Here is a 114,384-nt window from a genome sequence, read left to right on the forward strand (position 1 = left end):
GAATTAGCACAGAATGTCATAAGTTAAGGGCCTTCTACCATCACTTTTAGGAGGCTGCAGCCTGCGCCAGCCGCACCGTACCCAGGGTCTCTGGATTAAACAACCTTACAGAAACAAGGAGATTGCCGCCTACTGGATCTTTAAGAGTCTTTGTTGCACGACCCAGCACCCTCCAATGTACCAAGCATTGCAAAGCTTCAGCCTTGGTAGGAGGTGTGTCAAGCTTAGGATTCTTTCAAGCCTAGTTTTTGGTTTTTTTTTTTTTACGATTATTATTATCATTATCATTAATATTTTATAAGTTTGCCTTGAAACTCCATAAAGTCCACCCATGCCTTTTTTAAGATCTACACGTGGGCAGGGCTCCTAAAGCTAATACTCCCTTCAGGACATCATGTTCCCAAGGCTCCAAAGGTGCTCCCGGAATGGCTCTGGCAATTTGCTGCGCCTGTGCACCCGTGATGCCCTTGTTAACCACAGGGGTAAATTTGGTAGAGAAATAGATGTTTAATTCTATGCACTAAAGGACAAAGGTCCAGGACAGCTTTGCCACTCTAGGAGAGTGCAATAATTGTTTAGACAAGACACTGCCAACCGTCTGATTGTCGGTCCAGAAGCATACCTGGTGATTCCTGAACTCTTCAGCCTGCAAATACCATTGTACTTTTCCATGAACTAACCTTCAGGTCCGACTTGACCACTTTTGAGAGGCGCACTCGGTGTTGCAGAGCGCGCAGTCCCGCTGACAGCTTAGCCAGTCACCCATTTTTTTTTTTTATTTTTTTTTTAAGTGGCTTTTTCTCCTACCAATAGGGAACCTATGTAAGGACTCTATATGGGCTCTTGGATACCCCATAAGGGAAAAGGGCAATTTTTGGTTTACAACAGTGTGTATAAGAGAGATGAAGCTTAGCTGTCCTGGTCCCAAACTGTACAGAGCTTTATTCACCAGCACCTTGGATTTAGCCCAGGAAGTAACTGGCAGTCAGTGTGATTCCTTCAGCAGCGACATTAATATTGTTGCGCACTACCCCAATTGGTGCCACATTCCAGGGCTTCCAGGCGCTTACCTAGGATTTGATCTCATTGGGATGAGGGGCAGCAGAGACTGTGAGCTCTTTAGGATATACAGTGGTATACCTCGGGTTAAGTACTTAATTCGTTCCAGAGGTCTGTTCTTAACCTGAAACTGTTCTTAACCTGAAGCACCACTTTAGCTAATGGGGCCTGCAGCTGCCACTGCACCACCGGAGCTTGATTTCTGTTCTTTTCCTGAAGCAAAGTTCTTAACCTGAAGCACTATTTCTGGGTTAGCGGAGTCTGTAACCTGAAGCGTATGTAACCTGAAGCGTATGTAACCTGAGGTACCACTGGAGGTCTTATTTACAACCTGAGCCTACGTTGGGGGGCTCACAGCATTAACACCCCAAGAGGATCTTCTCTCATAGCCACAGCCTTGGATTCAAGAAGAAATCCTGCATGGTTCTCACTCTCTGGCTTCTGCCTGCTCCTAGCCCAGCTCTCCCACATTTCTCCTCCTTCCCATTCACTACCAGCCAGGGAGGGAGGCTCCATTTGCCCCCTGCCACGCAGCTGCCAAGCTGTATATATACACCGCTTGGTTGTACCGGGGGGAGGGGGGACCTCGAAGCGGAAGCGTGAAACGATCGCTTAAAAATTTGCCAGCGTAATTTAAGACGTGCAGAAGGTTAAAACCACACTGGCATAGACTAAAACGAACAAAAACAAGACTCATGTGAGTCCCTCTTCTTTGTGTGTCACTCTACCATTTTTGCCTCTATGGCGCTTCTTCGAGTCCTTACGACGATCGCCATAGAGATGGAAGGCATCGACCGACGCACTGAAACGTAACTGTCAACGCAACGCCCCACCCCTACGCAAGCCAATACCGGAAGTTCGGCACGCATATCCTCTTCCTTTCTTTCTCCCAGCGGGAGAGGAAACGGAAGTACGCACGCACGCACGCATGCACGCACGCACTCTCTTGGGCGAGGTCACGCAAGCGTAGGCCGGTGCGCGGTGCGTGCGTCTCCACACGCATGCGTGGTTGTCGACGGCGACGGCGGCCATCATGGCGGTGTGTGGCGCGGCGGCTGCAGCAGGAGGCGGCGGAGGGCGCTGGTATTTCAGCCGAGAGCAGCTGGCGCGCAGCCCTTCCCGGCGCGCGGGGCTCGACCCAGACAAGGAGCTGTCGTACCGGCAGCAGGCAGCCAACCTGCTTCAGGATATGGGCCAGCGCCTGACTGTGTATCCATTGGGGGACTAGGCCGCGGCAGCTCGAGCTGGGGCTGGGCTGAGCAGGGTGCGGGAAGCGCGCTTGGGCCGCTGGGCGAACTAGGCCTCGCCGGGGCTGAAGCCTCTGGGGCGAGAGACCAAGACCGGGGCCTCGCGGTGGTTCGCGGCCGGCTTGGAACGGGGCACGTTATTAGGCCGCGTCCCACAAAGACCGCGCGTTGGCCCGGGAGCGGGTGGGAGTTGGGACGCCTTTACGGTTGGCGGCGGAGGGTCGACTCCGCGACGCGGAGAAGGTTGGGGTGGAACTAGGTGGGGTCGGGGAGAGGAGACTAGGCCCTGAAGCCTTGATCGAGCTGCAAGGCCCGAGAGAGGAAGCAGTTATTGAGCAACAACTTGGAAGGCGCACTCATTTGTTAGCAGGCCGGCTTGGCTTGGGATTGCGAATCTATGATTTGAGCTAAATTTTAAGAGGGTTATTTGCTGGTGGGAAAAGAGGCCAGTCTTGGTTCCTGTACGGACATTTCTCTTTTGCGCAGGTTAATGCTAGTTATACCTAATTGCGGTATATTTTTTTCAAAATGCAGCCAAAGTTCCGTCAGTGTTTCTTGTATTAGGTTTCTTGATTATGGAAGAGTAAATGTTGGTGAGCCCTTAGCAATGCTTTAAAGCTTGGTTCTGATTTCAAAGATGTGATTTAGCCTGGAAAATTAACGTATGTGTATGTGTGTTTAGATGTGTGTTCAGAGAGAGGGTCTCTTTATTGTCAGTACAATCCTAGCCAGGTCTACTAGGAAATGAATCCTTTTGTGTGTAGTGGGGCTTATTCCTAGATAAGTGCTATTATGACTGTAGCCTTAGTATAGTGAGTTTACTTAAAGGTCATATGGCACTTAGTGTGATTCCATGCACGTTTATTTGGAAGTCCCATTGGTGCTTACTCTTGGTAAGAATGCAGAGCATTGCAGCCCAATATTGTTTTAGCATTTATTGGTGTTGAACTTCCTGTGTAAGCCTGCATCTGAAGGATAAGTGTTCTAATCATTTTGTAGACATCTGGGATTTGCTAATGTGTGATGTACGTTACCTCAAAAACACTGATTCACATCAGTGTGTGTTGTGAAGATTGGAATACATGGGACAGTGCAGTCCCTTAAAACCTACAGTTTGCAGATAACCCTTTTAAAATATGCTTGGAAAGCCTTTGTCTGCTTTTTCCTTAACCACAAGATACTAGTTCCCAACTGACTATCAATACGGCTATTGTCTACATGCATCGGTTCTACATGGTTCAATCTTTTACTCAATTTCATCGAAATGTAAGTATTATTTTTTTATTTCCCTATCCATCTGACAGGGTTTCTCCAGCCACTCTGGGTGCCTTCCAGCAAAGATTGAAAATACATTTGTATCACTTGTATTAGTACTTTTTCTTAGTTAGAATTGTACATAGATATGTTTCATATTCTCCCTTATCCCACACAGATTAAGAGAAAGGGTGTGTGCTGAGTATTGTGGTGGAAATCTTTAAAGGTTTTATTCTATGTCACATTTTTCAGAAATTAATTCCAAATAATTTATTATGAAGAGTGTATGAGAGCGAGGATAATCTCTATTAAACATTTGATCTCATTTTTCTGATCTAAAGATACATTTAAGGTCGCTAGCAATTATACATAAAGAAGAACAGAACATGAACAGATTCATTTTGTGTTCACTAGTTCACACCAATAGTTAAACAATAAGATAATAGAAGAGTGAAATGTAGTGGCAACAGCAATAGCAAATCCATGAATGAACTTAGAGGCATCACCTAGGTCAAATGCTTATAGGAACAATACCATTTTGCTGATGTCCATTTTTTGCTGAAGAAGAGGGGAAGGTAAACTTCCTGAGGCAACACATTTTAAAACTTGGATGCTGTAACTAACAGGGCACACATTCCATATAAAACTGGATGGTTTTAACCTAGGTTTCTATTTCAATAGATCTGTATCAAGTTTTGGACTCTATGGTGATCAAGGTAGCTCCTAAATTGATCATCAGCTTAGCAGTGGTCTTCACTTAAGGATCAGCAGTAGAATGCCCCAGGAAAACTTGAAAACTTGCGCCCACAGTTCCTTGTAGAAGTTGTTCATTTTTGTAACTTAGTTTTCCTGTGATGATAAGACCTGGAGTCATAATGTTTTTAAGGAAAAAAATAAGCCTATAATTCCCAGAAACCATCCTCTGCATTAAATTATAGCTTCTACTGTGCATAATTTGTGCAGTGTGAAAACCCAGGTAGTTATATCCCAAATTAGCACTGGTTGTCTACTGTTTAATAGCTTTCATATAAAACATGGGTTTTATACAATCCAGTATGTTCTGCAGGTTACGATGCCTTGCCAAATTAATCTTTTGATGTTTGTGTATACAATTCAGCTTGTGTACATTTAGTCAAATAGTAGAACTACCAATTCTAAGTTGTTGTTAAGATACTTTCTCTGGACTTTTTGAGACCAAGGAGGTTTGCTGCCATTTGAAAGAGGATGTTGCATTTAAATTTATTTTCTCTGTAAAGTCTGTAGCACCAGCTGCCCTTTTCCTGGCAGCCAAGGTGGAGGAGCAACCGCGAAAACTGGAGCATGTCATCAAGGTCGCTCATGCCTGTTTGCATCCTCAAGAGGCGCTTCCAGATACCAGGAGTGAGGTAAGTAACTGAATACCTGTGAAACATATACAGTGCTCAACAAGTGAGGGAGGGGAAAGGACGAATCCTGGCAGTGCAAGTCCCCTGTGCTTCATTGGATCTAGAGTGCTACAGCTTTGTTGGAATATTATCTGAACAATAGTAATTAGTTCTTGAATATTGCTGGTGCATAGTACAGAAAGCTCTGGGGTTTTGTAAGCCAAATAGCTTGTCTGTCCTGTGTGTTCCTGCTAGAGTGTTGTGAATTAAAGCCAGATGTGTAGCACTGTTTGTATTAATGGGTGGATATTGCCTGCCAGGATCACCCTCTTATGGTGACACAGAAAACGTTGTTTGAAATTCATTCCTGTCACTGCCATTCAAACAGAAGGATTGTTAAGCATATTGTTTTACATCTCACCACAGCCCTTCCTGACAGGACCAGCACATCTAACCTTGCCAACAAGGGGGAAGCTTTATTCTGAAGCCAAATTGAAGGAAAGGGCAAATTTTTAAACACACACTGATAACTTCATGGCAGTTGAAGCCATTATGGAATCAAGAGCAGCCTCTTGAGCAAGCATTGTGTCTATTGGGCACTTAACATTTTTTTCCTGGGAATGGGATGCTTGTGCCAATTCTCTCCAGCATTGACTATGATAAAGATTCCCCCTTGATATTTTTTTGCCTCCCCAAGAGAGTGTTAGAAATATGCAGGCTTGATACAGAGTGCCTCATCACAAGTAACCTGCCTGTCCTCTCAACCCCAGGCTTACCTGCAACAAGCCCAAGACCTGGTCATTCTAGAGAGCATAATACTGCAGACCCTGGGTAAGTTTTTCCAAGCGGACGGGCTGCTTCATGAATCTCAGACCCAGGAAAGTTCCGCAGAGTGGAGAGTCTAATCCCAGTCTTCTTCACAGCTGGAGGGCAGAGGCACAGCTGGCCAGTGTGGGAGAGCATCAGTCCAGGCGACAAACCTCACAATTTATGACTTGTTTGATATGTTTTGTTTAGGGCGAATTTATTGACATTCTTGTAAACCAATATGAATGCAAAATTTGGTTTGGGTTCTTTTTCAACAGGATTTATATTGTTCAGGTTCCATGCAGTGTTCTCTGGATTGAAGGCTTAGCAACATGACAGCCTATTGTTCCAATTGTATGATTAGCTTGGTCATGCAGGGTGGGAACTGGATACCCAGACAAACTGACATGAATTGTTGATGTTGAGCTTTTGCTACTTTGTAACTAATTCAAACAGGTTTTTTGATAGCTGAAACAATATTATTTCTATGCCTTTGGTAACCTCTTGGCTTACAGATACTATCTCTCACTGTAATTAGATGAATGATATGATGCCCAATCTTGCTTGTTATATGCAGATATTTCAAACACTTTTTTGAAAACACCTCAGAGGTTTTCTTACAATCAAGTGGTATATAAATTATAGTCCCCAATGTACAAAGAAGTTATCGCTGGCTGCAAGGGACACAACAAAATTATTCCAGTAACACTTTCATCAAAGAACATCGCAGAGGAAGAACTTGCTTAACTTAATTGTTGCTGGTAGTTGTTACTGTGTGGCAGAAGGCAAGGCTTCCAATAATTTTTTTTTTATTGTCTTTCCTGAGCCATTGCTCACTGGGACTTCTCAGACCAGTCCATAGCTGGGCTAAACATTTCCCCTTAAAAGAAACCATTTAAAAACTAGCTTTATACTCAGTGAGCATCTGTTGCTTAAGAGGAAAACATTGCTTGTTGGTGTTTGGTGTGACAGGAAAAGCCCTCTTCCAGTAGATTGTAGAATTTTCTTTTCCTGTTGTTTTAATACAGGTTAGTTTTCTGATTTAGAATGTTCAGTTATATTTTAGTATATTTGCAGCAGAGAATATGGTTACCTTAGAAGCTAGACGTTTCTGTCATTTTCTTGTGCTGGATAACAGATTCATTTGAACCTAGGAAGATATTGTGCTTTCTTCTTGCTTGCAACTGAAAACAGCATGAGCTTTAATGGGGAAGAATGAGCAATCTACTTGCCTCCCAGGATCCAGAGGCATTTGTGGTATGTAGAAGCACAAGTATGTTATATCCATGACCTAACTGTCACCTGTTTTTCTTCCAGGGTTTGAGATCACCATAGATCATCCTCACACTCATGTGGTGAAATGCACACAGCTAGTGCGAGGTAAGCAGTGATTCAACACTGCTGTGATTCTGGCACAGCACTTATGACACTTTCACACAGAAGTGGTTGCGTTTCTTAGTCGACAAATTGTTTCTTGGTCAAAGGAACAAGTAAAATAAACAGAGGGTCTTGCTGTACTAAATATTCACCCCTTACTCTGGCTTAATATGGTGGTAATAAGTTGGATACAAATATTCAGAGTATGGAAATATTAAAGTGGGCATTTACAGCTGATGAGTATATATATAATCAAAGTAAATTCAATATGCTGAGCTATTTCCCAATAGAATAGAATTGCTGAGCTATTTCCCAATAGAATATTATTGTATATTAAAGAGGTGCTTTGCAGCACTAACACGTGGTTTTCCTTTTTTTTTCAGCCAGCAAGGATCTGGCACAGACGTCCTACTTCATGGCTACCAACAGGTACATGTTGAAGGCTTACTCTTATTAGCTTTTTTATTTGGGAATGTAGTTCTTGCATTTGTAGAAGAACATCCTTCTAAACTTACAGAAGAAATGCTTTATTGCGCATTTGAATATCAGGGCAGTACATGTCTTACTCTAGAATAAATTAAGGTTTTGTTCTGAAGAAATCTCCTAGAAAATAAGTTGACAATGCTACTAGCTCATGTACTAGCCTATGTTGTGGCCTAAACAAAAAAATAAACAGCTTTTATTAGGATTTTCCTGCTTGGTTACCCTGAAACAATTCTTGCTTGCCATAGGTGGCTGGCTATTTATAATTCCAGGCTAAAATTGCTTTGCTACTAAGTGTGGATCAGACTGGATCTTTCCATCTAGAAGTCAGTGAACACTTAGCAGCATTCATCTGAGATGAAAAGAATTAGATTTTCTTTTGGAAGAAGCTAAATTGTTGGCTTGAGATGGCTTTTTTCAATCTAGAGTTCTCCAGAAGAGAGATGCCTCTTCAGTATTTGAACCCTGCAACATGGTTGAAATCACTTTTTGGAACTATATTGTGTGCAAAGGCTGCCGTTCTATAGATTTTATATTTCATGTTTAGATTTTGTTCTGATAAACATTGCTCAGTTTAGTGCTCTTCTTGACAGTGTTTCAGACACTCATACAAACTAGTTTTCTCTGAATTCAGATGTGGCCTGGTATATGCAGCTGTTCAAATGTTTCAGCTTTGTACTTCATGGAGGATTGAAGTAGGGAATTTTGTGTTTAACACAGCAGTCAGCATCCTTAGGATTTTACTATTCTTTTTTAAAAGTAGGGCATATAGAAACTTGGTGAAATATGTTGTGCCTTTTGAAATTTCAGAAGCCAGAGAGTAGATACATAGGCCTTCCTCTGACCAATTAATGGGGTTTGAGTTCTCTTTCTAATTTCTTGTAGGATTTTAAAAATGCAAAATAGCATACATGTAGATTTGGTTATTTGGGTTACCTTGTTGCAGAGTATATAGTCAGCTGATGTATAATATGCAAAGAGTACTGATTGTGCTGGAGATTAATTTATTTAGAAGGAGGGGGATGGAATGGGCTTGAGGCCTCATCCTTCTCAAAACGCTGCTTGCAAGTCCCATCACCACAGCAGTTGCTTCTTCCTCCACACCTTGTTTCATCCCTGTAGGGGAGGGAAAGAGCAGCTGGCACATCTCCCAAGGACCACTTTTGTCCCAGCAGACACCATTTACAAATCAATGCCTTGCCCTGTAGTGTCTCCGGAAGAGTTTGTTGGGATAGAAATGTACCATGAGTAAAGTAGTATCTTGCCAGCATCTCTTTGTTATCAGCCTTCTGGGGCCCATTCCTATTAGGTTGTTGTCATGCAAGATGATTTGATGCTCTGTGGAATTGGCCAAAGCTTAAAGGGAACTACAATTTGTCTAAGGCACAACTGCTTGACTGTTGGCTTTTGGATCTGATGCCAAAATCTACTGCCATCACTGATCAGATTGGCCTGGTGAATAAAATTCCTTTGAAAAAGGGCAAAGTAGCCCAAATCTCTTGAGATTGTTCTCTGGTGCTATTGGATAATCCAGCCCTGTGGAACCCCAAAATAGTAACTTCAAATGCAGCATTTTCCCTCTGCCCGCCCTGATGGCCGTATGGGGGTCCTGGAGCTCCAGGCTGACGGGAGCTCCTGGAAAACCTCGTGGAAGAAGGCTGAAACAGTGTTGTTTTAAGCAGGGCCTGCTTGACGATGCAGAATAATTAAGGCTTTTAAAGCTGAGGGATGCTCACTTCTTGCAGTGTCTGTCCAGCGGGCGGTTGTGTGTGCTGCTGCCGTTCAGGCTTGGGAGCTTACAGCTTTCTGTTTCTCTCTCCCTGCTGGTGATGTCAGCCTTCACCTAACCACCTTCAGCCTGCAGTACACCCCTCCCGTTGTGGCCTGCGTCTGCATCCACTTGGCCTGTAAGTGGTCCAACTGGGAGATCCCAGTCTCCATGGACGGGAAGCACTGGTGGGAGTACGTTGATGGCACTGTAACTCTGGAACTCTTGGATGGTAAGTTTGGAGCAAGGTCAAATACATTCCCATGCACAATGAGGTATTTTATTACCTTGATATCTTACTTCTAAGGGACATTCTCACCAAGGTTTCCAGCATGGCAATAAAAAATTAAGTGGGATTAATTTGATAACTTGAGCCAGTATCATTAGTCCCAGGAATGCTCCATCTGTTGCTGGCAAGGGCAGAAGTTAAAGCACCCTTTGGGTTCTGGCTTGTAAATTTCACGCCTCTTACTACTTGGTGTTCTTGTGTTTATCTTGCAGAACTTACTCATGAATTCCTGCAGATCCTTGAGAAAACTCCTAACCGGCTGAAACGAATCAGGAATTGGCGGGTAAGGTCCTCAGCACACTCTGAGCATGGCTTGGCAAAGTTGTGTGTGCTCTTCAGTTTGATAAGTAATCCAGAAATATATGTATAATAAACATCTTCTGGCTGTGAGGAGATGAATATTCAAGAGGTGTATGCTTCTCTACATAAACCCTTCTGTATTTTTTGAATTATCCAAAGGTTTCATCAGACAGCAAGCTGGCGTGTATAGACCCCCTTACTGCAGCCTTCTCCTATAATAGAATTTTCTAAAGTGACAGGATCAAATGTTGTATGCTGTTGAAATGCGATGTATTCTATTTTCTTGCAAGACAATTTGTGAATGAAAAAATTGTTTATGGAAATGGCATAACAGGACAGCTGCAACAAAACAGGACAGCTCCTTCCTTCCTTCCTTCCTTCCTTCCTTCCTTCCTTCCTTCCTTCCTTCCTTCGTCAAGGAGAGAGATCTGGCATTCTAAAGTTGGTACTGCTTTTGTTTTTCCCCCTAGGCCTGCCAGGCAGCTAGGAAATCAAAGACTGATGATCAAGGTGATGATGATTGCCTCTCAGAACAGACCATTCTCAGCATGATCTCCAGAAGCTCCTCTGACACAACCATTGCGGGTCTGATGAGCATGTCTACTTCCTCGACAGCTGGAGGCCTTGCTTCGCTTTCAGGTGCAGCAGGTGACTCTCCAGGGGACCTTGGCACAGATGTGATGTCAGCAGACAGCTGGATGGCTCAACACCCGTCACATAAATTGGAGGTCAGCCACAGGGCCAGTGAAATGTCTTCCAGCACAGATCATCCACATCTCGATAACAGTAGTGGCCCCTTCTCTAAGCAGAGCATTAAAAGTGCACCACTGGCAAAAGTATCATTAAAGGAGTATCGTGCCAAACATGCTGAAGAACTAGCTGCACAGAAACGTGAGCTGGAAAACATGGAGGCAAATGTACGTTCTCAATATGCCTATGCTGCTCAGAACCTGCTTGTGCAACAGCAGCGGGAACGGGATGTGCAGCAGCAAGAGAATAACCCATCTCCCATCATTCTGAAAATCCCATTGGGTGGCAGCTCTGATGGTTCTGAACGGCTCCCCACTGAAAAGCCTGATAAGACCTCATCTGCCCTCAAAGTTCGGCTGACTGCACCAGGGGACAAGCCTGCTGTCTCTTCCTCCAAACCGGAGGAAATAAAAATGCGCATCAAGGTGCCGACTCTGTCAGAACGGCCGGGCTCTTCTGATGAAAGTAGCGGCAAGAGCCGAGGAGAGCACAAGGAAAAACATAAGGTCCATTCTTCTAACCACCACCACAACCACCATTCTCACAAACATTCACATGCACAACCTGTTGCCAGCACCAAGCGGCCAGTGGACTCCAAGCATGGTAACCAAAGTGGCATTGCATCCCATAAAGGTTTTGTCCCAATTTCTTCCTTCCGCAAGAGACCACTTTCTGAGGAGGCCTCAGCTGCAGCACATGAACATCAGCCGAAAATCAGCAAGAATTCAAAAGGGGCCCCCATGCCATTTCCCTTTCCCCAGCACCCTGGGCATAGCTTGGATGCAGCTGGTCTCCCTTTTGTCCAGGGCAGCAAAACCAGAGGGGCTCCTGGGAAACTGGACAAGAGCACTGCCGGGGCCAATGGGCATAACATGAACCAGGCCATTGATTACCAGGATACAGTGAACATGCTGCACTCCTTGCTCAGCGCACAGGGCATGCAACCCACCCAGCCTCCCACCTTTGACTTTGTACATTCATATGGCGAGTACTTGAACCCCAGGGCTGCTGCGAGTGTGGATAAACCACGGCCGCCCCCTTTACCTTCAGAACCTCCCCCTCCCCTGCCACCTCTCCCCAAGTGATTCCCGTTTTTAACTACTGAGGTTGGGCTGCCGTCTGCTGAGGGCATGTTGCTCGTAGTGATCTCCACTGCCTTGTGTGAATGCCCGAACCCCTTTGTAAAACATTTTTATTATTGGTATGAGAATGTGGAGCCCTTGAAGCTGTGAAAAGATGCACCCATCTTTCTCCATGTGCTTCCCCTCCCCTCCAGTCCTACTGGAAAGAAATGGGGATATGTTTCCTGTCAGACTGATTTGAAGGTCGCGAACCAACAGGAGATGGCATAGGGCTATTTAAAATTGTTGCAGTCTTTCTCCTAAAAGACATTTAAAATAATTTAAAAATAAGTTATATATGTTCTTAGTGTTGATTTTATTTTTCTAAGGTGGACAAAGGAAGGGGATTACAGCAGAAACTGAAATGAAGGCAGGGCTCATGGGCTCTGCGCGCTCCTTAAGTGTTACTTGTCCTGGTGGAAGTTGCTTCCCTCTGAATGGAAGGCAGTGAAGGTTTGATAGGATGAAAAGGCATGAAAACTCTCTGAGGAAGGCATGAACATTAACTAGAAGCATAATGGTTGGGTAGGGGGGTGGAGCTTCCCCCCCTCAATTTCTCCCTACTGTGGCTTTTGGTTCCTCACCAGTGAGTGTGGAGACAGATGGCAGACCCGTATTTCCAAGAAACTTTGGAAACAGCAAAGTGTGTTTTAGTTTCTGGCTTTGTCCAGCCCTTCCTGCTGAGCGGGAAGGATGTGGGAACGTGTCTTCCTTAACCTTTCGCTTCCTGCCTTGACCACATTTCTTCCATTTGGGTGCCCTGCTACTGTGTGTCCCACCTAGCATAAGGCACTGAAAATAATTTTGATGGGACTGCATTATAAAGGTGGTCAGGACTGTGTCTTCCTGCAGGAACTCTGAGGGTGCCTTCAAAAAAGAGGGTCTTTGCAGCAACTTATTTGGAAGTGTGGGTTAGTTTGGGAAGAGGAGTGGGAAGGGAGGCAGAAAGTCAATGTGAATGTTAGAACAGTAATCGTGATTCTGGGATGCTTTAAATTGTACTTAAACTGCATTATGGGATACGAGATTTTCATATTTGCTAGAAGCAGAAAAGGCTTTTCAAAGTATTTGTAAAGACAGCAGTGAGTGGAATCAGGCATATTTGGATTGGAGAATAGAGGAGTGAAAAGAGCTGGTAAAACCTAGACGAATAAATGGGAACTTGCTTGTCTCCTCATTTAATGTCGTCTGCCGACAATATAAACCTATGGCCAGGTTTACTGTGTCCTGACTTTGAGATCTACGGGAAAATGTGGGAATTGACCCTGTGTAAATTGATTGAGAGACGTATTCCAGCCTAAGTTTGTATTGCAAAAGGCATAACATTCTGACCTGATTCTCCAGTACTGTGTTAAAGTTAAATGGGGTTATTCTTTTTTAAAGTGGCCATATATTTAGTGTTTCTGTAGATGACATCTGAGTGCTTGTTCATTTGACAGGATTCAGCCTTGGTTTGTCGCATCATAACAATTGGACTGAACACTTGGTTGGTACTCATAAATCCCAGCTTTGCTGTCCTTTGAGTATACATTTCCTAGGTCAGCAAAGTATTTCAGGGCATTCCCACTGCTCTGAAGAAACTTCCAAATTAAAATCTGGAGGATTGTGTGGTGTAAAGCATTGTGGTTTTCTTAGCTGGAATGGAATGCTTTGACTAATACATATCAATAGGAATCTATTCCAGTGTGTTAATAGCAACTAAAAGTTGTGAACAAACAAGGCTAGCAATGGCCTAGGTCTGCAGTCTCATGTGAGAAAAGTTTAATTGCTGCTGGTTAGATAGAGTGTATCATGTTTAAAACAACAAAAGACACTCATCTGTGGGTATCTGTTTGGTTTTTATTGAAGTGTTTTCTCTTAATTTGGAACAATAACTATTTTCCCACCACCTCTTAATTTTTAAAGCAATGGTGTCTCAGCTGTTGATGGTCACAAACTTTGGTCTGGTTTCACATAATCTTTCAGAAACTTTCTAATTCCCAGCTCATATTATTACTATTCTAAGTTTCAATAAATGTACTGTCTCCACAATTTGTCTGTTCTTCTACATTTCAACAGTTGCAAACTGCCTTGGTCACATCCCATTATTTATATACAGCAAAGAAAGTCTACAGAAGCATTGGGGAAAGAACCTTGTATCATATAATAGTTCTGGATCCAGGACTCATTGTTATCCTTCCTCCTCTGCCTAGTGGCTCAAATTTTTTACACTGGGATTTTACCTATCTTTAAACTGTTTTTAACTTCACCAGTTTTCTGCTTACAGCAGTCTGGGGAGTGGGACAGACAGAGGGAAGTGGCAATGCTGGGCAAATTATTCTCCCCCCCCCCCCAAGCAGTAGCAGTAGCACAATATCACTTTTCACAAAGTATTTTTCGCCCTATTGGACGCTCCGGCCCATAGGACGCACCAAGATTTGGGGGGGGGGAATAAAGGGAAAAAAATCCCCCACAGGCGTGGGGCTGGGGAAAGCCCGAGCTTCCCCAGCCCCCAGAACGGGTCCCAGAGCGATGCCGAAGCTGCATGCATTGCTCTGGCTGGTTTGCATTGCTCTGGCTGCACGCCCGGGAGGTTTGCGCGGAGCTGCGCCGAGCCCAGGAGTGCAGGCAGCTCTGCGCAACCCTTGGGAGCCCGGCGTGGCTGCGCGCCGGGCTCCCGAGGGTTGCGCAGAGCTGCCTGAAGCCTGGAGAGCAAGAGGGGTCGGTGCGCACCGACCCCTCTCACTCTCCAGGCTTTGGCGAAATCCTGTATTCGCCCCATAGGATGCACAAACATTTCCCCTTTATTTTTGGAGGGGGAAAAGTGCGTCCTATAGGGCGAAAAATACGGTAGTAAGCCACCTTGTAAGATCATTGGAACTCATCTTCAAGCTGCATATTAAATAAAAAGGATGTTGCTGGGCATGGGGAAAAGCCAGAGTCTGCCATTTGCAATAGTTTTTTTTAATATCTCAAAAGAAATACAATCAGACCTTGGTTCTCAAATGCCTTGGTACTTGTATGTTTTGGCTCCCAAACACTGCAAACCCGGAAGTAAGTGTTCCGATTTTCAAACGTTTTTTGGAAGCCGAACGTCCGATGCGGCTTCTGATTGAGTGCAGGAAGCTCCTGCAGCCAATCAGAAGCTGCGCCTTGGTTTTCAAACGTTTTCGGATGTTGAACGGACTTCCAGAATGGATTACGTTCGAGAACCAAGGTACGACTAGATTTTTTTCGGGTGATCAATTGTCAGCTGCTATTGATTGCTTCTGCACAACCTGTGTATTGTTTGTGGGGCTTGCTGAAGGTTCCTGAGTGAGCCTCATTTAAATGAGTGACAGTTGCACCGGAGTGATGCCCACTTGATAATGCTCAGTACATCTTTGAACTGGGTGTTCTAACAGAATATTCTTGCCTCGGGCAGCTTGATGGCACAGGTATGCACTAGTATTTCCTTAGCACTTGGGGAGTTTGAAACTAAATGTTTAATAGCCCGTCATTTGTATATTATACATCCCTTATACTCAATGCATTCACTCCTTTATTGATTCACAAATATGTAATGAACATTTCAGAAATAAGCTATGCAAATCGAAACAAAAGTACTAAGTAGTTTTTTCTTGGTCACCTCGGTTATATATTAGGAGGAAGTAACTTAAAGTAAATAGTTGGTACTTGTTTCCAACTGAGTTATTGCCAGTACTTGCATATATTTAGATCAGTGAAGAGGAACTTGTGGCTCTCCAGATGTTGCTAGATTCCAAATCCAACCCGCTCTAGCCATCATGGTCGGTGGTAAGGGATGATGGGACTCATAGTTCAACAGCATATTGGGGGGGGCGGGCCAAATTCTTACTCCTGAATTAAACCTAAAAGAAAATAAACTCCATTCTTAGGCAATCTAAATTCTACACAAAAGAATTTTTTTAGCAACCTTCTGTTATTTCTCACTGCAAAATTCTGGTTCTGCTGGGCTGGGCAATGAACTCGGCAGGGCACTGATGCTCCACCCCACAACCACTGGCTTACGGTATATGTTTTCAGCAGGTATGGCCCATGCATTTTCAAGCACAACATACTTCTGCAGCCATAAGGGCTAGAACCTATATTTTATTAATGAAAGCTTAGATTTCCAAGAACCTTAATTGTGCTTAGTTTTCTGCCTCTGACCCCTGTAGAATTGCAACATGTAGCTCTAGTTCCTCATCCTGTTTGTGTGTGTGTGTGTGTGCGCGCGCTGTTCTAAAATATGTAAGGAAGTTTGCTTTAGAACATGCTTAAATGTAGATAATGATATAGGTACAGTGGTACCTCAGGTTACAGACTCCGCTACCCCAGAAATAGTACCTCAGGTTAAGAACTTTGCTTCAGGATGAGAACAGAAATCGTGCTCTGGTGGCAGCAGGAGACCCCATTAGCTAAAGTGGTGTTTCAGGTTAAGAACAGTTTCAGGTTAAGAATGGACCTCTGAAACAAATTAAGTTCTTAACCCAAGGTACCACTGTATACTGAAAGTTGCATGAACTGCCATGGACTGCCATGGAAAGTTGTATGGACTGCCAATTCAATAACAATTCTGCTAGGATGCAATCCTATAGTGGTGGAAGCCTGCCTATACTGCCAGAGACTGGACTATTATTATGCATATTTGTTGCTTTAGGCCAGGCACGTCCAACAGGTAAAACACTGTCTCCTGGTAGATCACTGGGCGTCTGTGGTAGATCGCTGGCTCCCCTAAAAAGCCCATTTTTGCCCTGCATCCCCTAAAAAAAGCTCAACAACTTTGATCAGTCTTTAACTCTGTGAGTAGATCACAGTCTCTTGGGAGTTGGCCACTCCTGCTTTAGGGAAACATCTCTAAGTGACTTAAACAAATAATAGTAAAATGCACAAAATAACATGAAAAATAATAAAAAGTCAAGTATAATACTGTAAGCTACTTAAACCATTAATAACAAAACTTTCACCACACCCCTAAAGGAAAACAGACAATTACAAATAAAAACAAATGCCTGGGGAAAAAGAGATTAGTTTGTCTAGTGCACCAAAAGATGTCAATGTCAGAGTCAAGCATCCCTTGGGAAAGCATTCCTTAGATAAGGGAGCACTACTGAAGAAGCCCGTTTTCTTGTTGTTTTTTTATAAGATATTTATTAAAGTTTTCAATATTAATACAATAAAAAAGAAAAAAGAAAAATATAACAAAAATACCAAAACAAAAAATACTTAAAAACACACAAAATTTCAATAACTTATTTTTCATTAACTTATTTCCCAGACCTCCTCGTACCTTCCTTTTTTGTATTCCAATTCAATTGTTAGTTCAGCAAATCCTTATCAATAAGTTTTAACCTACTTCTAAACCTTTTTTCCATATTCTCTTAAAACATTACAGCTGGAAACCGCTTAATTTCTATCCGACATCATTCTAACATTCATTAATTTTGTAATATTTCTGTAAATAGTCTTTGAATTTCTTCCAAACTTCTTCCGCTGACTCTTCTCCCTGGTCTCGGATTCTGCCGAAGCCCGTTTTCTTGTTATCACCTCTGGCCTGATAGCACTGATACGACATGTGCTCTGGCAGAAGTCTCCCAATATGCCAGTGGAGCTGTTCTGCCAGTGAAGGGGGTTATGGGTGGCATAGGGGAAAAGCACACTTAAACCATGCCCTACACCTTTTCATTTTACGACTATGCCCGTGATTAGAATGGAACCAATACTCGGCAACGTGGCAACGCCTGCCAGTGCCTGGGACAGACCAAAGTTGTTGAGGTTTTTGTTTTGTTTTGTGATAAATTCAAAGTTTTGCCCACACACCTGCCACTTGAGGGTCATATTCCACATATCTGGTGAAAATGGGCTTTAGTCCCATAATACAGAGGTAGCTTAACTCCCAGCATGTGGACCTGTGGGAGATTAGCAGCCAAACCTAACAAATACATATTCTAGCTGTGTATCTGAAGAAGTGTGCATGCACACGAAAGCTCATACCAAGAACTGACTTAGTTGGTCTTTAAGGTGCTATTGGAAGGAATTTTTTTTTTATATTCTAGCTAGTTAGCTTGAGGAGGGGCTAATTCCACAGAACTGGATTGCTGATAGGCCAATGCTCAGACCACTGAAATACAATTGGTAGAGAGGAGACTCTGTGATGTCATTTCCCCTCTTCACCTGGAGAAGAAAGAGCAATATAGTCTTTCCTGTTCCTCACTTCCTTTGACCAGGCTGGATGCAGGTATCCCTCTGCTTGCTCCAGCTTTAGTATAACATGTATGAAGCTGCAAATATACGGTATTTATTCCCCCCCCCCAAAAAAGTTATTGGTTATAGCACACAGACATAAACACAGACATTACATTTAACACAACATAAAAACTTAACAATAAAAACACAAAAAATAAAAGAATTTTTTCTTCTTATTCCCTGGTATATTAACATTGCTAAAAGACTTCCTCGACACCTTCCAATCTGAATTTCATCATAACACATATTTAGCAGTTGCCAAATTCATATTTATAGCATCAATATCCTCTCTCATATAAGTATTTTGTCTGGATAGATTTTACTGGTACTGTGAATCAGTCCATGATCATAAATGTAGGTAAATCTTTTTAAACTTCTCAAGTAGTTGCCTGATTCTTTATTAACCGGAATAAGAAAGGGAGGTCAGCTTATTTCATAGCTAGACTTGTTCAAAACAAGGTTTAGCAGTCTTATTCTTATGGTTTGACTTTTGCCACCAACGATGGCGTTTTGAAAAACTCACGCAGTGTTGGCACCTGGAGGGATAAATTGCAATCAGTATATCCTCTCCTAGGGACGCGGGTGGCACTGTGGTCTTAACCACAGAGCCTAGGGCTTGCCGATCAGAAGGCCGGCGGTTCGAATCCCCGTGACGGGGTGAGTTCCCGTTGCTTGGTCCCTGCTCCTGCCAACCTAGCAGTTCAAAAGAACGTAAAAGTGCAAGTAGATAAATAGGTACCGCTCCAGCGGGAAGGTAAACAGCATTTCCATGTGCTGCTCTGGTTTCGCCAGAAGTGGCTTAGTCATGCTGGCCACATGACCTGGAAAAACTGCGGACAAACGTCGGCTCCCTTGGACAATAAACCGTAACTCCAGAGTCGGTCACGACTGGACCAAACGGTCAGGGATCCCTTTACCTTTATATCCTCTCCTCCCCATTAAAATTCATCCCACATGCCCATTCCTTAGAGGAAACGTGGGATAAATATGCAACAAATAAACTATAAGCATCCCTTGGCCAGGCTGGCTGCGACTGAGGGCGCCATGTTGGGTCCCTCCTCCCCAGCCTGAACGCAGCGCGACGTCAGGCATTCAGCATCTAAATTCAAGTCCCGCCCTCTTACGTGATGCGACCGTGAGCGGCAGCAGCTACAGCCAGTAAATTTGTGGGGTCCCTCCCACTGGCTGCGCGCCGTTGGGCGTGGAGGGGAGAGGGAGAGGGAGAGAGGCGGGCTTTTTCGCTCGAGCGACGCACCTTTCGACCAATGCTGTCCCCGCTCTCCGCCTCCCGTTCGGGTTGGCTTGCGATGGCGAGCGGGAGGAGTTGCTGAATCGCGAGGCGAAGTTAAGATGGCGGCGGCGGCGGGAATGACCAAGGTGAGGCGTTGTTTTTTATGTCTGGTTTTTATTCCCTTTCCCCCCGCTTCTTGTGGGCAAACTGCTCCACATAGGAAGGGCGTTTCTTTGGCCAGGCGTGTGCCGTGGAGTTCTGGTGGTTTGGAGACGAAAGCCGAAGGGCAGGGATTCCCTGCTCCTGAGGGCGGCTGCGACCGCGGGTGGGAGGTCGGGCGAAGCCCCTGGCGGGAGGTGGGCAGCTCTTCCCACAGGGGAGCTAAGCAAGTGTGCGCGCGCGCGCCTTACCAGAATAAATAATAACTTTTATTTCCCCATTTCTATTTTCTACAACGGCTCTCTCTCTCCCCCCCCCCCCCGCCATCACACTCCACTACCTGCTATATATATATTTTAATTTAACCACAAGACAAGAAACGGGTAATCAAGAAGTCTGGCCTAATAACTAAAACGAAGAAAAAGTGCTATAATGGGAAGGGTGGGGGGGGCGAGACCCCATTACGTTGCTTTCCTCTCCCAAAACTTGGAGCAGCATGGATGGGGTTTGGATATTTTTTTTTCTTCGTAATTCGAAGAAAAGCTGAGGAAGGCCAAGGTTGAAATCTTGTGCCTGGAAACTGATAGATTTAACAGGTACCCCCCCCCCCCCGGCGTTCTTATGGTTATGTATTCACACCCTCTGTGTCAGTGGTGCTGCAGAGATTAATAACTTGCTCCTTGCAGACGCTGGCATGAACAGAATTCGCATCCACGTGTTGCCTTCAAGTCGGGGACGACTCACCCCTGTGCCAAGGCCCCAAGAAGCCTTGTCATGTGCCTTTGCTCACCGGCCGTGCTCCCAGCCTCGTTTGGAAGGACACGAGTTCTGCATAAAGCACATTCTTGAAGACAGAAATGCGCCTTTCAAGCAGTGCAGCTACATTTCCACTAAGAATGGGAAGAGATGTCCAAGCGCAGCTCCCAAACCTGAGAAAAAGGATGGGTATGTGTTACGTATGTTCAGATAATGCCGAACGCCGTTTACCTTCCCGCCGGAGTGGTACCTATTTCTCTACTTGAACTTTGACCTGCTTTTGAACTGCTAGGTTGGCAGGAGTTGGGACCGAACAACGGGAGCTCACCCGGGAGCTCACCCTGTCACGGGGATTCGAACTGACGACCTTTGGTTCAGCAAGCCCTAGGCTCAGTGGGTAGGCTTGCTGAAATCAAAAAGTTTTAAACTGGCATCAAATATCATAGCAAGAGTGCTTTCCTAATGTTAATACACAGGGAATTCCAAAGCTACTGCACTGTTACAATGACTCCTAGTAGACTCAGAACGAACATTACATGGTACTTGTAGAAGTGCAAGTTCCACAGATCAAAATTGTCAAGTAGGTCAAGTAGGCACATATGGGCATTGGAAATCCTTCAAGTAAAGTAGTCCTAATCAGTTAAGGGCTTTATATACTAATAGTAAAGCCTTGAACTTGGCCCAGTAAAAAAATCTGTAGCCGGTGCAGATCTTTAATAAAATTGTGGTAGGCTCTCACTTCTGTTAGTAGTCCTGCTGCAGCATTCTGCATAATTTACAGTTTTTGAGAGTCAACTGCAAAGAGAGCCCCACATACACCGCATAGAAGTAATGCAGTTACAAGCTATTCTGGTCCAGCAATGGTTGCAGCTGTTGTAAATGATTTGCTCAGTTTCAGAATCTAGGCTGCCATCAACTGGTTTTGTGTTCATTTCTACACTATAAACAAAATGAAAACATACTCACTGCTTATTGGTTTATTATCAGTACTACTTTAGAAAATTTGGGAGCCACGAAAGGTTGGTTTCTCTTTTGTCTTCCCATCTAGGGTATCGTTTTGTGCTGAACATGCTCGTAGAAATGCCCTGGCACTGCAGGCTCAGATGAAGAAGTCCAACCCTAGTCCTGTGCGGGAGTCCCTTCTCTGTCAGCTGAGCTCCTATGCCAAGACAGAGCTGGGTTCCCAGACTTCAGAGAGTAGCCGCAGCGAGGCCAGCAGAATACTGGGTAAGTGGAATAGGTGGTGATGGCATTGATCTGGTCATTAAAATAGGGTGTGAAGGCTAGGGTCTGTTACATCCTAATTTAAAAAGATTTTTAATTATCATTGAAAAGTAAAAGCCACCCAAGAGAGAAGATGGAAGCAGTGGGGTTAGATTTTTCACTCAGTCTTGTTTTATATATGCTGTTTTTTGTTACATGCCCTCCCCAATGCTGCTTTTTATAACCTGCTGGACAAAATGTCAGGATGGGCAACTTACTGAACTGTGGAAGGGAAAAGATTTGCAGAATCGTCAAGTTGGCAAACTTCCAATTTTCCTTGTCTTCTGATTTCTGATTTATCATTATGCTCCACCTTATATATGTGGTCATGAATGCTAATTTTTGATTTAACAAAAACCCAAATCTCTTGGTTCTTTGGCGTAGGATGAGCAGCCCAGTGTACTGGGAAAGGGGAAGAATGTTTATACGGCTGGCTTGCAGCATAGTGCCCAATCTGGTTATGGTAGTGTGCAGTTTGTTTCTGTGATCAAGGCTAGGTCTCTGAAGATTATGTAGAACGGTTGGACAATGGAAACCAGAATTAGTTGGAGGACTATCCCTTTTCTCCCCCCACCTTCCTCCAACTTTTGGCCTTCCTTCTCTCTTCCCCGCCCTTCTAAATGCAAGACGCTCCAGGGTTCCCCACATGAATTAGATCCTTAAAGAAACTTTTCTCCAAATAACAAATGGGTTATTTTTCATTCAGACGAGGACAGCTGGAGTGATGGAGAGCAGGAACCTCTTACTGTAGATCAGACATGGAGAGGGGATCCCGACAGTGAAGCGGATAGCATTGACAGTGACCAGGAGGACCCCCTTAAGTGAGTCATGTGAATGGTGAATTGCTGTTTTATGACACATCAGAATTAAGAAATCCTGTCAACAGATGCTGAAAACTTCATTCCAATATAAGTCACCTTCAAGAAAAATGTGGTGGCCTTTGGGTGACGTACCATATAAGAGAATGATTAGAGGACAGGTGGATATTTTAATCCTTGCACTTCTGGAGCAGATACAGTATAGCCATTCTGTCAAAATGCAATCTTTGTTGTCAGTTCTGTTTTTTGAGAAGTCTGAAAATAGACTTTGGGAATTCCTTTGTCCCCAGAGACTTTCATTAAAAAATAAATTTAGGCTACATTTAAAAGTTAAAACTTTCTCAAGTTTGAGAAAATTGTAACTAAAATATAAAACCAGCATCACCACATACATTCATTCATATATGTGTGAAAGGACCCTTTCCATGTGCTAGCCCCCAGAATGTACAGCAGTTGTTTGTTGTATCCTAAAGTTGTTGGCCAGGTTACAGTTATGAAAGAAATGTTATTTCCTAACCTCTCTAATTGTGATCACAAACAGCAGCTCAAATGAAGCCCTAAAATGGCTCAAAAAGTGGTTTTAACTTTAGAACCAAGCCATCTCCATTGTAGCCATTCCAGGTATTTGTGTTGAGTTTTTCAAGTTAGCATCCTCTCTTAAAAGGTTAACAAAAATCCTGCTCTAAGTATTCCTGTTGAAGGTCACAGGTCTACCTGATTCAGTGCTTTGCTGTTAAATGGCTTCCTTTTGCTACTTGACACTACTTTAGCTGGCTCTTCCTTTTTTAATGACTTGAGAAAATGTGACTTGGATTGCTTCCTTATTAAATTGGATCCTGTTTCTGCAGACATGCTGGTGTGTACACTGCTGAGGAAGTGGCACTGATCATGCGAGAAAAACTCATCCGGCTGCAGTCTCTATATATTGATCAGTTCAAACGACTTCAACATCTCCTGAAAGAGAAAAAACGACGGTACTTACACAGCCGCAAGGTGGAACATGAGGCCATAGGTAAACAGCCATTGTCCTGTACATAAGCATCACTGGGTTGCAGCTCAGAAGCTTTGCTAAAGCTCTTCTAAAATTCATTAGGACAATCTAAAAGCAGTTTACCAAGAGCTAGAATGCTTAATGCTTGACAAGTATTTCTGTAGATCTTTCATTACTTTCTTGTTATATCTGCTGAAATTGTTTTCAAAAGTCATCTTCCAATGAGCTAGGAAGTTTCCAAATCCCAGTTAGGAGTACTGCGCATCATTTGGCCCTAATGGTGGGAGAATGCATAGGAAGGAATTAAATGTAGTGCTTAGCAGGTTGCTATGTCAGCACAAACATTTCTGCTTGCCTGATGAAACGACCTGCCTCCTCTGCTCTTCCAGGGGTTCTCCCAACCCCCAGCGGCAATTAGGGGAAAGGGGCAAAGGCCCCATTGCACTAGTGAAAGTTCTTGCACAGGCTTCTGGCAGGGCCACAAGTGGGGGACTTGTTCCACACATGACTTTGGGAAGCATCAAGGGAGATGTGGACTCCTGTAGTTACTAACAAATAGCATACAATTCCTTGAAGTTTAAATGGTGAAGAGTATTTTCCCTTGTTAAATACTCCTACAGTTGACTACACTATAACACCAGTTGGGTAACTTTCCCTACACAGTTTCAAAAGTTGATTTCCTCACACCTACCATTAATCAATCCCACAGGTTCTTTTACAAGATTTTACAAGTTAGCTGTCTTGAAACAGTTGCTCTTTAAAGGTGGCCTAAAGCATTCCATAAGTGACGTGGGTGGTGGTGTGGTCTAGACCACTGAACCACTTGGGTTTGCTGATCAGAATGTCGGTGGTTTGAATCCCCGTGATGGGGTGAGCTCCCGTTGCTTGGTCCCTGCTCTCGCCAACCTAGCAGTTCAAAAGCACGTCAAAGTACAAGTAGATAAATAGGTACCGCTTGGGCGGGAAAGTAAACAACGTTTCCGTGTGGTGCTCTGGTTCGCCAGAAGCGACTTAGTTATGCTGGCCACATGACCTGGAAGCTGTACGCCAGCTCCCTCAGCCAGTAAAGCAAGATGAGCGCCGCAACCCCAGAGTCGGTCACGACTGAACCTAGTGGTCAGGGGTCCCTTTACCTTTAAAGCATTCCATGGGACAATCTGCAAGCAGAGAAATATAGAAAGGGTCCTGTAGAGTATAATCTTGTGGCTTGGTGCTATTCCTAGAAATTTTTTTCAAAATTGTGTGAAATGTTATTGGTTTTCATAGGAAGACATTGATGATCCATTTTTACAGCATAGTGGATTTAGTACAGATTTGTTTTTGTGTGCATTTTGTATTGAATGTAATATAATGTGGGTTTATAAACAAGAAGGAACTGTTGAGCTCAAGTGAAAAATAATCTTCTCAAAAGAGGTTCACCAAACTAGCAGGTGCTTAGTCTGTTGGGATTTACAAGAATCAGGGTAGTGCTTTGAGTCTGCTCCCTTGGTGTCTTCCAGGTAGCAGCCTCCTGACAGGCCCAGAGGGACTTCTGGCTAAAGAACGTGAAAACCTGAAACGGCTGAAATACTTGAGGCGATATCGGCAGCGCTATGGTGTGGAAGCTCTTCTACACCGGCAGTTGAAGGAACGCAGAATGCTTGTCACGGAGGGTGCTGCCCAGCAGGTACTTGAGTCAGGCTGTGCTTCTGTACCTACTAGGCCCAGTGGAGCTAGAAATTGTGGGTTTTGTGATTTTCCTCTGAAAGTAAGGCAGGGGTATAAATTGGCTCTGAAATGTTGGAAGATTTTCAGATATGACACTATTTGTTTTGAACAGGGCACAGAATTATTGTATTGGCTCAGCCTCTTACATTATTACAAATACATGTGGAAAGAGATGTTGAGGTGATTCTCTGTTGTGTGTTTTTTGATTTCTGAATGGAAGAATGTATTCCTGTAAGAGCAGCTTTAACCACCAACAGCCTGCAAAATTATCTTGTGCTCTGCAGGCACACACCACCCGTTCTAGCCAGAGGTGTTTGGCCTTTGTGGATGATGTTCGATGTTCCAACCAGTCTCTTCCAATGACAAGACACTGCCTTACTCGTATCCTTTTAACCTGTCAGTTGTCTGTATTAGTACTTCTGGAAGTAAGAGAAGAATTGAATTGTTTTTGTTTTTCCTTTTTTGTTGTTGTTTTGGCCCTGAATCAAGGCTGCTGGCTTGCTGTAGCCACTGGTTTCAAACAGGCGCCCAAAAAAAATGTCTTCCTATGGTCTGTTGGCTGTTCGATTGCTTTAGACTAGAACAGCCAATTCAGTTGGAAGCAACAAGCAAACCTCAAACTACAATAAGGCCACTGTCTGAAATAAGACTGATCCCTTCAGAATCACATACTTGAGTAGTTCCAATTCCACGATGATCCTTAAATCTTATATTCTGAATTTAGACATAATTTGCTGCTGACTTTGTGTTATATTATCCTAGTGGTCTACTCCTGCATTAATTATTCAGCTGCTTTTGGTTCGCTAACAGCTGACTACTAGTTGTGATGTGCAGAAGAAAAGTTATCTACTAAAAATTCAAGCCCCATGAGTTTAAAAGCTAGTTTTTACTTTGAGGCTAAAGTCCAGCAGTTCCCCCTTAATATGGTGGTGTATTCCTACAGTAAATTTAAGGTGCTTTAGATTATTTATGTACAGACTATGATACTGCACATGGAGTTCAGGTGTGCACCTTGATGTTTTCTTCTAAATAGAAGTATTTCCAAGGAAAATGGAAATAAATAGGGAGCTGTCACCTACCATTCTATATATCTTATGTACTCTTCTGCAAATTATTCATTATTTTTAATGAAGCATACAAAATGGCGGGCCTGCTGACTTACTAAAAGTCTGCTTTTAACACTTCTTTTTAGTTCTCATGTCCTGGAACGGCTGATCTTGCCTTTCCGCAAATCTTGCTTGTCTCCTTTGACTGCATCTTTAGATATTTGCCAGGATACCAATCAGCTTCTATTTAAGCTGTGCCAAGGGTCAGAAGAAGCACCCTGCAGCAAGCCAGTGCCTGTAAGCCTCTCCGAAGACCCCTGCTGCCCACTCCATCTCCAGCTACCACCTCAGATGTATGTTCCTGAACAGGTACTGTCTGTTCCCGAGGAGCTGGAAGCTGCTTCCATGGATCTGTACTTGAGCGCAGCTGAACTCCGGCCCACAGAGAGCTTGCCGCTGGAGTTCAGTGATGTAAGTGAATTGTAATGCAGCACCTGCCCATGGCACTTCAGAAGGCACAGTTACCTCTAACCTGGGTATGAGTACTTCAGTAATGACATGGGTTGAAGCTACATGTAAATGAGTAAGGGGGGAGAGCTCTGATACATCAAAAACATGGATTATCTAAGAGAAGCAGGCACCATGGGCATGGTGAACAGGGCTGACATTTGGGTGCAGGAAAAAGTGTGTCACTTGAAAAAGTAGGTTGCTAATGCCATGCCTGTTGATATTTCTAGAGGACTTAAATTAATTTGATACATTAAAATAAAGCAGACCCTATTCTCAGGTTTGCAGTCTAAATAATAGACTAAACTAACAACTGAAGGGGAACAGAGTGAAAACTCAAGAGGTTCAAGATCAAGCTGATTGAGGAGGTGAGTGTTTATCAAACATTTAGAGGGCTACCGAGAGACTGCCCGGCATAAGAAGCAAGAAAGGGGGCTGTTGGGGCACGAAGAATGTCATTTTGGATTAATAGAAGACTTTCTGGAGGAACAAAGAGGGGGGTAAAGAGATTAGTGGGTGTGAGAAAATGAAGATACTTGAAAGTTCTTTTTATAAAAATAGAAGGGAGAGCTAAAGTAGAGAATGGAGGGTTAATATGATCAAATGCTTCTTCCTCCATGTTAAATAGAGGCACTTACACTTAGTTTTCTTTGATACATTGACTTTGTATATGCATGTGGTTTTTTTGTGTGTGGGGGGGGACACTTGGAATGTGTGGTCTTCCAGCTGCTTGCAGAGGTGGTACATTCCTTGGAGGTGTGCTGTTTTGGAATATGTAGTTTCAGCTTTGTCTAGAAAAGCAGCACATAAATATTTTAAAATAAATAGATTAAGAACAAAATTATGGGTTCTTCAGTGTGTATTTGGAGCAAACACTTGTATTTGTGTAGGGCAGTGAATTGATGACCTGTTATGTTCCTTGCCCTGACTGAATTTTAAGTGAAGGAATTTTGTCGATTCATATAAAGGCATCTTGTTGGGAAAGACTAGAACACCAAAGGGTTAATTGGACCATTTGTAACCCTTTGAAAACATCAGACCTTTAAAATCCGTATTTAAAAGCTTTTTTTTTTTAAAGCAGCTTTTTCTCTATCCCATAAGGGTTTGTGTGGGTTATAATCCTTGGATTACTAGGATGGCCTGTGTGTTTGCTAAATCTATGTACTTTATAAAAAAACAAAACATTGTAGACACAGCATGCTGACTGAAATGTCTGTCTTCTAAAAATAATAGTGTAAAATCAGCTAGCAGTTTTCATTCTAGGGCCAGCTCTGAAAGTGGTTCTGAAAATAGTGAGGGTGTCAAGCTTGTGCTGAACATAAGGACATTTGTGGAGACGTGTGTAATGGGGGATATTGAGTCCTATCAGGCCATACTCTTCTGTATGGATCCTCTTCCCATTCATGCAGCATACATCCCACTGTAGGGAGAGAGTTGGAGGTCTGCCACATAGTTCAGCAAGGTCTATTGGGTACAGTGGTGCCTCGCAAGACGAAATTAATTCGTTCCGCAAGTCTTTTCGTCTTGCGAGTTTTTCGTCTTGCGAAGCACGGTTTCCCATAGGAATGCATTGAAAATCAATCAATGCGTTCCTATGGAAACCGCCTTCAGACCAGGTCCGGGACAGTCTGTCCCCCGACCTCTTCTGAAGGCCGACGTGGGGGGGCGAAAGTCTTTGCTTCCCCCCCCCCTTCCCGGGACAGCGGAGACTTCTCCGCTGTCCGGGGCGATCTTAAAATGCTGGCGGGCGGCAGCGCTGCCGCCCGCCAGCATTTTAAAATCCCCCGGGAAGGCAGGCAGGGGGGACAAAGACTTTTGCCCCCCACCCGCCTTCAGAAGAGGTCCAGAGGGCTCTCCAAGCTGCGGATAGCAGCCTGCTGCCCCGCGCGAGGGGCAGACATTCGCAGCTTGGGGAGCCCTGCAGGACTTCCCCGCAGGGCTCTCCAAGCTGCGGATAGCAGCCTGCTGCCCCGCGCGAGGGGCGCTCTTAAGCAGAGCGCCCCTCGCGCGGCGCAGACATTCGCAGCTTGGGGAACCCTGCAGGACTTCCCCGCAGGGCTCTCCAAGCTGCGGATAGCAGCCTGCTGCCCCGCGCGAGGGGCGCTCTTAAGAAGAGCGCCCCTCGCGCGGCGCAGACATTCGCAGCTTGGGGAATCCTGCAGGACTTCCCCGCAGGGCTCTCCAAGCTGCGGATAGCAGCCTGCTGCCCCGCGCGAGGGGCGCTCTTAAGCAGAGCGCCCCTCGCGCGGCGCAGACATTCGCAGCTTGCGCGAGGGGCAGACATTCGCAGCTTGGGGAGCCCTGCAGGACTTCCCCGCAGGGCTCTCCAAGCTGCGGATAGCAGCCTGCTGCCCCGCGCGAGGGGCAGACATTCGCAGCTTGGGGAGCCCTGCAGGACTTCCCCGCAGGGCTCTCCAAGCTGCGGATAGCAGCCTGCTGCCCCGCGCGAGGGGCGCTCTTAAGCAGAGCGCCCCTCGCGCGGCGCAGACATTCGCAGCTTGGGGAACCCTGCAGGACTTCCCCGCAGGGCTCTCCAAGCTGCGGATAGCAGCCTGCTGCCCCGCGCGAGGGGCGCTCTTAAGAAGAGCGCCCCTCGCGCGGCGCAGACATTCGCAGCTTGGGGAATCCTGCAGGACTTCCCCGCAGGGCTCTCCAAGCTGCGGATAGCAGCCTGCTGCCCCGCGCGAGGGGCGCTCTTAAGCAGAGCGCCCCTCGCGCGGCGCAGACATTCGCAGCTTGGGGAACCCTGCAGGACTTCGCCGCAGGGCTCTCCAAGCTGCGGATAGCAGCCTGCTGCCCCGCGCGAGGGGCGCTCTTAAGAAGAGCGCCCCTCGCGCGGCGCAGACATTTGCAGCTTGGGGAACCCTGCAGGACTTCGCCGCAGGGCTCTCCAAGCTGCGGATAGCAGCCTGCTGCCCCGCGCGAGGGGCGCTCTTAAGCAGAGCGCCCCTCGCGCGGCGCAGACATTCGCAGCTTGGGGAACCCTGCAGGACTTCGCCGCAGGGCTCTCCAAGCTGCGGATAGCAGCCTGCTGCCCCGCGCGAGGGGCGCTCTTAAGAAGAGCGCCCCTCGCGCGGCGCAGACATTCGCCGCTTGGGGAATCCTGCAGGACTTCCCCGCAGGGCTCTCCAAGCGGCGAATGTCGGCCCCGCGCGAGGGGCGCTCTGCTTAAGAGCGCCCCTCGCGCGGGGCAGCAGGCTGCGCACCTTCCCCTCTGTTCCCGGACCTGTCCTGAAGGCTTGCGGTGGGAGGAGGGCTTTCCACCCCACCGCCAACATTCAGAATGCTGTTCTGAATGTGGCGGTGGGGAGGAAAACCCTCCTCCCACCGCAAGCCCCGGGAACAGAGGAGAAGCGCTGCGCACCTTCCCCTCTGTTCCCGGACCTGTCCTGAAGGCTTGCAGTGGGAGGAGGGCTTTCCTCCCCACCGCCAACATTCAGAATGCTGTTCTGAATGTTGGCGGTGCGGAGGAAAAACCCTCCTCCCACCGCAAGCCCCGGGAACAGAGGAGAAGCCCTTCGCGCCTTCCCCTCTGTTCCCGGACCTCCCACCGCAAGCCTTAGGACAGGTCCGGGAACAGAGGAGAAGGCGCGCTGCGCTTCCCCACTGTCCCCGGAGATTTCCCTATGGGCTTTCGTCTTGCGAAGCAAGCCCATAGGGAAATTCGTCTTGCGAAGCCGCTAAAAAATCGGAAAACCCTTTCGTCTTGCGGGTTTTTCGTTTAGCGAGGCATTCGTCTTGCGGGGCACCACTGTACAGTGAGCACTGATCAGATTAGTTTCTCATATATAACTTGTTCTGAAGTGCAAGCACTGGGATGGTGGCTTTATCATGTGGTTGCAAATGGGGGCATTTTCTGTGGGGAGTAGAGTGTATTAATGAGCTTCTGTGTGGGCCTTTAATGTCTTTTCCAAGAGGAACGTTAGGGCTTAATCCCGGCTGCTTTCTGGGTTACACTGGATTCCAGCTGCAAAGCCCTAGGCAGCTTTGTATCATCCCTGATGACATTTATGCCATTATTTTGCTGTTTCAATTAAAATCAATCTCCCTAGATAGAAGTGTCCATATATTTGTTCTGAAACTATTCTGTTTGAAGTAGAACCTTGTCAAGAGGCAGTTAGGATCTGTCTCATTTTATCAAAGTGGCTGTTCTGGAATTGTAAGTATCTCCTTTCTCTGCCCACAAAAGTGACTGTTAAGCTAAAAAGCAGACTCTGTATCCCTTTTAATAAACTAAGGATGCCAGTCTGATTTTCATGTTTACTTTCAGCACATGCTGACTTTGTTTGATTCCTGCTTCCTTTCAGAAGAAGCTGAAATACTATTAGGAATGGGTTAAGGGAGGGGGACTGGAAACACCCTGTTTAGCCACATCTCAAAACGGTTTGTTTGGTTTTCTCTGTGACAGGACTTGGATGTTGTTGGGGATGGCATGCAATGCCCCCCTTCTCCTCTGCTCTCTGATCCTTCTACTTCTCTTGAGAACCAGTTAAACAAAAGTGTTGCTGAAATCCCCACAAATGTGCCACCAAGTGAAGAGCTTGCTCAACAAGGACTTCTGAACCAGGCAGCACAGCCAGGCAGAGGGTTTTTCCCCAGACAAACTGCATTTCCTGCTTCAGAGTTGCTACAAGAGCTACCCTCACAGGTACTGATCTGGGCTTGGAATAACCTGCATGGGATTCTGGATGGGAGTCAGTAGATCCTTTTAATGAGTGCATTAAGGTTTGCTGGCGAAGGTCTTGCCTCCACTAAAGTCCCATGAGATTGCCTGTTCTGTAAAGATTTTCTTGAAGTCAGCCTGAATACGTGCGTAGGCTAGCTCCTAAGGAAAAGGCAACCCGTGCTTGTTTGTCAAGAGGATTAGCCATCTGCTCATTGTATGTGTTGGAGGAGGGAAGAAGACCGTCCCCCAGCCGTGTAACATTGCACAGCTGGCCTGGCGCATTAATGCAGGGATGGGAAGTGGGTTAGGAGCTGGCAGGTGGCTGATGCTGTTTGTTTGAGTTTCCAGAACTGTGATTGGGTTATTACTATTTCTTTAATGTTTTCTCATCTTGCTTTTTTGGTTGCATTCTGCTTAAAAATATATTAACATGAGTTCGGCTTATACCTGTTTGTTGTGCGCATATGAGTTCTCTCACTTCTGCTTTCTCAAGATGAGACTGTTTTCCTCCCATGCCCTCCAAAATGGTTGTCTTACCAACCAGGAATCAAAACCGATCCATTCTGCAGGCCTTGAATTGAAGGCTAATGGTTTGCAGTAGCCATTGGTTTCAAGCAGGTGCCCAGAGGAAATGTTCCCCATGGTCTGTTGGCTGTTCTGAATGTTTGAATGGAATAGTCAATTCACTGGGGAGTAACATCAAACAATGGGGGAGAAAGCACCTTCTCTGGCCTGGGTATGACCTGATTCTAGAGTTGCTGTATTGCATCCTTTGCATTGGAACACACTAGGTCCAGTTTCTGTAAAAAAGGAATAGGATACGATTGTCAATTTTATCCTCTCTGTTTCTACTAGAATATACAGCATCTTGTGACAACTGGGCCAGGACTGGAGGAGGGTAAAAAGGAAGAACCTGCAACCAATGGGAATTCAGAACCAGCTTCCATCAGCTGATAAAACTCAAAACAGATGGCAATTCCCCCCCCCCAAAGATGAAGCATCTGCTACTCTTGGACTCCTGGTTCTGTGTGTTCCTCCATCTCCATGTTAAATATTTCTAGATTAGTGAAATCTCTTTCTGGAAGGCCACATGGCTGGCAGATTTTGGGTGCTTTTCTAGTGGCCTTCAGATCTTGTTCAGTTGATAGCCTTTTAGGGTTGGTTGGTTTTTAATAATTCTGGTACTGCTATAAATTCCAATAAGGCATGAGAGACTCTCAATGTTTAATGAATACAAACACTGAGGAGCCACACCTAGTTTATATTCGTAGTCCTAAATTCATAATAAAAGGGGATGGCTTGGAAAACTGGATTATTGGGAATATGTTTTAAGTCGTGGGCTTGTCCATGCTAAAGAGGTTTTTGAACTGTGCACTTGCCTGGTGATGTTTGATGGTGTCAATGCTGCACAGCTATTCCTTCTTTTTCTTTCTTTCTGGCATTTAAGTCTGTAATCAAATATCCACCTGTAGCTTTAACTTGTGTACATATCCCATGTAGTATAATAAAGACACTGGATAATGTTTATAACTTGCTTTTACAACTATGACTTTGATTGGTACATAAGAAGAGCTGTACTGGATCAGACCAAAGGTCCACCTAGTCCAACATACTGTTTTCACAGTGGCTTACCAAGTGCCTATGAGTAGCCTAGAATCAGGACGGGTATAATAGCCCTCTCTTATGCATGACCCCCAGCAACGGGTATCCAGAGGCATACAGTCTCTGATACGGGAGGTAAGTATGTAGCTATAATGATTAGCAGCCATTGATAGCTTTATTCTCTGTGCATTTATCTAATCCCTTTCCAAAGCTGTCCCCCTTGGTGGCATTCCATCTTGTAGTAAATTCTGTAATTTTAACTGATTCCTTATGTTTGTCTGGCTCTTCCAAAAATCATCCCAAAAGAAAAGGGGTGGGGTGTTAAATGAGAGGCACTTATTTGCATCTTTTGTGGAGTTGTGGCAAAGCAGAAGCCAGCGTCCAAGCTGAAATGGGGGCTGTCCTAAAAAAAGAAGTAAACTTGGACTCCCTTCTTTGTTTTCCATGTTTGCAGGGAACAGTGAAAAAATGTGTAAACCATTGGTCCTCTTCATTATAATGTTGGTGCTAATGCTTGTCATGCAACATTAGAAAGATGCCTATAGACTTTGAACAGACAACTTGCATGTTAAGTGGGTCACCTTGGCGGTGGTGGAAAGATTAGCACAACTTCAACAGAAGCTGCCTAATCAAATGTAAATTGCAGGTGGACATTTTTCAGGACATATCAGAACTTAACTTAATATATGAACAGTTCAGACACATACTGCTGGATACATGTCTAGAAAGTTTGATAATGTGTTTTAGCACTTGTACAACAAATCTCGTATCCTTCAACAATGGAGTTCTTTATCACTGGTGACAGAAGTACTTTGACTATAATAATACTCTTACAGGAAGTTGTATAATTAGATGAGCAGTGAGACTAGGAAAAGAAAAGAAAATATATTGGAGCCAATAAGAAAATTGTTTGGCCACCTTGGTAGTTAGGCAATGGGTAGGATGGTGGGAGAGCAAGCTGAGCTTGGCTTGGGCTGGAACTGCTTTGCAGTAGTACAGGGAGACAAGTATAGTTTCCTTATTCATACTTGGTGCAGTGTTGCCAATCCTGAAAGATTTGATGGACATCTGAAATCCTGTCCCCTGGTGCCTTTTTACATATGTCAGACTAAATAATTGCCTGAAGATGAGTGCAACTTCTGTTCTCAGAACTGTGTTTTTATATACGTATATGTTGTACAAGAGAGGAATAACTTGAGGTGATTTGCTATGTAATCGTATAATTATAAAGTCTTGGGCAAATACAAACTTGTATGTTCTCAAGTGACTTGAGCACAGATTGTTCAGAGCATTGGATTTGGGGTGTGTATATAACTGCTGTGATAAATGACTTCTCTCAGGGTTGTGGAATGTGGATCATGTGTTCCTGAGCTGTCCAAACCCTACAACATCAAGCAGAAACACACACTTTCATGTTTCACCCTTTATTACACCAAATCTTGAAAAACAGGCACTAAGTTTGGAGAGAATGGTACTAAAAGAAGATCAGCAAGGTCCTGTGGGAGATTCTAGCTTTTCACTTCCTATATCTGGTAACTCTATTAACTTTGTTTGCTTATGTATATTTCTCTGCCTTCTCTGTTAAGGAAATAACCCGAGCTAAAGTCAAAAGTATTGACAAGGCTCATATCCTTATATTGGTTCTCTCTTTCAATTTCCCTGCTTGGGATTGTGTGACAATTATGCATTTTGCCTTTCCCTTGATAGGGTATACTCATGAACATCACATGATTAAATATTTGTGAATGTTGTGAGGAGGGAGCAAATCATTTATTCTAACTCAGTACATTTTAAACTATTGCTGAATAGAACAAAGGAATTGTAAGCCATAAATCTATTATTTGACTTTAGTCCATCTTGTGGACCAATGTATAAAGGAAAAAATGGTTAAACTATAATAAGTGAGGATTGTTTCAATCCAGAGTCTGCTCCAAATGATTCCACTCTCCTCATCCCTTGCTACCAGACTGACTTTAACAACTTATTAGTTACAAGAAATAGTAGACTGGGCAGGTTCTTATAGCCTTCCTATTAGAACAATCTTAATATACTTTAATGCCAAGGCTCAGCTTGGTGATTTGGTCAGGGATTTAAAATATTAAAAGACTTATTTAGGAAAAAAATTCAGAACAAGCAGAAACAATAGCATTCTAAATTTAAACCGTTTAAAATGGGAAATTATCTTCAGGTTACAGAATCAGAATCTGCAAAAGCAGACCTGGCATTTTCATAAGCAAAGTTTATGAAGCTAGTCACTTGAGGCAGCTTCTACCTGAACAGATAAGACTTCATAATTATATAAGTATCGTTAGAGATGACCTCCTTTCCATCATGGAAGTCTGTACTAACAAGGCTTTGCAATAAGCCTTCAACCCTGTCGAGGAAAGCAGAAAATTAAGAACCTTGCCAGTTGCATATTGCAGTTATCACCAAATCTCATATGTCCATAGTGAATTATAAAGAAATAAAAATCTGAGCATAGTTCAGGAAAAAGGAAAGCAAAGAAAACCCAAAAATTGTTGAGCCTTTTTACAAAAATGCCAAAACAGAAGATCCAAAAATGCCAAAACACAAGATCCAAGACAAAGGACGAACTTTCAGAAATTTCCTCCGAACGTCAGTTCCACCATTGAAATCCGGCAGTATGGCAGCAATAGTTATTTATGAACTTTTCTACAATTGATATAAGAGAATGAGTTGTTCTGGGACATTGGATATGTAACAAAGGATTCAGTGCTGTATTGAGCTCCCGTTTGTGCTAGGCTTCTGTTGACCTCATTGATGGAGGGGACTGAAAGGCAGGAGGAGTTGAGCAGAGGCCTTCATTGCTCTGGGGGCATTTCAGTGGCCTCCATCAAGTCAGTTGTAGGCACATCTAGAAAACAAACCCATAGCTTTACAAAAGGGCTAGGGCTCCATACTCTGGATATATCTCTGATGATTCCCAACCTCACCACCCCTATCTCCCTCTTGCCCACAGCACAAATGTGCCACTGCTTGGTGTTAAGGCAGAGAGCCTACAGAGTTGGCAAGCCCTCAAGGGTGCGAGGGCTCCATCTCCGGCAGACACAGTTGTCTTTAGGGTGTAGATCTCCCAGAGGTGGGAGATGCCAGGAGGGTGCTACCACTAAGAAGTCCTGCCCTTTGTGGTAGCCAACCCAGCATCAAATAATTACTTCTGTGAAGCTTCCCTTTTTCATAAGCCACACAAGTATACAAATAGTACACTAAAGTCTGAGAACATGAGCCCAAGGTGTCTTACAAAATACAGAAATATTTTACCTAGGGCCTGAATATTTTTTTATATGCATCCAACCTGTACTATTTTAGTCCTATGTCATGGGTTGTTGGGCTTTTAGGGTTGCTGTTGGTTTTTGTGGCAATATTGTTTGATTATATCCTTTCCAACTTGTGTTAACAAGTTCCACAATTTAGAAGAGTAACATTCCCCTTTTTAAACTTACACAGTGGATGCTTTGCTCAGGCTCGCTAAAGTCTCAATAATACGTTTTTAAAGGTAATTCCCTTTAGGCACGACAAAAAGTATAAAAAGTATAAAAAGAGTTTACTCCCTCACATTCTATTCACAATTGGATCCCAGAAGGCAGACTTAGCTTAGAAAAGTAATGTACACCTGGAAACTATCCCATAAGGCGACAGTCCCTTTGTCCTCTCTTGTCTGCAAACCAAGAGGGAATCTTGGACTAAGCAGATGTTGCTTCTTCGAGGAATGTAGTCAGAGAGAGATGGCGGCCAGTCCTATGCTTTTGTTACCTGCACAGGTGAGGCCACACCCACCTATAGTCACATGCAGAGGAAGTCTGTCCCAGACAGGAGAAACAGGAAGTTCCGACTGGCTGGTCCAGGCACCGCCTTTTTATGTCCACTCTAGGGATGCTGTACTTGACTTCTCTTGTGTTTCACATCCCACAGTTTTCTGTATCTTCTTGTTTTCTGTATCTTTATTTTCGTTCTTGTGAATTACAATAGTACCTCGGGTTACATACGCTTCAGGTTACAGACTCCGCTAACCCAGAAATAATACCTCGGGTTAAGAACTTTGCTTCAGGATGAGAACAGAAATCGTGCGGCGGTGGTGTGGCAGCAGCAGCAGTGGGAGCCCCATTAGCTAAAGTGATGCTTCAGGTTAAGAACAGTTTCAGATTAAGAACGGACCTCTGGAACTAATTAAGTACGTAACCAGAGGTACCACCGTATGTGGAAATTGTTCAGTTATGTTGTGTATTTTTGTGTTTATGATGACTTTTGTTATGTGGTAGTTATGTATTTTTTCATGTTGTAGGCCACTTGGAGCATGGTTTGAACCTTAGAAAGTCAGTATACAAATAAAATTATGTATGTATGTATGTATGTATGTATGTATGTATGTATGTATCATTAAGGTTCTGGACTCAAAACATTTACCCCAGTAATAGTATCACCAGCGTGGGTTCAAAAGTGACTTCACACCGGAGTAAATAGTTTATGGGGTGCAAAGGAAACCTGGAGAGATGGGGGTTTTGTGGGAAACCCCCTCCCTGGCATGCCCCATTTAAGGTCAGTGGAGCAACGACTGCATTCTGATCTCCAGCGATCTGAGCGATTGTTGCCGGGTGGGGAAGGATCTCAGGAACCCGCTCAAGCCCAGGCTCCATCTGGAAAGCAAAACAACCTCTTTCCTTGCCTGCTCCTCAAGCGTGCCCAAGCCTTTCCCCCTTTGGCAACCGTTGCAAGCCCTGCTGTTGCTGCTTCCTCGGGGCTACTCGACTCGCTAGGCACGGAGAGAGCTGAGCTCAGCCTTGGAGGCCCGAGCCCCGCTCCGAAATGAGAAACATCTGGCGCCGAGCGAGCTTGGACCAAGCGCCCATTGGCTGCCGCGGGTCAGGATGCAGGGAGGAGTCCCCACCGTTTTAAAGCCGTGATGACATCACTTTCTTCTGGAGTGGCCTTGGGAGGAAGGCAGAGTCTCGCTGCAAGTCCCGGCAAAGGGCACCCTTTTGTGGCATGACAGCATCGTCCGCGATTGACGCCGGGGTGAGTCCGGAGCAGTCCTTTCTTCCCCGCAGCACCGATCTGGATTTCCTTTTCCACCTCCCCCTGGAAGACTTTTAACTCTTGCAGGCCGTTTGTGGGTGCATTAAGGGAAACGTTGCAGGCCCCACAATGCAGCCTTGGGTAGCGTTAGCCCGAGCTGGCTGCACGGCGGGGAATGTGTCGGGGGAATACAGTAACATGCAAGGAGCAATATCCCCTCTGGCAGCCGTGTAGAGCGCCTGCCCGGGCCCCTTTCCAAGAACGAGGGTCTGTCTCTTTAAAAAACCTTGGTTTGGTTGCAGAGCCCTGACTTTAACCCTTTCCGTACTGGAGAGGCGTCTGTTGAAGGGGGTCTGGAGGAAAGACAGCGGCCCATAATAAGACCCCATCTTGCCAGGCAGGGGCAATGATATCTGGAGGGAGATGGATATTTATCTGTCGCTTCTTTCGTGGCGCGCCAGGGCGGTTTGCAATCCTGTGCAGCAGACAACCTGCTCAGAAGCCAGACCTGTTTTCAATCGCACTTACCCTCGATTAGTATTTCAGCCTAAAGTAGGTTTGGGTTGCGTACAGTAAATGAGAACGTCTGGATTTCAGAAGAGCCTGCTACTAAGACATAACGATTTCGGGGCAACGGTGCATTGGAGAGACGTCCGCAGCGTCCCAATACGGAGACCCCTGCAAGTAAAACGGCTTGACGTCGGGAATTTCCCCCTATTTTGCAACTTCCTCTGCAAAAAAAAGCGTTCTTTGGGGAATCCATCATTGTTGCAGCTCTTTCTGGGCCAAAGCGCGTCTCCTCCCCGCCCCATGTGGGGTTCTGCTTCGTGGGGAAAGGGAGATGGGAGTGGATGAGTCCCATCTCATTTCCGCAGCCCTGGAGGCTCCTTTTGCCAGCTGACTCCTGCTGCTCTGGCCAAGGGCGCGCTCGGTTGCTGCAGCCCCAAAGCGCCACAACCGGGCGCGCCTGCCTGCCTGCCAGGCTTGGAGCGGGTCCCGCGGAGATCGGGGGCGCTGCCTTCCGATCCAACGCGCCCAGGCCCCCCCCCCCGCCATGCACGCGCGCGCACCGATTTGGGAGGAAACCCCAACTAACTCGGAGGAACTTCTGAGCGAGCTGGCGCAGCACTGAATGGCCGCCAGTTCTGCTCCCCACCCGCAGAATACAGTGCTGCCTTCCGGGATTACCGACCCGTTATCTGCCCCTCCTCCCCCACTCCTCATCCTAAAGCTCCCTAGTTACGCATGCGTGAACCGACCCCTTTCTCTCCCCCCCCCCCCGGCCAGCGCTTCCTTTCTGCATGTTTGGAAGGGATCCGCTCAATCCTTGCATGAAGGACTTCTGGTCGGAGGAAGCCTGGCCGCAGGAACAGCAGAGGTATATTGGGAAGGAGGGGAGCAACTGCTTTAGCCAGTGGCGTAGCGTGGGTTGTCAGCACCCGGGGCAAGGCAAGTAATTTGTGCCCCCTAACCCGTGGATTTGCGCCCCCTAACCCGTGGATTTGCGCCCCCTAACCCTAACCCCCAGATGTTGCGGCCGGCCCCCCCTGCACCCCCCCCCACGCTACGCCACTGGCTTTAGCCAACCGCTGTTGTGATGCGGCAGGCACATCTGTATGAAACGCTGCTCTCTAATAAGCTGCATTGCAACTGCTCTTCTGCTTGAAATAATCATCTCCGTAGCCTCCGACCAACGCAAGAGACAGGGTCCTTGCTGCTTTCTCTACCGCCTTATTGAAACCCTTCCCTGCCCACCTGCTTTGGTTTGCCTTATCTGTGAAATGGGTTTAATGTGAGGAGGGCCATATAGTCCCATATCCTTGCTCTATGGAGACATAGATTGAATTACCTTCTCTTGCCTACTGTTTCTGTCTTTCAACGAGTGAAGTCCTCTCTTCCCATGAAAACAGGGAGTGATTTATTTGTTGAATTTAGCTGTATTGTATGGCTGTTAAAAGCACAGGAGCTGCCCCCCCCCAAAAAAAGAGAAAAGAAACCCACATTTGGCAATCAGAGCCTTGCCACAGATTCTGACAAACTTGAGGCAAGTTAGTTTGCCATTTCTTCTCCAAATATGCACCAACCTACAAGATCTGCATATTTGAGTGACTTATGTGATGGATGCAGAATGTGGCAGTTGAAAACCCTTGTATGCCAGTTTCATCCTCTTGGGATAAAAGCTGGATAAATATGACTTTTCTCAATTTTACCAGGTCCAGGGTTAACTAGATCTGCACTGTCCTTTGCCTTCCATTGCAGCATGATATATCGAAACAGTAAAATCATCTAGCACAGCTTTTCCCAACCTCCAGATATTTTGGACTTCATTCTCTGACAGAGCACTAGATTGGGAAAGGCTGGGAAAGGAGGCACTTTTAAAGACTGGCAAATTTATTGTGATCCATACTTTTGTGGCATGGAGCCCCCTTCATCAGATGCATTGATGTGCAGTCTTCAGTGGGCAAACATGTACACAACTCACCAACTGAAGATAACACATCATGCATCTGATTGACTAGAATGCACTTGAACAGATTGTGGCATAAGCTTTCATAAAGTGCCACAAGAATCTCTTGTTTTTGCTGCTACCGACCTGCGTGCTTAGCCTTCTGGGTGCTGGCATGAGTTCAGTATGAATTTTGTGCTGGAGCACTGCTTTGCAATGCAGCCTATGAGTTGTAAGAGCAAATAAGTTATGGGTGCTGAGATACTTCAGGGATGGAACCTGGTTTAGTAAATGGGATGCAAGGCACTATTGTTGTCAAGATGATATCTACAAGCTGCTAAGGTTTTGTTGCTAACTTATAAGGCCTTGAATAACCCAGCTACCTAAGAAAGTGCCTACTTCCATACAGATAGTCAGTCCATTTGCCTAGGCCAGAGCTTTCCAAACTTTTCATGTTGGTGACACACTATTTAGACACAGTAATTCAGTTTTACTAGCAAACCAGAGGTTATACCAACCCCTTTCCAGGCCCAGGAGCATTTGCGTGACACACCATGTAGCTATGCCACATCTAGTGGAGATGCATCTTATGGCAACTCAAAGTAGGGTCTTTTCTATGGTGGCCCCTACTTAACTATTTATGCAGACATTTCCAGCCACTGATTCTTGGTACTGACTTTGCTGAGCTGTGGATATTTTGTCTTAAGTTTTTTTCTTATTTTACTGTACTAGTTTTATTTCATATTTTTTTTTGCTTTATTGTGTTTCATGATAAAATAATAAATAGATACTATTGAATCCCCCCCCTCACATGCCCTTCCCTCTTAAGAAGCAATTACTCTGACTTTTTATTGAGTGTAAGTTTGTACATGTAGTTGATGTAGTTGTGCATGAATGGACTTGGAGAATTCCTGATAAGGGGGGAATTGTGTTGACCACCCATACAGACATGCTGTCTGTGCTCCTTTGCAAACTGAGCATTGGGTATAAGCATGGACAAGAGCCATCACAACCCACACTGAGCGTAAAAGTGAAGTCACTGGAACATTGACGTGCTGCCGTTTCCCTATGAAACTGTGTTTGGAAAAAGAGAAAAAAGATGCCTGTCCAAAATATTTTAGCATTACGTGGATTCTATCCTGCACTGTTCATTGCCTAGTGCTGCTGGTATTTCAGACAGTCCCAAGTGTAAGGCTGTCACTTGTATGTACCCAGGAAATCCTGACAAGGAAATCTGTCTAAAGCAGTGGTTCTCAACTGGTGGTCTATGGATCCCAGCGGGTTCGCATAACCCACCGGGGGGGGGGGGTCTGTGGCACCATTCACATAATGAGAAAAACCTCAGAGGTATAAAAAATTTCAAAAGTAGGGGGTACATGGTTCCGCTTTTGAAAAACGGGATCTGCTGATTGGGAAGCACTAGTCTGAAGTAAAGCTTGGGTACCTGTGGCTCTCCAGATATTGTTGGACTCCAGTTCCCATCAGCCCTAGCCAGCATGACAAGTGGTCAAGGATGATGGGAGTTGTAGTCCAAATATCATTGGGATAGCCCCAGGTTCTTCCTGGCCATGATGTAGAGCAGGCTTCCTCAGCCTCGGGCCTCCAGATGTTTTTGGCCTACAACTCCCATGATCCCTAGCTAGCAGGACCAGTGGTCAAGGATGATGGGAACTGTAGTCTCAAAACATCTGGAGGCCCGAGGTTGAGGAAGCCTGATGTAGAGCATCATCTTAAGCTGATGATTGGAGTCACAGTTCAGCAACAGCTGAAGGGCCAAAGGGGAAGCAGGACAGTGTGTGTGGGGGGGGGTGTCTGGTAAGAGCATAATTTAGGAATGGTGAAGGGGACCACGGTGGTAAATGTTGGTAGTGAGAAATCTTAACAGGATAGCCATTTCAGGACTCAAAAAGGCATTGGCTATCTTTTACAGCTACATGCCCATGGGAAGGACAGGAGGTGCCTCTGGAGAGAATCTGTGGCAGTTTAAACTTCTCCTTTCTTGCATTTACTGCGGAAATATTGGAGAAAGAAGCTTCTAACATGGTGCCTGATCTTTTCACATAATGTGGGACAGACGACCCAAATTCTGAGGGCGTTTTCAGAGGAGTCTACCTCTTCTACTTGTCCCAACCTGACTATTTAGGGTGTGGGCTCAGCACCCTAAATACACTCTAGAGAGTCTTGCTTCGGGTGGCAGTCAGTGTCAAGCCCTCTAGATTGTTTCTGCAGCACTGGGAGAGAGTGTTTTTATTTCATCTTCCAAGAGGATCTTGGCTTTTCTCAGGCATCCGTTGAGCCAGATAAAGCGGCGGCATCCCAGCCGCTGAATCTGATGCCTTAAGCCATGACCTCCTTTTGTCTCTGACATCTGTCGGAGGCTGAAGTAGCCCCCATCAGTTCCTGGAGGTTCGAAAGCCACTACTATGTAGCAGGAGTGGGCACACACTGACTCCACAGGCAGTTCCCTTCAGGGATGATAGCAACCTGCCTGTAATTTTGCAGTAGCACTCAGTTCGTGGCGGTTGCACTCCCAAACATTCACTGCATCACCAGTGCCAGAGTTGACACAGTTTGTGCCTGCCACTCATCCCTGGAAATGTTTGAAGAGGAGCTGCTTCACAGGAACAGCACCTGAAAGAGGCATCTGATTACACCACTTCCTTGTCGTTGCAACTGAAACAGGCTCCAGGGGCATAGATGGGCTCGTCTGAAATCCCACATCCTCAGTTCTGAGAGAAGAGACCAGGAATCCTGGCTCCCAATAATACCTTTATTTTCTCCCCTCAATTCCAACACCATCCATGTTACTGCAGCAGGTGTCTGTACAGGTAGATTTCTTACAAATTAAACCACTATATCACTTTTCATGTAAACACAAAAACAAAAAAGTTACAGAACCTTCTTGTCTTTACAATTAGGCTGCTGAATTCAGCTGGCCATCCATCCATGTGGCAGAAAGAGGTGGGCAGAGACCTGACAATGGGAGAATGGATTTAAATCTTGCAAGTGCTGGTACTATTTTTAAAATGCTCCTTCTAGGTAAAAAAACAAAGCTCTTAGCTCAGAAGCCAGGCTTGTAGGGAGAGAGTGTGTAGCATATCCCTCTCCTTGGTTTGCAAGATTTCTACCACCTAGGAGGCTGTAGTATTTGGTTTGGTGCACACGGTGTTTTTACAGAGAGTTGTATTCTGAAGTGTGAAAAATACGTAGAGAAAGTTGCAAGTTGTACCGTCTGTCCTATCCTTGTGGGATTTTTTTCTTCCTGATTTCTCTGTGCCTGAGCAGCAAATTTAAGTCCAGGTGTTAAGACCCTCCAAGCTGATCATTTCTTCTAGAGCCCCTCACTGTTCACTCTTAGCTATTTAATGACGCTGAATGCTGTTGCCTGATGCTCTCCTATGCTGGAATATGGGAGATGGATGTAATGTCTAGATGAGAAAGAGATGTAATATCTTTGGTGGAAATGGAAACTGGTGGATCACTGGATATTACATTTGTTAATAGCTGTTCATGTGGCAGGGCAGAATGCTTGAGAAGTGTGTAAGGGCAAAAATACACCCCCCCCCTTGAAGAAATGCATTCCCTGTGTTTTTCCATGAGTTGCTAATCTGGGCATGGCTTCTGATAGGAAGGAGCTTGAGTCCAGAGCAGTGACTTGTGTGGAGACACAAGGCAGCCCCCTCCAGGGTGTGTGTTGCGTTTCTGCACTGGGATGCGGCAGGATGTGCAAATCCAAGCAGAAGCTGAGTGGAAGGATGCAAGGTCCAGAGCACAGACATGCAATAAGCAACTTCCTCTGTGGGCAATTCCTCTGTAGGGCTTTCATGTATTTAATGAACTCATCGGTTTGGGACTAGCTGGTCTCCAGATCTCATGGTGACTGGGTAACTAGTGCCTTCCTGCAGCTAGAATTTAAGCTGGGTTCTTGTTTGGCCAGATGCACCTTTGAGCCCTGCCTGCGTAACCTTGGGCTGCGTGCAGAATGCTAAAATCCAAAGCGCTCTGCAAAGCCATCTCCAGCCACTTCACATCTGAGTGTGCATATTGACTGTCTCATGAAATGACAGAAGCCAGGATGAGGGAGGGAGGGAGCAATTCTGCACCCCCCTTTGGGTTAGGTCCCTGGGACTTGGGTACCCCACTTCCTTTCTAGCTCTGTAATCCTGATTCCCTCTGAAGCTGTTGGGGGACAGGACGGAAAGGGGGCACTCTCTCCTTTCATGCCATTGTTTTGTGCACAATTACTGACTTTCCTTTTCCTCACAGACAGCATCTCACTTCCCCAGGTCTGCTGTTGATGTGGTGCCATTTCCTGCCATTGCTGCAGGGTGGGATGGGGGGGGAGGGGGGAATGTTGGAACAACAAGAGAGTAAAACTCTGGGGCCAAGTTAACGTAAGCTGGAGGAGGGGCAGGCTGGAATGGATGGCCAGGACTGCAGCAGCAAGACTCTCTGCTCCACCCAGCGCAGGCAAAAAGGAAAAGCTGCCAATGCTCCGTGGTGAATTTTGAACACAAGCAGTGCCACAATTCAAGCCTGCACCTCTCTACAATGCAACACCACATGGTTGTATGGTGGGCTTAGCAAACTACTTTCCCAGCAAGTTAACTTTTTAAGTATTATTGTGGCTCCTGAGGTGCAGCCTGCAGGAATATTGTCTCTTTGGTGTGTGGGAGGGGAAAACTTCCCCACACACCAAACTTACAGAAGTTGGCAATCTGTGCTCTGGGACATGGGTGGTAAGTGCAAGAAGGTATATCATGTTTGCGGAGGGTTTAGCTGCACCCCAATTAGTCCTCCTTACAGAGTCTTGCTACATGGATTTTTGCTTTGTGCTCGAGATCCGATTACCACTTTCCTGGAAGGTTCAGTGGAGTTACCTTGATTCTTTGTGGGAGCGGAAGAGGGATGGAGACGGCCTTTTCTCTGCAACAAGGTATGCCTTTGGCCTTTGTGCTTCAAAAGGGAACTGAAACAGTCATTTAAAGCAACTCCCTGTGCCAGTGCTTTGTGGTAAATGGTTACCGGATCTGCCGTTGGCCACTAGAGAGCAGTTCCAAAATATTAAAACATAACTTTAATTAAAGCAGCCTTTGTGATATTTCAGTTACAGGTGTCAATACAGTGTTATAGTGTACTGATGAAACAGAAAATTTTATGAGGAAGTCATCATAAGCAGTTATGGATCAAAAGCAATCATTATTTTGAGTTTACTTAGAAGGCCTGTGACCTCCTTGCAAAGGCATCTTAAGCCACAAGTTAAGAAATGCTGATTTGGAGGGCACCGCCTTAGCTGCCCCCATGTCAATGAGCATGCATGCACAAAGGATCCTGCCCTGGGCTGGGAGTTAATGACCTCCAGTTCCTTGGCAGCCTTGACACCGAGGAGCCTTGCAAATGCTCTCCGCGGTTTTCCTTTACTTATGTAACGGGCAGCCTGAGGAGAAAGCTCTGGGATATGTGTTGTCTTAACAAGAGGGGTATTTATGTCGGCTGTTAAAAACATTGACAGAATCTGAGCAGTTGGGTGGGGTGAGGAGGTGAACAAAGGACAAGCTGGGAGAAATCTGCAGTGCAGGACACAGAGTGCAGCTGGCCTGGGCATGTAGACACTGGCGAGGAGGATGTTGCAAACATCAAGGCCAGGATTGCAGGAGTGTGACAGTTACTCTGCATCTGTGCTGAAGTTGTGCTGGGTATCATGCAGAAGTAACAATGGCTGGAGTAGTAGTAATAATAATAATAATAATAATAATAATAATAGTGCCCCGCTCATCTGACTGGGGCACACCCCCTTCTGTCTCTGCAGTGCCCATTTGTCTCCGCTCCAGTTCTCATCAGTTGGCCCCACTAGTGCAGGAACGGGGTACCTGTAGGCTTCCAGATGTTCCCGGATTACAGCTTCCATCATCCCTGGACATGCTGGTTGGAGCTGATGAGAATTGTAATTTAACAGCGTCTAGAAGGCCACACATTTTTCTTCTGTGCTCTAATGTGACCAAGAAACAAATTAGGATGTAGCTATTCGAATAAGAGCTGGGTGTTTGGTTTTTTTAAATTAAATTATGGATGTTGCAGTTGGTAAAGCATAGGGATGGATCATAGCCATTTGCTTTGCATGAGAAAGGTCCCAGGTAGACCCAGAAGAGACTTCTGTCTGAAACCTAGAGAGCTGCTGCCATTTGGTGTGTAGACAGACTGTTGGTCCATTGAGCTTAGTTAGTTACAGAGCAGCTTCTGAATCACCACCTGCCAACCCCAGAACACTCTCTTCCTGTTACAATGATGGACAATTTCCTAGGTGCAATTGCTTTTATAGCATGTTTCTGTGTACACTGTGCTTTTCTCTTGGATCTTGGCCCATAGGTCACTGCTGTGCCTGTTTCCCCCTGTGCAGAACGACATGAAATAAACTCCACCCAAGGGTAAAAAATGTGGTCTAAACCACCATTTAAATCCATCTCAGCCCAAAGAAGAGAACTCACACTGAAACTTATTTATAGATGGTACCTAATACCATGCAAAGAACCTCATCTAAATGCTGGAGAGGCTGCATTTCCACAGACACATACCTCCACATGCATGCTCCAAAATTAAATCCTTTTGGATATTAGGGCTGTAGGAAATCTGCAAAATAACAAAACTAGTAACAGAAGCAACTGGCCTGCTCAGTGGTTGTGAGACTAAAACGGAGTGGGTGGAAGTGTGCATCACACTAAGCTCCTTGGATACAGGGTGGGGAAAGCATTCAAGTTGGAAAACAAAACAGCAAGGGTGGGAATAAGAAAATGAAATAATGTTAGCATAGATTACTTCTCCCTTGGCAAGCATCTGCAACAAATTCAGTAAGGTAGCGAAATGGGGTTTGAGAGTCAGGCTCCATTGACACAGCGGTTTGTTCCATTTACCCAATGTTTCCCTAACAGTTAATTTCTGCATTATTTTTGAGCTTGTTGGAAAACCAGTTGAATATTGTTAGCACCCATTTTCATGTTGATTCCAGAAACAATGTGTTTGCAGCTCCCTTGCCCAGAAAAACTGTGGGAGTAAAGTGATGATATTTGGGGCGGTGCGCCAGCGTACAGTGCTTAACTGCTGTTTTCATGCAGCAGTCATGGAGAAACAGAAGCACACATGTGCAGAAAGGGTGCGAGAGAGCAACATTGGCCAGTGGTTCCTTAAGACAACAGGGTGAAAGCCACATTAGAAAATGCAACACAAGTACTAGCAATATAATCTGAAGAGCTAATGCAATATTCCCCACATCTAAATTCACCCTGAGTGTTGGGATGAGACACTAATTCAGAATTCACCTTTGCATTTAACTTTCTGTTGGGCTTGGGCAAGCCACTTTTCTCTCATTCTCCAGCCCTGATCCCTCTACAGTACAGGGATAACATTGGCCTGCTCTACAGGAGTGTCGTAAGGATTGCTGAAATAAGATGGTGTATGCTGAGGCCACTCAAAATAGCTAACACCAGGCTCATCTCTTTTTCTTTGCATGCTTAGCCATGACTATCAAAAGTGGGTGGTGGACTTTTTTTGGGAGAATAAAAGGGAGTAGCTTTGTGTGTACAGTGGTACCTCGGGTTAAGAACTTACAGTAATTCGTTCTGGAGGTCCGTTCCTTAACCTGAAACTGTTCTTAACCTGAGGTACCACTTTAGCTAACGGGGCATCCCTCTGCCGCCGCACCGCCACGCGATTTCTGTTCTCATCCTGAAGCAAAGTTCTTAACCCGAAGTACTATTTCTGGGTTAACGGAGTCTGTAACCTGAAGCGTCTGTAACCTGAAGCATCTGTAACCCGAGGTACCACTGTACTGAAATAATAATAAAGTGTGTACCCCACCCCACCCCACCCCCACACACTGACCCTTCCAGCTTCCAGCTTCCCCCTTCTTGCTTCACACGCAGACATGCTGTGGTGACCAGTTGCAGCTATAAATAAACGGCCATATCCTTGCCTGCGGCTCTGCTGCTATTTTTGCTGCTGCTGCTGCTCTTGTTGTGTCTGGGCATTCAGAAGTTGGTGACAGATGCTTTTTGTTTTATTCCGCATCCTGACACAACCTCTCCAGTTTGAGCAGGGTGCAGGATGGGTGGGGGAGTGGAGACCAGGTCTCTCTCTTAGCTTTGTGTACTTAGGACCCCAGCTTGAGGAGAAGTACAGCTGTACTGTTTTTAAATCAACTTCCTGCTGCAGACTGTTCCAAAAGATGTAATGCTGACATCCTGGTTGAGTTTCTTAAAGCTTTCTTTCTTTCCTTCTGAACGAGCTGAATGATTCTCTTGTATCTTGGCCAAATTCTTGTTTTGGGTCCCATAAATGGCCACCTTAGGCTTTCAGTTCAGGTATGTGATCTCTTCCTTCTTAAAACGTTCTCCTGAATAGCTGCTTTGTTGCTTCCTCTGAAGAGGACTGGCTTTTGCTGCAGGATGACACGTTGGACGAAATCTCAGTCTCTGGAGTGCAACAGAAAACCTGGTTTTCACGCAGTGCCTTGTAAACCTGTGGAATGCCTTGCTGCAGGATGTTGTGATAGCCGGGTAACCAAAATGATGGCTAAATGGATTGGATGAATGTATTGCAGTTATAAGCAGAGAGTATGGTTACACATAAAGAGCGCTTGAGCACTTGCCTTGTGAGATCTGAGTGGCTGCTGTCTGTCTGCAGGAAGGGGGAGAGCTGCTGAGCTAGGTGGAATGCTGGTCTGACTCAGCACGGCAATTCTTATCTCGTTGGAACTATCTTGAGTAATGGATTTTTCACTGCAAGAGACAAGACGGCCTTAAGCAGAAGGCTGATGTATGCATGGCAGAAGTGGAGCTTAGTGTGTGTGTACAGAAAACATATTCGTGATTCACACCAAGACATGTCAGGATGTGAAATGACATGAGAGAATTATTTGTGCCCTCGGGGACCTCACTGGGTACTGTCTGACGTTGGTGGTGCATCCACCCTTTCAACAGAACAACCGAGATTCCTGGTTTTGGAGGCGGGGGGTGGAAGAGGGAAGCCAGAAGTTCTTCAACGTACTCATAGCGATCTGGTTCACATATCATGCAAAGCCAAACCATGGCCTAGCATGAACTTGTTCCTCCCTGGCCATTCTGCCACTGCTCAGAGCTAAGCCATGGTTTGGGTCAGTGTGCCTCTGAATCCAGGCCTTGTGGTTTAGCTCTTTCCAGACTAACGATAACCTGCAGCCAAGATTTGTTGTCTGGCTTATGGCTCAGTGGTATAGAGAAAGCTAAACCACGAGAAGCTAAGCTAAGCTGTGACTTAGCTCAGCGCAGTAGCAGCAGAACAACCAGAGAGGAACAAATTCCTCTCCCAGAGCTGGCTTGCTTGCTCTAGGACCCATGGTGTAGATCGTCATGACGTGCAAACCAGGCTACGGTGTGCTTAGTGGGATAGGGTGGGGGACACCCACCTCCACATTATTGTAGTGTTGCTATAAACAATATCTGAGAATTCTGCCCAGACGCCATTTTCGAAGGACGAATCCCTGCTTTGTCCATACGGCAGCCCTACATTATTGCGATCAAAGTGTAGAGTTGCCTTGGTGAAATGTGTAGAAACCAATTTTATATTGCTTTTACAATAGCAGATTTATAGAACATGTAGTAGAGGAAAGGTTGATAATGAAGGGCAGAGTCGGCTAAACCCTTAAAAGTGGTCCAATGCAAGGGTTTCCTAGCTCCTCCAGCCCCCTTTCCCTCCATGTGTGAGAAGCGACCTTGCTTCTTGCTTGCCTATTGCATTTATAGCCCAATATTCCTCCAAGAAACTCAAGGTGTCCTGCATGGTTCTCCTTCTCTCCAATTTATCATCACAACAACCCTGTGCAGTTAGACTGAGAGACAGTGGCAGCCCCGAAGTCTCCCAGGAAGCTTATGGCTGAGTGAGGTCCAGAACCCTGGTCTCCCATGTCTTAGTCCAACACTCTAACCACTATGCAACACTGCCTAAATACATTTACACATACATGTATACTGCTCCTCCATGTGAGGGGGCATCCCGAGCCAATCGGAACCCCTGCTTGTGCGAAGCAACAAATTGGAATGCACATAGCTCTGCTTCTCACATGCACCCAGCGGGGTAGAGCTGCCAGGCGTGGCCGCTGGGTTTGTTGAGGGCAGGGCCAGCCCTCAATGCTTTTTGAAGGTGAAAGGTGTTTGTGAACTTGAGTCCACAAGAGTTTGTGCCATTACAAGTTTTCTTGGCCACAAACTTCTTCGCTTTAGTTGCAACAGACCGACATGGCAACCTCTCCAAACAGGGAATCCTATTAATCGCGTGTGCATGCATACACACACCCACACCCTGCCCTGATACATTTCTCACGGCTTTCCTTCTGTCACCCTATTCTCCCATTATTCTAATTCTGGTTTATTCCAGTTGAAATAATCTGGGTTAGTTATTTATATAATATTGATAATTCCTCATTTGCATAACATGTTTTTCAGGGGCCAGTGTGATGGAGTCAAAATCTTTGAACTCAGCCTAGAGAGCATCACTGCACAGGGTAGCTTTTTTTTTTTTTAGTTTCAAAACTTACTTTTAGTTTCTTGTATTTGAGGCACTTGGTTTTTTAAAAGTTTGTCTTGTCTTGTCTTGTCTTTTTTTTAGCTGCATTTCTGTCCTCCATTTTCTCTCTCTCTCCCCCTCTCTTTCCCCCCACATAGGATAACAGATGTCCTCCTTTCTCACCATGAGTTTCAGCTTTTGGCCTGGAAAGTGTTTGAGGGTTATAAACTCTGAATCATGCTCAAAGCAGCAAACTCATCTGGTTCTAATTATCCCGCCGCTGCTCCTCTCCACTCTTGCCGCTCTGCATGTTTTCCCTAAACCATCTGATTCGGTGGGACACACCCGAAAGCAGGAGTGCCAGAGGCACCTTGTGAATCGGGACTTTGTGAGGAGGGAAAATAAATAAAGAAACCAAGATGCAGGCCAGCAGGATGGCAGCTTCCTTCAACTGGCTTCCCAGGAGGTGCACCACAGAATGCTTCTATGTGAAGGCAGGGGAAGGGGCAGAACTGGGCAGCGCCTCTTTCACATGCTTGGGAGACTGACTTGGGTGGAGAGGTCCATGGTGATTTTCTCTGCATGTCAGGAATAGGAAACCTGTGGGACTCGGACTCTCACCGCCGCTGAATGTTGTTCCACACTGGCTGGGCTTTATTTCACCCGGGTCAAAGGCCCAGTTTGGCACACCCCCATGTGCATTTGTGTACACACACACATTGGGAGCCTCAGTGGTGCCCCTCTGAAGGTCTCACCCAGGGCAAAAAAACCCACCTACCCGTTCCGTAGCTGCGGCACTGCCGGGACTTGATGGGAGTTGGGAGCGCAGCAATTCCTGGAGGACCACCCCACCCCACTCCTCTTCAAAGAGCTGTGTAAAACTTAGAACAAACTATTCCAGCTGCTCTGTCACGGCACCTAAGCCTCATCTAGCATGACCCTCCCTTATCTTTATTTCTTGGCTCTCTGGCTTATGCTACGCAGTTTGAAGGGGACTGACACACCTTCCAGACACAGCCTCTTCTTCTTCTTCTTCTTCTTCTTCTTCTTCTTCTTCTTCTTCTTCTTCTTCTTCTTCTTCTTCTTCTGCGATCACTCTTAGCTGAGTAAGATTGTCTTCCATAAACACGGTTTTAACAATGAGTCCGTAAGTGACTGTGGAGGCCAATTCTGGATCCACATGTCCTTCCACAATGGGGATATTGGTTTCTGGGCAGGAGTTGATCACGGTGTGGATTCGCCAAGCATGCCTTCCTCTTAGCACGTTTTTCCCTTGCATTCTGAGTTTGACCGTCTTCCAAGCCCATGACACCTTTGGTAAAGACTGTTCTCCAACTGGAGCGCTCGCAGGCCAGTGTTTCCCAGTTGTTGGTGTTTATACTACATTTTTAAAGATTTGCCTTGAGACAGTGTTTAAACCTCTTTTGTTGACCAACAGCATTACACTTTCCATTTTTAAGTTAAGAATAGAGTCCAACCACCGCATCAGTGACTTGTCCAAGGGTTGCCTGTGAAACTGTAGGCAGAGCAGAAGCTTCCTGCTTCTTAAAGGTTGTTGGTGATCCTGAAGGTGATGGAGGTTCTGTGCCCAACTGCAGGACACTTTTCCGCTCTCTTTGGTGTGGCTGGTGCACTAATACACCTCCCCAGCCCTTGGCTTATAAAAACAGACAAGCCACCCATAGTTTTGAATTAACATGACATTGGGGGAATAAATGCAATTGTAACAGTGGAAAATCAATGTAAAATCTCTCAAGGGGTCCCTGTGGCGAATTAATATTGCTTGTGTCTTCATTCTTCATGCACTTTTCCCAGACACAATTTCTGTGTGTGTTCTGAGTTTCTCCTGCATGCCTGAGGAGCTTTCCTTCTTCCTGGTGCAAGGAGAAGGAGCAGCTGTGGCTTTCTTCTAGTCCAGTGACTTTCCTAGAGCTGTGTGTTCAGGAAGCCCTGGGGCTTGTAAGAAGCTTTCCTGAGGAAATGAGGAAAGCTTGCCCCAGTGAGTGACATTTTGCACCTAGCTTTTGACCACTTGCGACCAACCAAGCAAAGATGCCTGAGGGCCAGGATGGTACCCGACATCTCCACCACCTGGAGGTGCATGCCTGGGGATCATAGGATCTGGAGTGTTTTCACATACTAATACTTCATCCTGTAGAATTCTGTCAGTTATATTCTATCTGCACAATCGGAATGAATTTCTGGAACCAAAATGCTTTTTCTGTGCAGCCTGAGCAGGAGCAGTTACCACTAAGACAAAGAGCTGGAATTGGCCAATATAGATGTGGACCTTTCTTCAAGTGACCTTTCTTCTTTAAGTTTGCAAAGTGCTTAACCTAGCTCAAGGTTGTCACCTGAACTAGCCAGATGTTTATCTGATAATCAATCACAGCCAATCCATCCTTTGAAAAACAAGACAGAGCCATCTTGCCCCAAAATGGCAACGAGACATTCCATTTTGGCAACTGCAACCTTGGTTCAAGGAGCTATTTGGTGCCTAGCTTATATATCTGTGAGTTTCTAACACTGTACCACCTTTTTAGCAGCAAACGTTCCTTGAGCGCTTGGTAGGTCAGTGGCAGGCAAACCAGTGTGAAAAGGATGCCTTGAAAGTAAAGAGGGTTTTTAAAAACCAATGTATTCGTCTTTTTGCCAAGATGTGAGGGGTGGGAAGGTCAGCTGGTCATCTGCCCAGTCCTTGGCAAACTGAAGCTTCAGGGGGCAGCCTTGGCTTTCATACCAGACACAGACTTGTAACCATCTGTGAGTTTTAAAACAAATATTAGAGCAGTGATATTCAGAGAACAATAAAGAAGCAACAACAGGTTAGGTAAGCATTGTTTGATTGTTGTAACCTTGTAGCTTGAGCTTCCAACTTTGTACTGATCTTGACGAGAACTGATGTACTTCTCTGAAGACAAACCCTCATTTGATAGTTAAGTTCTTGAGGGGGGAGATTGACACCAGAGCTTTAATGCAGGTGTGGGGGATCCTTCGGCCCACCAGCTGTTGCTGAAATTCAACTCCCAACAGCCCCAGCAAGCATGAGTAACGGAAGAGATGGTTTTCCCTCTGGGTGATGGGGAATCTAGTTCATTTTAAAATGCATTATTGGACAATGCCTTCATTAGAAGCAACCAAAATGTCACAAACGAGCTTTCAAGTTATCCAGAACTCTTCATCAGGTTGGATGATAAAGAAGAGACATGGTGAGAGAGAGAAGAGTTGTCTTGATCTTGGCAGCCATGAAGTCTGCACTTGGCCACAATGTTAAAGATGGAGGAGACAGCATCCTCAATTGGATTAAGCTTAACTAGGTGTTGTTATGCAGGTTGCATCTTAGACAAAGAAAGACATAGTGGCCCCCACTTGTGAAATACCAAATGCAATGGTTACTCAGATCTGTCTCCTACCTTAAACAAAACACATAGGTTCCTTGTTGAGTAGAGAACAGAAATAAAGAGAAACAGGCAGTTTTTATATTTGCAAAGCAGGAGATTAATTTTAGGTGGTGTAAAAATGTTGCAGAAAAGCCAAATTTGGGCTCAGAGGGAATTAAAATGTCTGATGTCAGATATTCTGGTACCCCAGGCAACATCAAGGGAAATCAAAGAATGCAGTAACAGCAATGCAGACCAGTGCTATGACCACATAGCAGTAGACCTTAGAACCCTGATCAGTACCAGAGGATTTCTGTCAGCTGGGAGTGTCACAACTCCCATCCTTACAGTTACTTCCCACCTCTTCTTTCAGCTCTATGTTTGATCGAGCAACCAAAATCATCCTCAAGCAGCTGGATTGGGTCCCTGCTGATCCCTACCTTGAAAGAATGTAACTTTGTGTATGTGCTGTTAATGATATGGCAGGGTCAGTGGCGTAGCGTGGGCGGTGCCGGGGGGGGGCGGCCGCACCGGGCGCAACATCTGGGGGTTAGGGTTAGGGGGCGCAAATCCACGGGTTAGGGGGTGCAAATCCACGGGTTAGGGGACGCAACTCCACGGGTTAGGGGACGCAAATCCACGGGTTAGGGGGTGCAAATTACTTGCCTTGCCCCGGGTGCTGACAACCCACGCTATGCCACTGGGCAGGGTGGGAGCAGACTACATCTGCAGTACAATGCTAAGCAGTTTTCCTCAGAAATTCCACTGACTTTGTGGGGCTTTCTCCCCTGTAAGTGTGCTTAGGATTTCCACCTTAGAAATCTATCCCCTTTTCAAGGAAAGTTTTTAATAACTGATAGTGAAAAAAATGGCAAATATATGAGCAGATTATGTCTTGAAAATACGGGATTCTTATTTGAGCAGGGCGCTTTCACTCCAGATTATTTTTTAGCAGTTTCTGCTATTTGATGGTGAGGCTGAATCTGCTTCACAGTACATTTTTCTGTTTGAAGGACCAGATGCAGCCTACGATATGGACCCAAAATATAACCTTAAGGTTATATTTCACTGGTACCCCTAGTGAATGTAGCAATCTCTTGTCATTAACCAGGGGTCGGGGGCTTTTGGGACACTCCCCATCATGATGTAGGGGCCAATTTGTTATCTATGGCAATGTTGAATGTTGCCATTAGGCCCAAGGCGCAGACCTCAGAGGGGCTCATTGCTGGCTGAGCACAGTTTTGCACTTAATAGAACCACAGAACTGTAGAGTCGGAAGGGAACCCGAGGGTCCTCTAGTCCTGCAATGCAGGAATCTTAAGCAAAACCTACATCCTACATGACAGATCTTATAAAATTCCGATAACAACAGTTTACATTCCGTTTATATTTTGAAGAACTCTATCGCTTTGGAAGGAATTCGCCCGTTTGCAATTTTGTGCGCGCCTGCAAGTAGCTCTCCTTGCCTAGGGCGCAAAAGAGCCCGGCGCTGGCACTAGGAGGATGGGGAATATCGCCGCGCGCCCCCCCCTCAAAAGGGCGAGACATGGCGCTAGTTTAGTTTGAAATCCTTCAGGCCGAAGGAGGGCCTGTCAGGCGGGGGGGAAGGCGCGCCGGGGCTGGTGGTCTGGGCTGCGCGCAGGCGGGGGGCGGGCGGCGGAGGGCGGAGCTCGGCGCGGCCCGTTCCCTCCTGCCTCCGCCTCCGCCGCCCAACAATAGCAGGCCCCGAGTCGGGCCGCGTCGGGCGGGAGGATGGCCAGGCGGCGCCGGGGCCTCCATCGCAGAGACGGGAGCGCGCTCGACCCCCGGGCCTCCCGCCCCGCCGGGCTGGCCAGGCGGCCGAGACGGTAAGGAGGTCCGGGGCAGGCGCTTCGGGGGGCGGCGGGGTGTGAGCCAAGGGGCTCCTTGAAGGACTGCGGGACCTCGAGGAGAATGGCTGCTGGCGGGAGAGCCCTGGGGGGTGTTATGGAAGAAGGGGGTTATTTGGAGCAGTCTGGGAGCAGAAACCTGGGGGGAAGGGGGTCAGTATATGGGGGGGGGGCATCTGCACAACTATTCTCGAGGCAGCGCACTTGCGAGCCTCTGTCGGAGCCCCGGTGGGGTTGGGGCTCAAGGGGGTCTCTGGAGCTTGGAGATCGCTGCGTGCAAGGGTGTATACGTGTGAATGTGTGTGCCATTATGGATAAGATGAGCAGTGTGAGTTAGGAGGCTAGCGGAGTCCGGGGAAAGATTTGGAGCATCCTTCTACAATTCCTGTTTGGGGAAGATGTGGGTGCGGGAGGATCTTTCACCTTGGCACCTGGTTTGGGGCCAGAAAACGCCAGCGCTTCCCCTCCTGTTCTCTCTGACCCCCATCGGGACTTTGGGGGGTTTACCGAGGAGAGTGGCGTGATCTGAGACCCTTTAAGAACCCTTTTGTATTTAGGGCAGTGTGTCATTTTCTGCAGCTGCTTTTTCTGATTTAACGGGGTTCAGACCCAACAGCCGTCTCGGGTGTCTCTGCATTCCCTACGGTTAATCCCTTTGTGCTGAGCATGGAGACGTTGGCACTACCCAGCGGCTTCCCTTTGCCCACCCTCCCCCTCCCCAAAAGTCCAGGAATGCAGCCAAGAAAACGGCAGTCTTCCCAGTATGCTGGGCTGGAGTCGGCTGAGTGCCCTTGGCTGAGAACTAGTGCGGAGTACTGGGCTAGATGCACGCAGGAATGTTGGCTGGCAGGCAGGCTGGCGCGCATTACGGTCAAGGATGCTAAAGAGGGCTTCCTCCAAGGGGATGTGCATGGCTGACGTGGGCAGCTCATCTGCAAGGGAGCCTGGGAGCCGGGGCTGGGGGTGGGGGGGATTGGGGAGCACCCTTGCCTTGGAAGAGGAGAGGTGGCCTTTCCACAGGAGACTCCTCAGTGCGCTGCTTATTGGAGCATCTCAAAGCAGCCATTGACCCAAACATCCCAACTGCCAGGTTTAATTAGACCTACTGTGTGTGTGTGTGTGTGTGATGCTGAGGAAACTGGAGTCGCAGAAGGAGTGGGTGTTGCGTGGCCTCTGATGGAAAGCCCTGGGAAATAGTCTCCTTGACCAGTTTCAGCCTCCCTTCTCTAGCCTTTGCCAGAACTGAGGAAAGGAACCCAGAGGTTTTGGCTGCTCAAGGGTTAATTGTGAGCTAGAACTGGGATTTTTTTTTTAGCAGGACCTAGTCCTGAAATGCATGAAATAGTAATCTTAGCATTGCTCTTTGGCTGGTGAGTGCACCATCAACACTGTATATACATAAAGAGAGAGAGGTATGTTAAGAACTGGGTCCACAAATGGATGTCTAGCTCAGAAAGGTTGAAGATCTCCAGGACTCTGAGAACATGCCGTCTTTCCTTCAAGACTGGGTAAACCTTTAGTAGTTCCCATCTGATTGGAGGCAGGGAGGGTTTTTGTGTAATGCAGTCTGGGCAAACTGGAAGAGTATATGGGCAGAGCTGAGCACACACAAACACACACACACACACACACACACACACACGTGTATACTGTATTGTGTATTTTTATAAAGTGCTAGGTTGGCTTTTGGTTTTCTTGCCAGCTGTATCCACCAGACTTCCACTTGCTTGCTGGAGCTGCAATTAAAGCTAGAAATTTGAAGAGGAATGGTTTGAGAGATTATGGTCCCTTTTTTTTATTTCTTTGTTTTATTTATTTTATAAGATGTATATACCACTTGATTGTTAAAAAAAAAACCCTCAATGCAGCTAACAAAAATATAAAACAATAAAATTGAGGGGAGGGGAATTACAACCATACTTTAAAACATACAAAGTTAAAATACTAAAGCAGGTTAAAATTACCTCAACTTTCTAATCAGCTGGGTAGGTTTGTTTAAACAATAATGTTTTTATGAATTATCAGAAGCAGTAGTACAATCCAGATTTCTGAAGCTTCTTTCTGCTAGGATGCGTAACATAAGAAATTTGAAATGTTGAATGTCAGAATATTAAGAAATACTAAAGACAGATTAAAATTAATTCATAAACTAGTATAGTACAATGTAATATAATACATTAGATGTTTATTATAATAGCAATGATACTGTGTTAGTCTAAATGGCCATGATTGATAGAACAAGATAATTTTTGAAGATTATATATACACACACTTATTCATATATATTTACCATATTTTTTGCACCATAACACTCACTTTTTTCCTCCTAGAAAGGGGAAATGTCTGTGCATGTTATGGAGGGAATGCCTACGGGTGGCATGCCTACGGATTTTCCTCCTCTAAAAACTATGTGCGTGTTATGGTCGGGTGCGTGTTATACAGCGAAAAATACAGGTATATTTAATCTGTGAGCATTGTATGCATTATATTATGTAAAAAGAAAACTAGAATTTCTGCTTCCCTACCCTTCTCTGATTACAATGTTGACACATGTCTCCCCTCCAGATTAAAATATAATTCATTCTTTCTTTCTTTCTTTCTTTCTTTCTTTCTTTCTTTCTTTCTCTCTCTCTCTCTCTCTCTCTTTCTCTCTCTCTCTCTCTCTGTGTGTGTGTGTGTGTGTGAACCCCTCATGACAACAAGGAGTGGATCACTCACAAGAGTGTGTGTAGCAGCTGGAGTGTTGGGTTTAGAATGTCAAATGGGTTTAGAGTCCTGGGTTCAGATCTCCGCTCAACCATACAGCACACTGGATGAATTTGGGCCGATTAACAACTGGGGGTAGGGTCTGCTACTCTGAGCTTCATGAAGGAAGGGAAGGATTTGATTTTTTAAATTAAAACCACCATAACCACAACATGTACTAGAACCAGTCCAGACACTCAACTGATGGGGTTAAGAAAGTTATACACTGGTGGTGGCAATAGAACTTAGTTCTTAGGCTCGCTTCTTCTTTCAGGTTAAGGTAAAGGTAAAGGGACCCCTGACCGTTAGGTCTAGTTGCGGACGATTCTGGGGAGCTCAAATAGCTGGGCTGTGAAAGACCACCTTCCCCAAGATCCCCAAGAGCTGCTGCCAGTTGGAACAGGCCATAGTGGAGTAGGTTGAAGATGGTGAGATTTGCTTCACTGTTTCTTCTTGCACCGCTCTTGACTGTTAGGGAGCCTTGTGGATACACGCACCCTGTCCTGTGTCTCTAGAAAGGGATGAAGGATCTGACCCTCCACTTACTGTTGGGTTACAGCTTCCACCATCTCTGGCGCTTGGCCGTTCTGGTTGGGGCTGATGGAAGTTGGGAGTTCAAGCACTTTCAGAGGACTACAGCTTTCTCATCCCTGCTGTGGAGGACATTCTTGGGGACATCCTCTGAATCAGACCACAACTCTACGTTGTCCAGGATTCTGCCTCTTTAACATATGCCTTTGGGAAGCTTGCCAACTGGACCTGATGATGGGGGATGAAACTGATAGACAAGTCCTTCATGAATTTATCCTTTGCGTGGTGGTGTAGAAGCAATCTTGTTTTATCTAAACCGATTAGAGATTTGTTTGTTGATTAAATGAGATGTAAGTCTTGTCAAGTAAATAAAATCTGGACATCAATTACCAGGGCATGTTCAAGGTCTTGTTATAACATATAAAGACCTGCAAGGGGTTTGACTAGGATGACCCACTACCTGAAAAAGCACCTGCCCCCGTAGGGTCGCTTGGATCACCTGGAGAAATTCTCAGAATACAGAATACCCCAGGGCAGTGACCCCATAAACAGGCATTTTTCTGCTGTTGCCCCAGCTCCCTTCTCCTCTGGTGTACGTGAAGCAGCAACCCTCAGATACCTTACAAAGGCTGGCCTTTTAAAAACTCAGGCATTTCCTGACCCATAAGAATCAGGCCCCGTTTTGTGTGTTTGAATCCTTTGAGTGCCAGTGTCTATTTTATTTGCTTTTATGTGTTTTTATACTGCTGTTTTGCTGGTTTTAGGTTATCTATTTCAGCCTATATTGCTTGCTTTTTTAAGACTCTACACTGCTTCAAGATTTTTGAAATGTTAAGTGGCACATAAATACTTCTAAATAAATAAATACATAAATAAAACTCAACGGGGGTGGGCGGGCGGACCTTTTTGCACTTTGTAAATGTGAAATTACCACTGGAGTGGAGAATGGCCAAGACGAAGTTATTGGGGGGGGGCATGTGGAGAGGTCCCTGCGTTAAAAATACCTCTCTGTATCTGTCTGCCCCTTCCACTTCCTCTCCTGAGTGTCTGATATGCCTCTATTCCCTTTTTTGTGTTTTGATTTATTTAACAGAATTTATATACTGCTCTTGTCAAAACCTGAAAGTGGGTTGCATAAAATGTACAATGTACCGATAAATCAGATACTAAAAACAAGCTAGCCTGAAATTTTGAAAAATAAAATCAAATTATTTAAAATCAAATCAATTTAAATGCAAATTATAAAATAAAATAACTTACTAAAATGCATGTCAACATTTACATGCCTTGATAGGCTTGCTAGAACAAAAAAGTTCTTAGCTGGCTCTCAAAACAGTACAGCGAAGGTGCCTGCCTAATTTCAATGGACAGGGGGTTCCAAAGTGCAGGGGCTGCCATACTGAACGGCTGATTTCTTGGAAGTGTGGAAAGAACATTATGTGGCACTTGTAAAATGCCAGATCTGCAGATCAAAATTGTTGAGTGTGTTTATAAGGCTATAGCCCTAGTTGGCTATTGTGTCTCAAAGTCACTCTTGAATTGCTCTAGATAGAGCAAGGAAAGGGAACGGATGACTCTCTGGGAATTGTCTGACCACCACAACTTCCATCGTTCTTGAGTCCACCAGTGACTGGAGGGCCACAGGCTCCCTAGTCCTGCTTTAAAACGCACCACAAAATTTCTAGGGGGTAGGGTGGCATATATCGTTTTTTGTAAATCTGTTAGTTAATCCCTTCATTGATTTTTGAATCTCTTCCTTTCAGACATCTCAAAGTGATTTACAATATGACATAAATGAAACATATATGTTAAAAACAAATGTATATAAAAACAATTTTTAAAAACCAACCCTAAAAATATAAAAGCAGTTTAAAACTACAACACATCCATGAAATAAGTTCATATCCACGGCAGGTATCAACTGGGATAAAGATTTCTGAAGGCTTGTTGAAAGAGGAACATCTTAGGCAGGTGCCAAAAAACCAATAGAAAAGGCAACTGTCTAATATGCAGTGGGAGTGAGTTCCGCAGGGTAAGTGGCAGCACACTACAGGCCCAGTCCTCCTGTAGAACACAGCAATCAGTTCGGTATGTATTTTTCGCTCTATAAGATGCACCAGACCATAAGACGCACCTAGTTTTTGGAGGAGGAAAACAAGAAAAAAAATATTCTGAATCCCAGAAGCCAGAACAGCAAGAGGGATCGCTGTGCAGCGAAAGCAGCGATCCCTCTTGCTGTTCTGGCTTCTGGGATAGCTGTGCAGCCTGCATTCACTCCATAAGACGCACACACATTTCCCCTTACTTTTTAGGAGTCTTATAGAGCAAAAAATACGGTATGTAGGGGGTGAGGCGATCTTTTGGGTGTCCTGGTCCCAGGCTGTGTAGGGCTTTGTACACCAGTACTACAACCTTGAACCTAGCCTGGTAGCTAATCAGCAGCTAGGCAATTCCTTCAGCAGTGGCGTGATGTGATGGCGATTTTTCTCCTCAGTGAGCAGTCGATCTGCTGCCTTTTGCTCTAGCTGCCGCTTCCGGTTCTGCCTCAGGCAGTAACCCAAGCAACTTGGCTTCTCTTCTCTTTCAGGTAGGAGCGACTAAGGAAGGCCTGGAGATCCAGTCATCCACAGCGTCTACCTCTGGGTCCTTTGAGAAAGGTAAAAGACACGTGGTCAGCCCAAGATACTTTTGGTGTCTGAGGTGCAAAATCCAGACTGAAGCACTCCCACTTCCCCGGAGAATGAATGATCGTCTGGCCCATTCCATTAGGGAGCGTTTGCTTGTGGCCAGATGTGCCTTCTGCTGAAGTCTGCCACCCGAGGTGATGGGTTTCATTTGGCCCTCATGGGCCTGCATTTGGGCGGATCTTAAACGGCTTGCACAGGTGGATATTTCAGGCACAGGGTTAAACCTTACATGCCTTGTATGCAGACTCCTATGTTGGAAGCAGTGGCCCTCCAAAGTTAAAGGTAAAGGGACCCCTGACCATTAGGTCCAGTCGCGGACGACTCTGGGTTTGCACGCTCATTTCACTCTATAGGCCAAGGGAGCCGGTGTTTGTCCGCAGACAGCTTCCGGGTCATGTGGCCAGCATGACTAAGCCGCTTCTGGCGAACCGTAGCAGTGCAGGGAAACACCGTTTACCTTCCCGCCGGAGCGGTCCCTATTTATCTACTTGCACTTTGACGTGCTTTCGAACTGCTAGGTTGGCAGGAGCAGGGACCGAGCAACGGGAGCTCACGCCGTCATTGCGGGGATTCGAACCGCCAACCTTCTGATCGGCAAGTCCTAGGCTCTGTTTTAACCCACAGTGCCACCCACATCCCGAAGTTAGAATCATAGAAATATAGGGTCATCTCTTCCAAGTCCTTGCAATTCAGGAATCTTTTGCCCAATGTGGGGCATGAGCCCACAACCCCAAGATTAAGAGTTTCGTGCTCTACCAACTAAGCTGTGTGTTGTTGGGCTCTATCCCCTTGGCTGGGACTGGTGGGAGTTGGGAGTCCAACAACCTCTGAAAGGTCACAGCTTCCCCCACCCCTGGTGTAAAGGCAGCACCAGCTTGAGACTGTTTATTCTCTCCCAGGTGGTGCTAAGAACCTATGAAGCAGCCTTACTCTGAGGCAGACCATTAGTCTGCTGAGCCCAGTACAATCTCCTTTGATTGGCAGCAGCACATCAAAGTCTCTGGCAGAGATTTGACACCCAAGATTTATTCAGTGAGAAAGGTAGTAGGTGAAGTATGTGCTCTGCCTCTTTTAGTCCAGAAGATATATTCCAGTTCAGTGTAGCTTTATTATTATTTTTGAATTGTAGAAAATGGAGAAATGCAAAAAAAAGAGAGGGGAAAAAATCAATATTGGAGAAAAGGCTTAATAGTCATTCAGAGGGAGGTTGATAACACCACATTCCCAGCCGAATAAAATGGGTCAGAATGGCTCAGTTTGTACTTAGCGCTAAGCCAAACTGTGGCTTAGAGCGAACGTGCAGACTTCCAGAGAGGAGATTGTGATGGCTTTGTTCCTCCTCCTGTGCTGCTGTGAGCTAAGCCATGTTAACCAAACCTGGGCTTGTGGCTTGTCTCATTCCAGACCCGGCAAACCATGCGCTGTCGTGTTTGCTTACACCTTGTGGATTGTCTGGTGGGAATAAACCGCAAGCCCAGGTGTAGACAACATGCAAAGCCAAACCACAGCTTAGTTCACATCGGGACCAGAGAAAAAGCAAAGCGGCTGAGTTCTCTGCGCTGCTGGGGCCTGCATGCTCATGCATTTATGCTAAGCCATGGTTTGGCCTAGTCTTAAGTAGGGACCAGGCCCTTGTCCGTCTGCTGGAACTGGTGTCTTTCCCCAGTTCTTACTTCCTGAAGTCATGCACAGGAATAAGATTGTGCAACTCTCCCTGCACCTGAATCTGAAGACGCTGGGTTGGGAGGAGAGATCTGGCCATTTAGGCCAGGCTTTGCCATGGGAGCTGCCTGCTTGGGACACTGTGTACAAAGCTGAGCTCTTAAGAAGGCCAGGCTGAACTGTAGTTACAGTCTGAACAAATCTGCTACCCTCTGCTCTGCCCCTCAATAACAGAGAAACTGTGTCTTTGTCAGCATTGCCACAGGCAGAAAACCAAGAAGCAGCTTCCCCCACCATGCGAAATGCACTTGTTGTGCCCATCCAGCTCTGAAAGGGGGAAGAAAAGTTTGCAGCCTCGCTTTCATCACCAAATGCTGTTTCTGTAGTAGTAGTAGTAATAATAATAATAATAATAATAATAAATTTATTATTTATACTCCGCCCATCTGGCTGGGTTTCCCCAGCCACTCTGGGTGGCTTCAACAGGAGATTAAAAATACATTAAAACATCAGTCATTAAAAAAGCTTCCCTAAACAGGGCTGCCTTCAGATGTCTTCTAAAAGTCAGATATTGTTTATTCCTTTGACATCTGATGGGAGGGCGTTCCACAGGGCGGGAGCCACCACCGAGAAGGCCCTCTGCCTAGTTCCCTCTAAGCTCACTTCTTGCAGGGAGGGAACTGCCAGAAGCCCCTCGGCGCTAGATCTCAGTGTCCGGGCAGAACGATGGGGGTGGAGACGCTCCTTCAGGTATATTGGACCGAGGCCATTTAGGACTTTAAAGGTCAGCACCAACACTTTGAATTGTGCTCGGAAATGTACTGGCAGCCAATGTAGGTTTTGGCGGCCGCTCCCAGTCACCAGTCTAGCTGCCGCATTCTGGATTAATTGTAATTGTAAGAGTGGCTTCTTGCTGATGGTTTTTCACCCTCTTCCACCCTGCCCAGGATTTGCTGGCGCTCCTCTGTCTGTGGCAAGGAGCATGATTATTGGCACTTCAGCAGTCTGCTGCCCCTGGGGAGAGAGGTCTCTGCCCTTTATCTCCAAAGGAAATGATGTCTGAAGCCAAGCTGCAGGGAGAGATGAAGCCAGAAGGAGGCAGCAGTGAGCCCATGACAACCCAGGAGCTGCTTCAGAGGCTCCGGGAGCTGGAGGTACGTTCCTTAGTTTACTCCCCAGAAGAGTTTAGGCACAAGGAGTGACAGAGGTAATGGCTTAAGACCCTAAGAATCCCCCCACCCCAGTTTTTGTGAGTGGGGTGGTTTTTCTTTTGGCGAGGGACCAAAATAGCATCTGTTTCACTTGGTTGGGGAGCTGCCCTGGACCCACTGACGCCTCATTGGCCCTCTGAGGCTTCTGCCAGTGACTAGAAGGTTAGATTTAAGATTTTGGAAGTAATGTGAGTGACATTCCGTTTTGCTGGGGGTGGGGGCAGGCTTCCAGGGATGGAGGTTGGAGTAGGCTCACAAAAACCTAGATCCAAAACAGCTACTGTGAATCTGGTTTTTTATAACACAATAGATTTCGTTGTAAATATTCTTCCATAGCAGTTAACAAAGTGGGGTGGGAATCAATTGGGATAATGAACCTGCCTTGTTTCTTTTTGTACAAATCTAGGCTCATTAGTACATCACATTCCAGATAGAAATAACATTTGGTGGTCCATTCACTTACCTCCATTTATGAAAGATTATGAAGGGAAACAAAATTTCTACAAAGTTTTCCTGTGTCGGCAGCCCCCCCCCCCAGCCAGGATCTGGATTGAGTTAAACTAGGGTTAGTCAATGTGGTGCCTTCAAAAGGTTGATAGACAACAACTCCCATCATGCCTGACCATTGGCTGTACTGGTTGGGGCTGATGGGAGTTGGAGTCCAACCACTTCTGGATGGTGCTAGTTGGCTCTGCTGGTGCTGTGTTCCACAATCTCTGGAGACACATTAATTTTGTCCATTTAGTCATGTAACACTGTCCATTTAAAAAAAGGAATGTTTGACTTGCCTTTACTGGCATATTTTTGTATGGCAGAAATGGAATAGCTCCTGTCTCCTGGCTTTGAGGCAGAAGCATCTTCTCCCAAGTGTCAAAAGATCACTCTGATTGAATTTAGACCTCCATGTGCCCAGAGAGTGCAGGGGCAGGCTTGCAGGTGACTCGAGCAAGCGAGTAGAGCCATGTGCAGTTCTTCTTCTGCCTCCTTCCAGTGTGTAGGAGCCCTTTGCATGAGCAGATTGTGATGTGGGTCCACTTATGGCACAGTGGGCAACAAGCTGATAGAGTGGAAGGACTCACTGCTCTTGTTTCTGAAGGCTGCCTGCCTACTGAAGCTGTTGCTCTTGACCCTTCTGTGTTCTTAAGTATGCAAGAAGATCACTGGTGTATCAGGCCAAAGGTCCATCTGTCCAGCGTCTTGTTCTCACAGTGGCCAACCCTATGCCCCTATGGGAATCCCACAAGCAGGGCAGGAGTGTACCAGCGCTCCCCTCCTAGCAACTGGTCTTCAGAGGCATACCTCTGCCTTCAGCAGTGAAGGTAGAACAGCCATTGTGGCTAGTAGCCATTGAGAGCCTTAGCTGCCACAAAATGGTCTAATCCTCTTCTAAAGCCATCCACATCACTGGCCAACACTGCATCATAGAGGCCTGGGCTTAAGCCTTGGTCTTGCCATGCTGCAGTGTAAAAACTTCCCTGTAGGGCAAGGGAGCTAAAGGAGAGCAGGAAAGGGAAACGAGTTTTTTTAAAGCATATTTACAAGCAGTTTATTCAGCGTACAGCAGGACAAAAGGAAAACATGTCCGATCTCCTTCGTGTCCAAAAGCAAGCAGCTTAAGCAAAATCTGTACACAAACAGAAGTTCCCAGCAAGCTGTGCTGGAGTGTAAACAGACATGTGACACACAACAATCATACATGTTTATTAAATATTTTGTTGATTTACAAAGGTGTGTGCAATGTCTCTCGTATTTTTCCCCCCATGTAACATTTCTACAAATCAGTTTCATTTGTTGGGGAAACGAGATGTTCTTTGCTTCCATTTCTTCCTAGAGAGGAAAGCTGGGATTCTGGGCCCTTTTCCTCACCTGTTGTCTGATTATATTCCCAGGCAGAGAATTCGGCTTTAGCACAAGCCAATGAGAACCAGCGAGAGACGTACGAACGCTGCCTTGATGAGGTACAGCTGCCTTCTCTTCCCATTTTCCAAGAGGGCCTTTCCCTTCCCTTTTAATTTTTTTTTCCGGGGGGGGAGGGGATGACTACAGCCTGTTTCAGGGTCCTTAAGAGCTTCCTCCTCTTACCTGTTCTTTACTGTTCTACAGGTAGCAAATCATGTTGTGCAGGCGCTGTTAAACCAAAAGGTGAGTCTCTTATCTTGTGCAAATCTCATCCTGCATATAATTTAGGGTTTCCCCCAAGAAAGTTGTTTTTGTTTTTGCAGGTGCATTCTGCAATTTGCCATTGGCACCATACTAGTGCATCAGTGATAGATTTACATTGGATCTTCCAGACATCATTCTGCTTTATTAGCTGATTCATTGAAGGATGTGTCTGTAGGGGGTGGGATGGCAGGATGTGGGGCGTAGCGGTAAAGCTGTCTCCCAAACACCAACTTAGAGGGTGAAGCCCACTGACCCTTCTCTTTCCTCAGGACCTTCGTGAAGAATGCATCAAGCTGAAAAAGCGGGTCTTTGACCTTGAGCGACAAAACCAGGCCCTGAGTGATCTCTTCCACCAGAAGCTGACCTCTGTCTCTCTCTCCCAGGTGGGTCCATTCTTCTCTCTCTCTCTCTCTCTCTCTCTCTCTCTCTCTCTCTCTCTCTCTCTCTCTGTCTCTCACCCCACTTATTCTTCTCAGGCACTCAGCCTTGCTCTCTGCATGGATGCACAAACGGGAAGCTTCTTGGTTGTGTGTGATGGAAGTCTTAGAACCATAAAACCAGAAATGGCTCTTTTTCTGGCATGCTTCAAACTGTTTCATTGAGAGAGCAGATCCCTCTCACACAAAGACTGCTGCTAGCACAATGGCGCTTCTCCCCAATATCCGCCTCAGAATTAGACTGGGGTGTGTGTAGAAAAAATCCCAGGCCAGCACAGGGGGCAGGGAGGAGAGGTTTAGACCATTCAGTCAGGCCAGCAGAAATGCTTGCGCAGACAGAGTGATCTGCTTAGAACAAGGTTAAATCCCTCCCATCTTTATTTCTAGGTATTTTTATTTTTTTAGAAACCTGTATTGCTTTTCATCCCCACTGTCCTTTGGGTTTTAGACTGCTTTGCATAGAAACAACAGCCATAGGGTGATGGTTATATTGCATGTCTTTCTGAACACACTGACCAGATGCTTGGAAGCTGTGGCTGGATGGTTTCGTGGGAGCCGATTGAAACTAAATCCTTCGAAGACAGAGGTCCTATGGCTAGGTCGGGATGGCATGGGGATGAGGGACCAACTCCCTTCTCTTGCGGGGGCCCAATTAGTGCCATTGCCTTCCGTTAAGAGTTTGGGTGTAATCCTTGATGCCTCCCTTTCCATGGAGGCGCAAGTTACAGCAACAGCCAAGGCGACATTTTTCCACCTTCGCCGCATCAAGCAGTTGGTCCCTTACCTTTCCCGCCCCGACCTGGCCACAGTGATCCATGCGACGGTCATCTCCAGGCTTGACTACTGTAATTCGCTCTATGCGGGGCTGCCCTTGAAGCTGTCCCAGAAACTCCAGCGGGTGCAGAATGCTGCAGCGAGGCTCCTCACGGGGTCTCTGCCATGGGAGCATATTCACCCAGTGCTTTTCAAGCTGCACTGGCTCCCGGTGGAGTACAGGGTCAGATTTAAGGTGCTGCTTTTGACCTTTAAAGCCCTTCACGGCCTAGGACCCTCGTACCTACGGGACCGCCTCTCCTGGTATGCCCCACGGAGAGCCTCAAGGTCCATAAATAACAACACCCTAGTGGTCCCAGGCCCTAAAGAAGTTAGATTGGCTTCAACCAGAGCCAGGGCCTTTTCAACTCTGGCTCCGGCCTGGTAGAACGCTCTGCCTCATGAGACCAGGGCCCTGCAGGATCTGATTTCTTTCCGCAGGGCCTGTAAGACAGAGTTGTTCCGCCTGGCCTTTGGCTTGGAGCCAATTTGATTCCCTCTCTCTCTCTCTCTCTCTCTCTCTCTCTCTCTCTCTCTCTTTTTCCCTCCTCTTTCTTTCTTTTCCTTCTCCTGCGATGAGGCTACATTTTAATATTTTAATGTTCCATTATTTTAATGTTGTATTTTATTTTTGTTTTTAAGTTGTAATCATTCATCTTGTTTTTATTATTGCTTGTAAGCCGCTCTGAGCCCGGCCTTGGCTGGGGAGGGCGGGGTATAAATAAAAAATTAATAATAATAATAATAATAATAATAATATGTAATGTATAGCCTGGTCCTCCTAATGGTGCAGCCTTCGTACATCTTACTCACGTGGTGCATCTCAGCCTACAACCCACCATGTGTTAGGGCATCTTGGATTTCCTGCGGTTGGAGGTGAAGGGACTTGGGCTGCCTTCCGGCATCGCTGTTTCAGCTACAGTTGAGTTAGAAGACAACCAGAGTGGCTTCTTGGGACTGACCAGTGACAGTTGTGCTGATAAGAAGCCTGGGTGGGTGGGGAGAGACCGCAGAAGGAGTCTGAAGGGGCAGCATCAGTGGGTGAATGAAAGTGGGATCTTAATGGAATCTCATGAGCTTTACCCTACGGGGTTTTCCCCAGCTGGCTACTATGAGATCAGGGTGCTGGCTAGAAGGGCCTTTGGCCTGATCCAACAGGCTGTTCTTACATCTGCATGCCACTCAGTACTTGCCAGTGGCCTTTTCAGCCTACTCATCTGGCTACCTTGCCATTTCACCTTTGGAATTCAGGAATGCATTTTAAAGCAAGCCAGGTGTACACAACATCATCTTAAACGCCCCATAAGACCATTGAGGGTGGGATCTATTTGTGTGTGTTTTTTTAAAAAATACTCCCTTCCCTTCACCATAATGCCCTAGGGTGTGTCATAGCAATTTAAAAACAGTTTAACTTAGCTTTAACCAAAGCAGAGTGGAAATGCACCTTGTGGAGAGTGGTTTTCCCTCTTGAGTGTCTGTGTGAAGGAGGTTGTGAGCCTGTGTGTATCGGCTGCCTGCCTGCAGTTCTACTGAGGCTGTTTAGAGTGGCAGTTCCCTCCCTCGCTGCAGTGCCTTTGCCCTTCACGGTGCTCCTTCTATCCCCAGCTCCCAGCCCATCCTGCTTCCTTGCTCTCGGATCCATCGTCCATCTCTCAGCCAGGCACGGTGGAGAAGCTCCCCGCTTCGTTGCCCTTGGGACACTGCATCTTGCAGAGAGAGGTATGTTCTGCAAAGCACCCCTGCCCTGGATTACCTGTGAGGGTCTTTGCTGCCTCTGCAGCACCCAGCCCCCTCCCCCAGTACTCTTCCCGTTGCATCCCTGTTTCACCGCAACTTAGAGACTGAAGGTGTTTGCTTCCTGGAACGGGGCCCAGAGCCATTAATTGCTGCTTTGCTGTGCGGCTCGGCACTGTGTGTACCTTAGATGCAGCTGACATCTCAAGGTGCCAGGCTCAACAGCTCGCACTGAATCATGGGAATTTTGGACACGGCCCAGTTTCCCAGGGAAGAAGAAGAAGAGATTATCTGAGGTGGACCCAAAATTAGAATGCTGGTCTTTTTTCCATCTGGGGGATACTTTGGGTAGAAGCACCTGTTAACAGGCGAGAGACTGTTCCAGTTGGTAGGCTTGGGGGGTCGTCATTCCCAGGTGGCATCGAAAACTGGGGGCAAGCTGAGGCTTTCAGATATGCCTGCAAGGCAGCAGATGCAAGATTGGGTGTTGGAGGTAAGGGCTAAAAAGCCGCCTGGTTAAGCATTCCAGCCCCACCACAGACACCATTTTCCCCTTACGGTCTCTGTGTGGCTCAAGCTTCCTCCAGATTTTTTTGCTGAATTTATGCCGCAAGAATAGAGGAGCTTTGGCATGAGCTGGAACTGTTCTTTGCATGGGAAGGGACCGTAGAGCAGTGGTGGAGCACATGCTTGGTTGTGCAGAAGGCCACCGGTTCAGTTGCTGGCGTCTCCAGGTGAAAGGTTCTTGAGCAGCAGAGTATGGGATGCAGGCAGAGATAATGACTGGCTTGGACAACCAAACAAGCCAGGATATGCATGAGCAACAGGCACATGTGTGCATCCCTTTCCAAATAGGAAAACAGGTCAGGAACTCGGTTAGCCATAGCTTCCCATGGCATTTGAACTGGGAAACTGTGGCTTGAAGGCTCCCAAACATGCCAGGATGCAAAGCCATGGTTTAAAGGTGGCCTCCAAATCCTGCTTTGCTTGGAAGCCATTGACCACATTTTTCCTGCTTTGGGCCTAATGGGACTCTGGGCAGCTGAGGCTTCCTGACTTGTCTCCTTGCTTGCGCAAAGGGAGGAGCAAAGGGGCTGCGTGTAGATGTGGGAAGCTTGTGAGTATCCTGACATATTAAGCCATGATTTAATCATTGGAACATGTATACTGTGTGTGTGTGTGTGTGTGTGTGTGTGTGTGTGTGTGTGTATGATCTAGAGGTTTTTACACTTTGCCCTTTCTGACTCCCATAGGTCATTTCTGAGGAGCAGTGTGCTGGCACTCCAGGGCCCAACCCCCAGTCCTTGGAAGCCCTGTCCCCGTTCCTGCGCAAGAAGGCCCAGATCCTGGAGGTGCTTCGCTCGCTGGAGGAGATGGACCCCCTGCTCGCCTTCCCCTCCCCTTGGAGAGAGCCTGGGCAGGGGGGCTCTCCAGAAGGGGTGACGGCCGAAGCCTGGCCCTGCCTGCTGCTGGCGCAGGGGGAAGGGGTCCCTAGGCAGCCTCCTCCGAAAGGAGAGGGCAGCTCCTCCTCCTCCTCGGACGAGGCCGGCGAAGGCGACCCCCCAGAGAAAGGACACCCCGGGCAGGTGCTGCTGAGCGCTCTGGCCGAGCACAAGCTGGACTTGGGCGACATGGAGACTTACCTACACCACGTCCTGAGGGAGGCAGGCGACAGCGCTCTGCTCAATGGGGAGCCCAATGGGCCTGGCTTGGTGGGAGCCCCGGAGGGGCAGCTGGGCAGCTACAAGCACATCCAGGCGGTCAGTTGCCTGGAGGCCTTGGGGCCGCCCTCGGCTTGCAGGGAGCCGACTTACCTTGGGGTCTTGGCGCCAAGCGAGGGCAAGGACAAGTCCCGCCCAGGCCCGCCCATCCCCTCCCCCTCCAAGGTGCTCAAGTTGCTCAAGATGCCGCCCCCTCCCAGCCCCGCTGCCCTCCGCCTCAGCCCCCAGCTGACCCGCAGCTCCAAAATCCCTTGTCGCAGCAACACCTACGAGGTGTACCACTCCCCGACGCCCAGCCGCAAGGGCTCCCCGGACAGTCCCTTCCCCAGCGACTCCAGCATTGCTGGGGGACACCCTTCTCCCAAGGCTGCCCGGCACCTTGTTCCGGTGCCCCCCAAAGTCACGCCAACCTCTCCTGACCCCTTTGGCTACCACAAGCCCCACGAGTACGAGAATGTCTTAGAGCTGTCCCTCAGCAGCGCCATCAGTCCTCATGCCCACTCCCCCCGAGATGCCAAACTGGATGTCCCCGAAGCACTCCCGCCCGCGTGCCGCTCGGCACCCCTCCGTGCTGTGCCGCCCAGCGACGTCTCGCTCGAGCCCTGCCCCTTTGCCGGGGGCCGGGAAAAGCCAGGCCCTGAGAGCAGGCACTCTCCGCCACTCGCTCGCCGAGCCTCCGAGGGTTCCAAGAAGGTGGCGAACGGGCCGAGCAAGCGGGCGCCTGAGGCAGCCAACATGCCCTTCAAAGAACGGCTTACTGTGCTGGGGAGGCTGAAGGGAGTGGAGGGCAAGGAGGCGCCAGGCTTTGAGAAAGGGAGGGCCCCTGCCCGGCTCTGTGAGCGCCCCGAGGGCTTTGCCGAGTCTCACCCCAGGCTGGGCACCGGAAGCAGCAGCCTCAAGCACCACGAGCCTTGCCATGGCGGCGAACCGGCCCCCCCTCGGTGCTACTCCTCCCACTCGGTCGGCTCCCGTGGCAGTGACCCCGAACACCACGTCTCCAAGAGCCGCTTGCTGGGAACTCCGGGTGCAAGGAACCCTCCCAAGCCCCCACCGCCAGGGAAGAACACCAAGAGTCCTCATGGGAGCCCGACAAAGTTGCCGTCCAAATCCCCAACCAAGGTCTCCGCCCCGGAGCCCAAGCCGTGCCAGGCACCGGCCAAGACGCCCACCAGCGTTGGGCGCAAGAACCCGCCTTGCCTGGACTCGGTCAAGGGCAGCAAAGCTGGACCTCCAGCCAGCATTGAGGAGAAGGTGATGAAAGGTATCGAGGAGAACGTTTTGCGCAGGCACAAAGGAGGGGCGGCAGCAGGGGAGGCGAAGCAGAAGAACTCTAGCGGCCTCGCCAGCTGGTTTGGCCTGCGCAAGAGCAAGCTCCCTGCCCTCAGCCGCAGGCCTGAGGCCCCCAAAGTCAAGGAGGGCAAGATGGCCTCCCGCAGGCTGGAGGCTGAGAGCCTAAACATTTCCAAACTCATGGAGAAGGCGGAGGACCTGCGCAAAGCCCTAGAGGAAGAGAAGGCCTACATCAACGGGTTGGCCTTCGACAAGCCCCGGCCCCACGCCTGCGACACCGGCCACAGTCAGCTGACGCTGATGTATCAGGAGGTGACTGCCGAGAACTTCATGCAGCAGCTACTCAACAGGTAGGTGACGCAGCTGAAGCCGGGTTCCTGTGAGAGTTATCAGCATCGAAGAATGAGTCTTGCTGAGGAAGAATCAGCATGGCTTCTGCAAAAGTGACTCCTGTCTCACAAGCTTCTTAGAGTCCTTGAGAGTGCCAGTCAGCATGGGGATAGAGGTGATCTGGTAATCACGGTATACTTGGGCTTTTGAAAACCTTTTGTCAAAGCCTCCCCACGGCTTCTGAGTAATCAGTAATGGGTTAGGAGAGAAGGTCCGCTTTCCATAGATTCATAGACTTTGAAGGGACCTTAGCAGTCATTTAGTCCAGGGCCCTGCTCAGTGCAGGATCTGCAGTGCACAATGCAACTAAAATATCCCTGGTGGACAACTGCTTAGCATCTGCTTAAATACTTCCAGCGAAAGAAAGCATACCACTTCCTGAAGTAGAATCTGTTTTTGGGATAACTAGTTAAAAGAACAGGATGCCAAGAGGAGGACAGTTACTCTTAGTGGAGGGATGTAAGACGTTGGAGAAGAACACAGGAAGAACTTGTTGGATCAGGCCAAAGCTAAATCTAATTTAGCATCCTTTTTTCACATTGGCCAGCCAGATGCCTGTGAGAAGCCTGCAGGCTAGACAAGGCTGCAGCAACACTCTGCCCACACACCATTCGCAGCAAATGGTGTTTCTTAGAATCCCCCAAGGATCTGTATTGGGACTGGTGCTTTTTGTCTCGTTCATAAATTACCCAAGAGTTGGGGGTGAGCAGTGAGGTGCTCAAGTGTGCTGATGACACCCAGTTGTTCAGAGTGGTAGAAATAAAAAGGAATTGCAAAAAACTCCTGAGTTATCTCTCAAAATTTAATGACAGCTGAGGTTCAAAGTAAGTACAGGCAACCTGTTTGCACTTGTTCAAAGAATTGTGCACACGCTGGCCATTTTTGGACCTGGAAGAGGATGTTATAGGGGCGTGACAGGCTTCTGCACACTGCCAGCATACACAGTGACCCTGAATGCACGCTCCCCCCGAGATCGGGGGTTGCCTGTAAGTGTAAAGTGATGCAAAAATTTCAAACTTCACATATCTGTTTGTGGGAGTCTAAACTGGCAGTGACTCACGAGGAAAGGGATCTTGGGAGTTGTGGTTTACAGCCTGAGGAAGACGTTGACTCAGGGTGCAGCAGCTGATCATTAGGAATGGAGCGGAAAATAAAACTCCCAATATAGTAATGTCTTCATGCATGGAATACTGTGTACAGTCCTTATTGCTGCATCTCAAAAAAAGACAGTGTGGAGCTGGAAAAGGGACATAAAAGGACATCCAGGATGCTGGAGCAGCCTCCTTATAAGGAAAAGTTAATTCATTTGGGACTTTTTAATTTGGAAAAAAAAAGACTCAATTATGCATGGTGTGGAGAAGTTGGATAGAGAGGTTTCCATCCCTGTCGTAATTCTGGGACCTGGAGTCATCCGGTGAAGTTGAATGTTGGAAGGTGTAGGACAAACAAATGGCAGTGCAATGTTAAACTGGAATGCGCTGCTCTAAGAGGTGCTGATGGCCAGCAGTTTAAAGGGGGATTAGGAAGATTTGTAGAGGGAAAGGGCATTGGTGTTTACTAGCTATGATGGCTACAAGCCACCTCCGGGATGAGAGGTCACCTGGATGCAGAAATGCAGTCACTGGGAAAGAGCAGCACGTGTCACTTGTGGATTTTTCATGGGCATCTGATTGGCCCCTGTGGGGAGACAGGATACCCATCTCTGGTCTGATCCAGCAGAAATCTTGCCATTTTATGAAACGTTTATGTGGCTGGCTAAGAACACAGGACTATTGATTCTAATGTATTAAAAATCCCTATCTGTGCAAAATCTGTACCAAGGTAATCAAATGTTCTGTACCAAACCAAGTTTTTCTGTGACCTGACTTTGAGGAAAGGAGAGAAATTACTGCGTATTTCATTTAATTTCTGGATCTGAGAGCTGTTACGGTGTGCAGCATAACTGAAATCCATGCCCAGCTCTCCCGCTAGGCTCTGATGGTGCACAAGGCAACACCTACAATCCTCTCTTGCAGTCTCAAGGGCCAGAAACTTGCTTCTTCGTATTTATTTTTAAAAACTGAACCAAATTCCAATTTCCACATTTGTGTGATATAGCCACCCTTTCTAGGCAACCCCATTGAAAAGTGGAGGGTTAACGGCAGAAGAGGCTGTTCCTGGGGGAAACTAGTCTGGCTGTGTATGCAGTGAGGTCTCTGAAATTTTGATTTCAAATCTTGGGTGGAAAAGCAGGTACTAAAAACAGGGCAAATGAGACCCTGGTCCATTTTGCTGTCCTATAGAACTCTCTCAAGGAGACAGACATTTCTGGCCTGCAGGGGCTCAGGGAAATGAGGTGCTTCAGGGAGAATATGGGGTCGGCCTTCATCTTTCTCCCCTCTTACCTGCTCTGTGGCAGGGTGGATGGCAAAGAGGCGCCGTTTGAGACTCACCTGGAGCAGAAGAACGAGCTGCAGGGCCTGCAGAGAGGCCTGCACGATGCCAAAGACGCCCGCCTCATCCGGCCTCCACGCAATGGCATCGTTGGCCACCTCCATGCCTGCCAGGAAGCCCCTGCCAAGGTGAGCTGGTCGTGACTCCCAGAGTCCTCCTGTCCTGGCAGTGGCGGAGCGTGTCTCCATACCGCCTGGGGCGGGTGCGTGCGGGTGCCCTCTCCGGGGGCAGGGCCAGGGACTGAGGACAAACAGAGCCCACCACTCCTGCCCAGCCCCCGCCGCTGCTGGAGCGATACCAACCCCAAGCGGCTTGGCTGTTGCACTCTCCTCACACATGAGGTTTACTTGAGAGTCGCTGCTACAGAGACAGCTGTGGCAGCTGTGTAAAGGCTGCATTTCCCCCTTCAAACTCAGGCTGCCTGTGTGTTGTTGTTTTTTAATGAGCTACTTCTGCACCATGGCAGCTGCCATCAAAATGTACAGTCCTCCAGGCGAGTGCCTGGAGGCGGTTGGAGGATGGATGGCGGCTAATGGATTGAGGTTGAATCCTGACAAGACAGAAGTACTGTTCTTGGGGGATGGGGTGGGCTGGTGTGGAGGACTCCCTGGTCCTGAATGGGGTAACTGAGCCCCTGAAGGACAAGGTACGCAGCCTGGGAGTCATTTTGGTACGCAGGCTGAGACCCTACCTGCCTGCGGACTGTCTCGCCAGAGTGGTGCATGCTCTAGTTATCTCCCGCTTGGACTACTGCAATGCGCTCTACGTGGGGCTACCTTTGAAGGTGACTCGGAAACTACAACTAATCCAGAATGTGGTAGCTAGACTGGTGACTGGGGGTGGCCGCCGAGACCACATAACACCGGTCTTGAAAGACCTACATTGGCTCACAGTATGTTTCCGAGCACAATTCAAAGTGACCTTTAAAGCCCTAAACGGCCTCGGCCCAGTATACCTGAAGGAGCGTCTCCACCTCCATTGTTCTGCCCGGATGCTGAGGTCCAGCGCCGAGGGCCTTCTGGCAGTTCCCTCATTGCAAGAAGCAAAGCTACAGGGAACCAGGCAGAGGGCCTTCTCGGTAGTGGCGCCCGCCCTGTGGAACGCCCTCCCATCAGATGTCAAAAGAGATAAACTACCTGACATTTAGAAGACATCTTAAGGCAGCCCTTTTCAGGGAAGTTTTTAATGTGTGACATTTTAATGTATTTTTAATCGTTGTTGGAAGCCGCCCAGAGTGCTGGGGAGGCCCAGCCAGATGGGCGGGGTACAAATAATAAATTATTATTATTATTATTATTTTATTTAAAAAGAGCCTTCTTGTGACATCAGCGTCATTCTGTGATGCCTTTAAAGCTACAATGCTGCACGGGTTTATTTGAGGCTTAAATGTTGGGTGCCCTTTCCGCCGGGGCCGGGACAGGGGAGGATTACGCCCCCCCCCCCCACATCTACACCTGAGTATCAGTCCTGCTCACCAGCCTCATCTCCCTGTTTCCCTCTAGCTTCGTGATGCAACTTTGCAAGAGGAGATCCCGTCCGATGACAGCCTGGCTGAGTCCGTGACCTCCCAGCACTTTGCAGGTGAGCTTTATGGGATGTCACCGGCAGAGGGGACAAAGTGTGGCAGGTGGGCACTTTCATTAGAAGGTGCACACAGACTGCTATTCTGTGCTGCTTTTAACTGAGCAAGGTGGAATGGGGAGGGAGAAGAGCCATTCAGAATGGGCACTCCGAATGAGAGAATACACTCTCATATAGAAGGATCCACTTTCTATAATGATTAATGATTGCATTCTTCTCTAATGTGTAGTATAGCCCCCCCCCTTTTTTTTTTTACACAAGGAGAATCAAGCTCAGTGGAGGCCTTTTGAGGATATTCCCATAATTCTTTGCAGGCTTCCATGAATTGTGCTCCATCTGTACACAGGAAATAACTGGCATAAAGAATTGCTTCCTAGAGTGGAAATGAATGCCTTCTCTGTGCCGAAGAGAAACCTCCTGCGGGAGATCTGGTGGGCCTGTCTCCAGTAACTTTCCCATGAGAAAATCTGCTTTGTAGATTTGAGCCTACTGTTAATAGAATTGTGCCCACATAAATCTAGTTCTTACATTCGGAGCTTAACTTTTAAAAATGTATATTAGGCTTTGGATTTGTGACGAAAAGTGGTTTAATTTTATTTTTTTTAAAAAAGGAATTTCAAAGAGCAAGTACTCCTGTTTGCTTCTAATTCTGATTTAAGAAGGGAATAGCACTGAATCAAGGCTGCATTAAAAGAGATAACTGTTGGTTTGAATGTGGTTGGAATATGTGTTCCCGGGATTTTATGGCTAATTCTAGCAGAAAGGAAGATCGTTGAGGTCCGAAGCAGACAAACGGTTGGCTCAAGAATGCTGGAGAGGGGAGAAGACAGGAGGGGAGGTTTCAGGAACTCCTATCTTTTTTAAGGGAGACCTTAAACTAAGATTTGCAGAATCATAGAATTGTAGAATTGGAAAGGCACCCTATGTCCCATTCGGGGATCAAACTTGCAACCTGGAGCTTTCAATATATAAGCTGTTTGGAGTAGAAAGGGTCAGAATGACAGAGAATCCTTTGATGTGGATTCTGACTCCACCTCTTGATCAATGATCCACAGTGTGCAGCTCCCTGACTCGGACTCTAGACAGTGGCATTGGCACCTTTCCGCCGCCGGACTACTGCATCGGGATGCCCTGCAAGAGCGTGCCTAAACCGAGGCCCCGACTCGACCCTCCGTCAGCCGGCCCTTTCCCGGCCAGGGGCCCTCCGCCCGTCACCCGGGTTCCCCGCAAGGCCCGGACGCTGGAGAGGGAGGTGCCCAGCGCAGAGGACCTGCTGGGCCCCAGCAAGCACCAAAGCATGCCAGCTTTCCACGGCGTCTTAGCCAGTGCTGAGCCACCCCCCAGGCACCGGGATCGCAGGGATCGCTGCCCAGGAGGTTTGTATCGCCCAGAAGGTGGTGAGCAACGGGAAGGGGGACAACCGTTAATTCTGAATTGTTTTATTTCATGTTTTGATGTCTTGTAAACAGCTTTGAGATTTTTTCTTTTAAATATAAAGTGGTATAGAAATGGTGGTGGTGAGAATAATAATGAATTGTTCTGTCCTGTGGACCCAAATACGGCTTGTGGGGGGACATGCAAGTGAGCAATCTCTCTGACACTTATTTATCCAGACTCATGCAACTTCCCTGCTGGGCTCTTCAAAAGCAAAGGAGAATTTGGCTCCCCCACCCCCACCCTAATGAGCTGCACCCCCGCTTTCCCCTCTCAGACCTCTGCAACGAACCCAGCAAACCACGGCATGCCCAGCAGAGCAAGAACTGGACTTTCCCCAATGCCAAAGCATCCGCCGGCACCGACCCCTTCCTCTGCTCCCCTCACGGCCTGGAGGGCCTTCATGGTTCTGCAATGGTAAGTGAGGGTGGGGTGACTGGGGGAAACCAAGGTGCCCAGCTCAGGCCAGGGGTGGGGATCTTTTCTCCCTCCAGACGTTACTGGACTGCAACTCCCACCATTCCTAGCCAGCGGCTGTGCTTGCTGGGGCTGATGGGAGTTGTAGTTCAGCAAGATCTGGAGGACAAATCTTCTCCCTAGCTTGTTCAGGGCATGCCTCACTCTAGCCCTGGCTTGCAGATGGAGCTTTCAATGTGCCGGACATTTAAAAGACTATTTACAGAAGTACTGTAAGATTAATGAATGTTAGAATGATGTTGGAATGAATTTATGTGATTTTAGCAGAAATGTAACAAAGATTTAAGAAAAATAGACTGTTAATTGGTGAAAGGAGGGAAAGTAAACTTATATTAATATCAAGATAAATTTTCAGGACAAAAATTGGTAAAGAGGGAAAGGATTTGCTGAAATGGATAATTGACTTAGAATACAAAAAAGGGAGGTGTGAGGAGGTCAGGGAAATAAGCTGTATCTTTTTTTATTATTATTATTCTTTTCGCCTAATGGATTTCAATTCTTTGTTTTTTCCTTTTGATTTTTCTTTTTTGTGTGTGTATTTTATCTTTTCTTGTTTAAAAGGATGTTTTTCTTGATTCTTCTTTTTGTATTTTTAAAAACTTTAATAAATATCTTATAAAAATAAACCAAAACAATGTGCCGGACATTTGGTGCTTCTGTTCCAGGCCACTTCCACCCCCGCCATCCATTGGTATGTTCCTCGGCTCCTAAGCAGCCTTGCCTTTCTGCTCTCTGTATCCGCAGGGCTCTGCTTGCAGCGTTGTCGAGAGGAGACGGGCCTCGTCGGACGGGCCTCAGGCCTCGCCGGCCTTCAGCACCAGCAGCAGCCGCACCCCCAGCGCATCCGACGTGGGCGAGGAGGGCAGCACGGAGGCCCGTTCCAGGGATATGGGCCCAGAAGGGCAGCCGGGCCTGGAGAACTCCGAGTCCCTGAGCGACTCTCTTTATGACAGCTTGTCCTCCTGCGGCAGCCAGGGTTGAGCGTGGCGGGAGGGGGCAGAACGGGGCACAGGTTTCTCGACGTGACACCGCCACGTGCTGCTTCGGAGGGCCACACGCTTGCCCATGGGAACCTGCTTGATTCTCCCAAACCAAATCTTGGCCCTGCACCAGAGCACGGCGATGCGTCTGCCACACCCAGCGCCCCCCACCTGCCCCCCTCCCCAAAAGAAGGAAATGGGACCGTGAAAACCGTGACACCAGGAGGCTTCCCTGCCCAAGAGAAGAAAGGGGTCCAAGGAGGTGATGCAGCGTGGTGGTCATGCACATGGACTCTTGCTGAACGCCATTAGGCCCGCTTAGCTTATGGGGAGTGGGGGTCCGGGGTCCTGCGCATCTAAAATGGCGACCCTTTGGTTGAAGCACGGGAGATGGGGGTGGGATCTGTCTTATTTTGCTTGAACCCTTGGCCGCTTTATTCGGCTCATAAATTCACTGTGAGAGGCGTTGGATCCAAGGTACAGTGGTGCCTTGCAAGACGAAAATAATCTGTTCCGCGAGTCTCTTCGTCTAGCGGTTTTTTCGTCTTGCGAAGCAAGCCCATTAGCGGCTTAGCGGATCAGCTGATAAGCGGCTTAGCGGATCAGCTGATAAGCAGCTTAGCAGATCAGCTGTTAAGCGGCTTAGCGGATCAGCTGTTTAGTGGCTTAGCGGATCAGCTGATAAGCGGCTTAGCGGATCAGCTGTTAAGCGGCTTAGCGGATCAGCTGATAAGCGGCTTAGCGGCTTGGGAAAAGGGGGGGGGAGGAAAAAAACCCCGCAGGAACTCGCAAGACATTTTTGTCTTGCGAAGCAAGCCCATAGGAAATTCGTTTTGCGAAGCACCTCCAAAACGGAAAACCCTTTCGTCTAGCGGGTTTTCCGTCTTGCGAGGCATTCGTCTTGCGGGGCACCACTGTACGCTAGAAAAATCTGGCCTGGAGTTGAGGTGTTCTGAGTAGAGTATGTTTGCCAACCTGGTGCCCTCTAGACGCTTTGGACTACACCTCCCATCATCCCTTCCCTGTGGCTGGGGTTGGTGGGCATTGTGGTTCAAAGCGTCTAGCAGGCCCCCAGGTTGGCCAAGACTGGAGCAGAGGGTGTTCTCTTGAAAAGGTAGGTCATTGCAAAGGTGTGGGTCGCCTGTGCAGAGCTTGCACCAGTGCGATATCCTCACCCCCTTGGCCCCCATTTTGCAGGTGAAGGTTGCTGAGCGATGGTGCTGCCGGGGCCTCTTAAGCGCCCCTCTTTGCGCCTAAGAAGCTGCCCCTTTTACCTCATTGGCTGAGCGTATTTCCTTCTCTGCCTTTCATCACTTGGAGAGCATGTGCAACTTTGCCAAATCCAGTATTTCTCACCACCCAGGAAGAGGCATAGGGCTCCTCACTCAGTTACATGTGACTGCTGGAGTGTACCAAACAAGATTATTTGAGTGGGGTGGGGTGGGTGGGAGCGAGCGAGCGCAGGGATTGGCAGGGTAGTGCTTCTACCTCCCTCTCTTTCATGAAGTAGCTCCCAAAGCCCTTCTTCTCCACTGGAACCAACTGGGCAGGACACTTCTTATCCAGAACTTCACATGCCTGGGACTTAACACTTCTGTGGGTTTCAGGAATGGCTAGCTGGGTTCCTCACTCCCCATCCCTTCCTTGTATCCCCCCATTTAAATGTTAAGTTTCTAATGTTGCTGTTTTAGTTTCCACACATTCAGGCCCCTCTTCTCTCCTTTCCCTGTTTCTAAAGGAGCCCCACGGGGTTCCCCAGATGGTGCTATTTTGCTGTGTACAGGCCCCTTTCCTTACGAGTCTTCCTTATTATGTTGTCCTTTTTTTAAAAAAAAAAAAAAGACTTTGGGTTTTTTTAAAAAACAACAACAAAGCATTAAGATGTCTTTTGCTCCTCTACTAATTTATATAAGTTATTGTGAAATGAGGCTGTTTATTGTCTTTTGATCTCCCAGGAAATAAAGGGGTAAAAAAATGTGTGTGTATTGGATTGGATACATGGATTTGGGGGGAACAACTTGCACAGCATTCTCCCCTGATGCCTTTTCTCTTTCCTGAAAAGGGGCCTCTCATTCCCCTAAGCGGTGTGTTTCTGTACCTTTTGATGTCTGGGCTATACCATTTCCCAGCCTCCAGCCCAGTTTAAAATGATATTTTTTCAGTCTACTCCCGGAAGAACAGGTTCACATCCTTCTTGCACCTTATCAGTACTAATACACATCCCTGACCACATGTGTGGAAGTCTACATGTATTACTGTAGCAGCAAGCATGGTTTCTAAAATATTGGACCTGGAGTTGTAGGACACCCTGGGGGGATGTTACAGGCCACAGGGTGGCAGGGAGATAGTGATACCACACCAGCTTTTTCACTTTGCATGAAGAAATGAGGATTAGTTTTAGTATACAACAGTGGCTCACAAGCATACATCAGGGGTGGGATGCTAATAAAATTACTTCTTCCAAAGCAGCAAGGAGGGGCAGGTTCTTGAATTAGGGCTGCATATTCATGGTTCTTGTCACAGTACTGGATGGTGCTGGTGGTGTCAGGTGCTTTGAGTTTTGGACAATGTCTTAAAAAAGCCAAAACAAAAAAAAATTCCTTCCAGTAGCACCTTAAAGACCAACTAAGTTAGTTCTTGGTATGAGCTTTCGTGTGCATGCACACCTTCAGATACACACCTTCCAGTAGCACCTTAAAGACCAACTAATTAGTTCTTGGTATGAGCTTTCGTGTGCATGCACACTTCTGTGTATCTGAAGAAGTGTGCATGCACACGAAAGCTCATACCAAGAACTTAGTTGGTCTTTAAGGTGCTACTGGAAGGAATTTTTTTTGTTTTGACTATGGCAGACCAACACGGCTACCTATCTGTAACTTTAAAAAGCCAGTTTCTTTGGGGTTAAACTGAGGAGCAATGGATCCAAACCACAAGAAAGAAGATTCCACCTAAACATTAGGAAGAACTTCCTGACAGTAAGAGCTGTTCGACAGTGGAATTTGCTGCCAAGGAGTGTGGTGGAGTCTCCTTCTTTGGAGGTCTTTAAGCAGAGGCTTGACAACCATATGTCAGGAGTGCTCTGATGGTGTTTCCTGCTTGGCAGGGGGTTGGACTCGATGGCCCTTGGGGTCTCTTCCAACTCTAGGATTCTATGATTCTAGGTTTCCTAAGACAAAGTGGTAAGATCAGGCATAGGCAAACTCAGCCCTCCAGATGTTTTGAGACTACGATTCCTGACCACTGGTCCTGTTAGCTAAGGACGATGGGAATTGTAGTCCCAAAACATCTGGAGGGCCAAGTTTGCCTATGCCTGGGTAAGATGGTTTCCATCACAGGCCATTCTGCCTCCCAGCTAACAGCACAGAACGACAGCTGGAGAGGGGCTTGGTGCTACGTGCGGAACTGAAAGGGTCTTCTGGTTCATCTTGCCTTGCAAGTGCAAAAGGGGGGCTTCTCTGTCACCTGCCCAGGGTGGAAGATTCTGTTCTTAAGAAATGCCATTTACTGGCTGGATGTTTAAGCAGTTGTGGGGGCCATGTGCCAGGACTATTTCTTCCATTACCTCGCCTGCCTCCTTTATTGTTAGGCTGATTGCAGAGGTTTGACGCAGGAAATCCTTCCGTCCTGGAAGAGAGCAGCATGGAAGAGATTCTCCCGTGCCCTTCATTGCAATAGCAGTGCAAGAGGGAGCGAGCTCCTCTTTCGGAGAACAGCCTCCTCCTCTTCTGCAGCTCCCTGGTGCTCCCTAGTGGCCAGAGGAGGAGCGCCAGTAGCAACAGCCTGCATTGCTCAGCCCTTACATCACTTTCCAAGGACTGCAAATAGAGGCTGCCCAGGATTCCAAGCTGGCCTGGGCTGCTCACGAGATCTTCAGAGCAGGGATCTGCAGCAGGATCTATTTAACAGTGGCAATGGCAAAAATATTCCCCCTGTAATTTTGGCTACTGAAACTAGGGAAAAGGGGGGCGGCGGGTAAATTAGGAGGAAGCTTTTGGTGAAATTACCGAGTTTAGTTCCGATTCTGAAACCAATTTTCTTGGCTCAGAGGAACCCTGTTCTTTAATTCTTACTCAAATGGGTTTTTCCCCCATTACCTCGCCTGGTAGCGCTTCAGGGTCTAGTAAAAAACAGCCAACAAGCTCGTGGCTTGGCTGCTGTTGCTTTAAAGCAGGGGTCAGCAACCTTTTTCAGCTGGCCTGTCCACCATCCCTCAGGCCATGTGGTGGGCCAGACTATATTTTTTTTTTGGGGGGGGGGAATGAACGAATTGCTATGCCCCACAAATAACCCAGAGATGCACTTTAAATAAAAGCACACATTCTACTCATGTAAAAACACGCTGATTCCCAGACTGTCCGGAGGCCAGATTGAGAAGGCGATTGGGCTACATTCGGCCCCCGGGCCTTAGGTTGCCTACCCCTGCTTTAAAGCATTGTGGTTTTGAGTAGTAATGCAAGACTGATACCAGCGGGATTGTAAAGGCAACTGATCTGTAGTCACCCCGCACCCCCTCCCCAAACATCCCTCCTATTAATGTCGGTCACAGACAACTGCAGCCTCACACGCATAGTGTGCCTCATTCTTCCTATGCATCTGGAATGCTGAAAACCTCTGCAGTATTTTTCACTGGCTGGAGACTTCGTCTACAGTCATAGTCTGTCTTTGAAATTAAAGGAACAGGAGGATTTGAAAAGGGGGCCTGGCGGCTAACCTTTACACAGTTGAAATTTCAAGGCTGTGCTGAGGCAGGAACCGTACACTGGAGCAATTAAGTTAGCCCCAAGTGGCTTGCACAAATATAACTTGCAATGCGTATGAGGCTCTGAGCAATGTACATTATTCTTTAATTGTTACAAGCCATTAAGGTGGCTCTTTATTTATCTCCCTATTGCAGAGAGGGGGATGCTAAGAGTCTGCCTTGCCTAAGGCCACTTCTTCATAAAAAATAAAAGTAGGCATGCTGACTACTAGGGAAAAAATAAAGCTAAACTTGTAAAGGGCAATGCCCTTATTAGGCACCCCAACAAACCACTTTTTCATTTTTTCCTCATATGTTTCAGGCAGCTTTTAATGTTTGATGTTGCTGCTGCTGTTTTCACTTGCATTTTGGTTGGAAGCCACCTAGAGTGGCTGGGTGGAGTATAAAAAAATTAATTATTATTAGAGAGATAAGAATTTTGAACTACCTTACAGGCTTGTTGTATCAATCAATCAATCAATCAATCAATCAATCAATCAAACTTTATTACAATCGCAGACCAGCATAAGATAAAAGCATGTGAATAAAATAAAGCACATAACTTAAAAGAGGAAAGGGCTAAAAGTTAAAATGTGATTATGATTCATATAAACTTAAAACAGAGAAACAAAAGACAAGCAGTTAAAAGTGACTGTAAGGGAGGGAATGTGAAGCAGCACAAGTCTTGCATTATGGGCTTTCACTTTAGGCCTGGTTTAGCCATCCTTAGATGGATGTCCATCGTGGCAGCGCAAAATCTGGGTTTTCAAATTGGAGTGCTAGGGAGATAGAGTTTGTCAGGGGTTCAGAAGGAGAGACACAGGAGGGGGAGCAAATGGAGAGTGAGGAGGAGGAGTACGAGGGGGGCGCAGGCAGTGACAGTGGCCAGAGTTATTCCACAAGCCTCTCTAGCGAATCGGAGGACTCACAGAAGGGAGCGCCGGTGGCCAGAGCGAGGGGGGCTCCAGGGGGGAAGCCCCAGGAGGAAGGGGCTAGCGGGGAGTCCCTGAGCAGCAGTTGGAAATCAGGACCAGCTTCTCCACCAGAGCGCAGTGGGGAGGGGGAGTCCCAGGAGTCGGGACCAATGTCCTCACCACCAGAGGGAGGAGAGGAGTCAGGTTTGGCAACGCCCACATCAGGAAGCGGGGAAACGGTCAGAAGGAAAGTCACCGGCTGGGCGCGCGCGCCAAGTTCAAATGTACAGGAGCGCGGCACAGCGGGGAGCCCGGGAAGGGAGCCAGGTCCTAAAGCACGCCGGAGGGAGGGGCAAGACTCAGGAGGCTCAGCGTCAGAGGAGTCCAGGAAGGAGGGAACCACAGAGGGCAGAAGGACCCAGCGAAGGAAAGAACAGCGTAGGAGGTGGAGCCGGGCTAGAATCTTAAACTGGTGTGGGTGGAGCAGTGAGTCAGAGGGGACTTAGCCGGTCTAGCGTCGAGACGTGGGTCTGCGCGCCCAGAGCTTGGAAATGGAAACTAAACTTTAATAAAGACTTTTGTATATAACATCCACTGGGCGTTGGTCCTCTGTGAGCTGGGACCTAGCGGCAGTCCTGACAGAGTTGTTCTGTACATTCTGGCAATTTGTGCAGTATAGACAGGATGGACCTAACTCATATATCTGTATAGTATTAGCAGTGAAAGAAAGGCATGTTCCATTGTTTCCAGTTGCCCAGAGCCACGTGGACATTTTCTCTCCTCATATGGTGTTTTCCCAAAATAGCCTTTCTGGATGTCTGAAGGGAGGACTGGCAGTGGGGAAAGCCCTTCGCTGTTTTGGAATATCAAGATTGGTTATATATGGCATTTGGGAGATGAGGTGTCTCCTGGTTTCACTAATTAGAAATTCAGGGACCTGGCTAGATCTGCTTGGTGTTTTGTGTCTTCCACACGCTGTCTAGAATTGTCATCATGTTTATCACTGCCTGTTTCCATGTCGTTTGGAAATCATTCTTAATAGTTAGAGGAGGAAGGGAAGGATAGTCTCAGTCAGTAATTAAGTGTGGCAAGCAACACTTCTGGCCTCAATTCTTATGAATCCAGTTTCAAGACATAGGGTAGCATTGGAGACGTATTTAGGCACTTGTAGTGCCTGATCTTGTAGTGCCTGGTGACAGCAGTCACGAAATTAAAAGACGCCTGCTCCTTGGGAGAAAGGCAATGGCAAACCTAGACAACATATTAAAAAGCAGAGACATCACCTTGCCAACAAAGGTCCGTATAGTTAAAGCTATGGTTTTCCCAGTAGCGATGTATGGAAGTGAGAGCTGGACCATAAAGAAGGCTGATCGCCGAAGAATTGATGCTTTTGAATTCTGGTGCTGGAGGAGACTCTTGAGAGTCCCATGGACTGCAAGAAGATCAAACCTCTCCATTCTGAAGGAAATCAGCCCTGAGTGCTCATTGGAAGGACAGATCCCGAAGCTGAGGCTCCAATACTTTGGCCACCTCATGAGAAGAGAAAACTCCCTGGAAAAGACCCTGATGCTGGGAAAGATGGAGGGCAGAAGGAGAAGGGGACGACAGAGGACGAGATGGTTGGATGGTGTTCTCGAAGCCACAAACATGAGTCTGACCAAACTGCGGGAGGCAGTGGAAGACAGGAGTGCCTGGCGTGCTCTGGTCCAGGGGGTCACGAAGAGTCAGACACAACTAAATGACTAAACAACAACAACAGTGCCTGATCTCAAAACTTTAGATTGTACCAGTTCTAGTGGTGCACAATTGGCAGAGGGGCCTAGCTGGGCATCATATAAAAGCTGCATAATCAATTTGGCCTCAAACAGTTTGAGGGCTGCAGGTATATCATATCCACCTTTAGGTCTGAGGTACTTAAGTATAGCATTTGTTTTCTCTGGGCGTCCCCTGCACCATGGTCCCCATAAGCTTTTCTGCTCACCCAGAGCTATACTCGGGTTGTTGAAACAGGTGACCTGCTCAATCTTATGGCCATCGGTATACCATGAACGAGGTTTGGGCCTTTTGACAAAAACCATAATTTTGGTTTTCTGGTAATTGAGTTCTAGTTTGCTCTCCTTGCAGTATACTGCCAGTGTTTGCATGGCTCTTTTAAGGCCTATAGGTGTATCTTGAGAGGATTGCTGCATCATCTGCATAAAACAGCACTGGGATGTGCTTTCCTGCCAATATTGGGGGCTGGAAGTTCATGTTGAGGAGGTGGGGTACCATATCATTTATATATAAATTGAATAAGAATGGGGCCCATATGCACCCTTGCTTGACACCTTTCTCTGTTTCATTTGTATTGGATAGATGGCCCTGAGGGGTACATCAAACTTTTAGCGAGGTCCCTTCATTTAGGGTGTGTATTAAGTATAGCAAATGTCTGTCATGTGGAGATCTCCAATTTTTCCCATAGCATTATTATAGATATAGAGTTGAAGGCTGCTCTGAAGTCTATAAAGTCCACATAGGGGGAGACAGTGTTACTAGATGAGTACTTCTCTATTAGATGTTGAAGAACTAAGCACTGGTCGCTAATCAAGTGGCCTTCTCTGAATCCCACTTGTTCCTCTGGAAGTATATTTTCTAGTTCCAGTCAATTTTGGAATTTCAGTTGTAGGTGTCTTGCATACGGTTTACTTATTATGTTAAGGAGACGGATTGGTCTATAGTTGGCAGGGTCCCCTTTCTTCCCTTTTTTGTATATTGGAATGATGATTGAGAGTCCCCAGTCTTTGGGAATACATCCATAGGTATCAATACAGGTGAAGAGGCCCAGAAATCCAGATTGTTTTGGGTGGCCTTTGCAGGTATTCCTGTTTCAGTTGAGCTACCAGGCTCTCAATCTCTGTCCCACTTTGGGAGGTTCACTCTGTTTCGAGGGATTTGGCCTCTCTCACCATGACTGGCCTTGTAAAGTTCCTGAAAATATGTCTCCCAGATTCTTGCTGGGCTATGACATTCCATCTTTGGCAGTCTGTTAGTTTGGGAGAGTCTTATGGTATTCCAAAAGAGAGTGAGATTATTGTATTTAGCTGCCGGATAACCCGTGTCCAGTCATTTCTTGCTGCTTCCTTTTTCTTCTAATCCAGGCATCCCCAACCTTCGGCCCTCCAGATGTTTTGGACTACATTTCCCATCATCCCTGACCACTGGTTCTGTTAGCTAGGGATCATGGGAGTTGTAGGCCAAAACATCTGGAGGGCCGCAGGTTGGGGATGCTTGTAGTGCCTTTTATGATGGAGGAGGTCCAATGCAGCAGTTTGAGTTGCATTGGAGACATGAGTTTACGAGAGCTTTTTTTGCGCCGATGCAGTCCTTGTTGAACCATGGTTTGGCGTAGTGTTGATGATGTCTCCACTCTATACCTCTATTTTTGAGGTCTTGGTATAGACCTCAGTTCAGATCTGAGCTCAGCAAAGACCCAACTGCTTTGACTAGCATTACCCTCTCCTTCAACGATAACTACCACTGACAGAGACATCTGTGATGCCTTGTAACTAATAGAGGCAACATCTTTGCGCTATCACAAATGATAAAAGCACAAGCTGGCGGCCTACAGCCACCATTATGTGATGTAGACTTGTCGCTTTGGGAATCAGTATAGGGGAGAGCAGCAGGGAAATATACATGAAGTACAAGCTGTGTTGATGACCTGCGTTGCCAAATAAAAAGTAGATGGGGAAAGGTTAATAGGCCAAAGGTTTGGAGTTGCAAGAAACATGAGTCATAGGGAACGCCAATGAAGCCACATTTTTGGGAGGCAGGGGGAGGTTCCCTGTCTTAGCCTTAGTATAGGGGTGGGAAACTCAGCCCCTCAATGTGGCCCTTGGGACTCTCCGTGGGCTGGAGTGCCCTGCTCCAGCCAGCCTTTCAAGGGCTTTATGTTTGACTGGAAGGTGTTATTGAACTGTGTTAATGCCTCTTGCTTGCATGAAGTGACAGTGATAGGCAGGTGAGTGTGCATCTTTTTTGGGTGACTGGAATGTAGCCCCAATGTACATTCCTCTTCAGTTATTGCTTCACCCAGCTTTGCCTCTGGCCCCATTTACCACCAGCTTGTGGCCCCTGGAATATTGCCCTTGAGGGTTGGCATCCCTCAGGCAGTTTCCTGCTGCCCCCATGTTGTCTGCTGCCTGCACAGATCTCATCCTGCAACTTGTACACAGCCAGTTAGTTAGTCCTGTGCAGCACAGCAACGGTTGGAACTTCAGCTTATTTTGGTTAAGGAGCTATTTGGCTAATGTTGTATGTTATCTGACAACCGACCTCACTTAAAGATGCCAAACTGCTTTTCCCCCCAGTTGGGGACAGAATAATGCATATCCCCCCCCCCACCTCCTATTTTTACATTTAAGAGACCTCATAGATGATACTCTCCAACACCCCCAATTATAGATCTGTGCCTTCCTCTCCTGAAATGGGGCAATTGGACTGGCATCCATCTGTTTCGGGAGACAATGGAGGGGTGACCCTTTGGGGGCAAAGTCAAGGTGTTGGAAGGTTGCAGCTCTTGCTATGGCTGTAGTGACCAAGGCGGAAGTGCTGTTTTGTTGCAGCTGGGGCAAATGAAGGGATCTGGTTGTGCTGATGCAGATGCACCCAAGGTGTTTCTTCTTTCTGCACTCTCCCAGCGATCATTCCTCCTATGGTCACTGCTAGGGATACATCACCTGACTATGTCTCTAGGCACTGTGGTTGTCTGGCAGGGTTGATGTTGTCAGCCCTCATGTCACATTTGCAGACATCTTTGTATGGGCAAATCCTAAGGATCCCTGGACACTTATAGGTGGTGATCTTCCTCCAGAAAGTTAGCAATGAACAAGCTTCTTGGGGGACCAGCTGACCCCTATATACATGATCTTAAGTCCAGTCGCGAACAACTCTGGGGTTGCGGCGTTCATCTCACTTTACAGGCCGAGGGAGGCAGCATTTGTCTGCTCCGCAGACAGTTTTTCCGAGTCATGTGGCCAGCATGACTAAGCCGCTTCTGGCGCAACGGAACACCGACACCAGAGCAGCGCACGGAAATGGCATTTACCTTCCCGCCGGAGCAGTACCTATTTATCTACTTGCACTTTTTGGTGTGCTTTCGAAATGCTAGGTTTGCAGGAGCAGGGACCGAGCAACGGGAGCTCATCCCATCACGGGGATTCGAACCGCCGACCTTCTGATTAGCAAGCCCAAGAGGCTCAGTGGTTTAGACCACAGCGCCACCTGCGTCCCCATACCTGATCTTATCCAGCCACATATAGCTTCAAGGCAGGGGCAAGGCACCAACTGTCTTGCCAGCACTTCAAGCAGGGCCACCTTTCTACCCTAGAACCCAGCAGAGGGGTTCCACAGCAGACCACATGGCGAGGAGCTGAAGGCTTCCTGAGCAAACCAAGTTTGAAAGCCATTCTGTAATTCACAGGCCACTGAAAGCCAAAGGAGGTCCAACAGCCTCAAATGCAAAATGAAGAAGTAGAGGTAGGTTAAAGTTTGAGGATTTTTATTTTAATATTTTTCCCGTACAAAGCAAGACAATGTAAATTTCATAGTTGAATCAAAACACCTTTGTTTGTTTCTTTAAAAACCCTGTCTCTTCACAGTAGGAGTTGAAAGAATGCAGCCAGAGCCGGCCCTCCAATGAGCGACAGAGTTTAGTCATTACTATATTAAAACCTGTTAGACAAGGTCTCTATAAAGTAGATCTGCTGAAGTTTAGTTCTTGGCACTGGTTCCAGAAAAGAAGGGGGAGGGGAGGGGAAAGGGAGAGGGAGAGGGAAGGCAAATCCTTTATCCAAAGCAAGCGGAGTTGGGAGTCTGGCTTCAGGTGCCAAAAGGGCAAGATAAACATTATCTCATTTGCTGGAAGGGAAGCTTTTTAAAAAGGCTCCTTAATGAGCTTGTAAGCTCCAATGTTAAGTGCACGGATGCCACCCTGTCCCAGCATGCAGGGGCAGCACGATTACCAAATTGACCTCTCCCACCATTGCATAGCAGTCCACTGTGGCCCCTCCTCCAGACTTTTGACCTGCAGGGCCTTGTGCCCAGATGCTCAAAGGAAACAGACAGCTACACGCATTTGATGCTTCTTCCTTTTCTTAGGCATAGCTGTCCTCGGCTGCTCTGTCCCCAATTCCAGCAAGCAAACTAGAGCAAGGGTTTTTTCCTGCTCAGCAAAACCCACACACTTTGGGATGCCAAGGCAAAAGAAAAGACGGCAATCACCTAGCTCAAAAGGACTGTGTTGGCAGTTGCTAAAAACCCAAAGGATGGGAGTTCCAGGCTAGGATTTCTCACTTACACAAATCAGCTAGTTTTAGCTACCCAGCAGCAGAAATAAATGGGATTTAGGGCGGGGAGTGAGAGAAGAAGCAGGATCAGTTAAGCGCTGGTCCTGGCCATCTCCCAGGCACCGTCCACAACAAAAGGGAGAGCTAGAGTTTGCTTTGCATCCTAACACACCCTTGTGCGTAGCTGCTTGAGCAACGCCAATCTGGGAAGAGCCGCGCAGACTGGTTCAGTTTGTTCTCAGGCAAGTGTGGGCACCGTAATTGAAGAATTTTAAATGACAGCAGAAATGCTCCCAGGGCATCAAGGCGTGTGCCTTGGAAGAAAGGTCAGTGAAGAGGAGGAGGGAGCATGGGCTACCAAGTAAGAAAACTTGTGGGATCACTGCCAATATGCTAGGCCAGACTAATAGTAGGGCCTGATGGATTGGGGGGGGGGGAGCTTTTGGGTGTTTGTGTACGTTATGTACAGAAGTGGAGCAAAGCCAGACTCCAGGATTAGGATCAGCCTGTCAGCTTTTTCAAAAGGCTCCAAAACCTCGAGAAAAAACCCCAACAACAACCCAATTTCCACAAAGTATGAAAGTGTCACAGATGCTTCTCATTCACACGGAACAAACAGAGGGACACTTTTAATGCAGGTCAGATTGGAAGGAAACAAGAGAAAGAGACAAAAGGGGGGAAGGGCAAGAGAAAGGAAGCCTCACACAGGCACCCGCTGTCCTTTCACTTCTCTTTCTTCTTCTTGTTCTGAAAGAAAGGGACAACACCACATCAGCGCCCTGGATCCTGGGAACAAAACCAGCTTAGCGTTCTGAAGCATGACCAGCGGAGGCTCTTCGATGAGAGCAAATCCGGCACTGCGCCCCCAATCAATCTACCTTCAGCAAGCTCCCACCTCCCTGCCTATCTGCATAGAGTGGGGTGAGCGATGCTAAACAGTTTTCGGCCAAGGGCCACATTCAAGGTTGAGCAACCCTCCAAGGGCCACATGTCAGCCGTGGCCAAAGTTGCCACGGGACATTCGCTCTCGCACAGAGGCACTGTTCTCAAAGAGACATGAAGGTGCCTATAGGCCATTGGTCTGCCATCCCTAAACTAGGACATACAAGGTGTGTTGTGAATAAGCGATGATCCCTGCCACCATGAGATGATGCTCACCTCGCTCATGCCCAAGATGACCATAAGCTCCCGGAAAATGTTGACAAAATCCAAGAAGAGATCCACACAATGCCTGGGCAGGGAGAGAAAGAAGAGGTTGAAGTATTAGGCCAGAACTCCTACTGGACACTACTTCCTCTAAAAAGCACAACCTATGTAAGTGGCTGATGCTAGAGACACAATCTGCCACCCCCAGGCTTCCTTCGCCTTTTGGTATATTGCTCCCTAGTTAAATTCAGGTTCATTTAGCTAGGAAGTATTTTAAGCCTCTCTTCCTGGAAGTTCAAGCCGATTTCCAGTTTGCCCAGCCCTGTGGCCATCCAGAACAAAGGATAGTTGCCTTTTTCATATTGCATCCAACAATAAAAGGCTACTGTTGCACCTTTCCCCTATCCCGTTACCGCAGCTCCCAGATCTTTACTCCTCTGTTGCTCCATTCTGTCTGGTCCACCTTGCCTTCTACTTAACTCCTACTCCCCACCCCACCACTGGACACCCAGCAGCTACCATTTCCACACCCCATGTACTCACCAGATGTAGTCCTTATCTCCATTCTCGGCCTTCTCAATGATGAGCTGAGTGTCGAATAACACAAAGCCACACATCACCATAAGCCCAATGTAGAGGTTAGCCTGGAGGAGGAAGAACATGCATCAGGCCAAGGGCAGCTAAATCAGATTCCTCAAACTGGCCCTACCCACCTGCTCAAGATATACATTCCTAAATCCCAGAAATCATACTGCTTTAAATTATTCAGGGCTGTGTTTCCTGCATAATCATGGCACAATGAGGAAAGACTGCAAAATGAGGGGCCACCTCATTCCGCACCCCGAAAATCGTAATGAGTGCACTTAGATTTTTATTTTTTTAAAAACCCAACTTCCCAGCCCTTCTGGTTGCAGATATGTATTTGATCTCAGAGGTCAAAAGAGTATGAATATGATTTCTATTGATCTGAAGGTGGAGCTTTAAGTTCATATACAGTGGTACCTCGGGTTACAGACGCTTCAGGTTACAGACTCCACTAACCCAGAAATAGTACCTCGGGTTAAGAACTTTGCTTCAGGATGAGAACAGAAATCGTGCTACAGTGGCAGCGGGAGACCCCATTAGCTAAAGTGGTGCTTCAGGTTAAGAACAGTTTCAGCTAAGAACGGACCTCCAGAATGAATTAAGTTCTTAACCCAAGGTACCACTGTGTAGGTCTTTGCCTCTTCCCAAGAGTAGAATTCTGCAAGGTTTCTATAGTTTATACAAATCGTGGAATTTGGGTTATCCTGGGTTGTTGTTTTTTAAAAATGATAATAATTGTTAAAGTGCAGGAGTGCACACTGGCCTGCCTTTATTTCTGTAAAGCCAAAACAAAGGGAAGCTGAGCCCCTCTTGGCAGTCACTACAGGGGACTCTTCCAGGGCAGGTTTGCTGCCAGCTCCATGCTGAAAAAGGCAGCATTGCTGGAATGAGATGCTGCTGCTGTCATAGGCAGCCAACCTTGCAGGCTTCCTGTAAGCCAACAGAGCCCAAGGACATAAAGACACTCACTGTGAAGAGCCAAGTCGAGCCCACGAAAATGTTGATCAGGGAGAAGAACAGCATCAGGAACAGGCCGGAGAACAGAACACCTGAAAAATGAAAGCAGAGCTGTGGTGGGCACTGCAAGGTTGCTAGAAGGGTTCTTTCTAAGGTGGGGGAGGGGGAGGGAGAGGGGAGATGATGACCACCTGGCAATCTTACCTCCTAGGTACAGGTAGGCACGGCGCTTGGCATAGAGGGCGCTCAGCGAAAAGCAGCTGAAGATCACTGCTGTCCCCATGAAAGCTGTTGGGATGATGCTATTGGAAGAGGAAAAAGCAATAGTTGATGCCTGCACCAGGATGGACAAATCTAAGCCTTGGGGACACTGTAAAATGCCCTTTAGCAGCCCCAGTGAGACCCACAGGTCCATCTCATGCCCCATGCAAGTTACTGAACCTCATTCAGGACATTGAAGTGGATGTTCTTTGTAGAGCAAAGATGGTATTTTGCTTAGATGTATTTGTGGGGCAGAGGAGAGATCTGGGCAAGTGGTGGACTGCAAGGAGATGGCTTAGATGAATCATAATCAATACCAAAAATATCATGTTATGAACAGGAAGTATGCTTAGTGGTATAGGGTGGGAGGAAATCTTTTTGCTCTTCCGATTAAAGTTATGGTTTGATTTAAGTTCAGAAAGAACTGGTCAGGTTTTTTGTGTGCTGGGTGGAGGGTCATGCATGTGTCCATTGGAATCAGTGGGACAGGAATTTGGTCCACCAACTCATTTGAATTTGACCCTTGAAGTGCATATGTCGGGTGTGGTGAGGGAACGGGGCAACCGAGTGGCGTTTTCCTTTTACCTTGGGTTGATGGCGATGCACATCTCCAGCAGTGGTCCTAGGTTGACTCCTGGAAGGACAAAGCGGTACAAATTCAGCCAAGAGGAAGGAGAGAGAATGGAATTCTTGTCCATTCACCATGTATTTCGAAGAAAGCCAAAATGGTTAACCTGTGTGCATTGTGCACCCTTCAGAACGAACATACAGCTTGTCTTGTTTTCCCCCACCCGATCCTAAACTGAAACCCAAGTACAAAATGCCACGTAGAAACAGTTTTGAAAATCTCAGTATTTAGACAGCAACTAAGGGGCCCTAATCTTCAAAGTGGTTCTATATGGGGCAAATCATTGTGTGGCAACCACTCTTGTGATGATCAGTTGGCTGGATTATTTTGGCCTCCCTCTTGGCACACGCACACTTATACACCCATGTCATGCAAGAGCCACTCCCTTGTGGGGTGATCTTAGGCAGCTGCTGCAGGCACACATCTGAATAACAACTGCAGGAATCTTTGCTGCTCTGCCAGAAGGGCTTGGATGCATCAGGACGTGAATTGTATATTTCACTTACAGAAGACCCATGTTTGCAGATCAACATCTTTTTAAAAGATTTTAATATTGTATTTTTTACACTGTTCTGACCTGTCCTCGAACCTTTTCCTCAAAAGTAAGTAGTTTATGAACACCAAAAGCAGTTAATGAAGTGTAACTCCAGCTGACTTTGCACATGTCTGCTCTTCCAGCATCACGTACCAGTGAGGAAGGCAAAGCCTGCCAGCATGCTCAGCCGTTTCTGTTCGGTTCCCTGGTTGTGGGGTGTAGCCATCAGCCAGATCATAAGACCTAGTGCTCCCAGGCCAGTCAGCATTCCAAACTGCAAGACAATGTGGGAAGGGTGGAAGTTAGTACAGGCTGAGCGCAGAGCAGAGGTTGGGAAAGGCATTGCGCAGGAACAGAAGTGGCAGAAATCTACCCCACGGAGCCCAGGTGGTTTCATTTGAATGATCCAGTGCATTCTATAGTCTAGACAGGGTGACAGCCATAGATAACCTGACCTGCTCAAAGATACTCTAGGCCCCTTTGCAGGGTATTCAGCTCACTCAGATTTTCTTTGACTTTAACTTCTTTTCACTGCAGACTTAAGAAAAAAACATGGGAAGCAGCATTCTACCCAACTGCATTGTTGGAAGTGCTTCTCTCATTTTCCACTGCTCTGGCCAATGAGTATGAGACACCAAGATGCTTCATGAGTTTGGGTTTTAATGTTATTCAAATGTAATCTATCCAATAATTTAAAAACAGATTGAACTAGCTGGCACATCATTCCCCCCTGGTCTGAAATGGCTCCGTGACTACACCACTGGGTTCCCAGCTACCACTGTTGGGCTGCAGTCCTGAACACGCTTAATCAGGATTAAGTCCTAAGAAATCAGCGAACATAGTGCGACAGACTGCTAGGAAAGCAGACGAAGGACTGCTCTATCAAGATATGGCCCAGATAACCATACCCAACATGATCCTGTGCTGCTCATTTCTGAAGGCTGTGGCTGGGCTCCGTTCCCTGAAGCACCAGTCCCCAACAGTCAAGGTGACCTCACAGCCCATACACACATCAGCGCCAGAGCGCACTTACCTGCACCAGCTGAGTTACCACGTTGATGTAGGCACCAGCCGCTGCGAGGAACATGCATAGCGCAAAGCTAGCATAGACCTTCTTCAGGTGCTGCTGGGTTGATGCGGAGCTGCAGAGGGCAAAGTGAAGAAACAGTCAGTCAGTGTCATTGCATCTCAAAGCACCTAGAATCACAGCTGCTCCTTGGCTGGCTGTTTGCCAGCTCCTGGGCACTTAGCAAACTAAACAAACAACACTGGATCCACCACAGATCACCTGAAGAAGAGAGGTGGGGAAACTTATTTAGCCTAGGGGCTGCCTTTCCAACCTGAGGAGGGCACATGGTTACAGTGGGCCTTGCCAAGACCAGGTGAGTGCAGCCATTCACCCACAAACGTTATGCCTAGTCAGCACCACTACACACAGTCCCCGAACCAAGCTGGGCTTGAAAAAGCATCTTAGAGACCAACTAAGTTTGTTATTGGTATGAGATTTCGTGTGCATGCACACACACGAAAACTCATACCAATAACAAACTTAGTTGGTCTCTAAGGTGCTACTGGAAGAAATTTTTTTATTTTGTTTCGACTAAGGCAGACCAACACGGCTACCTACCTGTAACTTGAAAAAGGATGTTAGCTTTTTTCCAAGTCTAACTGGCCAAGGGGGCAATCTTCCTGAAGACTGCAATGGGTGGCAGGTGGGTTTCCTTGCTGCAACAATAAGGCTTTACCCCCCAAGACTAACTGTGGGGAGGGGTATTTTTAGTGTGGGTTTAAACACTCCCCAGCTGGAACTCCTGTAAAGACACGCCTCCTCCACTGCACTTAGGCTTGACAAAAACCTTATACTAAAGGCAACAGAAGACTTTCTTTCAAGCCTAATTGCAGTGGGGTGAGGAAAGGGCACTGCAAGCCAGGTGGGGAGTGCACAGCAGCTGGATCTGACCCATGGGCTGACAATACACCACCCCCAATTTAAAGGCATTTGACTCACAGCTTCTGGAGCTGGGAGACCACTTTCCCCAAGGAGATGGTATTAGATATTCTTAGATTGGCTAAGAGAGGAGCTAGAGCTGTTGGCAAAACTGGAAAAATCCCTGACAAGTTCGGTGCTGGTTTGCAGCACCTACTTTGTACTGCACAGCAGGTGCTCCTAAAAAATGGGTGCTGGCACTAAACCATGTAAATGCTTTTCCAGCCTTGGCCTCTACCGACTTGCATGTAAGTCGGGAAATGCTTGCACAAAATTTGGTAAGTAACACCAAACAGTAAATCCTGAGAACCTTAAAAGATGAATTTATACTCAACAAGCCCTTTAGAAAAACAGAACAAAACAAAAACCACACACACACACACTTCAGCCTGAAGGTCTAGAGTGCAAGTCAATATTTGTAGTAGTCTCAAAAGGCTGTGTTGGGGGAAGCAGGAGAAGGTTGGCTGAACATGCAAGAAAAGTTCTTTGTCTATCCCATAACTGACAGAAGCAGAACAGATTACACAAGCAGGCAAGTTAAGAAACATGCATTTGCTTAACTTCTACCAACTGCAGAATTTAGTTTTTATTGAAGTGGAAGTTTTTACTCAAGTGGAATATTTGGGTTCTGAGCCCAACACGTATACAGTCTTGCACCCAGGGCCACAGGGAAGCAGTAAAGCCCTATTTCTGCCTCCCTCATCCCCATTCGCCATCCACAATAAGGGACCAATCACAAGATTACCTCGCTGTTTTCATGCACCAAAAATGACAAATAAAAACAACCTCTTGCAAAACTGCAGCCTACAGTAAAACACAGGCCAAGGGTATACTCACATGTGGGAGAATTTGAAGAGGGCATCAATATTTATGTTCCTGTTGAAGACATCCATTGTGCTAGCTGGTAGACTGATGCAACTCTTGGTGTCAAAATACTCAATCTGCAGAAAAAGATGAAGAAGGCCACATCAGAGAGGTGGGGGAGAAAGACAGTACAGTTCTTTCCCAGGAATGACCAATGTGATCCACGAACATCTGCAAACACCTGCCCCTTTTAGCGACAAAACTCAAGTTCTTCCTATATGGCTGCCCAAAATACTTTAAGCAATATTATTCAGCCCATAAAGCTGCTCCAAAAGGGATTCCCACCCACCTGCTTCCTAGTACAGTGGTACTTTGGGTTACATACGCTTCAGGTTACAGACTCTGCTAACCCAGAAATAGTACCTTGAGTTAAGAACTTTGCTTCAGGATGAGAACAGAAATCGTGCTTCAGCGGCGTGGCAGCAGCGGGAGGCCCCATTAGCTAAAATGCTGCTTCAGGTTAAGAATAGTTTCAGGTTAAGAACGGACCTCCGAAACGAATTAAGTACTTAACCCGAGGTACCACTGTAGTGGTCTAGGAACACCAGTACTCCTTCAGAGCTCCTAGTCTCTGTTCAACTTCAAACAAGTTAACTAAGATACAGGGTTTCTAAGAGATACACTGCAACTATCTTACTAACTTTGAGCCTACTTTGTCAGGGGCCAAGGGAGAGAAGTCAAAGACCCCCCCTATGGAAAGTCAAGCAAGATGTTACTCCTGGAATGCAGAACCTTCAAACAGCTCTCCCTACTTCAAGAAAACGCACATGCATATTCTATCCAGCCTCCCCTTCAGGGCAGATTCTATCTAAATCTCAACCAAGAACTCAGATTCCCAAATATGCAGCGAGAGGGAGCGAGGAGAAGACTTGGGAATAGCCACAGACAAAGGCCCAAGAAAAAGGTTATTTGTCCCACCCCACCTTGCTAAGGAACAAAGAAGAGGATGCTTACTTTAGACTCGCCAAGCACAGCCCCACACACTGCCTGCCTGCAAGCTGATCCCCTTCGCTGTAGTCTGGACAATCTAGAGGCTTCAACCGTTTCACCGGTTCCAAGTCCTCTTGGTATCTATGGTGCAATTATTGCAGGCTGTTGCAAGGCTAACTACAAGTTCTCAGGGAGTGGGGGAATTGGCCTCACTGGGGAACTTTGCTTCACAGCTTGGCAGCTAGAAAACACTTGCATTAGCATTCCTAATGACCTCCCCAGGCAGAGATGGGGAGGAGCTACAAGCCATGTAGCTGCCATAGCCAGAGAGCAACCGGGAAACAAATGCACTGCTCCCTGCGGCTCAAGGTGGGATCCCTCCCCTTTCTTGTGTTATGCACCAACATGTACAGGTATTTTACCTGCCCAGGAGAGCACCACAAGTGTGATATGACTACCCCTGTCTGCGTGTGCAACCCGCCCCCCAAAATGATCATGATACCTGATGCAGCCTCTAGCAACTGATGCAATTGACATATGAAAACCAGTTCAGCAACTAATTCCTTACCCTTTTGACAGAGAGGAGAAGGCTCTTGGGCAAGCTTACAAAAGTAGGCCTGGATTGTCTAGCAAGGAGAGGTAGCATTAAGGAAATGCAAATACTGCAGTAATTGTACACCCATTGCATGGGGTGACATGATGGCACTTCCTCCTTTGGCAGAGATGGAAAATGCCGGTCAATATCTGTCTCCTACTTTTTTAAAAAGCAGATCTAATCTGATCATTCCTTCCAAGTGTTCAGGATGGGGCCACTTCATTTTATTCTCGCAGCAACCTGTGAAGTAGGTTATGCCAAGAAACTTCCAATGCCACCTAGCTTTCTTTAAGCAAAGGTCGGAAGACTGATCTTCCTGGTCCCAGCCAACACTTGGGGCTGACAGATCCCAACCCCAGGCAGAAAAATCTAAGGGATCCAGCTTGTAGCCCATTATCACCCCACTCAAGTGAAGAGGATCCTTTCTGCACAACTCAAGCGCGTTTGCAGCATCATCATAGCAAGGCCCTGACGTAAACCAAGCTACGGTTTACCACGATCATGTGAATGTGCTGGCCCCTTGGGAGAAGCTCACTCTCACTTTGTCCCTCCCTCAGTCCTTGTGCTTAAGTTCTCTCCTTAGCCACAAACTGTAGCCAAGAACAAACATTTGCTAAAGAGCACGATTAAGAAGGAAAGCTTAAACACAAGTTCCAGGTTCAGACAACATGTTAAGCCAAACCCTGAATGGGTTGCCATGCTAAACTAAAAGGACTAGGGAAGATTAATGTGGCTGTGATTTCCTCCTAAGAAGCCAGCATGTTTGCACATTTGTGTTAAGTAATAGTTTGGCTTAGTGTTACCTGCACATGTGGCCAATGGCTGAAGCCGAGGACCCTAAAACAATCGCCCCTGAGTTTGTCATTACGTTATAATCAGAGGCTTCGGTGAAGTTGCTGTCACTAGCATTGGAAAGTAAAAGAGTGATAGCACACACAAGGAACATGCGCATGCACGCACACCCCTTGGCTCTTAGCAGACCTCTTCATCTGTATTGCTGCTGTGTGCAAGGCCAACCTGCTGCAGGCAAGCAGAGAGGTAAATGGAAAAATAGCAGTGTAATGACAAGGAGTGCCAAAGGCATTTTCCCTGCACCAGAAAAGTGAGTTCTCTCCAGTTTCAAGCACTCTGTGCCAAGGATGGGGAAACTGTGGCCCTCCAGATGTTGCTCAACTCCCATAATCCCTGACCATGGAACCTTCTGAAGACCACATGCCAGTGATAGACAAGGTCAGAGGCAAAAGTGGACAGAGCAATGAACACAACTCTTACCCTTGTGCAGTAGGCCACATTGCCACCACACAAGTCACACACACATTTATCCATCCTTACTCAATCAAGCAGCACAATTCCAGTTCAAGGACACATCCTAAACAGTTCAGGGGGAGAGTGCAACTTAGGAAGAGTCTCACGGGCCTGAGGTTCTTCACCCTCAGTAGAAATGGGCAGGCCCAAAAAAAGCAGGGAGGGGAAGAATCGGGGGGGGGGGGGACGACTTACCCCTTGATTCTCCCTCTCCCCCCAGTAAATTGTGAAAATATTATAAAATGTGTTATTTTAGAATGATGAATAAAACATTTTAAGTCAAGGTGTTAATATATCTACTCCCCAAAAATGATTTCTAAAAATTATGCAAACAGAAGACTTACTTAAGACTATGCACAGTATCAAATCATTACAATTCCTGTGCAAGAAGAAGCAAGAGAGAGTACAACTCTTAAATGCAAGAGCAATGTGCTTTCTGCCCCTAGGAGGCACTGCCATAGTCAGCTGAGAAGGAAGAAGGATCCAATGCCTTCTTTGCTTGTAGACGTCCTCTCAGAGGCATAGCTGGTGAATCTGTTTCTGTCCTCTTGACTAGGTCTCAAAGGACTGTCCCCTTGAGTAGGTCTCAAATCTGTCATCATTTGACGAAAAATATGAAGATGCAGAAATTGATAGCTAAGAAAATGAGTCTGATCTAATTTCATATAGTTTCACTGAATCTTGGGTTCTCCCCCCGTCTTTTTATTTTATGGAATTGAGTGCTTTATGTCAGCTTGACACTGTGGAGGGCTGAAGGAGATATAACAACTTTCAGAAAACATAATTATTTTCTTTGCTCAACTATAATAGTTTATGGTTTCTTCTAGTTTTATTCTGCCTGTACCATATAACTGGCTTATAGCTCTATTTGTAACAAAATATAATTTTTGTAAAAAGAAGTAAATTTATTTAACATACCAAACATGATCATTCTATGGCAAACCAAGTTAATACATTTTACTTTCCTAAAGTGATGCTCAATTTGTAAAGAGCAGTAAAAATGATTAGTGCATATTTTCCTATTTCCCCCAAAATGTCCCTGCCTGCAAAAAATAAACAAATCTTCCTCACTATTTTTCTTCAGTGGTTTCAAAATTTCTAGAAATTTTACAACATTTTATGAAGAGTAAAACAGCAGAAGGAGCAACTGGCTAACCAATTACACATTTATTAACTGCTGTAAACATGGACTAGCATGTTTGCCCCTGTGTGAGCAGTTCTATAGAATTTGGAACAGAGCTATTAAGTCCAAGGCAAACCATCAGTTTGAGAAGGCTTCACAACAGCCACAGAAAACCCCTACATGAGGTGTTCTAGAATAATACAGGCAACTGTGGGTCATTTTCTCTGTGATTTGAGAATGAAAATCCATGAATTGGAGGAATTTTTAATGGCACCAATACTGCAACCAACCCCAAAGATCAACATACTATTGGTTGGTTTGTTCTGTCATTAAGACACCATATCCAAAGGTTCCTTATGTATCTCACATATTGCCACAGTGCAGCCATGAATCTAGTCAAACCATGCAATATTCTTTTTTCTGTATTTTCACTTTTAGAAATAACTATGTTCTGCAGCACTCTAGCTTGATGCTGGGCTGCCTATAATCCAGCTGCTTTTGTATAAGCCTGGAACATGTGAATTTAAAGTCACTTCCCTCCCTTCGTCCCATTTGACAAATAAAACATTAAATTGAATTCCTAGAATTGTGATTTGCCAGAGCCAGGTTGTGGCTGCTTTTAAAAAATGTAATTTAGCCTCCTGTTGCTTCAACAGAGGCTCACATTAGACAATTCTTCTCTAGGAGCAGGGTAGTTGGTCAGCTTGTAGGATGGAGATTGGATGTGAGTAGGAGAGCACATGTGCTCATCTTCAGGAATGAAGTAGCCCTGCCTTGAAATCTCAGACCTGGGAGTGTAAGACTTGGTTCATCTCCCTTGGAAAACAGAATGCAAGATTCCAGCTACAGAGTTCATGCCATTTCAAGACACTGCTGAGCAAGGATCATTTTAGCCATACCCTGGAACAGAGAAAGTCAAATGCTGCCAGCAGAAAAGCTAAAGGCTCCCAGTTTCAAGAAAGCAGGGTGATCACATTGCCTCAAGAAGTCATATACACCAGGGGTGCCCAAACTTTTTTCAAAGAGGGCCAGATTTGATGAAGTGAACATGCGTGAGGGCCGACCAAAGTTGTTGAGACCTCTGGAACGAATTAAGTACGTAATCAGAGGTACTACTGTACACCCTCTTCCAGCTTTGATTTGCTCTACATCTAAAGAGTTTTCAGTTCTCAGAGGTCTGCAGATGCAGAAGGCGAAATTATGCTCGTGAGGTCCTGAACAATGGCCATCTTAAGGTACAAACTTATTTTTGGTAAAGCTTGCTAGAAAAGAAAGAAAGAAATGCAACAGATAATTCAAGTGATAAGAAGTTCTCATGTGAGTCAATATTGGGGCACCAAAATGGGTCACCCTGTGGTGGAGGAAACATGAGAGAGACCACACATGCCATCCACAAACTCCTCCCAGATATTGAGAGCTATTCAAGGCAGAAGCCAAACCAGACCGAAGATGCTAAATAAGATTTGACATGTGAGGTTTGCCTCCTCCATAAAATGAGGGTGACGGGGTGAGGGAGGCAGCAGGAAGTGGATTTGTGAAACGAGTGAGCTTTATTGTAGATGCCAGACCAAGGTAGGTTTCACAACATGAACCAGTGATCCAGAAAGTCAAAGTGAAATTAGCAAGTCCTCCCTGCTTCTCACTCAAGACTTGATGCCTCTGGAAATGGATGTTAAAGTGGAAACATGCCAGGCTGAGAGGTGATTAGAAAGGTAATATGTCTCCCAACAATAGTCCCTTTTGGAGTTTTGCGAAGCATCTGTAAGGTGCCTATCAGTAACTGTGCTGACCCACAGGCCACTTTAAGGAATAGCTGGAAGAAATTCCTATCTTCATTACAACTCTCTGCCCATAACACATAAAGCTGCCGTATAACAAGGTCAGCCCATTCGTGGCTCTAGATCCTTTCCATTTACTCCAACCGGCAACAATCCTTCAGGACCTCAGGAAGCCCTGCTATAAATAATCACTTAAAAAACATGGAGATACTGGGAGCTGAATCTGGGACCTTTCTCTACAACTAAACTTTGGTTCTTTGGTAAAACTGAACCTAGAACTAAATTTTCCAGACCGGAGTCCATTTCCAGCTGCCAGTCTTAAAACAAAATCTAAGAACATGTAAAACATACCGCATTTATGACCACAATTATTTTAAAATATTATCTATTAACTCTTTGCAACTTAAAACTCCTTCCAACACATCAGGTTGCTTTAGATCACTGGTCTTCAACTGGTGGATCAGGACCCCCCTACTCTGTCTGTCTGATCCAAAGTGGGTTGCAACAGGAACATTACAATAATTCCATGGTAAAAGATTAAGAAATGGTACCCACAAGCACGTTTGGGTTAAAGGTGGGTCCTGGGTCTGAAAAGGTTGAAGACTACTGCTTTTTGGTAAAAAAAGTATTTAAATTTTAGTAGCAGAAGCCACAAATTCCTTTGTCTATCCCAGGCCGGTCCATTGTCCCTCAGACCATGTGGTGGGCCAGCCTATATTTTGAAGGGAAAAAATGAACGAATTCCTATGGCCCACAAATAACACAGAGATGCATTTTAAATAAAAGCACACATTCTACTCATGTAAAAAGATGCTGATTCCCGGACCATCCGTGGGCCGGATTGAGAAGGCGATTGAGCCACATCCAGTCCACAGGCCTTAGGTTGCCTACCCCTGGTCTATTCATTAAGTAAACAGACATTTCCCCTGCTGACTAGGATGGCCTAACTTAATAAAAGTAATCCTCCAACAAGCAAAATTTGCTAGGCACATATTTCACCAGCTATTGGCCACATGTGAACAAGTAAAGATGCCCAGGTGCCATGATAGTGCCTGACACCACCATCTGGAGCAGTGATGGCCAAACTTGGCCCTCCAGCTGTTTTGGGACTACAACATCCATCATCCTAGCTAACCGGACCAGTGGTCAGGGATGATGGGAACTGTAGTCCTAAAACAGCTGGAGGGCCAAGTCTGGCCATCACTGATGGAGGTACATCCATGGGAATCCATGGATCTTGACTGTTTCACATACTAGTGACACATTCTGTTTAATTCTATTCATTATATTTCATCTGAACAATCAGAATGAATTTCAGGAACCGAGTTGTATTGAAAAATACTACTTTTGAGCCCTCTGGCCCAAAAATGGCAACTAGGCATTCTGTTTTGGAGACTAACTCTGGTTTAAGTAGCCATTGGCACCTAGCTTATATATCTGAGTTTCTAACACTGCAAGCAACCTATTTAGTTGTAATAAAAATATGATGGATGCTTCAACCTAGAGCATAAGTGAGTAAGCTTCTCAACCAGCTGAGTGTCACAGTCTAAACTTGCATTTGATCTTAGACTATGAGATTTCTTAAAACATCGTAGGCATTGTTTGAAGGTACGCTGAAACAATAGTCTTCCTGAGCTTCCAGGAGACTAGATTGTTCAAAGCAATGCTGCCGCTACAGCACCCTTAGCCAAGGTGAAGATTGGGAACTTCAGGTCACTGGTAAATCACTCTCCATGCAGATATCAAGTGTCTCTCTTTTATAGAAGGTGCTTAGGAGGAGAATAGGCCAACTGTTGACAGAGAAAAGTCACAGAACTGGATCACAGAATTAGATAACGCCGAGTCCTTAAAAACACTGAACAGCATTGTTGCTGTATAAAGTGATTCTTAAGATGACTTATCAAGTAGCTATGGTCTTTGCTAAACTAGCTAAATACAAAGGGTCTCTTTTAAATTACTCAACTTTCCTCAATCTTAACTCTAAGCAAAAGGGCAGGTGTGTTTTATCATGGTAACCCAAGAAGTAGCCTTTTGGGGAGGAACTGCAGCGCTGCGGCAAGACCACATGGCTCTACGTGCATCAACTCCCAGGTTCACTCTCTGGTATCTCCAGTTTAAAAAAGAAGGTAGCAGTAGGTGATGGGGAAAAGCCCCCAGAGAGTTGCTGCCAGTCACCGAAGACAACAGTGGGCTGGCGGGACAAAGTCCGACATGTCCCCTACACTTTCTACAACTCAGCAGTACCTAAAAAAAACCTCCCACATTTCTTCTCTGTGCAACAACCAGGGGTAGTACAGTAATTGCAAAACAATGTCAAATGGTCAAGCCTAATTATCCATGGAAACTTCAGGTGAAATACACAGGCTTGCATATTGTAAGAGTTCACAGGGAAACAAGCCACCAAACCTGCGGTAAATGCTTTTCAAATCCATGTTCATCCTCCTGATTCAGTTAAAACTGATCAAAAACCTCAGGCGAGCTTTTGTGTGGTGGGGGGAGATTAAACTCTCCATTTCTCATGTCAAAACCTAGCTCTGTCCACAGTAGCCCAATGTTTACAAAAATTACTTGGCTCGACTGAGCCCTTAAGAGGAAACTATCATCCAAAAGTAAACCCTTGCTGTAACTTGATTCTATGTTAGCACAACCAAAATAGAAGTACAAGTGAAAACGAAATCCCAGAAGAGAAAGCAAACTTTGGAAGTGCTTGTGTAATCCAAGTTAAATAATGAACCTGCTTATGAGGAAATAAAGAACCCATGATCGTTTATCAATAACTAACCAGATAACACTTAGTCATAGCTATAACCTTTAACCACTGAGGGCTGCCTTAGAGGGACAGCTCTAATGAGACCGTCACATTTCACCCACCAGTACCCTGACACAGTAACTTACTAGCTGCAAAAGGAAGGAAGGAAGGGGAAAAGGATGGAGACAAGGGGTAAGCAAGCCTCCCCTTTAGAGCCCCAAATAATGGGCAGGATGATCCTTACAGCCAAATGGCAGGAGAGAGAAAAAAATAATGTCACACAATGACCCATAACATCACGTGAGCACTGTGACATCAGAAAGCCAGCCAATCAGCTTTGAAGTTCTCTACTGTGGAGCATCTGTCAGGCTTCTGCTCAAGCAACAGGTTGCCATACTCCAACTATCCCAAGCTCAGGAGAGGAATTTGGTTCGAGCACCAGATGCTCCCTACTCCAGCAGGCCCAAGAAGCAATATTAACAGGATGTAGATGGGGCAGATTTTAATGTCCAGTTCTCATATTAATCTCCAAGGGCACAAAACACCAGTCAGTTATGAGAGAATACAAGTCATTAAGCAGCTGGAATTCAAGAACTACGTCAACACTATGTGTTCGAAGTTGCAGCTATTTGCACAAAAAGCACCATGCCATTTAGCCAAATCACCTAACACGTCACTGGGTGTGGATCCTTTGATCTGTAACAACCACAGGAACAGAATTTACTAAGAAAACAAACTTGCACTGGGGTGAGGTGAAATTATCCCTGGCTGAGGTATCTCATTTCTAGATATAGATGATTTGGCTCAAATCTGCCTGGGATATGCAAATATATTTGCTCTGAAGTCCTGCTCCTTAGTCTGGACATGAGTACACAAAGCTGGTGGTGCTCAGGATGGAGGGAAAGGCTCTCTGCGCATGCCTTGTAGTTATTTCACATGATCCAAGACTTGGTTTTGAGAATGAACCCACATTTCAGGGCACAAACAGTACAATATAGGGGCTTCCTCACTACTAATGCTCCAGAGCAGAGGGGAACACCATGCAGCCCTCCAGGTGTTGTTGGACTACAACGCATCACCTCTGACCAGTAAGCCATGTTCCACACAGCTAACCCAGAGCATGACATTTAAAAGTTATAATCTGCAAGAAAGAAAACACTTCACCAAACAAATATCCAACAGCAAGTTTAGAGACTATTGCACAATCAAGTAGTCCAATATACCAGCAAGTATTCTTGCATCTTTTCTGGGTTCAGGTTCCATGCCTCGAGTTTCTGACATTTGAAGATAGTCATCTTCAAATATCTAGAGGGTTGTCAAATTGAGTGAGCAAAATTGTGTTTTTTTTGCTCTGGAGGCTTGGACCTGAACAAATGGATTCAAGCTACAAGAAAGAAGATTCTGACAAAGAACTTTCTAAGAGTAAGAGCTGTTTGACAGTGGAACAAACTCCCATGAGAGGTGGCAGACTCTCCATCTGCTTAGCAGAGATTAGATGGCCATCTGTCATGGATGCTTTAGTTAAGATTCCTGCATTGCAGGGGGTTGGACTAGATGACCCTCAGGGTCCTTTCCAACTCCACAATTCTATGAAATATGGTGAGGAAGCTGAAGCAGATGGGAGGCCAGTGTGGTAGGAAATAGTTATCTACCATGACTACAGAAGAGGAATGTTCTATGGGCCGCCTTCCAGTCCTTTCGATGCTCAAATACGAAGACAGACAGCAGCAGCAGCAGAGACAACAGAGGCCAACTCTAAGCTTAACCCTGATTCAAACCAAATAGTTCTGGACAGCTGAGAGCACTAACGCCCCACCTTCCCACCCCTCAGCAAAAAAAACCCTACTCTTGCCAAAGCAAGCAGCAATATACATGCCACTCCCCCCCATTCCCCATTTATCTCTCTGCACGTATGCCCCCAGAGGAAAAAAAAACCGCAAGGATTACAGAACAGATCAGTCAAAATGAAACAAAATCAGATTAAACAAGGCCTGTTTTCAAACTCCATTGCTCCGCAATGGTTTCATTACCCCCTAAGCTTTGCATCGTTATCTATTATTTACCACTGGCAGGGGCCGCCTCACAGGCGAGCGGAGCACAACTCAAGCTTCCTTCACGCGCTTTGCAAAGACTATTTAATAGTTAACAACACAGTAATCTGGCTTAAAGCTACGAGCGACAAACCCAACGCTGTAGACACGGGACTGGGTAACGTGGGAAGAGTCGACTCCACGGGACCCTGGAGCCCGGGACCCAATTTTCGGGAACAACCCGCCATTCCTCCTCCGGGCAATTGAGGGAGGTTCGACCCACCGTGATATAGGGGGGTGGGGCGAGGGGGCTATGAGAGGGGTGGGGGATCCCTATGACGTCAGCTCTCTCACACACGCACCCCGCTGAAGAGACTGACCAATCCGAGAGGCAGAACCAGGCGGAGGGGATCCTTCCCTCCCTCCCTTCCTTCGCGGAGCCCGACACAAAGGGGCGGAGGGGAGGTTCTAGAGCGGGAGGGCCACTTCCGAAAAGGCCCCTCAGAGGAGGGGAGGCTTCGGAGACCGCGCAGGCCGAGGGGGGCCGGGACCGGAAGTAGGCCCCAGGGAGGCGCGGCGGCGGCGGCCCTTACCTCCCGCGGAGGATCCTCTTGCCTCGGCGACGACAGCTGCTGGCGCTCCTTGGCGAGCCGTACGTGTCTCTCCCCTCGGACGCCTCCGCCCCCTCCCGCTTACGTCCTCCTCCCTCCCCGCTCCGCCGCCGCGCCATTGGCTCTCTCGCCCCCAGAAGTCCCGCCCCGGCCTCGCATTGGTATTTAACCAAACGCTCTGCGTACCTCGGTTTCGATTGGCCGGCTGCTGACACCTTTTCCTTTTCATTGGTTGCGCGGCCGCGCCCAGGCAGCTGCCATTGGTCCACCTCGGGGTGGGGGATGGGGCGGAGGGGCAACCAATGAGAAGCGGCGTTGAGGTGCGACGTCCGTTGGTTTTCCAGCGTCGGGCCAATAGGCAGCGCCCTTGGTAGGTTGCGGCCCGATTGCGACAGCTCGGTCGTCTCCCCTTTCCCCAGAAGTGGCACGCGGCCCCCTCGTGGCGGGAGCGCGAGGAGAACAGCACAGGGCGGGCTGCGCAGCGCCTCTAGCGGCGAGGTTGATTCGGGCTGTGCGCACGGCGTCCCGGCGCATGCAATGGCATGGAGTGCCATCTGCCGGCCAATGCGCCTCACTGCATCTGAGGTCGCCGGTGCTTTTCTGCAATTCCAGGCTGAGAGTCCCGCTAGGCGAGAAGATGCGCACCTCCTTGCAATGCTCTCTCCGCTGGACTGCAACCCTTGGCATTGCCGAATGCCACCTGATCCCACGCCGCACTGCAGGCTGGTTATTGAAGGCAAGGGGAACACAGCAATGAGTCCAATGGCAGCGCTTGTTCAAACCTTATAAATTGGAATCATCATCAAAAAATACGGTTTTATATATGAAACTACAATAGTATCGATCACTGCAGATGTTGACAGCAGCCACGAAATTAAAAGATGCCTGCTTCTTGGGAGAAAAGCAATGACAAACCTAGACAGCATCTTAAAAAGCAGAGACATCACCTTGCCGACAAAGGTCCGTATAGTTAAAGCCATGGTTTTCCCGGTGGTGATGTATGGAAGTGAGAGCGGGACCATAAAGAAGGCTGATCGCCGAAGAATGGATGCTTTTGAATTATGGGGCTGGAGGAGACTCTTGAGAGTCCCATGGACTGCAAGAAGATCAAACCTCTCCATACTGAAGGAAATCAACCCTGAGTGCTCACTGGAAGGACAGGTCCTGAAGCTGAGGCTGCAAGACTTTGGCCACCTCATGAGAAGAGAAGACTCCCTGGAAAAGACCCTGATGTTGGAAAGATGGAGGGCACAAGGAGAAGGGGGCGACAGAGGACGAGATGGTTGGACAGTGTTCTCAAAGCTACCAGCATGAGTTTGACCAAACTGCGGGAGGCAACGGAAGACAGGAGTGCTTGGCGTGCTCTGGTCCAGGGGGTCACGAAGAGGCGGACATGACTAAACAACAACAACAACTGTCATATGCATATTTAATGGTGTCAGAGAGATATACAATAAAACGCCCAAAGGGTGGCTTATTGGTTTTTGTTTTATTTTGTACTTTGCATTCTCGTCTTTTATATTGTTTTTGCTGGCCAATCAATGTTACTAGACCATATGTTTAAATGAGTCCATATGTTAAAATGGTAAACATACACACCAATGTGTTTTTGGTGACTGCCACAGAACTGAGACTCAAATTATCCTCTACCCCAGCTAAACCGTATTGTTCACCAAGCATGTCTGTACAGTCTCTGAAGCCTATAAATGTTTAATCAGAAGTAAGTCTCCTTGTGTTCAGTGGGGCTTGCTTCCAATAGGATTTCAGTCCAAGGCTAAACGAAACAATTTAGCCCAAATTTGGATTATCCAACTGCAGTCCTAAGAATATTTATGAGTACTGTATGTAAGTCCCGTCAGATACAGTCAAATGTCATTTCCAAATAAATATGGCTAGGGCTGGACCAGGGATCAGCAAACTTTTTCAGCAAGGGGCCAGTCCACTGTCCCTCAGACCTTGTGGGGGGCCATACTATATTTTTTTTTGGGGGGGGGGGTGAACGAATTCCTATGCCCCACAAATAACCCAGAGATGCATTTTAAATAAAAGGACACATTCTACTCATGTAAAAACATGCTGATTCCCGGACCGTCTGCAGGCCAGATTTAGAAGGCGATTTCGGATCCGGCCTCCAGGCCTTAGTTTACCTACCAATGGGCTGGACCATACAAGTACTGCAGTTTAGCTGATTTATGGATCAAATGTTTGCCTACATTTTTTTAAAAAAGTAACGTTTGCTTACAGCCAGAATAATAGGGTAGCCATTGGATAAATAAATGTGAAAGCCCACCAATCCACTTCAGCCTGGTCCCAGGGACCTAGCTCATGCATTATTTAGAAGTGCATACTTGCTGCATGTACCCTGGTATTTGCAAGCGCACCGCAGGCATGCACCATGAAGCCACAGCCAATAGTAGCTCTACAGTGAATGTCTGTTGAATGTGCAGGTGTGTGTTCCTACCCTTAAGTTGAGGTGGCCAATTTTGGGTGCCATGAAGGATGGCAGAGTGGGAAGCGGACCGGCCTGGCTGATGAAGACACAATCCACAATATGCTTCCTTTAGGAAACATCTCAGTAGACTGTGCTTCAACTTAATGCGTGTGCATGTGCGGGGTTGTCAGTACTCAAATTATGAGGGGACTGGACCTTTAAGTGTTGATAACCACAGTATATAAATGTTTTTAAATAAATAATGTTTAAAATGAAATTCACACGCCATAACCTTAGATATATTCCAGCTTTTGTCAAATAATGCCAACTAAAAACAAAAGTACCCAAAGTGGGCATATCAAAAAGGGGCTATGGACCATTTGCACCCCCTGCCCCACCATCCTGGCTTTGGAGCCCTGGTGGGGAGTGCCATTTTGATTTTCTTTCTCAGGCAAATAAAACATTTGGTTCGCTTTTTGTGCACAAATTTGCATTTGCTAACATGTGTTTCCCCATCACGCTTTATAGATTTCCACCATTGTCAACCCTGCTGAACGTGTGGCCCCTGCCTTCACTTGCACTGTGCAAGGGATAAGTCCAGCCTTGAGCACCCACCATTGTATTCTAGGGCAACCACTACCTGCTCTGCAAAGCTTGTGGAGTTTGTGTATGAGGGATTTTCCCAAAGCAAATGAAGAAAGGCTGGGCAATAATTATGTAGAATGTGCTGTCACTGCAAGGTGAGGCAGAGGCAAAGGCAGCTAGTTTTTCAGCAAAGCCAATAAAATGGCCCCGCTTCTTTCCTTCTCTCCCTCTGCTGCAGCCTGATAGAATTGGGACCCCACTCAACATCTTGTGGGAGAGTGGGACATTGTCTGTATAGCTAGAGGCTGTTTTATAGACTGTTGATCTTCCTCTCTCAGCTATCCACAAATGCCAACAGGGTTATAAACTAGCATATATATGCAGTGTATGGATCCAGTTCCATTAGGCTGCAATGGAGGGAAAGACAGGAAACACTAGCTCTGCTGAGAAAGGGTGCTTTTTGCATTGTTGTTACGCATATACAGAACCCAGGACTTAATTTTAGCAAGAGTGTCAGACTCCTACTTAGTTTGCAGTGTTGAGACATGTAAGCGTCTGAGTTACACAGAAAACTCTTTTTGGGGCATAGATGGTCAGAACAAGAAGGAGGAAGCTGCATTCCCTGGCCAGTGGTGAAAAGCTTGCCAACTGAGCAGGGGGGAAATGGTTCAACCTGCTCCTATGCTTTTAAATTCAATTTAAATTAATTTGCAGAATCGGGGTGAATCTTTTCATGGTACAGTTAAGCAGCATTACCTGCCAATGTCTGCAAGATCAAGCGGGTGTTAAAGACAATGGAGCAGGCAGTGATAAAAAAATGATACTGGTAATAATAATGACAACCTTAGCAGGAAAAGCTAAAGGCCACTTTGAATGCTTAGGCCCAGAGACTTGAGATTCTCAGGAGTGTTAATTTCTCCTGTACCTTTAACAGCTGCATAACAGGTAGAAATGTGTGAATTTTCC

General features: G+C 46.7%; 4 protein-coding genes across 10 annotated transcripts; 3 read left to right on the forward strand and 1 right to left on the reverse strand.

Annotated features, from left to right (window-relative positions):
• Window positions 1-1,994: 1,994 nt before the first annotated feature.
• Window positions 1,995-13,850, forward strand: CCNT1 (cyclin T1). 2 transcript variants are annotated; one of them, XM_083729385.1, is made up of 9 exons: window positions 1,995-2,268; window positions 3,491-3,572; window positions 4,817-4,945; window positions 5,695-5,755; window positions 7,049-7,111; window positions 7,492-7,537; window positions 9,428-9,591; window positions 9,861-9,931; window positions 10,419-13,850. In XM_083729385.1, exons 1-9 carry the CDS (start codon window positions 2,093-2,095, stop codon window positions 11,781-11,783), a joined length of 2,157 nt encoding a protein of 718 aa, XP_083585511.1. In that variant the 5' UTR covers window positions 1,995-2,092; the 3' UTR covers window positions 11,784-13,850. The 2 variants fall into 2 exon arrangements, 1 of the variants encoding a protein (XP_083585511.1); XR_014561837.1 differs by lacking the exon at window positions 9,428-9,591 and having other exon boundaries at window positions 2,052-2,268.
• A 5,420-nt stretch (window positions 13,851-19,270) lies between these two features.
• Window positions 19,271-32,718, forward strand: KANSL2 (KAT8 regulatory NSL complex subunit 2). 2 transcript variants are annotated; one of them, XM_083729454.1, is made up of 10 exons: window positions 19,271-19,421; window positions 20,121-20,379; window positions 21,239-21,417; window positions 22,160-22,274; window positions 23,120-23,283; window positions 24,762-24,928; window positions 25,254-25,350; window positions 26,233-26,384; window positions 30,931-31,170; window positions 32,044-32,718. In XM_083729454.1, the coding sequence occupies exons 2-10, from the start codon at window positions 20,129-20,131 to the stop codon at window positions 32,140-32,142; spliced, it is 1,464 nt and encodes a 487-aa protein (XP_083585580.1). In that variant the 5' UTR covers window positions 19,271-19,421; window positions 20,121-20,128; the 3' UTR covers window positions 32,143-32,718. The 2 variants fall into 2 exon arrangements, with proteins under 2 accessions (XP_083585580.1, XP_083585579.1); XM_083729453.1 differs by having other exon boundaries at window positions 19,272-19,421; window positions 26,233-26,486.
• A 4,428-nt stretch (window positions 32,719-37,146) lies between these two features.
• Window positions 37,147-82,163, forward strand: NCKAP5L (NCK associated protein 5 like). The gene is made up of 14 exons (XM_083729355.1): window positions 37,147-37,824; window positions 61,915-61,984; window positions 64,624-64,830; window positions 66,777-66,845; window positions 66,991-67,029; window positions 67,320-67,433; window positions 69,906-70,019; window positions 71,288-73,395; window positions 75,834-75,996; window positions 77,371-77,449; window positions 78,505-78,825; window positions 79,161-79,300; window positions 80,105-80,822; window positions 81,266-82,163. Exons 3-13 carry the CDS (start codon window positions 64,729-64,731, stop codon window positions 80,339-80,341), a joined length of 3,486 nt encoding a protein of 1,161 aa, XP_083585481.1. The 5' UTR covers window positions 37,147-37,824; window positions 61,915-61,984; window positions 64,624-64,728; the 3' UTR covers window positions 80,342-80,822; window positions 81,266-82,163.
• A 9,351-nt stretch (window positions 82,164-91,514) lies between these two features.
• TMBIM6 (transmembrane BAX inhibitor motif containing 6) lies at window positions 91,515-110,541 on the reverse strand. Of its 5 annotated transcripts, XM_083729523.1 has the most exons (11): window positions 110,385-110,504; window positions 100,236-100,352; window positions 99,255-99,358; window positions 97,464-97,572; window positions 96,584-96,704; window positions 95,853-95,901; window positions 95,211-95,308; window positions 95,019-95,098; window positions 94,008-94,108; window positions 93,477-93,549; window positions 91,515-93,065 (listed from the first exon to the last, which is right to left on the reverse strand). In XM_083729523.1, the coding sequence occupies exons 3-11, from the start codon at window positions 99,308-99,310 to the stop codon at window positions 93,042-93,044; spliced, it is 711 nt and encodes a 236-aa protein (XP_083585649.1). In that variant the 5' UTR covers window positions 99,311-99,358; window positions 100,236-100,352; window positions 110,385-110,504; the 3' UTR covers window positions 91,515-93,041. The 5 variants fall into 5 exon arrangements, with proteins under 5 accessions (XP_083585649.1, XP_083585648.1, XP_083585652.1 ...); XM_083729522.1 differs by lacking the exon at window positions 100,236-100,352 and having other exon boundaries at window positions 110,385-110,541; XM_083729526.1 differs by lacking the exons at window positions 100,236-100,352; window positions 110,385-110,504 and adding an exon at window positions 110,172-110,361.
• Window positions 110,542-114,384: the final 3,843 nt, after the last annotated feature.

The sequence above is a fragment of the Podarcis gaigeae genome (assembly GCF_964106915.1).
Source record: "Podarcis gaigeae genome assembly, chromosome: 2".
NCBI classification, from domain to species: domain Eukaryota; kingdom Metazoa; phylum Chordata; class Lepidosauria; order Squamata; family Lacertidae; genus Podarcis; species Podarcis gaigeae.

Bases quoted from the DNA above. Each gene is read 5' to 3' on its own strand.
- CCNT1 (XM_083729385.1), top strand. From the start codon at position 2,093: ATGGCGGTGTGTGGCGCGGCGGCTGCAGCAGGAGGCGGCGGAGGGCGC. The intron at 7,112-7,491 runs GTAAGCAGTGAT...TTTTTTTTTCAG, and splicing joins ATGCACACAGCTAGTGCGAG to CCAGCAAGGATCTGGCACAG. The intron at 7,538-9,427 runs GTACATGTTGAA...TGGTGATGTCAG, and splicing joins TACTTCATGGCTACCAACAG to CCTTCACCTAACCACCTTCA.
- TMBIM6 (XM_083729522.1), bottom strand. From the start codon at position 99,310: ATGGATGTCTTCAACAGGAACATAAATATTGATGCCCTCTTCAAATTC. The intron at 97,573-99,254 runs GTGAGTATACCC...TGCCCTCTGCAG, and splicing joins CTCTTCAAATTCTCCCACAT to CTCCGCATCAACCCAGCAGC. The intron at 94,109-95,018 runs GTGAGTGTCTTT...TTCCTCCTCCAG, and splicing joins GCTCGACTTGGCTCTTCACA to GCTAACCTCTACATTGGGCT.
- NCKAP5L (XM_083729355.1), top strand. From the start codon at position 64,729: ATGATGTCTGAAGCCAAGCTGCAGGGAGAGATGAAGCCAGAAGGAGGC. The intron at 73,396-75,833 runs GTAGGTGACGCA...GCTCTGTGGCAG, and splicing joins ATGCAGCAGCTACTCAACAG to GGTGGATGGCAAAGAGGCGC. The intron at 75,997-77,370 runs GTGAGCTGGTCG...GTTTCCCTCTAG, and splicing joins GCCAGGAAGCCCCTGCCAAG to CTTCGTGATGCAACTTTGCA.
- KANSL2 (XM_083729453.1), top strand. From the start codon at position 20,129: ATGAACAGAATTCGCATCCACGTGTTGCCTTCAAGTCGGGGACGACTC. The intron at 23,284-24,761 runs GTAAACAGCCAT...GGTGTCTTCCAG, and splicing joins GGTGGAACATGAGGCCATAG to GTAGCAGCCTCCTGACAGGC. The intron at 25,351-26,232 runs GTATCCTTTTAA...CTGCATCTTTAG, and splicing joins GACAAGACACTGCCTTACTC to ATATTTGCCAGGATACCAAT.